This window comes from Saccostrea cucullata, unplaced genomic scaffold (assembly GCF_032062105.1).
Source record: "Saccostrea cucullata isolate Sc308-1 unplaced genomic scaffold, CSIRO_AGI_Scuc_v1 ctg69, whole genome shotgun sequence".
Classification (NCBI taxonomy): Eukaryota; Metazoa; Mollusca; class Bivalvia; order Ostreida; family Ostreidae; genus Saccostrea; species Saccostrea cuccullata.
Window position 1 is genome coordinate 712626 of NW_026939160.1, and position 144179 is coordinate 856804.

The following is a 144179-nucleotide window of genomic DNA, read 5'->3' on the forward strand; positions in this document are numbered from 1 at the left end:
TTGTCCGTCTGTCTGTCTGTAAACGTTTCACATTTTCGACTTCTTCTCAAGAACCGCTGGGCCAATTTCAACCAAACTTGCCACAAAGCATCCTTGGGTGAAGGGGGTTCAAGTTTCTTCAAATGAAGGACCACACCCTCATTCAAGGGGAGATAATTGGGAATTAATGAAAATTGGGTGGTGTGTTTTAAAAATCTTCTTCTCTAGAACCACTGTGCCAGGAAAGATGAAACTTATGGGGAAACATCCTCAGGTAGTGTAAATTCAAGTTTGTTCAAATTATGACCCCTGGGGGTAGGGCGGGGCCACAATGGCCGACCAAAGTTTTACATAGAAATATATAGTAAAATTCTTTAAAAATCTTCTTCTCAAGAATAACAAAGCCATAATTGATCATATTAATATGGAAGCATCCTCAGGTAGTGTAGATTCAAATTTGTTCAAATCATGATCCCTGGGGTTATGGCGGGGCCACAATGGCAGATCAAAGTTTTACATAGAAATATTTAGGAAAATTCTTTAAAAATCCTCTTCTCAAGAATATCAAAGCCATAATTAATCATATTTATATAGAAACATCCTCAGGCAGTGTAGATTCAAGTTTGTTCAAATCATGACCCTTAGGGGTAGGGCGGGGCCACAATGGCCGACCAAAGTTTTATATAGAAATATATAGGAAAATTCTTTAAAAAAATCTTCCTTTCAAGAATAGCAAAGCCATAATTGATAATATTTATTTGGAAGCATCCTCAGGTTGTGTAGATTCAAGTTTGTTCAAACCATGACCCCCGGGGGTAGGGCGGGGCCACAATGGCAGACCAAAGTTTTATATAGAAATTTATAGGCAAATTCTTCAAAAATCTTCTTCTCAAGAATAGCAAAGCCATAATTGATCATATTTATATGGAAGCATCCTCAGGTAGTGTAGATTCAAGTTTTTTTCAAACCATGGCCTCCGGGGCTAGGGCGGGGCCACAATGGCCGACCAAAGTTTTACATAGAAATATATAGTAAAATTCTTTAAGAATATTCTTCTCAAGAATAGCAAAGCAATGATTGGTCATGGGGCTACTTTTGGATTTCAACTTTTCAATAATAAACCAATTTCTACTTTTTCCTAGCCACAGTGCTCAGGTGAGCGATGTGGCCCGTGGGCCTCTTGTGATTTCGATGAACGATGTTGCCATGGTTACTAAAAAATAGAAATTTCTGTGAAAATCCTTTAAAACGCTATTCTTCCTACAGTTTTGGTCTGATTTCAATATACATGTAATTTGGCACACAAGTAGACTACGCTACGATACATAATTTTATTTCTTGCTGCTTGTTGCCAAGTTTCAAATCCCAGTGTTACTTTTCCTTTGTTATACGTACAGACCAGTAGAGCTACAGTCTCATTAGAGACTTCTGGTTTTTAAAGGGGTTGATAACAGGTTTGAATGAACCTTCTTAAAGGCTTCCGAAACCTGGAGAACAAAGGGGACTGAATCTATCTTGTCCTTTTAATGAATAATACTACATGTAGTATCCCTAAAGCCTGACGTTAGACATGTAGCAATCAGTTGCTAAAAATATAATATCGTTGAAAGCTACGACTAAGTTATTTTATGAACCACTTTGCTTATAATTGAACTAATGATGAAATGTTCGTCTAATTGTTTATCATTCATTGCTTTCAGAGAGCGAAAAAAGAAAAGTCCAATAAGAAAATAACTGTTAGATCCAGTAGTCCAATCGACGGAAAGGAAGAACCCGTTCACTTTCTGAAATCTTTGTTCCAGGGAATGATGGTATTTTTATTTGTAGAAACTGATAGCCATAAAAATTATTAAAAAGGAGGCTTTATATCTAGAATATTATTGAAAAAGGAAATTTAAACGACAAAACAATGTAACATTTATACTGTTTTCTTTACTGTGACAAGAGTGGCCAAGAATATGGTATTCATAGAGACGTTGTTACTGTAATCTATTTGCATACATATTAATTAATGCATATTTACTCCCCAATTTTATATACATTGTAATACATTGTATAGAATTTCAGCACTATGATATTTAAAACAACTTTTTTTTTTAATTTACAGTGCGGATTTTCAACAAACAGGAATTCAAAGTGACTGATATGATTGATTCAAATCCTGGTCCTACTTTAAACAAAAAAACGGAAAAAAATGATTCCAACAGTTGTCAGTTGTATCTGAAATTCAAAGTGTATGGAAGAAGATCGATAATGGACAGATTCATTCAAACCACACATTATATCTCGATAGATCTAAAGCGAACGGTGTCCAGTATATTTTGAAAGAGATATTTTACTAATTTACAATACATGTACTAGGTTTGTTTAGTTTCCTTTTTTTCTTACATTGTTTTTTAACCCGATTTTTACATGTATTTAAATGTAAAAAAATATTTTTTTTTAAAACAAGCAAATGTTAAGAAATAAAATTTTAATACGTAAAATGTATAAATTATATGCACTTTATATTCATTTAAAATTATAAGTTGAATTTTAACTAGTGCTAATTGTAACGGGGACCGTTACAGATGTTCCCCAAACGCTCCCCAACTCCCTTTTGGTGCCATATATTCCCTGTAATATCTATTAAATAAGAAATACTTAATGGAATTTAAACTTATCAAGGTCTTCCCAGAAGAATACAAAATATATTTAAATTTAAGCATTGTACGCTTGTTCATGTGCGTAACGGCCATATTATCTTGTCAACACTATCTATATATTTTAATATACTTGATATCAAAGATGTTATCCAAAAGCATTAAAAAATACACTCATTCGAGTGTATTTTTAATTTTACTCATTTCACGTGCACGCACGTGCAAGCAAGTGCATGATGAATACACCTTCTTGTAGGAGTCCCTTATATTTATCTATGTTCTAAATCCCATCCTGTTTGGTTAAAAAACAAGGGAGTTATAGCCATTTGAAGTTTCAGCCAATCAGATTGCAGCACACATGCATGCGCGTGATTTCATGAATTTTTTATCTTAATCGTATTGAAGGATATCTTAATGAATGACTATATTTAAAATTCCAAACATTTCGTCAAAAAACAAAATAAATATAGCCATTTAAAGTTTCAGCCAATCAAATTGCAGAACACGTGCATGCGCGTGATTTCATGATTTTCTTTCTATATCGTATTGTAGGATATCCTACTGCATGACTATGTTTTAAATTTCAAAGCATTTCGTCAAAAAACAAAGGAGATATAGCCATTTAAAGTTTCAGCCAATCAGATTGCAGCACGCACGCATGCGCATGCTTTCATGAAAATTTTTATATATCATGCTGTAGATCTTCATAATTTAAGACTTTGTTCAAAATTTCAAAAGATTATGACAAGAAACATGAAAAATATTGAGACTTTAGTTTCAGCCAATCAGAGCGAAGCGCACGTGCATGCGCGTGAGATCTTGCTATTTTGACCATGTCATCATGTCTATACTACTAACATATCCTTATATTATGAGTTTCAAAGCATTTCATCAAGAAATAGAAAAGTTGCGGCTATATCTATTATATTAGTCATTTCACGTGTTGCACGTGCGCGCTCTTGCAAGCACGTGCGCGAGGAACATGTCATTATGCATATACAACTAATATATACTTATATTACGAGTTTCAAAGCATATAGTCAAAAAATAGAAAAGTTACGGCTATATCTATTATACTGGTCATTTCACGTGTTGCACGTGCACGCTCTTGCAAGCACGTGCGCGGAAAATGACCTTGATTCCGCAAATCTACATAACATGTCTACTAACCCTAAAAAGGTTTTACCTACTTCGGATGAACAGTTTACAAGATCACTCGCGGACAAAAAAGTACCCAGGAAGAAGAAGAAAAATAATTATAACTAGATACGATCTCGTTGCGAGCAACGAGTGGGTCTTCCGTCCGATTCTGAAGTAAAAACGAAAAATCTTGCAGAAAAAGTGATAAAAAAATTGGACATTCGGGGGAGCGAACCCGGGTCGCCCGCGTGACAATCCGACGCGCTAACCATTCCGCCATTGAAAACACCGCTTCAAATTTTTAAATACGAAAATCTCGAGATTGCCTTTTTCGATTCTAAAACAAATTACATATTTCACATTCGCAAAAGAGTCACTTTTAAGATGTCTAATATCAAAGAAAAATATTGGAAAACAAAAAAGTTGAAAAATTGCGGTTTTTTAAATTCGCTTCCGGTATCGACCGGAAGCACTGACGAAAATTTGAAAGTATAGGTGCAAAACTACAACATGTCATCTATTAGTCCTGAAAATGACAACATTCTAGCTTTTGTCGTTTCTGAGTTTTTGTGTCGACAAAATGGTCACTAAAAATTCGATTAAAGGTCGATAACTTCCGACCGGAAGTGATTTTTCAAAAATTAAAAAAAATGGATCAAGTTTAGATCATGATACATCATCTCTGAAAATTTCAAAGAAATCCGTCCATGCATCTCTGAGAAATCGTCTGCACAAAATTTGGACGAAAAAAAAAATAATAATAATAATAGTGAAAAAGAAACAATAGAATAATAGAAGGGTCTTCCGTTGGAGACGGAAGACCCTAACTAGTGCTAATTGTAACGGGGACCGTTACAGTTGTTCCCCAAACGCTCCCCACCTCCCTTTTGGTGCCATATTCCCTGTAATCTCTATTAAATAAGAAATACTTTAAGGAATTTAGACTTAATGAAAGTCTTCCAGAAAAATACAAAATATATTTAAAAATAGGCATTGCACGCGTGTTCATTTGCGTAACGACCATATTATCTTGTCTACACTATCTAAAATTTTAATATACTTAATATCAAAGCATTTAATCCATAAGTATTAAAAAATACACTCATTCGAATGTATTTTTAATTTTACTCATTTCGCGTGCACGCACGTGCAAGCACGTGCATAATGACTACACCTTCTTTTAGGAGTCCCCTATATTTATCTATGTTCTAAATCCCATCCTGTTTCGTTGAAAAACAAAGGAGCTATAGCCATTTGAATTTTCAGCCAATCAGATTGCAGCATACATACATGCGCGTGATTTCATAAATTTTTATCTTTATCGTATTGAAGGGTATCTAAATGAATGACTATATTTTAAAATTCCAAACATTTCGTCAAAAAACAAAGGAGATATAGCCATATAAAGTTTCAGCCAATCAGATTGCAGCACACGTGCATGCGCGTGATTTCATGATTTTTTCCTATATCATATTTTAGGATATCCCAATGCATGACTATGTTTCAAATTTCAATGCATTTCGTCAAAAAACAAAGAAGATATAGCCATTTAAAGTTTCAGCCAATCAGATTGCAGCACGCGCGCATGCGCATGCTTTCATGGAAATTTTTAAATACCATGCTGTAGGTCTTTATAATGTAGGACTATGTTCAAAATTTCAAAAGATTATGACAAGAAACAAGAAAGATATTGAGACTTTAGTTTCAGCCAATCAGAGCGAAGTGCACGTGCATGCGCGTGAGATCTTGCTATTTTGACCATGCTGTCTTGTCTATACTACTAATGTATCCTTATATTATGAGTTTCAACAAAATTCTTCCAAAAAAAGAAAAGTTACAGTAATATCCATTATATTGGTCATTTCTCGTGTTGCACGTGCGCGCTCTTGCAAGCACGTGCGCGCAAAATGACCTTCGTTCGGCAAATCTACATAACATGTCTACTGACCATAAAAACATTTTACCTTAGTCGGATGTATAGTTTACAAGATCACTCGAGGACAAAATTTTCCCAGGAATAATAATAATAATAACTAGAGCAAAGCTCGTTGCAAAGCAACGAGTAGGTCTTCCGTCCTGTTTGACCGGAAATAGCTTTTATTTTTAAGTAAAATGAGAATTAACACCCAAAAATGCTTTGAATCCTCTGAAGCTAAGTTAATTAATGCAAAAATAAGCTAATTTCCACTACTTCCGGTTTGACCGGAAGTAACGACGACGGACAGAAAATTAATTTTTAAGCTCCCAGAGTCATATGTTACCCAAAAACTTGTCAAGAACGGCAAAAATACGCGTTTTTCGACTACTTCCGGTTTGGCCGGAGGTGACGACGCTGGACGAATTTTGACGACTGCAATAAATTAAACTTGACATTTTAAACAACTTTGCTTCTTTGACGTATTACAAATTCTCAATACTTTTTGAGATATGAAGGAAAAGTTTTCGGCCCCTCCAGGCCCTTAAATTTAGGGGCCAGCCCTATTTTCTAGATATCATTTGAAAGATCTTTTAATTCTACACTTCTTTTGTTCTACATGTTTTAACAAAATGTTTCTAAGTAAAAAGTTATCGTTGAAAAGGTGTCAAAATTTTTGAAATTCGTGATAGGACTATTTTTTGGCCATAACGAGCTTCCATACACAGCAATTTCGGTGAATATGAAAAACGTTCCGCACAACTACATTTATTGCTCTTTTATCACTGAAAATCTCAAGTTTCTATCTTAAGCCGTTTTCGAGAAAACTCGCGGACAAACTAACCCTCTAAAATTCACTAAAATGCAAAAATTGCGGAACCGGAAGTAACGTCATCAAAATTAAAAAATATATATCTAGATTTTTTTATGTTCCATCATCCCTGAAAGTTTCATGAAAATCGAGCGAGCCGTTTCCGAGAACTCGCGTGCACAAAATCGGTAAGAAAAAAAAGAAAAAAACTGTGGAAAAGAAACCTAAGAATAACAGAAAGGTCTTCCGTTGGAAACGGAAGACCTTAACTAGATGAGATCTCGTTGCGAGCAACGAGTAGGTCTTCCGTCCGATTTTTCGATAAGATGAGATATGATTTTTGACTATGATCTTTTTTTTTTACAAAATATAATGATATCAAGACTTCTCTCACTTTATTAAATTCTTTTGATTTATTCAACAATCTCAAATACTTATAGATGAAAGCGATTTGACCCCTCTCGGCCCCTTTCAAATGAAAGGTCTCATGATTTTGAACACTTTTTGTTCAAGACCTATTCACCGATGTCTTTTCGTTAAAGAGATATCTTGCATAAAATATTTAGGGGCCACCAATCCAAATCCTTAATGGGGCCATTTTACAACAATTGTTTGGAACATTATTCTGACCATCCTTTGTTCAACATTGTTTATATCAAAATATTTCTCCTATTCGAGATATAAACCGACAAACACTTCATATTCTGGCCGCTTGTGACCCCCAATTTCGTAATATATGATTAAAATTTTATACGATGTTGTTGCAATTCGTTAAGATGAATACCTTTCAATCAGTAATGTATTACAAAATATAGATCATTAAAGAGTTATAGATGAAAGACTTTTGGCCCCTCTGAGCCCCTATTTTGAAGAGTCAGCCCCTTTTTCTGATATCAAATCAAAGGGCTTCTAAATTCAAAGACTTTTTGTTCAACACTTATTCAGAGATTTCTTTCCGTTGTGGAAATATGCTGAATAGAAATATTTAGGGGCTACCCCTACACGTCCTTAATGGGGCCGTTTTAAAAAATTCACAGTACGCATATTGTTTAGAACATCATTCTGACCATCGTTTGTTCAAGATTGCTTATCAATATATTCCCCCTTTTTGAGATATAAAGCGTCAAAGATTTGACATTCTGGCCCCTTGTGACCCCTAATGACGTAACATATTATCTCAATTTTATAATATACTGATGCAACTCGTTAAGATGAATATCTTTGCTTCAGTAATGTATAACGAAATATTGATCATTATAGAGTTTTAGATGAAAGACTTTTGGCCCCTCTGAGCCCTTAATTTTAGGGGTCGGACCCTTTATCTTGATATCAAATGAAAGGTCTTGTCATTTAAAAGATATTTTGTTCAACACTTATTCAGAGATTTCTTTTCGTGTTGGAGATATGCTGTATGGAAATTTTTAGGGGCCATCGCTCCAAGTCCTTAATGGGGCCGTTTTACAAAAATTCAAAGTATGTATATTGTTAAGAACATTATTCTGATCATCTTTTGTTCAAGATTGCTTATCAAAATATTCTCCCTTTTTGAGATATAAAACGTCAAAGATGTGACATTCTGGCCCCTTGTGACCCTTAATTACGTAACATATTATCTCAATTTTATAACATATTGTTGCAAATCGTTACGATGAATATCTTTGCTTCTGTAATGTATAACAAAATATTGATCAATAAAGAGATATAAGTGAAAGAGTTTTGGCCCTTCTGAGACCCTAATTTGAGGGGTCAGCCCCGTTTTTTTTACTTCACATGAAAGGTCTTGTAAATCTGTACAACTTTTCTTCTATATGTTTTAACAAATTATGAATAGATACGAAGATATGAAACAAAACGTGTCATATTTTGTGAGATATTTTTGAGACACATTTTTGGCTCTACCTAGCATCGGCGCTATTTGTGCTAGAAAGATTTGGACGCCTGCCTGCAACTCAGCAAACCTTCCTTTACTTTCACTGAAAATCTTGAGTCAATATCTTAAGTCGTTCCGGAGGAGTTTCCAGGACAAGCCAACCCCCTAAAAATAGGAAAATCGTCCATATCTCACGACCGGAAGTGACGTCATCGACGACTTAAATTTCCGACAAGGTTCAGATGAATATCTATCAGATCTGAAAGTTTGGTGAAAATCTATCGAGCCATTCCCGAGAACTCGCGTGCACAAAATCGGTAAGAAAAAAAAAGAATAACTAGATGAGATCTCGTTGCGAGCAACGAGTAGGTCTTCCGTCCGATTTTGCGATAAGATGAGGTATGATTTTGATTATGATCTTTATAACAAAGTAATGATATCAAGACTTCTCTCACACTGTCTCACTTGTTTGAATTTAACAATATCAAATACTTATAGATGAAAGTGATTTGGCCTCTCTTGGTCCCTTATTTTGGGGGCCAGCCCCTTTTTCTTCATTTCAAAGGTCTCGTGATTTTGAAGACTTTATGTTCAACACCTATTCACATATTTCTTTTCGTTGAAAAGATATCTTGAATGGAAAATTTTAGGAGCCACCTGTGCAAGTCCTTAATGGGACCGTTTTGCAAAAACTCAAACGATGCATATTGTTTGAAACAGTATTCTGACCACCCTTTGTTCAATATTGCTTGTCAAAATATCCCCCCTTTTAAGATATAAACCGTCAAAGATCTCACATTTTGGCGCCTTGTGACCCCTAATTACGTAACATATGATCAAAATTTTATAATATATAGTTGTAAATCGTCAAGATAAACATTTTTCTTCAGTAATGTATTACAAAATATTGATCATGAAGGAGCTAAAGATAAAAGACTTTTGGCCCATCTTGGCCCCTAATTTGAGGAGTCAGCCCTTTTTTCTTGATTTCAAATTAAAGGTCTTGTGAATTCAAAGACTTTTTGTTCTACATTTATTCAGAGATTTCTTTTCGTTTTGAAGCTATTCTGAATGGAAATATTTAGGGGCTACCCCTCCAAGTCCTTAATGGGGCCTTTTAACATAAATTTGAAGTATGCATATTGTTTAAAACATTATTCTGACCATCTTTTGTTTAATATTGCTTTTCAAAATATTCGCCCTTTTCGAGATATAAAACCTCAAAGATTTATCATTCTGGCCCCTTGTGACCCCTAATAACGTAACATATGATCAAAATTTTATAAGATATAGTTGCAAATCGTCAAGATAAACATTTTTTCTTCAGTAATGTATTACAAAATATTGATCATTAAAACGCTAGAGATAAAAGACTTTTGGCCCCTATTGGCCCTTAATTTGAGGAGTCAGCCCCTTTTTCTTGATTTCAAATGAAAGGTCTTGTGAATTCAAAGACTTTTTGTTCAACACTTATTCAGAGATTTCTTTTCGTTTTGGAGATATTCTGAATGGAAATATTTAGGGGCTACCCCTCCAAGTCCTTAATGGGGCCGTTTAACAAAAATTTGAAGTATGCATATTGTTTAAAACATTATTCTGACCATCTTTTGTTTAATATTGCTTATCAAAATATTCGCCCTTTTCGAGATATAAAACCTCAAAGATTTAGCATTCTGGCCCCTTGTGACCCCTAATTACGTAACATGTGATCAAAATTTTATAAGATATAGTTGCCAGTCGTCAAGATAAACATTTTTTCTTCAGTAATGTATTACAAAATATATATCATTAAGACGCTAAAGATAAAAGACTTTTGGCCCATCTTGGCCCTTAAATTTAGGAGTCACCCCTTTTTCTTGATTTCAAATGAAAGGTCTTGTGAGTTCAAAGACTTTTTGTTCAACACTTATTCAGATTTCTTTACTTTGTGGAGATATTCTGAATGGAAATATTTAGGGGCTACCCCTCCAAGTCCTTAATGGGGCCGTTTAACAAAAATTTGAAGCATGCATATTGTTTAAAGCATTATTATGACCATCTTTTGATCAATATTGCGTATCAAAATATTCGCCCTTTTCGAGATATAAAACCTCAAAGATTTAGCATTCTGGCCCCTTGTGACCCCTTATTACGTAACATATGATTAAAATTTTATAATATATTGTTGAAAATTGTTAAGATAAACATTTTTGCTTCTGTAATTTATAACAAAACATTTATAGTGAACGAGTTATAGATCAAAGTCTACTGGCCCCTCTAGGCCCCTAATTTGAGAAGGCAGCCCCTTTTTTGCCATATCAAATGAGAGATCTTGCATCTTTGAATCACTTTTCTTCTGTATGTCTTAACAAAATGTTAACAGATAAGCAGATATAATAGAAAAGTTGTTAAATTTTGTGAGATATTTTTGAGTCGTTTTTTAAACCCAGGCTAGCTTCGGTGCCTTTTGGGCTGAAAAGATATAGGCTCAAAATGGCACTTCTACAATCCGTCCTCTATCTACACTGAAAATCTCAACTCCATATCTTCAGTCGTTTACGTGGAGTTACCCGGACAAGCAGACCCTCTGAAAATCAGAAAATCGTCCATATCTCAAGACCGGAAGATACAATCTCAATACAAAAAATTTCCAATAAGGTTCAGAACAATATCTATTAGATCTGAAAGTTTCATGAAAATCCATCGAGCCGTTTCCGAGAACTCGCGTGCACAAAATCGGTAAGAATATAGAAAAATAATAATAAGAAGAGGGAAAAAGAAACCGAACGAAAACAATAAGGTCTTCCGTTGGAAACGGAAGACCTTAATAATAGGGAAAAAGAAACCGAACGAAAACAATAAGGTCTTCCGTTGGAGACGGAAGACCTTAATAACTAGATGAAACTCGTTGCAAGCAACGAGAGGTCTTCCGTCCGATTCCGGAAAGAAAACGTAGAATCGAGCTGAAAATGTAAAAAAAGATTTGCACACAAGGGGATTCAACCCAAGTCGCCAGCATAAAATTTCAATGTACTAAATATTACATTATCGGGACTTTTACTCTACGAAGCAGTGCCTCTCTCTTAAAAGTATGAAAGGTGGGTCACTATTCAAAATTTAGCGTCAAACTCCAGGAGTTAATCTTTGCGCCTTTTCTCTGTAATGTTTTATTAGATAGGTGTGATAGCTTCAATGAAATTTAAAAAAAACCGTTCTCATATCCTTAGATTCTAGGTTTAGGAAGTATATTTAACACATTTTACAAATTCCATATTGTATATATGCACGTAACACTAAAGCGGTGAAACGGTTATGAATTTTTAACTTTTTTTCAATTTCCTGTTAATCCCCAAAGTGAATTATCCCGATTAGTTAATCGAAAAAGGTTGATACGTTTCGCCGAAAAAAAGGGCTCACCCTACGACGGTCAACGAATCAGATATCATTTGTGCTCAATAACTTGAATCAGGTCTTTGAGACGAGAATGCTAAAATAAACTCCGTGAAGCAATCTTTAAAAAAAATCGTTTTCTTATATTTGTCTTATTTATTAGTTTAATATGACACAGGTGTGCATAGGTAAAACAGTGGCTAAGATTTAAAGTTACAATATTAATTGATATTCTTTTTTCAGAAAGTATTACTTATAAGTATGATTTAAGATCTGTTTTTCTGTGATGCACAAAAGATATTAGGTATCGAATTTCATTTGCACAGTCTTCTCTTTTTCTACTTTGAAAAGCAGCCAAAAACAATAATAGAAGACGTTAGTTTGACACAGAACTGCAACGAAACTACGATGTGACAATCCAAGTATTCCTTTACATTTCATTTATCCTTATGTTACTTTCGTTCAAGCAAACGTTCGGCTGCCCCCGTAAACCCCTATTGCGAAATGTCGGCGTTGACAGAGACAGCCGCCATTTTGGACCCGCTTCAGATTTTTGAATGCTAATATCTAGAGTTTAGATTTATCAACATTCAAACAAATTATATAGTAAGCATTTTAAGTAGGACTTCTATTAACATACCAAAAATAAATGAAAAATACTGAAAAACAAAAAAGTTAGAAAATACGATTTTTTTAAATTTGCATTTCGTAACAACCGGAAGTACTGACGACGCACGAGAAGGTGATTCCGCAAAACACAAAGTGACAAACTATCGTCTCCAATAAGTCTCCAGGTCATATCTTAAGCCATTTTCGACAAAAAGGGGCGACAAAATTGCATTTTAAAATCAGGAAATTGTCCATAACTTGGCACCAGTAGCGAATTTTTCAAATTTCTCTTCGGATGTAACAACTTCATATAATGACACATATTTTGTGAAAGTTTCATGAAAAATCGCTGAATAGTTTTCGAGAAATCGCCTGTACAAAATTTTGTCAAAAAAAAGAATAATAATAAGAATAACTAGATGCGTTCTTGTTGCTGGTGCAACAAGCAGGTCTTCCGACCGACTTCTCTTTTGCAATCTAGTCTGCGTCATCCTATGAAATAGATTCCATAATGTATTTTTTTCGTTTACGTTCATTTACAGTAGTTTATCAACACAGATCGTGATTGTTCCAGGTATTTCACGAAATATCTCCAAATATAGCTTTTAAAAATCGGCAAAATTTTCCACACATGTTATAAAAGAGTGAAAAGTAATTTGCAACTGAAAAAAGACAAAAACAAAGAAAAAATTTGGGGAACGCCCCGAGCGGGATTCGAACCCGCGACAGTAAGACAAAGTTTGGTTTGGTCATATCTTTGCAATAAACGCACGCATGAAAAAAATGAAAACATATATAGATATCGTTGAAGACGCTCTATAAACCCTGTAAATCTGAAAGAAAAATATTGAAAAACAAAAAAGTTGAAAAATTAGACTTTTTAAATTCATTTCCGTTTGCGACCGGAAGTAGGAACGACAAAAAATGAAGGACGTTCGGCACATCTACATGTGATGCTCTTTAATGTCCATGAGTTTCAATGTCATATCTTTAGCCGTTTTCGAGAAAACTGGGGTACAAAAATCCATTTTAAAAATACAAATTTCCCCAAAAATCGCGAATGGAATTAAATTTTGAAAAAATGAAAAACACGTCTGGAGATATTAATGTGATGCATCTTTCCTGTAAAAATCTTTGAAATCCGTACAGTCACAGCTGAGATATCGCCATAACTATGAAAAAAGAATAATAATAATAATAATAATAATAATAGGAAACCGACGGAAAACAATAAGGTCTTCCGAAGGAAGTCGGAAGACCTTAATAAGAAACAGTAGAATCACTATAAGGTCTTCCGTGAAGACGGAAGACCTTAATAATAATAAGAAACAGAGTAAAAACAATATGTTCCCCAACTTCGTTTGGGGAACATAATAAATTTACTCGCTATGGGACTAATTTGATGTGAGGGTTATGTCGCTAAGGATATTTGATAGAAAAAAAATAATGTTCAGATAGAACTTGATAAATAATTTAAATCCCACAACTAACAAAACAAAATCAAAGAGAAATACAGAGCTTTTAACATTATTATAGAAACCTTCAAAATTGATCTGTTCGAAACAAAAAATAAGAAAGAAATTTATTTCCCCCTCGTAACGAAGTTCACATAACTTTATCAAGATCGATGATCTAAATAACGAGGCGATCCTCCGTCTCTCTTACCTTAATACAATTGTTTCTAATCATTCATTTAAACACTGCATTGTCGTAGGATTTTCCATTTGCCCAATCACTACAAATAACACAGTACATGTGAGACATGGGATGTCTTACTCCTCTATGGCACCTGATCCTATTAAGATTTAGAGGTCCTTGTTTGCTCTTAATCCGATCTCTATTGTTTCAATGGATTTTAGAACTTTTAACACTATATTCGTTATGTTCTCCGTATTTCATGTTTTATGTAGATCACACATGTACATGGAAAATATGATCCGTTTGTCCAATTTGTTGGGCATATTTCGGGCCATCCTTAAAAAGTTGTTTGTTTGGAATTGCCGCCTGAAGGGGTTTCAGACACAGGAGGGAGGGAGAGAATTTTTTTTTTTTCAAAATTGAAGATAAATTTTTAATTTTTTGATTAAAATCTCAGTAAACAGTAAATACATTTTCTGACTTTAAATAAAGTATCTAACATCAACAAAGAATGCTAATTTTGCATAGATCTGACACTACATTTCAGTGTTTTGTATGGCGCATGTGATAACAGGCAAAAGAAAATTTTCCTACTTTTGGTCAATAAATTTTTTTCAGGAGGAGGCATTTCAATGAGGCGGGAGGCAATTCCAAACAAACAATAATTTTATTATGGCCCCAGGATGTATTAAATTATTTGTGACTTTAAGCATGTATTTACGTCAGTAGATAAAAACAAGCTTTTTCATAAGATTCATATTCAGGAAGATTATAAGTGAAGCGAATTTTCATAATTGTTTTAATTAAACAGGCTTGTGACTAGGATCAGAACTGTCCCAGATTATCGTCTCGACTATTTACAATATTTCTATGCACAGTATATCAATACAATGCAACTGGATGTCCTTGCTTCAAAAAAGCTGTTGCAGTTCTATCGATTTTGTGTCAAAAATGTACAAAAATACAATTACATATAAAATCCAGCAATTTATCAAAATGAGATATTGCGATTCAAAAACAATTGCGGCAACGAAAAATCTACTTATAAAAAGAAATTGTTATTGAAATACAAAGATAATTTAAATTGAAATTCAACAATTGAACTAAAAAAAATTCTTAAAAAGTACACATATAGTGAACTAAAAGGTGAAATCGTTTACAAGTCCTGACTAACATGAATTTTACAATTAAATGAGGACCATTTTATTCAAGCATCTGTAATTAATTTTCGCTCGTGCACTAGCCGCCACTAGCAACATTAATCACCACTTGTAACACGTCCATATAGATACTGAAGAGAGATACATACTATTTATAATAGACACTGGTGGGGCAATAAATTATTAACAAAGTACTAATCAATAATATTTTTTTGGTTCACGGTTGTGTTATTTTGTTACTTTCAGTAATTATAACAATACACTCTCCGGAATAATCGAATGCATGAATCTCCTTTTTTTATCCTGAAAAGTTACTGCACTCCACTATTTCTCGTTATTTATCGATTGTTGAGGACATCGTTGAATATATTTCAATTCTCCCATGATTCCACGTGTATAACTTCCGGTCCAATGGGTTATAGTCAAGCATATAGTTTGAAACAAATTCATTCCTTATAGTGTTTGTAAACGTTATTTCCGTGCTTTTTAGTTCTTTATTACCCCCGTTTTGGGTATTATAAATGTATTTAATGTACGTTGGCGAATTAGTGTAAGAATCCGTTGCGTATAATATTCCACAGATCATAAACGTATTTCCAACAGTGCGTTTGGGGATTAATGTCGTCCATGTTTCTGAAATCGTAAAATTGTCCTCGTTAATCTTGCTGATAACAACATTTCCGCTGGATGCCGAGGACGCATAAATTACCCATAATCCGTATTCATCAGTTGCAAAGTCGATATCACTAAACCGATCCGACTGGTATGGATAAGCGTTATGCGCACCTGCACCCGGAAGTTCCAATTCTCCCAACCAACGAGATTCCATGAGATTATACCTTACAATTTTATTCGTCATCATCTTTTGACAGTAAAAGTAGTTTTTGTACACTGTATGCCCTGTACCCTCACAGAAAAACGGAAGTTTGAGTTTTTCTTGGGAAATATCCAACTCAAAGTCCTCTAAAGTTTTGTAAGAGACTACCTCATTGATGTCACTGAAATCATACGTCACCCAGTACAGACCGGATGGAATCGGATCTTTCATGATAGTACCCACTGCGATACCCACTTTGACCACTCTGTCTTTTGATGGGTAAATAGACGTCAAAATCCGAGGGCAGTAGTCTGTTAATTAAAAAAGTAAATAAAACAAAATTCTATCTACTAGACAGCTACATTAAGGTAGGATTCTTCTCTGGTTTCTGACTATATGAAACATTCAAAGTATATTTGCTTATATGTCTTATATATTGAGGTGTAAGGAATTTAAAAGACCATATTTTTCTTTCCTCATCACAATTGTACAACTTTAAATAGAAATGGTAAACTGCGTTTGAAAACTAGCAGGGACTATATTTTTGGCGGAATGGTGGCGTATGAAAATATCTTCTTTTCGGCCTCTCAAAATTATAATAAAACTGAATTTAGTTATAATTTTTACACAATCGAAGACTTGGAGAAATTTTCAAATGTAAGTAAGATTAATAGTGAGGGACTAAACTTTCACAATATATCAAATAAATATGATTTTTCAAACAAACTAGAACTTTATTAGCTTTTAAACGCTTCCTATCAAAGTGCAGATTTGAGTCAAAAATCCATAAAAAGTATTTTTTCTCTCTTAGTAAACGATCAAAACTTTTTGTTTTTGCATCATTTTGTACATTTATAAGACTACTTTATTATATGTGAAAATAAGAAAAAGTTAAATATAGGAAGCATATGAAAATAACTATTATATCCTAAAAAATTAAGAAAAGCAGAGAAAATTCGGATTAGCCAATATCCAGATAAGTGAAATTAATAATGTAAATTTGGTAATATCATGCTATAGACCCGATACAGTAATATGTTTTTATGCAAAATGAACAATCATTAAACTTTTGAAATAGAAGTAGGTATCACATGATTGGCACAAGTTATTTTTTATTCTTAATGTCAAGGAAAAAGATAATGACCTTGACCTGACCTTGCCGCTTATATAAAACGGTCTAATTTAATTTCACTGATACTATCAATTACTGATATTGTCTTCTTGATTCTGTGAAAATTTCATTAATTTTTAAATATTAGAAATATGAGAAGAATCCTACCTTAATACATATACATGTGCACAATGATAGTAAACGATAAATTTAATTATACGTGAGACCATCTTTAAAAAATCGTTTGATTGCCCTCAACCGACCAACTGACTAAAAATGGTCCGACTCAAAACTTTTTTTACATCCTAGGACACGATATTTTTTCTTAAAATTTCTCTTATCCCATCAGGAAAAATTTTTTCTCACCTACCTACCCAATCAATGATTTTACTCTATCCAGGGAGAGAGTAAATAAACATTATATTTAAGATTGCCAGACATAAATATATAAAGGGTAAGTTAAAGGTGTTTATGAATGATTTTTTAAAAATTTAAAAGAAAAAAAATCAAATATATTTTCTTCTCTCTTGAATTAAGGGAGCCGACTTGGGTATCCTTTGCGTAATATTAATATTTTTCTCATCAAAGTAAAATAATAAAAGCGTATTTACTCTTTTATAGCAACCTTTTCCATTAAATTAATAAATTTTACAAAATTAAGAAATCACAGGTTAAAAAATTTAACTGCAATTTCATATAACTGATTTTTAAAACGGTTTTTCAACTGAAAGTTAGATTGACGTCGGAATAGTGTGTTTTTGACGTTATGATAAAATGTGGCCCTTAAAGAAGGGGTAACAAATATGTCATGAAAGAATGAAAGTATTTTAAAATATATGCTCTTGAAATTTTAAACATACAAATTTGATAAACTCTCGATGATTTTTATCATTTTTTTGTATAGATCCTTTGCATTTGTCATGATATTTTGTAGTGCTCCATAAAAACAATATAATTCGTCAATTTTTGGCATTTTGAGATGCCCGCTCTGGAAACAACGGTAGAATTTTGTGTTTCTTACAATAATGTACAATATTGTATTACTAATCATATATTACAACTTGAGCAAAAAGTCTATTGTAGTATTTGTATAATTTGCTTTAAAAAGCGATAAATTGGCACTTTCCTAATAATATAATCCCAAAGTAATGTTTCTGTTTTTTGAGACGGTCTCTTAAATATACCTTGACGGTAGATTTCCCCCAAACTTGGCATGTGCAATGAAGTTAATGTAAGGTACATTATGTAAAATTAAATAGTTTCTCTATTGTAGTTTTCACGCAACAAAATCCCAGTCGGCTCTCTTAAACAATATATCTTTTGCATCTCCATTATCTACAAACGCATAGATATATTCGATATAGGTTATTGTGAATAAAACTCGTGAAAGCTGACCAAATTCGTGTATTAACAATAGCTAAAAGGGGAAATGCATTTATCTAAAGTCGGTCAATTTACATCTGTAGATAATTAAATACTATAGTTATTTGTTTTCACTTATAAAACTTTTATCATCCATCAGTTTGTATCAAACAAAGAAAATTCAATAAATGTTTTGACAAAGATGGATAGCTAGGGATGAAGTAGAGGGTCTACAAACAGCATCCATTACAAGTGGACTCTTTTGATGAAAGCAACCAAAAAATCTAATTAACCATGGTCTTATCTGTACATGTTTTTATCTCTTCGAAGATACAAAATGTTCCATTTCTTACATGTATAATATCATTCCATCAAAAGTGTTATCTTGAATATTGTTCTTTATGGTACAAATGTATATCAAATTTGTTTACATTTGAATTCTTAAGGCGAGGATATTATTTGAATACTATAATTTTTTACAAAATCAATAAAAGTTGGCAAAATAGTCTTTCTGTTTTATTATTTAGATTTTTTTCTGTAATTGATTACCATTATGTCATAATATTCATCGATCACGAACCTTTTTGCTTGTTGACGATCGTCATATTACATCGGACAAGAGCTGTATTAAGCAGAACCAGTTGTTCTTGCAACTCATCACCCATAGCCATGACACTTCGAATGGACTTCTGGGTAGCCGAAACTAATGACGTCATTGACTTAACAAGTTGTTTCATTTCGTTGTTTTGGGTAAGCATGGCCATTTGGAGATATTTGTACTGATTTTTAATGGCTGCAACAATAGATTGATGAGCAAATATGGAACCTGGTGGATATCTTTGTAAAATCTCAACATCGTTTTTAAGTTTGACGTCCCCGTCCTCTAAATCCCCTGATGTAACATTAAGGGCAACCAACCTCTTTCCAAGAATCTTTTTCGATTTCCGTAAAATCCTATTTGCACTTTTTAATTTGTGCATGGCTTTAGTATTAAAATCCCCAGAACGAGTTGTTTTATTGTTATGAGCATTTAGGTTGGCTTCAAACCAATATTTCATGGCTTCATCATTTCCGGTCAGTAGTTTTGTATTTCCTTTCCCCCGAATGGTCACGGTCACATTTTTAGAACACGTTACTTTGATAGAATTTCTTTCCATGTCAAACAGATAAGTACAATTATCGTTCGTTACGGGTACAGCACAAAATACACAAGGCACAAAAACAACCACCACAAAAATAAACCAATCCATCGTTCTGCTGCACTTGTACAAACCAAATGATGAAAGGATATTTTTCTGTCCGTTTAATAAATAGCATCAATCGAAAACGCAAAAAAAGCTTAGAGATTCTGGAGTAGTTATTTCCTTTCAGTCGAGTAAATATTCAATTATAACCCTCATTTGCCGAACACATTCAATTCAATTTGAAATCCATGTCTTAATTTCATTGTCTAATTTTGTGGAGCGAGAAAATGCGGGTCCGTTGGGATTCCAGTTGTCACCATCTGCGTGCAAGCAATGGTCAATACACAGAGCACAAGTCGGATTCTCCAAGGAAAAAACACTTTCTCCAAAGAAAATTTCCGGAATAATTCAAGAGAACATTTCCTGGCAAAAATAATTGCTTGTAATGAATTAAGATAGAATTAACACTCGGAACTCTCAAGTGGAAACTAACCAATGGTGTCTGTTTTCAGGTCAATACGATGACTAAAAATCACATCACGCAAAGTGCTTATTTTCCATTTGATCTGAAGTGTATGTATGATATCAATAATTCATTACGTCTGCAATCATTGGTGATGAGACACCATTTTTAGCTACCTTCCAAGGGGGTGCTTCAAATATATAATTTGTACCAAATATTGCACTTTAAAAGACTTTTACCAAACAATTTCGAATACAGAGACTAAGCACAAAGATCCGCACAGGGATTCTCTAGGGTGTATGATAAAAAATTAAATCTTTGCAACACAATGGTTTAAAATCATCTTTTATCAATAAAACAGCATTCGGAAGGTAAATGTAAACACGATATAGGATAAAATCAAACGTTCAAAATGGATTTTAAATGGGTTTACAAACACACGATAAAAGATTTCAATAATTCGTTTGAAATATACATGATTTAAAAAAAAAAAAATAAATGAAAGACGTACACTGTACCTTCCAAATTCAAACAGTTGTATGTCTTTAATGTACATTTAATCCTGAAGAATTGCATGTTTACAAGATTGAAATTTGCATGATAATGATAAAACTCTTTTCAAGATAATCTTGGAGATCTTCTCAAGAGTCTTTAAGATGAAAACATTGAATTCTTAAATACAAGTTGAGCACTTAAGTGCACGATAGAACCCATCTTTTAAGTGTAGAGTAAATAAGTAAGAATTGTTTCATGAATTTAAGATGGAGCATATATATTACAGCATATCACATGTACATTTTTTTTTTAAATCTTACTAACCGATAAAATAAATAAATATGAATTTTTAAACACTTTTTAATTTACGCATGCAATTACAGTTAGAAATTAATTATTAATTTTTTTCACAATACTCTGGCAACAGAGACAACATATCCTCCCCGCGATGCCTTTGTTAAACTTAAAAAAAAAATTCTGAGGGTGATTGACCACGTTGAACTGCTCTTGACCAAAATCTTTTAAGTCAAATAATACTTAAAGTAGTTCTACAGGACCAATAATAAAAATGACATCTGGAAACAAAAGCATGAATCAGTATAAGTATAATGCAATTTCTTACGTAGTCAGAAAGCACATAAATCTTGAGGAGTACACAAGTGTGTAAAGTATGGTTACCATTCATGCTTACAGAGCGACCTCGTAATTGGAGGCTTGAGAAATTCGGTAAAGACAATCATGTCTACTCCATTTTCTCTGTCTATATCCTCTGTTTCTGGCTACAGTTGGTTCGTTATTACTTTTCGATCCATTATATCAGATCTACTCTAGGAGGCAAATTTTCCAATCATATAAGAAAAGTCGATCTTTGGTCCATGCTCCTTACTTATTAGAAGAAGGGTAATTTTCTTCTCCGGGAATTACAAGACACAAACACTGGTCGATCGTAAATAGATGATTTATTGTTTTATGGAGGTCAGTTTTTGATCGATTATTTTCCATTTTTAATAAACAGAAGTTATTCTTTAATATACACGTACTATTACTGAGTATACGAGGAGTTTCTTTACCAACTTCTAACCTCTCCGAATCGGTAGATTTTTTTCGATTATAAGTTTTGAACATGAAAGGACACAATTAGATGTTTGTATTTAGTCTTCTGAACTAATGCTTTCCGGATTCTTTCCGTGTCGGCGACGAAAAACTGCTGATTCATCACAAATGGACTCCATGTTTTCTTAGGGATGATTAATTCATGATATCATTATGGTTAGTGACGAGCATATTCTCATAACAGCACAAGACGCAAAGCATATCAACCAAACATGTTTTTTACGTTACTTTATGTAGGAGACGGATCGTGTTTGGTCCTTCAGACCGGACATGTTATGAGAAGAGAGGCGCCTACATGTATATTGCAAATGATTTGCTTAATTACCGAGTAAATTCATAGAGTACAATATTATTTTTACAGAAATCTACAAGTTGTTTTGTTCTAAGTTACATGTAGGTTGTTCTTGCCTTCTTGTGAACATGTCTTAATTTGTATATAGTACAATTCTCAGTTAACCTTGGACTTTTATTAAGGCTTGGCATTCTCGGCGCCGGAATTTCGGTTTTATGCTTCCAGTGACAGATTTTTACCCAAAACATGTCAAGAATGGCAAAATATGCATTTTCTGACTACTTCCGATTTGGCCCGAAATGACCTCTTCGGACATATTCTAAGGATCTCACTAGATTCTCCTTGACATTTTGAACAACTTTGCTTCTTTGATTTATTACAAATTCTCAATACTTTTAAAGATATCAGGAAAAAAACTTCTGACCCCACTAGTTTCGTTATTTTAGGGGCCAACCCTTTTTTCGAGTTATCATTTAAAAAATCTTGGAATTCTACACCTCTTTTGTTTTATATATTTTAACAAAATATCTATGAGCAAAAAGATATTGTTGAAAAAGTATTAGAATTTTTAAGATTCACGATAGATCTTTTTTCGGACCATAGCGACCGCCGACGTGCGGCGTTTCTATCTATCATATCTGTCTATCATACCTGAAAGTTTCATGTTTCTATCTAGAGCTATTTTATGAGAAAAACGGGGGACAACCCGACCCTCTAAAAATCATGAAACCGACAATATCTCCGGACCAGAAGTGACGTCATCAAAATGGGAAAAAATGAATAAGGTTCAAGTGATGTCTCATAAGTCCTGAAAGTTTCATGGAAATCCATCGAGCCCTTTTTGAGAAATCCCGTGCACAAAATTGGTAAGAAAAAAAAGAAAAAAAGTGAAAAGAAACCTAAGAGTAACAAGAAGGTCTTCCGCTGAAGACGGAAGACCTTAATGTGTTTATGAAACACTGATGCCCCCGTATGAAAGCTCGCAAGTTTCTCAAATGCAAGTCAAACTCCAAAGTCAGTGTCAAGAAATTAAAAATGTTGGTGCATGTACAAAAAGAAAGGTCTTGTCTCAAAATAAACATGCAGCCATGTGAAAAAAGAAATTTAGGATCATCAACAACCGACCAGGTTACAATTTGTTTTTAAAGAAGGTCAAAATACAAGGTCAAATGACAAGGCCCTAGCACCACTTTTAAAAGCTGTGGTCAAAATCAAGATTTTCAAATGTGGGTCAAATTCTAAGGTCAACATCGTAAGAACCCAATGCAGATTTTTCATCAGCAGTAGACGGTTGAAAATGTAAGCTCAAGCACTAACTGTTTAAAATGTTAAGGTCAAGGTAAAAGTTTTAAAAAGTCGGTCATGGTCCAAGGTCAAAAGATAAAAAAAAATTATTGGTACTTAATGGAAGTTCTTGTTACAGTAAATACAAGAATTAAGTATAAGAGACTTCGCACCAACTGTAAAAAAAAAACTGGCCAAGGTTTTAAAAGTATGTAAATTTCCAGACTCGGCTTGACCTAGGTATAAAATTATGACTTCAAAGTTCATTGTCTCTCACGTTACAAGTAACATATAATTTCAGGGATGAGGTGGTGTTTTTGCTGTTTTACGTCCTTTCAAAAATTTTTCTCTTATACGTCACCATTGTCATTAGAAGGCTGCAAATCTTAGACCCGGACTAAGCACATATAGGGTCATTGAGCAGATAGGAATCTTTGCCAGAACTTACTGCAAAACGGGACTTCCGTTTAAACAGGTTTCATTCGAGGGACCGGTTTCCAGGCCCAACATTTAGACTCGAACCCGAGACGTAAGGATCCACTCCTTAATTCCCAAATCTAAATAGAGAAGCATTGTGTCTCTCGGGTGACATGAAAAAATACCCATATCATCACTCAAAGCAGTTCATTTTTGATACTCTGCAGGTTATCCATTATTTTCTACATCACTGATGGTGGCTTCACAGTAGTATGCGATGATTGTTCTCAAGGTCGTGTAAAAGCAGAAACTTTGTGTGTTTCAGTGTAATACACTAGCCAGCAGATACAAGTATGCATAATTAATGTGTTTAATTAACTTTTATGTGCATGGTCATACGAATTGCTATCATTATTTGAATCAAGATGGATGCATAATTACGTAACTGATGCTTTTTCTATTGATGCACTGTGTTAGATTTGAAACTTGGTTTGTTTCAATGCCCAGTCAAATCGAAGAATCGTGAGATATATACTAGGTACATGCATTGCTCTGTCCTTGCTTTGATTATCTTTACCCATAACATTTGATTGGTTGGAGTTAGGGTTTTCCTATTTTACATGTGTCTTTCTTATGAAAGACTCTTCTTTGGGGTTGAATATTTGCTCTTTTAATATTGATCTTAAAGTTTTAGTCACTTATACAAAATTTTAACAAACTTTAACCCTGCCTCTAGCTTTTGAACATTTGGTGCTTGGGCTTACTGTACAGTGTGTACAATGTATTCCACATATGTAGCTTGATAAAACATTTCTTTGGGTACCAACACTTTTGATAACATGACCTCAAGGTGTATGTATCAATATTACTAAATTGCATTTCCACTTTTCTCTCAAGATCTGAGAATTTACTTTTCAGACATTTACACTTTTTACAAACAACATACATTGTAACTTTGGAGAACCAGTGAAAATTATTCTCGTACGCCAAATGCTTTTATATATACGTATTTGCACAGTTTACATACGTTCTGTTTAAGTACTAAGTAGTCTATATTCCGACGCACGGGTACCAAAACTAACATTTCCAAACGATTTATAAAATTTTACACCAAAAAACTGTTTGCTAAAAGGGATGCTGTTTTATTGGTTACATTTATTCATCTCACTCTTATAAATAAAGACTAAAGAAGCAAATACAGAGAGAGTAAATAATAGAATCTTTAACTATACTTTCGGCATTGTCAGGCATTTTTGTTACCTTGATATTAATTTTATAGATGAATTTCAACACATAAAGCGAGACAACCCTTTTGTGAGGTCATGCAGTTTCAGCGATTTCAATATGATTTTCCTATTAGTTCACCGCCCGCTTGAAAAGTGGGAGGGTATATAGTGATCGAAAAGCCCGTCCGTATGTCTCTGCCTGTTACACTTTGGGGTACCCAGCTCTTATCAACTCCTCTTATACCACTGAATGAAAAATTCACAGTACTTCTAGAATATGTTGTTGCATAGTACATGAAGTAGCTCTGAATTTTCTGTTTATTTTATTTTTGGGGGGAGGGGTCTAGGTAGAGTAATTGCTGGACCCGGAAATTTATCTTTATAAGAATTTCTATATGGTTTAGAATTTAATATTAGTAGGGAAGACCGACTTCTCTTTTGTTAGTTTTTAATATTCATTTATTTGAAATTTTGACGCCAATTGTAATATAGGGTCTCCCTGTACTTACAGGTACGACCTTTTGAAAATATCTGTTTTAAGGTCGTCATTTTCAACTATCAACAATAATGTCGTGTCTAGCAGGACTATAGTAACAAGGAGAGGAAGGGGCACAAGTGGTGACTTAAAGAGCTGGACAACATCAATATCTCTGATCATTATCACTACTTCAGTCGTATTATATGCAGGCGAAGAATCCAAGTTTGGACTTGTTATCTTCCTAAATTAGTCCAATCAAAAATTTCAACGGAACACAGTAAGTTCAAGGAAAGGTGACAAAAGAGAAAGACAGGAAAATGATTGTTTAATTACCCCGTGAACACAAACAATAATTTTGGCAGGGTGGCCCTCTGAACCTTGTTCATTAGACACTGGATGATCGATTCAAATGCGCAACCTTAAGCACATTTTTTCCCCCAAAATTCTACGGCCGCTGAAAGAATACAACATAATTTTAGATTATACATGTATAACGTTTATAATCTTTTTGATGATACCACTTCCTTTCGTGCATGGGATATGTTTGATATAAAGAAGGATGATTGTCCATGAGTGTTTTTGGAAAAAAGTTATTCAGGATTTAAAGTTTAAATTTTCATAGATTACAGAGTAAGGGTTAGCTTACCTGAGCATTGTTCTGGGCATGAAAAACTGATGGAGTATTTTGACTTTTCTCAAATGCACGCCAAACTCCAAAATTTAAGGTCAAAAGGTAAAAAATGTTGATAGGAAGGTCTTGTTACAAGGAATACTCCTGTTAGGTGAAATACGAAAGCCCTAGTTCTAACTATTCAAAAGTTATGGCCAAGGTTAAGATTTTAAAAAGTAGTTATAACTCTAAGATTAAGGTCAAAATATTTATACCCATTGAAAGGACTGGTCACATTGAATACACATGTGAAGTATGAAAGCCCTAGTTTCAACTGTTCAAAAGTTATGACCAAGGTTATAGTGTGGTATTTTTTGTAAATGTAGGTCAAACTCCAAAGTCAAGGTCAAGAGGTCAAAGAAGATGGGCGCATTTGGCGTGTGATCTGCAGGAATCATTTGTACGAAACATTTATGGTTTAAATGTCCATGATTTGGTTGGCTGAACATAGCTGGTCAGATTTTACAAACACGTCCATAGGTTTTTGTTTCATTTAGTTTGAAAGACCATGTGATATTGTAACATCTATGCCCGTTTTTTCCTAGGAGGGGGGGGTATTTTAACATAGTAATGTTTCACAAAAAATAAACAGCTAAAATATTTAATGCATAGATGCATGATACGTGTACATGTACATTATAGAATAGAAGATTGGAATTGATTTCGCTCGAGAACCAAAGTTGAAATTGAACCAAAATTTATCTAATTCAAAATTTTAATACATCGGGACATAAAACGAAACTGACAAAATTAATGGTTGTTTGCATAAAAAAAAATTTAACACCCCATGCCAGGCTCGAACCAAAAACTTTTCGCTTCGAGCGCACTGAACAGGCAGCCCTACTTACTCAGCTATCACCACAACACGTATTCAGATGATTTAAAAAGGACAAAGAAGCACCACATTCACACATTTGGAATTTTTGGGAAAAAGTACATTTTTTGTGGTCTCTGGGTCTTCTCTCCATTTTTTAAAAATGTGTATTCGTTTCTTTGAATTAAAATACACACAAATAACGTTTCAAAATCATGGAGAGAAGACCCAGAGATAATTTTTTTTTTTTAGAAAAACGTGTTTAAAAATGTACCATTTCGTACCAAATGTCTGATCTGGCCAATTTTCAAGTTATTTTTTAATAAATCAAAGCTCAGTTTTGGGAAAATATTTTCCTTTTCTGTTGCACAGGAACCCGATAAATAAAAAAAATTATAAAATTTCATGTGACATGTAGATCAAATTTTCACTTTTCAATTACGCCCAGATTCCTGCCGAATGCCAATCAAAAGCGCCCTCCTTCTTTGGTGGTACACAAAGAAAGGTCTTGTCACAAGGAATACACCTGTGAACTATGAAAGCCAGAGCCCTGCCAACTCAAATATTACGTGCAAGGTTAAATTTTTTTGCGGACAAACAGACAGACGAACAGGACAAAAAACCCCGAATCTTCGTTTACCGTAGGCATAAAAAACAAGATGTGTTTGTGAAACACTGATGCCCCCGTATGGCAGCTTATACATGTAGCTAGGAGTGAAGTTTCTCAAATGCAAGTCAACCTCCACGGTCAAGGTCAAAATTGTTGGTATCTAAAGGAAGGTCCTTCCACAAGGAATACTTTCTGAAATGGCCAAGGTTAAAGCTTTTAAAAATGTGGGTCAGACTCTAAGGTCAAGGTCAAAAGGTTAAAATTGTAAGAATTCAAAAGAAGGTCTTGTCACAAGGAAAACACCTGAAAAATATGAAAACCCTGTCAAAAGATTTGGCCAAGGTTAAAGTTTGGTAACTTTTTTGTAAAAGTAGATCAAACTCCAAGGAAAAGGTTAAGAGATCAAATTTTGTGGTACCCCCAAAAAAGGTCTTGTCCCAAGGAATATACCTGTGAAATATGAAAGCCATAGACCCACACACTCAAAAGTTATTAGCAAGACAGATAGCTAGACATACTCAACAATTATTTTTTTATAAAAATCAAAGCAAATTGAATGCTCAAAGACTTTAAAAAGCATTCACTAAAAGATAAATTGCATTAAAATAATTGAAAGAAATAAAGGAATTTTTCTCATAATGATAAATCTTTTGTTAAAGCTTTCTCGCACTCCCCATTAAGATATAACGATTACAAGAAGCGAGAAATTACTTAAAATATAAAGACCACAAGTAGAGAGGAATTACTATCTCCATACATCTTGCCAAAACTCACACTAGGCATCGATTCATTTAAGCGCGAGGCTGCATAAATGAATTTCTCCTTACAGCAAAGGGCTTGTTACAAGTGAGAAATGATTGAAATCGAATTCAAAATTATATGAAGTGAATCAAACCAAAATGAGAAAACTCCTTGAGCGAGTCTTGAGCCACTGAATAAAGTGTAAATACCATTAAATCTCCGATTCGATTTCCGATGAATTCCGAGGGGCAAATGTCACCTTGAAGTCAGGATCGGAAGTGTTATTCCGAGGAGAAATCAGCAATATAAACAATTAAAGAGTGAGTAGCGAATATATACAGGGTTGCTCTTGGCTTGGGGTTACCAGTGCGCTTTGAACCAGAGGGGAAGGTAGTGAGATATTATTGCCAGTGATAAGAAAAGCTCTCAAGAAAAATCGGAACTAGAAGAAAAATAATATAATAACATGGCCAATTCCCCGTGTTCTGTGAAATCCTATAGAACAGTTATTATTGGAGTAGACGACAGCTGTTTTTCTGAATACGCATTTAATTGTGAGTATAATATCTATTTTTGCAGTATCAATCATTATTAGTAATGTTTATCAGTCCTTAATGAAGAATTATTTCCTTTGATTATACATTAATACAAACCATGGGCTGTTTACACGATAAATTATATGATCAGGTGTCTGTTGACATTTAACAATTACAAATTGAGATATTACCTTAGGGATATCATCAAATGAGACAAAATTCCCTAGTGCAAGTGTGTTCGAGTTATCAACACTTTGGCATTAAGTGACTTTACAGTAATCAAAGCACATTGTCCAGGAATATTTAACCCTTATTACTGAATTAGCTGTTATATACTTTAAATTCGATACAGGGAATTCAGATATAATGCTGAAGAACTCAGAGTTTATGTTAGAGAAATCATCCATATACATGTACCTGTAGACTACATGTAGTTATTTGAAATATCCCGGTTTTTATCAATATATTTATCACTCTGCTTAATGGTATATTTGATATATCATGATAAAGGTATAGTTATCTAATTACTCTTAAATCAATATTATTTCATATAATGCTAACATGGCTAACGATTCTGTTCACCAAGTTAATTGTACTCTAACCTGTACTCCAATATAAAAAACCAGGAATGAATACCAAAATGATATTTTACTTGAAATATGGATCTGATTATGCTGATGTCACTAAATTTAAAAAGAAATATAAAAAACTCATAGATATAGATCTGATTCCATAAAATTTAAAGAAGGAAAGGTATTTTTTGATTGTCTTAATTAAGATTACCAGATTGTTGGAATTAGTCTACACAAAACTTTTGCTTTCCAACATCTGTTGATCGAATTGATAAAATAGTTTAGTTTAAAAAGTTGTAGCTATAATTAGGAGATACTCTTTGGAGGCATCTGCTCCTAAAAATCAAAGCAAACAGGTTTATAGCTAATTACATTTTCTCTAATTTCAACTAACATATAATTTTAGAATTTTCAAGGATATTGCACGCCTTAAAATATTGAAACACAAGGAATGAAATAAGTGTCTAGTCTACATTATTAGGATATCAATATGGGGGCAAACCTCGATTGGATCTTTCGATTATTCCAGTAACTGACATAAAAAGATGGAGAATTTATATATTTCTTAAAGCAGTATCTCGTCTTGAGACTCGACACACTCAATCATAGCCATAGAAAATGATGACTGGAGCGAGAGGGACATGAGAAGCAATGTATTATATCCTGCTTCTCTGTCAAACTGGCCGATAGAAACGGGGATTAGCTTCTTTACATAAATCGATTTTAAAATCATTATTACATTATATCTATAGTTTTAGGTGACCTATTGCTACCTGTTTTCGTTCGTCGTCGTCTGCCGTGCGTTCACTTTTGAACATTTTCAACTTCTTTTCTGAAACCGCTGAATGAATTTCAACCAATTTTGGCATATAGCATCAATGAGTGAGGTAACAAAATTTTTGAATTTCATTTGGTCCATGCCCTGCTGGGGCCTTAGGGGTGGGGGCAAAACAACTAAAATTTTTCTTTACTCCTGGACACCAAGCATTCAAACTGTTGGCATAATTGTAATAAGTTTTAAACCATCTTACAAAGTTATGTAATTCATGACTCAAGGCTCAGGGGCTCTAGTGCAAGGGCGGGGCTGTATAGAGTAATGTTTATAGTGAAAATGCATTTAAGTTACTTTTTGAAAATCTTCTTCTCTGCTCCTGGGTATTAAACTACGTAGGTTAATGCTGTATAATGTATAGTTATGATAAGCAAGGGTGTCTCTTAAAAAAAAAAAATTGTGAATTTTATGGCCTCTGCATGATATGTTAGAAAAATCATGCATATACATGTATATGTACCTGTAGGCTAGTTATTTGAAATATTTATCAATGTATTTATTACTCTGCTTAATGGTATATTTGATATATAAAGATAAGGGTATAGTTATCTAATTACTCTTAAATCAATATTATTTCATATAATGCTAACGAATCTGTTCATCAAGTTAATTGTACTCTAAATTGACAAGTAACATACACCTGTACTCTAGTATAGAAATACCAGTTCAGTTCAGTTTATTGAAGTCGAGAGACATAAATCTCATGGACAATATTTACAATCACAAGTTTTAACACATGTAATAATGAAATAAACTTACATCTTAACACATGAAATAATGAAATAAACATACAACGTACATGTACAAAGCATATAATATTTTTGAAAATCTATAAATTTGATAAAGATGCTGTTCTTGATGCATTTGCTAATTGCAAAAATTTTCCTAAATTGCATAATTCTTTTCTATTCTGTGTACTAAGTAACTGTACCAATTTGAAGACGCTTAGTCTTCGGGAGTAGTAGGTTTTAATGTATTTTTGTCTTAACGTATTGTAATGTGGACATTTTAACACAAAATGGAATTCATCTTCTATGTTACCCAATTGACAAAGACTACGTGTTCTATTGTTTCTCAAAGTTTTATTACATCTTCCTTGTTCAATCATTAAGTTATGCGCAGATAGTCTTAATCTGGTAATTGTTACTCTATATTTTATATGTATTGGTTTACATAAATAAGACTGAAGGGTAAAATTATCTACAAGGTGTTGATAAATGAGACATTTTGGTGATTTACCTAAATCTGACATAATGTTTTGGATAAATTCGTCACACATTCTCTGCTGTAAAATATCAATTGTGTTACTGTTTATACAATTGCTATCGAATAGTTCTGCTAAACCAAGCCTATGAAATTCATTTTTAATATTTACAATCCAGTCATCATTATTTTCTAACCTTTCTTGTAGACATGCTTGAAGAATGCAATTGTCACTATTTCGTAATTTTAACCAGTATTTAAAGATTTTCTTTTTTCTGACCAATTCAAGAGGAAATTTACCTAATTCACAATATACCATACTGTTATATGTATTCTGTCTAACCTTAAGTATTCTTTTACAAAATGAAAGATGTACTTTTTCTATATCTTTAGCTTTGTGCCATCCCCAAATTTCAGATGCATAACACAGTACAGGGCTAATATAAGTCTCAAACATATCTAATTGTGTTTTAACATTAAAATTCAAATCTTTCATTCTATTTAAAACACAATACATGGCTTTTCTTCCCTGTGATGCAAAATGTTGTTGTGTTTTTGCAAATTTACCATTAAAATCAAACAACGTACCAAGATAATTAAACTCATTAACTACTTCTACAGTATTCCCATCATATTCCCAGTGTTCATTAGCTCTAATATGTCCACTGTTTCTAAACACTAATATTTTTGTTTTTTCAACATTTACAGTTAAACTCCACTCTACTGTATAAGAATACAATGAATTAAACATATTTTGTAAACCTTCTGGTGTTCCTGACATTAATACTGTGTCATCAGCATACATAAGTAAAAAATAATTAATCATTTGTAGTTCTATTGATGGACAATTGGTAGATATAAAATGGTTTTCAAAATCATTGACATACATTGAAAACAATAATGGTGACAAAATTTCACCTTGTAATACACCGGTTGAAATCTTTAAAATACTCTGACAGTGCTCCATTATGTTTTATACATGCTTTCACATTCTGATAAAGTGATTTAATTATACACATCATTTTTCCATCTATACCATATAATTTAGAAAATTTCGGTACCGAAAATATACAAAATGCGGAATTGAATTAAAAACATATAATTTAAGCTTCATCCACAGACTAGATTTATTAACATAATCAAAAGCTTTTTTATAGTCAACAAAACAACAATACAATCTTTTCTTATTACCAGGAAGGAATACCAAAATAATATTTTAGTTGTAAGCTATGAATCTGATGTCACTAAATTTAAAAAGAAAAAAAACCAAAGATATAGATCTGAATCAATCAAATTTAAACAAGGAAAGGTATTTTTAATTGTTTTAATTAAGATCACCAGATTGTTGGAATTAGTCTACACAAAACTTTTGCTTGCCAGCATCTGTTGATCTAATTGATAAAATAGTTTAGTTTAAAAAATTTGTACCTATAATTAGGTGAAACTCTTTAGAGGCATCTGTTTCTAAAAGATCTAAGCCACCAGGATTAGCTAATTACACATTCTCTGCCTTTAACCAACAAATAATTTTAAGAATTTTCAAGGTTATTGCACACCTTAAATATTGAAACACCATAAAACAAGTGTATAGTCTGCGTATTTAGGAGATCAAAATGGAGGCAAACATCGATGGGACCTTTCGATTATTCCAGAAAATGACATAAAAAGATGGAGAATATATAAAGCAATATCTCGTTTTCAGACTTGAAACACTCGATCATCGCCATAGGAAATGTTGACTAGAGCGAGAGGGACATGAGAAGCGATGTATTATCTTCTGGTTCTCTGTCAAACGGGCCTATAGAAACAGGGATTAGCTTCTTTAAATTATAATATCGCGATCGATTCCAAAATCTGACTTGTAATACCCCTGCTCCGAAAGAGAGGGGATATTCTGTTTTACCCTAGTGTGTCCGTCCGTCCTTGTGTCTGTCCGTAACAAATGTTTGGTCACAGTTTTCTAAGTAATTACTCATACTTAATCTGCTCTGAAGCATGCCATATGGTGGGATTCATTTATGTTTAAATCCGATTTCAACTTCCTGTTTATCCGTGTGTCTGTCCGTTTCATACCTTACAAATTTTCCTCGAAGTTTTCTTCTCAGTAACTACACATCGCAGATGCTTGAAATTTTAACACAATATTCTCTGAGGCATGCCATATGGTGGGATACAGTTTTGATCAAATTCCATGTCAGCTTCCTGTCCATCTTTGCGTCTGTCTTGTTTCATACATGTACATAAAATTTTTGATGAAGTTTTCTCGGCAACTACTACTCACTGCAGATGCTTGACATTTTATATTAGTACACCCCTTGTTAAGGCATGCCATATAGTAGGATTCATTTTTATTCACTTTTGGTTTAAAGTTCCTGTTTATCCGAGCGTCTGTCTGTACCATACATAACAATGATTTTTGTTGCGATTTTCTCAGTATTTACTCATTACAGATGCTTGAAATTTTAGCACATACTTTGTTGAGGCCTGCTTTATGATGGGAGTTATTTTTATATGAATCCTATTTATCAGTGCATCTGCCCGGCACTAAACTTCATATGTATATTAACATATGATGCGTATATTCACATCAGAGCGGGGGAACATGTATAACAAATGAAAATTGCCTCGCAGACTTTTTTTTTATTACATACGTATTATCTTTGAAAATATTACCGATACCTAAATTATTTTACTTAAAGGATGCCATTCAGATAAATATCTTAACTGAATTCTATAAGTATACTTATCAAAACCACGTGTATGCATGTAATGATCAAATCTTACAATGTAGCGATATTTTATGAATGTTTTCATGATCACTGTTTTCTTCCTTAGGAATGGCTCTCTGTTGTTTATGTTTATATGACCACAAAAACCACAATTTCTCCCTTAGGTACCTCACTCGAGCGAATGTATTTTATTAATAAAATCCCTCGATCCAACAAATAGCATTTAAAATGTAACCTAAGCAACCATTCAGATTCTTAAAATAGATTTCTCAGACACGTGGTTGTCATTTGCTTAATTAGTGTAAGCAGAGAATCTTGTTTTGTTGAATTCTTTGTTTTGTTTTTGAGCAAAATAATGATTAGAGCAACCCACACTCTTTAGGAATCTGTCCCCAAAAAGTCATTATTCTGGAAAATTGATGAGCAAGTGGTGAAGAAAGGAATGGTTAATTCACTATCCTCGCTGTTTTTTGGGAAACTCTGTTTCCATCAGAAGAAACCTGTGTAAACAAAAACCCCAAAACCCCAAAGATTAAAAGATTTTATGGGGATGTTTCCGTGAGTGGAAGAATTAGTGGAAAACATTTCCGGTTAAACACCAAACACCGAAGAAAGACATTCACCACAACACACAATTTTAGACCTCAATTTGTGTAAAAATTCGCTTAGAGACGGTAATTAAGAGAAGATGTGCGATGTTAATACAATAAAAACACCGCTGTTTGGTGCCTTTTGATAGCATCGAAACATGCAGACAACTGTTGGAAAATCAAAGACATCGATTCCATGTAGCGCTTAGTATCCCTTATTATGTTCCCCAAACGAAGTTGGGCAACATATTGTTTTTACTCTGTTTCTTATTATTATTATGTTCCCCAAACGAAGTTGGGGAACATATTGTTTTTACTCTGTGTCTTATTATTATTATTTTTGTTCTTCTTCTTCTTCCTGGGTAATTTTTTTGTCCGGGAGTGATCTTGTAAACTGTTGATCCGATGTAGGTAAAACCTTTTTAGGGTCAGTAGACATGTTATGTAGATTTGCGGAATCAAGGTCATTTTGTGCGCACGTGCTTGCAAGAGCGCGCACGTGCATCATGTGAAATGACTGATATAATGTATATTGCCTCAACTTTTCTATTTTTTGATGAAATGCTTTGAAACTCATAGTGTAAAGATATATTAGTACTGTAGACAAGATGACATGGTCAAAATAGCAAGATCTCACGCGCATGCACGTGCGCTTTGCTCTGATTGGCTGAAACTAGAGTCTCTATATCTTTCTTGTTTTTTGACGAAATCCTTTGAAACTTTGAACATAGCCATGCATAAAGATATCCTACAACATGGTATATAGCAATTATCATGAAAACACGTGCATGCACGTGCGCTGCAATCTGATTGGCTGAAACTTTAAATTGCTATAACTCCCTTGGTTTTCAACCAAACAGGATAAGATTTGGAACATAGATATATATAATCGACTTCTACAAGATGGTATGGTCACCATGCACAGGCATACACGTGCGTGTACGTGCGCTGCAATCTGATTGGCTGAAACTTTAAACAGCCATAACTCCCTTGGTTTTCAACCAAACAGGATGGGATTTGGAACATAGATATATATACTGGACTTCTACAAGAAGGTATGGTCACTATGCACATGCATACATGTGCGTGTACATGCGCTGCAATCTGATTGGCTGAAACTTTAAACAGGTATAACTCCCTTGGTTTTCAACCAAACGGGGTGGGATTTAGAACATAGATAGATGTAATGGACTTCTACAAGAATGTATGGTCACCATGCTCATGTATGCACGTGCGTGCACGTGAAATGGGTAAAATCAAAAATACACTTGAATGACCGTTTTTTTTATATACTTTTGGATTATATTTAGCATATTAAAATATATAGATTGTGTAGACAATATGATATGGTCATTACGCACATGCATTCACATGCGCAAGTGTGCAATAATAAAATTTGAATGAACATGGTACACTTCTTGGTAAACGTTGTTAAAGTCTCAAATGCATAGAGTTTGTCTTATTTAATTACGCCTACAGGGAATATGATTATAAAAGGGAGTTGGGGAGCGTTTGGGGAACCTGTAACGGTCCCCGTTACAATTAGCACTAGTTATTATTATTTTTCTTCTTCTTCCTGGGTACTTTTTTGTCCGGGAATGATCTTGTAAACTGTTCGTCCGATGTAGGTAAAACCTTTTTAGGGTCAGTAGACATGTTATGTAGATTTGCGGAATCAAGGTCATTTTGCGCGCACGTGCTTGCAAGAGCGCGCACGTGCAACACGAGAAATGACCAATATAATAGATATAGCCGCAACTTTTCTATTTTTTCATGAAATGCTTTGAAACTCATAATGTGAGGATATATTAGTAGCATATACATGATGACATGGTCAAAATAGCAAATCTCACGCGCATGCACGTGCGCTGCGCTCTGATTGGCTGAAACTAAAGTCTCAATATCTTTCTTGTTTTTTGACAAAATCCTTTGAAATTTTGAACATAGCCATGCATTAGGATATCCTACAACATGATGTATAACAATTTTCATAAAAGCACGTGCATACACGTGCGCTGCAATCTGAATGGCTTAAATTTTAGATAGCTATAACTCCCTTGGTTTTCAACCAATCAGGATGGGATTTGGAACATAGATAGATATAATGGATTCCTACAAGAAGGCTTGTCAGTCGTGTACGTGCGCTGCAATCTGATAGGCTGAAACTTTAAACAGCTATAACTCCCTTGGTTTTCAGCCAAACGGAGTGGGATTTAGAACATAGATAGATGTAACAGACTTCTACAAGAAGGTATGGTCATCATGCTCAAGTATGCACGTGCATGCACGTGAAATGAGTAAAATCAAAAATACACTTGAATCAGCATATTTTTTAATACTTTTGGATTAAATATTTTAATATTTAGTATATTTAATATATAGATTGTGTAGACAAGATGATATGGTCATTATGCACATGCATTAACATGCGCATGCGTGTAATGCTAAAATTTGAATGAACTTGGTACACTTCTGGGTAAATGTTGTTAAAGTCTCAAATGCATAGAGTTTGTCTTATTTAATGAAGCTTACAGGAAATATTGCACCAAAAGGGATTTGGGGAGCGTTTGGGGAACATCTGTAACGGTCCCCGTTACAATTAGCACTAGTTTACATTAATTTCGTGAATTTTATATAAAATTCTTTCATGCAGTAACCCTTGTTGCAAAACGAGCTATGATTTTATTCGGGCATTTAACAACTAAATGATTATACTAGTTCATCTGTATCATCTGTTTATACAGAATGGACAATTAAGATTACATCTGTATATATTACTTTATAAAAAGTACATGTATTTACATAATTTTTTTTCAGGAAGCGTTCAGAGAGGTATTCCTATTGTTTCTATTTTCACTTTCAGTTTATCTGGATCATGTGAGAAAGGAAGGTGATAACATTGTATTGGTCCATGTCCCAGAATTCCATGGGGTTATCCAGGCACGTATGTTGATATATAATTAATTACCATAAATTTATAAATGAAATGAAATAATCTTTGTGATACTTCCATGAAAAAAAGGGATTTATAAGCGTTTTATTGTTTTTCATTTTGCTTAATCAAACTAATGTGGCTTTGTGCAAGGTATCATTGGTTTACTCAAAAAAATACTGTGCATATTTAAAAAAAGAGCCGTGTTTGTGAGACACTGATGTCCCCCCCCCCCCCCACCCGCATGTGGCAGCTTATGGAGAGGGTTAATTTTCTCAAATGCAGGCCAAACTCTAAAACCAAGGTCAAAAGTGAAAACTCATGGTATCCAATTGAATTTCTTGTCACAAATACACCTGTGGAATATAAAAGGCTTACTGCTGACTGTTCAAAAGTTACATGTGTGGCCATTATTAAAGTTTTAAAACTTATATAAACTCTAGGTCAAGGTCAAAAATATTTAAACCTATTGAAATGCCTTTTCACAATGAATACACATGAGAAAAGTATATAACCTCTGGCGCGAACTGTAGAAAAATTAAGACCAAGGTTTAAGTATGGTGTTTTTTTATTGTTGTTGTAAAAGTGGGTAAAACTCCAAGGTCAAGAGATCAAATTTTTTGGTGGTGCCCGAAGAAAGGTCTGTCACAAGGAATACACCTGTGACATATATGAAAGCCATAGCCCCAACCGCTCAAAAGTTATGGACAAGGTTAAAGATTCTGCGGAAAAACTATATACTCCTGAATCCACGATAACGGGGGCATAAAAATCTGAAATGAACTAAACACCTATGGTGGTCCTGGAGGTACTGGGCACGAATTGCCCTGCTACCTCCGATCACATGGTATACGTCACGGCACCTGTCGTGACGTATGCCTATCCTCGCTCTCTTTTCTGTTACATGCTGCAGAGAACGGACGTGTCTCTGTTAGCTTCGTCAATATTGTATATAACTGCGGGCACTAATAAATAGCGGATTATTTATTCATAGTGTGTTCTCTATTCCGCCATCACTGTACTTGGGTATAAAGTATAACATAGAGAAACGCTATACACTACTAAAATCATGTAGCATGTGAAATTTTGTTCCTTACAATTGCTTGAAATTAATCCCTGAAAAAAGCATTGGAAAAATAAACTTCATTGTAATAAACCATTTTGCACTGCATGTGCTACCGGTAAATCGGTTCCTTCAATTAAGGTAATGTAAGTTCATGTACGGTTAGAATGACTGAAACGTACAACCAAATTAGTAAATTGATACAAAATATGTTCTTTTTCTCTTAAGATACATGTTTCATCGATGATTTACGGATTTTCATCTGGAAATAAGCGGTTATTTATATCTTCCAGCTGCCGTCTTGACTGACCCTGGGGTTGTTAACGAGCTGTTGAAAGAGGAGGAAATTCGAACGAGAGACCTGGTTCATAAGTACTCGGAGAAGATGAAGCAATTTGGCGTAAGCTCTATTCAATTTGATAACATTATATCATGAACAACGCTCTAAAAGAAGTAAAGAGATGTTTATGTAATTTCAACTAAGATTATGATTGTGAAGAATTTTAAATAGATTTTCTTATTTCATGCAGTCACTTTAAAATTATATCCATCGCAATTATTCACATGTATTTTAAAAATGATAAAAATATTCATAAAATAAGAGTTTTGAAATTGTATTAATCTGTATTAAACGATACGAATTGCATGTCAAACAGCAAAGAGAGAGAGATATGTCATAAATAATCGATACATTTCCTGTTTATTTTCTCAGCTTGGCGGGAAAATGAAGCAGATGACCGGGAAAGTGGGAGAATCAATCATAGAGGTATCAAAAACAGAAAAAGCCGACTTAATCATCGTGGGAACTAGAGGTATGAGCAAGGTCCGACGAACCTTTCTGGGAAGTGTCAGCGACTACTGTGTCCATCATGCGCATGTTCCAGTTCTCGTCTGCAAGCATAAGGAGTTCGACGCTCAACATGACCGCGTGCACCATCATCACCATCATCGGTGACGTCACCACATGTTTCATTTCAAATCTTCAAGGAACTGTTTCTTCTACAGCGATATTTTATTGAGTCATTTATCGTTACATTACATGTTCATGAATACGATAATGACATACATTTTAAAGAGCTAAAAAAGATAAACATTATTAGCTCGCCAGTTCACTGATTTTGATAAGACTTTTCATTTTATGAACTGATACAAAAAAAAAAAATATCAAACCAAATATGATTGCTAAATGCCTTGGTTGCAAAGGTAACAGACGGACAAATAAAATAAATAATATATAATTTTCAACTACTTTGAATCCCTGTTGAGTCTAATTCGTGCAAATAAAAACGAAAAGAACAAAATTAATTTGACCATTCTCACTTTTACAACTTGTGTGTACTCTTTTCAAGATTGTCAAATTTAATATATCATTATGATTCCTTTGTACAATCATTATGATTACTATACAATGAAGGATATGGAAATAACGAACAGTATTCAATATCAAAGTCCATAAAACAATTCAAAATAGGAGCAGAGCAAACACGGACCTCTAAAACATCAGAGGTGGGATCAGGTGCCATGGAGGAGTGAACATCCACTGCCGACCGGTCACACCCGCCGTGTGCTCCATGTCACGATCGAGAAATAACGGAAAAATCCGTCGTCAATTCAGTGTATAAATAATGGACTAACAATTAGTATGAAAACTGCCAGCCAGTATTTGACTCAATGATAAATTGTACATGTATTTGCTGACAAGGTCATGGTATCGCCCATGATAGAACTTACGAAATGATGACTTTAAACGAGACTGCTGATAGTCTTGTTTCATCAACTTGTTTGTCAATAATTTACCTCGTTTTAGTAATTGTTCATACGTACAGCATGCTCTAGCGTATCGAATCAACTGAGATATGTACACAAGAGATCAAGTCATTATGACTTTTCCGTACATACATGTTATACACTTATGTATTTTTTTCGGTAAAAATCCTATCATGTTTCTGGATTATCTATTAATGTGTAACCATCAAACTGTAGCATCTCTTTGCAATAGATAGCTTTCGACTTTCGTCCAAAAAGCCCATTCTCTTTTTGAAGAAATTAATCGGACTTAAATGCACAAACCATGAGACATTTTCCCCACGCCTTATCGTTTTTATTTTTTTATTAACCTTCGGAAAATATGTAGCTCTCCTTTATATTTCGAGCGGTATTTTTCTTAAACTTGATAAGAATAATTATTTATTTATGACAGTTATCTGTGACAACTGTACATTTTTCAAACAATTTATCGAGAGTTGGAACATAACTGTTATCATATTTCATTTTGAGGTACCATTACCTTATCAAATATTGACTTCTCTTCCTAATGAATTTAAATGCATCATGCATACACACGATCAGTCATCTTTAATCATTGTGTGAATTAAGATATTTATAGAAAAAAATTCTTAAAAGTTCTTATCTTACAAAACAGTTGCTTGCTATTATATACAAATAACAGCTATTCAAAAAGCTTGCCTGAGTAATGTCATCAATATCCAAAGAACCTATAAACTCGATAGGTTATAAACGTTTACATTGTGGGGAGGGGGGTATTTTGAATTATTTCACTAAAGTAAATTATGAAGATGTTGCACAAAACATCAGGCATTCATTTTAAGTTGTATGCTATTCATCAGAGCAATAGAAAAAGAACAAATTTTATATAAAACACATATATTGTCTGTATCTCAAATAAAAAATGGAATGTACATGTCCCACTGTGGATACGGACCCGCGACGTAAAGATGAACATCTCACTCCGCGAGTCTAAAAATGGTTTTAGAGGATGAAGTAAGTAAGGGAAATAAACCAATGTGATTGATTTAAGCTGGAAAGTCGTGACTATGTAACAAGGAATACATAAATTGGATTCAACTGCATACAACATAGTCTATGAGGAAGACAGCTGAAAGAACTTGGGAATCTTAACGGTTATGACTGACATGCAGAATATGTTAAATAGTTTCTTGGGTATGCCCGAGCATCAACGATTGTTAGAAACATGGGATAAATAAAGCCCGTTTTGCATAACTGAGCCAACAAACTTGACGGTGATATATGAATGGTGATAGGCGCGGATACAGGAAGTTTTTCCCTGGAATAAGGGGTCGACATCAAAAATAATTGTATGAGCAAAAACAGTAATAAACTTCCTCAATCCTGAAATGTGAGGGGGCACTTTCCTAAGTCTATATTCTGTGTTTGTAGGAGGAAACCCCTGGAGTGGGGAGAGGGCGATAAGATGTATATTTGGCCAGTTCATCCGCTTTAAAAGTTTTTCTTCGTTTCGTTTTCATTACTTTAAATGATGTCACTTCTAATTCACTCCACAATATCACTGATATGTTTTTTTTAACCAAAGCTCTATCAAGATTCCGACAAAAAAGAACAGACTTTATAATTCATGCAGTTTTCATTTCAATTCAACAGAATAGTCCAGAAAAAGGGCGCAAAAACTTGCACGTGACACTTTGGCGCGAATGATTGTGTCACACCTTACCTATAATCTTCAAATGGGCTATATCACAGTTTAGGATAGAAATTCAAAAAATTTTGAAAACGGAATGTAGAAATCAGGAAGAGCATGACAAATAAATAATCTGCATGCACAAAACTACAGGAAATAATTCAACATATCGTATCAGTAATATGGTTATTTTTCTGCCAACTGTTGTTGTTGAAACGCAGGTAACAAAATCCGATGATAATCAGCATGCACAAAATTTTGCTGGCTAACTGTGACCTCTTAGCTTCGCACCTAGGAAATATTGATCCTTGGTAGTGCCTGACGCCGTGAGGTCATAATAATAATAATGAATTTTGTTAAAAATCTAATAATGTAATAATAATGAATTATGTTTAAAAAATTCAATTCGTTTTCTATAAAACAAAGCATTAATGATAATAAGGATAATCTACAAAACTACAGGAAATTAATTCATCAATATATCGTAAGAGCAATTGGTTATTTTTCTGCTAACTGTTGTTGTTGAAACGCAGGTAACAAAATCGCCATTTTAAAGTTACGTGCAAAAATTTTGCTCTTACTCTCAACCACTTTTGAGATAATACAAACGCTAAATAAAGAAACAAAAATAAAACGAAGTTTTATCTGTATAAATAAACATTTGTAGTAATGACTTTGAAAACTCCAGTCCTAAGTCAAAGAACAAAGTTCATTAGCGTAAGGATTTTTGATAATCAGTGTTACCGTAGTTCTCTACACATACGAGGTAAAGCAGGAGAGGGAACCAGACTGGCCTTTTGTTTACATTCAGCTGCGGTACCAGATTAATTCTGATTCTGACAAAATCGCATCACACTTGCAATTATTGAAAAATCACTGTCAGTGTCTTATCATTTATATTGATACTTTTAAAATAATTTTTTCTTCAGAATATAAACGTGATTCATGTAAGAAATCAATTGAAATTCTGTAGGGAAAGCCCTTTTTTGATTGGTAATATATTTGTGGGATTTATTTTTAAAAATAACCAGTCTCAAATAAGATGATCAAAAAAACAATATTACATACAATAAACAACGAATTTTAATATACAGAGATGGGGAAATTCTTTTTATTTCTCTCAAATTACATTTCCAGCACAGGCAAAACTATGGAAAGAATTTTATTGATTTGCTTTGGAAACTTGCCTAACGAAAAACAGGTAACTCAATGAAAAATATTTAATTACAATATTGAAATGTTCAAATATTATTATTAAATTGAGAATAAAAGGTACATATACGTTCAGCAAAAAACAAAAAACAAAAAACAAACAAACAAACAAAACAATATATATTATAACAATCTGTTTATAAATCAACGTCAATGAACAATAACAAAAAGTGATATTTCACATGTATAAAATGTTTTAACTTTAGCATTGGATTGCAAAAATTTTATTATAAAAACACAGTGTAATTTATTTTATAACCTCATAAATTTTTCATTTCACATGCTGATATACTAACATTTCCAAAATCTGCAAAAAAAAAAATATCTGAAAAAAAAAGAGAAAAAAGAAAGGTTACATTATTTTTCTGCATTACAGATATGACATTTTAAGCGAGAGAATTAATTATACAACCTTAAAACACTGAGTGAAGTATATGCAGAACAGAAGTCACATTTTGTATATATTCATTTTTTCATGTTCGGTATTCTATTCAAAATTTTACACAATCCATGGTGTTTGATTTATTTTTTATTAAAAGTATAATAGATGTACATAGCATAAAACCGATAACCTGTTTTATGGCAAAGTTAACTCTCCTAATGCCTATATTCTGTAAAAATAGCATGGAAATTCAAAAACCTTTAATTAATACTGCAGGTAAAATTACATAACAGTTTTATTACTCTATTTTAGTTTTGTTTAAAATTACATTGCATGAATATTTTCAAAATTATTGATGCATTTTCACTACGAAAAAAAGTTACACCCGAACCTTTCATTCAAGGATCATGAATTTCATAATTTTGGAAGAGAAATACCTGTCATCATAAATAAGCACTAACTTGTTTATTGTTTAAAATTTTTTTTTAGTAAAATTTTAATTATCGTGTGGAAAGAAAGTGTTTTAAAATTTACAATTTTGTTTATTTATGACCTTAACCTTTATCTTCAAAATCCATCTTTCTTCATGTAATACACAAGCATTTTGAAGAACTTTGCTAAATTTCATTGCAAAAGCTCAAAGTATTACCTAGATAAGCCCGTGTGGAGGAATTAAACAATTTTAAGAGGATCTATGGATATTATAGCTTGACTGCTTGATGAAACATATGGAGATGACGAACAGTATTCAAGATCAAAAGTCCATAAAACTTTACAAGCGGGGAACAGAGCAAACACTGTCATTATTGATGCCCTGATTGAGCGTTAGGTGCAGAGGATTGACTTTAAAAGTATGTCACGCCCGTGTGTGCTCCGTGCCATGTTCCACACTAAAAATCCCGTCAAATGTGTATAAATAATGGACAATTTTATGTATTGCAAAAAGTAGTGGCATGGCGACATTTTAAATTGTATTTGCTGACAAGTCATTATACTATAATACATTCGCATAAGCTTATATTTGATTTCATTACATATCCTTTTATCAGTGTGATCCTTCTCCTTTTTCATATTAAGCATATGCCAAGTATATATGTATACATATATATAACTGGAGAGTTTGAAATTATATTGTTTTTTGATAATGCATTCAATATATCAGAATGATTTGTTGTTGATTTTTATTTTTTCACGTACAATATTTTATTCAAATTCTGCTTCATATGAAAACAAAAATAGGATTAATAAGTATATTTTACAGGTATATTTATAAGAAGTGTTTTATATTTCAAGAACCATTTTAGATTTTTTTCATTTCTATAATCGAACATTTTGATTAAAATTTCAAACTTGTGTGTAATTATGTTTTTCACAAAGTATTTTGTAAATGACCCATGACAAGCTAAGAAAATTTACGAATTCCATTTTTATTGAAAAAGCAACTGTCAATGATACCAAAATGCCTGGACTTTAATTTATCGTGGGGAATGGCTGTGTAAAAAAAAATTGAAAAAAGTATACAAGTTTTTAAGCTGTTGATTTTTTTAAAACCATGTGATTTCAAATTATCCAAACTTTCTGGCTGCAGTGTCCGTAAGTTTAGACCTTGAAAGACTGACCACTTAAAGATATATGGTTGCAAATTTATTTCACGAAGTTTAAAATACAAGTGATGACCTACTTCGAAAATCCAAGATGGCGGGTTTCGATGGGTACCTTGTTTATTATTCGGTATGTGTATATTTTTTTTATTAAAAGAAAAATAAGTAACGTCAGGTGCCTGTGATTGATCCTTAGTAGTGCCTGACGCCGTGACGTCAGGCATTACACACTTCATGAGGACATTAAATATAATTTTGTACTAACATGATAAAATGTTTCAAATAAGTGTACTCTTTTTAACGTTTGATTTGTTTTAGTTATCAGTATCATGCATATATATTGTTGATACAAAGGGTACAACTGGATTTCGAGGTTGAAGATCACATAAACTTATTACAATTAATTAACATATGTGAATTTTTTGGGTTCTCTCACGATTAGTTGCCAAAAGGTTATAAAAACGAATTAATGTATAATAATGTAATAATAATAAATTATGTTAAAAATCTAATAATGTAATAGTATGAATTATGTTTAAAAAATCAATTCGTTTTCTTTAAAAAAAAAAAAAAGCATTAATGATAATAAGGGTAATGTACACAAATCTGGGTCATTTTTAGGGGGAGGGATCAAAACAATGCCAGTCTCAAATAAGATTCTCACATATAAATGTACATTGTTATATAAACACGCGAATTTTAGATCTACAGGGACGGGGAAATTAATGTATCCAAGGCTCTTTGATTAACATTTCCAGCACAGGCAAAACTATAGAAAGAATTTTATTGGTTTGTTTTGGAAGCTTGCCTAATGAAAAAAAAGGTTACTCAATGAAAAATATTTAATTATAATATTGAAATGTTCAAATATTATTATTAAATTGAGAATAAAAGGTACAAATATGTTTAGCGAAAAAAACAAAAACAAAAACAAACAAACAAACAATATATATTATAACAATCTGTTTATAAATCAACGTCAATGAACAATTTCAAAAAGTGATATTTAACATGTATAAAATGTTTTAACTTTACAGCATTGGATTGCAAGTACAATATTACAAAAACCAGTCTAATTTATTTGATAGTAAATCAACTTTTTCAGATTCCTTCCATGATATACAAACGGTCCTCCAAAATCTGCAAAGGAATAAAAAGAATATCTGAAATTTGCACAAGTAAGCAGAGGAGTAGAAAGTTATATTATTTTTCTGCATTACAGATATGACATTTTTATATATTATTATGAATTTATTATACATTCTTCCATATTTGTCACAAGATTTTGAAAAGCTTAGAAGGTTTCAATAGTCCCGTTAGTTACTATTCAAGAGATACGAAAAGGAAGATATCCCAACTCTTTTTTTCTTAAAAGTCTCATCGTACATAGCATAAAACCTTGACTGCTGTTGCAAAGTTAACGTTGCTTAATCTATATTCTGTATTTTAGCATGGAAATTCAAAAACCTTTAATTAATACTGCAGGTAAAATTACATAACAGTTTTATTACTCTATTTTAGTTTGTTTACTAAATTACCCAGTTTCAGGGATAAATATTTTCAAAATTATTGATGTATTTTCACTACAAAAAAAAAGTTGCACCCGAACCTTTGATTCAAGGATCATGAATTTCACAGTTTTGGAAGAGAAATCCCTGTCATCATAAATAAGCACTAACTAGTTTATTGATTTTTTTAAATTTTATTCTAAACATTTTTGGTGTAAAATTTTAATTAACTAGGCGGAGGAGGATGCAGAATTTATAATTTTGTTGTAAGTTTTGCATTCACCTTTACCTTTAGGTAATTCCATCTTTACATGTAATACACAAGACTTTTGAAGAACTTTCGCATTTTCAGTGAAAAATCTACAGAGTATTACCTACACTAAGCCCGTGACCCTGAGGCCTGGAATTAAACAATTTTTGAAGAGGATCTATGGATTTCAAAGCTTGACTGCTTGATGAAACATATGGAGATAACGAACAGTATTCAAGATCAAAGTCCATAAAACAATACAAAATAGGAACAGAGCAAACACGGATCTCCAAAACATCAGAGTGGGGTCAGCTGCCACGGAGGAGTGAGCATCCCCTGATGACCGGTCACGCCCGCTGTGTGCTCCGTGTCATGATCGGGAAATAACGGAAAAATTTGTCGTTAATTCAGTGTATAAATAATGGACGAACAATTAGTATGAAAAACGTCAGTCAGCATTTGACTCAATGATAAATTGTATTTGCTGACAAGTCATTGTATCGACCATAGAACTTACCAAATGATGACTTTAAACAATGCTGCTGATATTCTTCTTTCATCAATTTGTTTGTCAATAATTTACCTCGTTTTAGAAATTGTTCATACGTAGAGCATGCTCTTGCATATCGAATCAACCGAGAGATATAAACTCCGTATGCAGATGATGAAGGTATATTGCTGCATAAGTAAGGGAAGTTGAAAATTGTAAAGTTAAAGCTAGTCATCACGTTTATCATAGAGCTTGGTTGTTATATTACCATCGACGCCTTTTTCAAATAAAATATCCAAATATGAAAAAGAAGTGTCTGATTCTGTGGTATCTTTTATCTCAAGCTCATAGGATATACTCAGTATCGATTCGACATAAGAATGGAAATTATCATTGTTAATTGATAATGCATCGTCGATATATCTGAATGTCGAGTTGAAGCCACAGCAAGTGTTTTCTTCTTTTCACGTACAATATTTTGGACAAATTCTGCTTCATATGAAAACAAAAATAGGTCTGCTAATAATGGGGCGCAATTGGTACCCATGGGAATTCTATCAAATTGTTGGAAGACTTGGTCTCCAAGAACCACATAGATATTGTCAATCAGAAACTCAAGCATCTTTTTGATGTCAACTTCAGAGTACTTGTTTGTACAATCAGAATGTTTTTTGACAAAATAATTTTGCAAAAGACCAATGACAAGGTAAGTAAACATATACGAATTCCATTTTTATTGAAAAAGCAGCTGTCAATGATATCAAAAAGCCTGGACTTTAATTTATTGTGGGGAATGGTTGTGTATAAAATTACAAGTTTTTAAGCTGCTAATTTTGGTAAAACCATGTGATTTCAAATTATCCAAACGTTCCTTGGATTTTTTAAGTATCCACATCTGATTTACACCACTTCTTGAATATATTGTTGAAATTTCTCCTTCACTAATATATTAGTAAGGAGTAAAGAAAGCAGTTTTGTTGAGCATTTACTGCAACCCGCTATGTTAAGGATTAAAAAATTACAGAATATTTTACCCCAGTCTCAAGGGTCTTGTACCGTCCAATTCATAATTTTTCTTCCCCATTCCCCATACATGCAATATAACATTAAAAAGGTTGGATTTGATCAAGCTGTTCAAAATGAAAAGTTAAAAATACTCAAATGTTAACGGACGAAGCAAGTCACAAGACGACAGACGAATAAAGACGGAAAAGATCACCTGAACGACAAAGGAAGCTTCAAAAAGGTACACCATACATGTATCTATGGATTGAAGCAGCATTTGAAAAATTCCTTTCAAAGTTCTAACTGATATTTGAGTGATCATTCAAGCTAAACCTATGGTTGCATTAATAATTACATAAGAAATACATAAAAATCGGTATCATCAGTCAAATTTGTATCAAGTGAAAAGCTACATATATTTGACTTTTGACAGGAGTACATACGGACATATCAAAAGTATAATACACAAATAATTGCTATAATTCATAAAAAGACAAAAGCAAACTGACCGCTTTTTTAATGTTTTCCCTTTTTTTCATTCTTTTTTTCTTTGCATTATGCAAAAGATAACGAATAATTTTGCCAAATCAAAAGTACATATCTTCACTAATAAGTTTCTTGGGGGGCTTTTTGGATACTTACATATACCTAGTACACACTTTTTTCTTTCCAATACATTTTGGACTAAAAAGATCGAAGTAGACAAATCCAATAATAGCCGCGTGAGGGTATCGTGGTACAGCTGATAAACAATCGTAAAAGGCCCTCTCACACTCGCACGACACTCTACAAACAAATGAAATTCATGAAGAATTCACACGGTACTCTACAAACAAATGAAATTTATGATCATGATGATTTCTTTTAGTCCAGTTTGGGATCCTAAAGGGGCATGGAAGTAAAGAGTGTGACACCAAAAAAAAATTGATGGCAGGAACAAGTAGACGTAAAAAAAAAAAAACAACTGATAAAATGGGTAAGATTATAGCAGATAAGATGATTTATGATAAGAAAGACATGTAGAGTAATTAATATATAATAGTATGTACAAAAAGAATTTTTAACTTATATTTATCAACAATATTGTTACATTCATATATTTGGTACTATTTAACAATATATATACAATGCAGCATAACTGCTTTTAAAAAAACATATTGATTGAATTATGAAGATAACGAATTGTAATCATGCTAAAAAAAGTTAATTAAAGCAATACAAATCAGGAGCAGATCAAACACGGACCTCTCAAACATCAAAAATGGGTTCAGGTGACATGGAAGAGTAAGCATCCCTAGTCGACCAGTCACACCCGTCATGTGCTCCTAGTCATACACTGTGTAATCCAGTACCGGAACATTGATTATAAAATTATGAAAAGAGACCATCTAATATGAAAAAATAAACATAACTGAGGGAAGAATCAATTTCCTATTTACATTAAAGTAACTTTTGAAACTTAAGAAGGAAAAGAGCTTTCAAAAACATTTCGATTGAAGAATAAACTTTTGAGGACTGCATCAGCATAACTCAAACACTTCATATTATTTGAATTAGTACTGTACAGGTAATGCATTTAAATATTTAAACTCACATTGTGAAAAATCCATCATTCTTCAGTCCATAATCGCTTTTCCCTGCCTCAATTTTTACATTACAGAAGTCATGATCTCGGCAACACCTATCCACGTCTTCAATGGTTCCCAAGTCTTCGTATCTTGTCGCCTCGTTACCGACACCACACCATTTTGTCCCTGGGAAATAATACAAAGCCACATAACTCTACGCTTCCTCGTAAATCTAGATTACATGTAACACTTTTGTAAGAAATGAAAGTTAATTGATTTATATAATATTGTTGATTTTGTTGATTTCAGCCATATTTCGAGAAATGAAAGTTAAAATGCTTGAATCTAGGGCGAATGTGTGTTTTTATGCATGAGAGAGAGATAAACCTGGATAAGTTTGCCGTTTCAGGCGCCGAAGAGACGATCTACTGATGATGGCTGTAATATTCTCCCTCCCTGACGTCTCACTAACTAGAATGTCCTTTGTCTCTGTCCTCCTTTCATTTTTAGTTTTACGCGTACCTCCGAGGCTTTAAAAAAGAATATGATTATCTGAACTCTATATAAAAAAAATTGGTGGCTTCAAGATTTAATTTAAAAATAACAAGTAACTTTTAACAATATTCACATAATTATATCGTTATCCCTCAAAAACATGAAAAATTAAAACAAATCGATCGACTAAATAAGTTACATGCTGATTGAAATATAGAATACCGGTAATATATATTTACAAAGTAATATTATCTCTATTCATGTTTATCAAACAGTGTTTTTAATCAAAATTTAATGTATATTGTTTGGTTTACAATCCTACGTAAATCAACTTTTAAAAAGGGAAAAATAATGTTCATGTATAACGAAATAAATCAAGACCTCTGATTTGAATTTAAGGTGAAATTAAGGCATATTTTAAAATTTAAAAACATAATGTGGACATTTCGTTGACTTGTACAAAGTAAGGACAAGGAAGGTCACTAAATTGAATGACATATGGACAATTAATTGTAGCTTTTTTGTTCAATCCCCATGCAAGGAAGACAGCGAGAAAGGCAGATTATACGTGTTAACATTAAATTGCATGTCTGTCAGGCAGATTTTAAGTGTTGGGAGACGATTGCCCCTTTAGTCATCACTTTCTGACGCGAGTCTTTGTAGCGTATAAAAATGTATAGGGATGTAGACATAGAATTAAATATGAACAGTGCCATGTATGTATTCAAATTCTGAGTCAAAGCAGAATTTGTCTAAAATCTTACGTGAAAAGAAGAAAACACTTGCTGTGGCCTTCAACTCGACATTTAGATACATTTTCTATATCAATCGACGACGTATTATCAATTAATTAACAATGGCTATATATTTTCCATTCTGATGTCGATACCATATATCCCGGTGATCTCTAAATAAAAGATGCCACAGAGTCTGACACATGTTTCATATTGGGATACTTTGAAACTTTGATACTTGAAAAAAGACGTTAATGGTACTGGTATAATCTAACAACCAAGCTTTATAATAAACGGGATGACTTTTACTTTTCAATTGAGTTTTTTGTGCTTTTAATGGACTTATGAGCTTGAATACTGTTCATTATCTCTAAATATTTCAAATACATTGGGGCCCTCCATTAAAAGCTATAGAGTTAAAAAGCAAGGTGAATAAAATATAATTTTAATATATACATGATATACATGTACTTATAATAAACTCGATTCAAGTTGTCCTGTCTTAAAATATGACAACTAATGCAATGAAACATTTTTAAAGCTTTTAAGAATGTTGGTTAAGCAAAGAATAAAAAAAATCACTTAAAGTAACTTGGGGAAACCGCAATTGCTGAAACAAAGATGCCATTGATAGGCGTCCAATGTATTATGATGACCTTTAAAAGATTAAGAAGACTTAAAGCGTTTTGGTGTCGGACAAGAGAACCCAATTTACATGATTTAAATCTACACCTATCCTTCCATTAACACAGTAAAGTAAAATTCTCGTTCAAGAAATTAAAAGCTGTACCTTACCTAATGATGGGTTTCCTCAAATGGACTCTATTTCCATTAATATTGAGCGTGTAGACTCTGTTGTTTGACCTCAGAAACAAATTTAGATTTCCATTATTTGGAAAATTGTGGCTTGATTCAATTATTTCTAAGATTATTAACACTTTAAAAGCCGCCAATATTTTCATGTTTCGGACAGAACAGGAAAAGGGAACTAAAAAACATGAAAAAATGAACAAATGAGACAATGCCGTTATGCACTAGTGCACAGAGAAATAATTATATGATTGCTTCACCTTCTGGGGGTGTTGAACTCATCCTTCCCGAGAAACTTTTCATTTGTCGGAAAGTTTTTAACTGATAACAATATTGCGCTAGCCCATTGTTGTTAAGCGAGGAGTACCACAAGTTTGATTTCTTATTGTCTATTTATTAATTTATCTTTTGAAACAGAAATCAGAAATTTATTCAAAATTTTAAAGTTTGCAAGAAGTTGATAAATAAGTTAATATCAATTTTGAAATTCATTATAAAATTCATTTAAATAGTTCTAAAAATCTGTCAATAACAGACACGATTAATAGTAGCTTTAAAGGGTTTTTTTTTCAAAGACACGAGTTTCTTTTTAAAAATTTTTATAAATAATTAACAAGATGCCCACGGGCCTTTTGTCACCTGAGTATCATGTAACAACTCTCCAACAATTGAATTTGGTTCGTGTCTTAAACCAGAGGCCATGAAATTCACAATTTTGAAAGAGGCACTATTGCTTATTATAATTATACATTAAGCATGCTTACTCTAGTTACTTAATCCCAAGAGGTAGATCAGAGTAACAAGGAGAAAATGCACTTCCACTTTTAATCAGTTATGCACCCCCACCCCACAGGAACCACAGACCCTGTGGCCACATATTTCAAAAATTTGGAAATATTTATCATAAATTTAATTTCATCATAAATAGTTTTTTAATACCAAAGAGCAGATTTCAAAGCATTAATTTATTTTAAAGACAATATACCCCCCTACCTCTGAGCCAGGGGGCATGAAATTAACCATTTTGCAAGATGCACCTTTCTTCGTCATAAATACATGTATACGGTATATACTTAGATCATTGGCATAATACCCAGGAGCAAAGGAAAAGATTTTCAAAGATTTAATGTATTTTCACTATATAATCAAAAGACCCCCTTACACCAAATGACAAAACCCCTGACCCAGGAGCCATGAAGTTCACAATTTTGGAAGAGGCACTCTTGTTCATCATAACAAAGTACATGTACATTTGTACTTGATTTATTTGATACCCAGGAGCAGAGGAGGAGATTTTAAAAGAATTAAATGTACATGTATTTTCACTACAAAATCAATAGAGCCCCGCCCTAACACCAGAACCCCCAATCCTGGGGCCATAAAAGTCACAATTTTGGAAGAGGCACTCTTGCTCATCATAATTATGTTCTAAGTTAATTTATTTAATACCCAGGAGCAGATCTAGAGAAGATTTTTAAAGAATTAATGTATTTTCACTATAATAATCAATACAGCCCCGCCCTAACACCAGAACCTCTGACCCTGGAGCCATAAAATTCTCAATTCTAAAAGAGACACTCTTGCTCATCATAACTATGTACTTAGTTAGTTTATTTAATACCCAGGGGCAGAGAAGATTTTCAAAGAAATAATGCATTTTCACTTAAATCTTTATTAGCCCCGTCCTAGCACTAGAACCCCTGACCCTGAGGCCATATTTCACGATTTTGGTTTAGGACTCAATGCTCATTACATACATACCAACAGTTTGACTGCTAGATGTCTAGGAGTAAAGGAAGAAGATTTTTAAAGATTTCATAAATTTTAGTGGTTTTTGCCCCTCTCCTCAGGCCCCAGGGGGCAGGGACCATAAAATTCGCCATTTTTGTTCCCCTTTTTCCATACATGCATCATACAAAAATTGGTTGAAAGGTTTCAGAGAAGAAGTTGAAAATGTTCAAATGTTAACGCGGGACAAAAAAGGAAAGCAATAGGTCACCTGAGTTACTCAGGTGACCCAAAAAGAGCAGTGCATTTGAAAAACAAGATGCCTAATGGGCCACATCGCTCACCTGAGCAACTAGCTTCGTAAAAGCAAAACTCAATTCAGTATTGTTTCAATACAAAAACAGGTTTAAGAGGGGGGGGGGGTGCTTGAACAAACTTGCATCTATACTTTTTTATGCTTTTATATTGATGATCAATCAAGGCTTTATTGTTCTTGTGAAGAATCTTAATGATTTTTTCCTGTGTATTCCTATATAAAACCCTGATCTCCCATTGTGGCCCTACTCTACCCCCGGGGGTCATGATTTGAACAAACATGAATTTACACTACCCGAGGATGCTTCCATATAAATACATGTATGAACAATCACAGCTTTGCTGTTCTTGAGAAGAAGAATTTTAAAGATATTTTCCTATGTTATCCTTCTTAAAACTTTGATCAATCATTGTGGTCCTACCCTTGCCCCAGGAGTCATGATTGGAACACGTATTCCTATGTTTAACTTTGATAATCTATTGTGGTTCAAGTTTGATTTCTTAATGACCATTCATTAATTTATCTTTTGAAACGGAAATCAGAAATTTATTCAAAATTTTAAAGTTTGCAAGAAGTTGATAAATAATTAACAGTAGCTTTAAAATGTTTTTTTTTTAAACTAGTTTTAAAAAAAAATTTAATAAATAATTAACAAGATGCCCACGGGCCTTATAGGTCACCTGTGTATCATGTAACAATTTTCGAACAATTGAATTTGGTTCGTGTCTTGAACCAGAGGCCATGAAATTCACAATTTTGAAAGAGGCACTTTTGCTTATTATAATTATACATTAAGCATGCTTACTCTAGTTACTTAATCTCAAGAGGTAGATCAGAGTAACAAAGAGAAAATGCACTTCCACTTTATAATCAGTTATGCACCCCCACCCCACAGGAACCACAGACCCTGTGGCCACATATTTCAAAAATTTGGAAATATTATCACAAATTCAAATTCATCATAAATAGTTTTTTAATACCAAAGAGCAGATTTCAAAGCATTAATTTATTTTAAAGACAATGTACCCCCCCCCCATACCTCTGAACCAGGGGGCATGAAATTAACCATTTTGCAAGATGCACCTTTCTTCGTCATAAATATACGGTATATACTTAGATCATTGGCATAATACCCAGGAGCAAAGGAAAAGATTTTCAAAGATTTAATGTTTTTTCACTATATAATCAAAAGATCCCCCTTACACCAAATGACAAAACCCCTGACCCAGGGGCCATGAAGTTCACAATTTTGGAAGAGGCACTCTTGCTCATCATAACAAAGTGCATGTACATTTGTACTTAATTTATTTGATACCCAGGAGCAGAAAAGAAGATTTTCAAAGAATTGAATGTATTTTCACTATATAATCAATAGAGCCCCGCCCTAACACCAGAACCCCCAATCCTGAGGCCATAAAAGTCACAATTTTGGAAGAGGCACTCTTGCTCATCATAACAGGAGCAGATCTAGAGAAGATTTTTAAAGAATTAATGTATTTTCACTATGATAATCAATACAGCCCCGCCCTAACACCAGAACACCTGACCCTGGGGCCATGCACTAGAACCTGACCCTGAGGCCATGAATTTCATGATTTTGGTGGAGGACTCAATGCTCATTACATACATACCAACAGTTTGACTGCTTGATGTCCAGGAGTAAAGGAAGAAGACTTTTAAAGACTTCATTAATTTTAGTGATTTTTGTCCCACCCCTCAGGCCCCAGGGGGGGGGGGGCGGGGACCATATAATTCACCATTTTTGTTCCCCTTTTTCCATACATTCATCATACAAAAATTGGTTGAAAGGTTTCAGAGAAGAATTTGGAAATGTTCAAATGTTAACGCACGACGCCGGACGAAAACGGATAGCAATAGGTCACCTGGGTTACTCAGGTGACCTAAAAAGAGCAGTACATTTGAAAAACAAGATGCCTAATGGGCCACATCGCTCACCTGAGCAACTAGCTTCGTAAAAGCAAAACTCAATTCGGTATTGTTTCAAAATAAAACCAGGTTTAAGAGGGGGGGATGCTTGAACAAACTTACATCTATACTTCTTTAAGCTTTTATATTGATGATCAATCAAGGATTTATTGTTCTTGTGAAGAATCTTAATGATTTTTTCCTGTGCATTCCTACATAAAACCCTGATCTCCCATTGTGGCCCTATACTCTACCCCCGGGGGTCATGATTTGAACAAACTTGAATTTACACTACCCGGGGATGCTTCCATACAAATACATGTATGAACAATCACAGCTTTGTTCTTGAGAAGAAGAATTTTAAAGATATTTTCCTATGTTATCCTTCTTAAAACTTTGATCAACCATTGTGGTCCTACCCTTGCCCCAGGAGTCATGACTGGAACACGTATTCCTATGTTAATCTTTGATACCCTATTGTTGCCCCATCCTACCCTGGGGTCTTGATTTGAACAAACTTGAATCCACACTACCAGAGGTTGCTTCCATATATCTAGGACCAATAACGCCTTTGCTGTTCTTGAGATTTTTCCTACGTATTCCTATGTTAAACATTGATACTCCATTGTAGCCCCATCCTTGAATTTTTAATGACCCCACCCAATTTTTGTCTTTTCTTGATCATCTCCCCGTGTGATGGGACTTGGTCCTTCATTTCAATAATTAAACTCCCCTTCACCCAAGGGTGCTTTGTACCAAGTTTGGTTAAAATTAGCCCAATGGGTCTTCAGAAGAAGTCGAATATGTGAAAAGTTTACAGACGGGCCGACAGATAGACAAATTGCGATTAGAAACGTTCACTTAAGCCTTTGGTTCAGGTGAGCCAAAAAATACAGTACTTTAATTTAGCAATGCAGCTTAAAATTACGATATGATATATTTTTTCATGAAATTACTTTATACAAAAGAACTTTATCAGCTTAACATATTCCACCACCTGTTCCGTAGATGTTTCAATGGAGATCTCATGGATGTGGAAATTTACAAGGAATATTGGGAGTATTTCAGCACTATTAGCATTCCTGACGTACATCAAATACAGTATGTCATTTCACTAATGTAAATATAAAGAATACATGTCTGTTTGAATATGCCAGTGACCTAACAACAGTTGGACATGTTGGCTATTTGTTGCATTTCATGAGCATTGTCCCTTATAGAAATTATTCCACATGTCTAACTGTCGTTCATCCAGTGGAATACCTAGCTAGAAAGTGATACCTTCAATTCTTTTCATATTTATGTGGAGGTATTTCAAGTAAATAGCTAATTTTCACATAACAGTTCAACTCTTATTTCATATTTATCACACAGAAATATTTTCATCCTTAATTCAGATACATAGTCTAATATCAGGTGATTCAGAATAACGATGTCAAGTAAACTAGGGAAGAGGGGGGGGGGGTATACTATTAAATTTCTAACAAGCTATATAATTGTGCAGAAGGTACATCACATAAGTTTTAATTATGTCCTGATATTAAATTCATACATATTTCAGATGATGAAATTGAGCATTCCAAATAATTAACTGAACAGTAGAGTCTATTGTCACTGTGGTTAATCAGAAGATAGCATTCAACTACAATGATGTAGCATTAAAAAGGAAAGACAATTCAGCATCATTTTAAAAAATAAATTTATATTAACAGCAAAGATTAAATCAATAAAATTCTAATACGGTAAATCTTACTACATAAACTACAATTTATATTAAACGTATTGAACTACAAAATGTATTTTAAAATCAAAATGATAGGGGATAAAATTCAATTAGAGGTACATAAAATATGCTCATTAAACAATAAAACCCTGAAATATAATACAATAAGAAACAAAGATCACCAGGTTAAAATTAAGATTGTCAATTTAAACCTTTCACATTCTCAAAGCAAGAAAAATTCCTGCTAAGATTATAGTTTTTATCAGATGCATCAAAAATATTGATGGTTTTGTTTAACTTGAAATTTTTCAAAAGCAACATCACATTTTGCTACCTTTTTTGCAGTAAATTGACCTGAATTGAAGCTTTCACATGTACACAGGGGCAAAGTACCAAAAAATTACATGTGACCAAATAATTAACAAATTCATTGATGGAATAAATAATTAAAAGTTAACTGTTACAACATTTTGAAAGACAAAATAAAGAAAAATGACATTAGTAATACTGGGTTAATACACATGGTGCAGTAGAAAGGAAAATGTCAAACATATGCAAACACCTAATGCCTAGTACTGTATGTTAGATTACAGTGTATATCAACTATGTTTGGAAATCAGCATTTGCAATTAAATAACTGAAAACTAAAAATAAAAGAAAAATTAACAACAGCACATCCCAAATTTACTTAATATGTAACAGTAAGTTAATCCACATCAAACACAAGGAGGGATGCAGATCATGCAAGGAATGTATTTTTTAAGGCATTGAACATGTATTAAAGATTTTCCGACAATAGATGAAAACATAGGTAATCAGAGATTACAGAGCTCATCAACCGAATGTTGTCTTTAAGTAAGGCAAAGTCACACAATTAACCAACAAAAAGTGTACATTCCAAATATGAAAATATTTAAGCAATTTTGATCTGATACTTTGCAATAGACCTACATAAAAAATTTAAACTAGTTCTTCTTCATGAAAATGTAATCAAAATCCAGCATCTGAAGCAAATTTGAGAGTTTTCATCTCTTGATGCAACATTTGTGCAAGTTTGGTTTATACAATGTTATATAAGCCTTATAGTTTTTTGGTAATAGACCTGCACCCATAACTTTTACCTGGTCTATTATCTGAAAAATGTATGTCGAATTCAGCATCCGAAGCAAGTCCATTAGTGTGCATCCAAAGATGTATCGTCCATGCAAATTTGCTCATTATAGGGCTCATAGTTAATTGGAAATGAAACATGCATCAAAAACTAACATTTTCACTCATCCACAAAAAGTAGGTCAGATTCAGCATCCGAAGCAAGCCTGGAAGTATGCATCCTTAGATGTATCATCAATGCAAGATTGGTCAAAAAAGAACTAATAGTTACTTGGAAATGAAACCTGCACCAACAACTTTTACCTGTTCACTCAAAGAAAATGTAGGTATCAGCATCCGAGCAAGCCCGGAAGTGTGCATCCTTAGATGTATGATCCATGCAAGTTTGGTCAACATAGGGCGTAAAGTTACTTGCAAATGAAACCTGCACCAACAACTTTTACCTGTTCAAAATCGGAAAATGTAGGTCAGCAAAAGCATCCAAAGCATGCACGGTAGTATGCATCCTTAGAAGTATCATCCATGCAAGTTTGGTCAACCTTATAGGCTGATAGTTACTTGGAAATGAAACTTGCATAAAAAATTTTAACCTGTTCACTCAACCGGAAAATGTAGGTCAGATTCAGATTCCGAAGCAAACTCTATAGTATGCATCCTTAGAAAATCATCCATGCAAGTTTGGTCAACATAGGGCTTAAAGTTTTGCAAATGAAACCTGCACCAAAACCTTTAACCTGTTCACTCAACCGGAAAATGCAGGTAAAGATTCAGCATCCCAAGCAAGCCCTGACAAAAATCCTTAGATGTATCATCCATGCAAGTTAGGTCAACATAAGGCTTATAGTTACTTGGAAATGAAACTTGCACCAAAAACTTTAACCTGTTCACTCAACCGGAAAATGTAGGTCAGAATCAGCATCCGAAGCAAGCCCGGTAGTATGCATCCTTAGATGTAATCCATGCAAGTTTGGTCAACATAGGGCTTATAGTTACTTGGAAATGAAACCTACACCAAAAACTGCACCAAAAATGTTAACCTGCTCCAAAACATTAACCTGGTCATTCCTTTGCTGAAATTGCAGCATCTGAAACTTTGACTGGTACAATGAAACACACTAGAACCATCTTCCATGCATGTCTAATCAATATAGGTAGAAGTACTTAAAAAGAAAACTGCTCCAAAAAACTTAACCTTAACCCGGGACGCCGACGCCGACACCGACGCCGAATGACACCGACGCCGACACCGACGCCGAGGGTATTACATAAGCTCCCCCAACTTCGTTGAGGTGAGCTAAAAAATTGACAGAATATCCCACAAGAACATTTGATTGTGTATTATGTACATGTATCAATGTAAATTGTGCATGCATTGCAGGTTTGCGTGGAAAATATACTTGATAATTTTGTCATGGTATGTCAACATGTACACTTATGTTTCTATCTAGTATACATATTCTTTCCTTTGAATAAATTCGACACATTAAAATGAACAAATTTAGTTTAAATGTAAACATATAGAATGGATGCTGTACTTCAGAATAACACATAAAAATCTCTCATTTAAAAAGGAAGTAAAACTGAAAATGATAATCCTTTTGTCAACATTGAATTCATTAAGTCAATGTTGAATATAGAAGAGAAAGAGAATATAATCAATCAATCAGAAGGATGAAATAAGTGAGGGATGTTGTGAATGATTATATTGACAAAAGATTCAGCCATTTAAAATTTCATTTTTTCTTAAGTAATTTACTTTTTAAAAAAATGAAGATATCAACAAAATGAGAGGCGAACATGATCCCATGAAGGGGGTATCAGCCAATCAGAGTTGAGAAATTGAGGAGTCATACAATAAAGTCAAATAATGGTACATAGTGTGAAAACTTAAGAATAGGGCTCCAATCATGATATTGTTGTAAGTCATGAATAAATCTCCAAAGATAATCTAACAAAGATAGTCTTTATGAATACATTTACAATGCTTTCCTTAGCTTATATTGTGCTCTACATCTTTATAATAAAATACATAAAATACATTAAGCTCATAACTATTTCTAAAATTTAATTATACGTAAATTGAAACTACATTTATTTCTGTACAATGCTACTAAAAATCTTCCTCCTAGTTTTGTATATCTCCAAATTATACAACTTTTTATGTAAGTTAACTGTTTTGCTACGTCTGGGTTTCGGATTTCATGTTCTTGTTTCTTTTCTGGATATTTAATTCCCATTTTACAGTGTTTAAACTGCCTAAGCACTAGTGATGGTGATTATTGTTATTTTGGTTGTTCTCAAAGTACATGAAGTCCTGCAACAAAAATATAAATATTAATAATGATTAGCTAATAATTAAAACTTGATGACACAAAAACAAAATCCCCTTTCTGACTTTGACAAATGTTACTCCATATATCTACTTTACATGTTGAAAATAGGTAATAGAGATTATATATATTATAGAATTCACTTCAATAAATGCTGTATTTATTAAGACAAATTCCCAAATTAAACTATTGATCTAGTAGGGTATTCATTGTATCCCTAGTTCCAACATATTAGGCAATGTTGATCTGAAAGCGCTTGCAGACTTATATAAAACTTGTAACAATTCACCCATCAAACAAATGTAAGTCAAAACTAGCATCTAAAGCAAGTTTTTGAGTTTTCATGTTAGAAACTGCTTCACAATCTTTAACCTGGTCACTTCTTTGAAATATGTAGATCCAAATCCAACATTCAAAGTAAGTCCAGTAGTGTGAATCCTAATTAGATGTATATTCCATGCAGTTTTGGTCAATATATGTCTTACCACTACTTGGAAATACTGTAAATGTATTATATTTAGTGTGTACGATATTTGGCGGGAAATGACTTTTGAATAAGTTAGCGTAGATTTGATTTAGCGCATTTCTTCATTTTCTTCTTGATGTGTATATGTGCAAGACATTTAGTGTTGTACTTGATTTAGCGGTTGCTGTGTTCCGCCAAAGCCGCTAAAAAGAATACACAGCCAAATGTAATACGTTTACAGTAAGTTCTAATAAAAAAAATTCACTCTTTAATGTAGACCATGCAGATCCAACATCAGTGTCAAGCCTGGTATTGTACATCTTCAGATGTATCATCTATCCAAGTTTAGTCAGCACAGGACTTATTGATTTGTTACAAAAATGTTAACCTGCTTCAAAAGCATTAGTCTTTTCATCCTTTAAATGTAACTGCAAAGATCAGTCTCAAAAAAAAATCTACATAATTTAGGTATACTGTTAAACAGGGTGATCGTAACTTGATTCAAAAATGTAAAGCAAGCATGTGACAGGTATGAAACTACTCAGATTGATGTTAACAATTCTCTCCAATCCAAGATCTTTTTTAAAAAAGATTTTATTTATCTAACAAAGATATGAATATTAACAAATTTGTTATATTTTCTTACTACTATTTTATCTAATTTATTACAGTTTAAGCAAGGAATGCGGAGTTAACTTACAATGAGGAACACTGCACCAACCATAACCGCCTTGATCTTAACATCTAGATCCATGGGAACTACAAATATAAAATAACATTTTCATTTTAATCTACTAAGATCTTTCTTCTTTTTATTTAAGTACAAGAATAATGTCTAATGTCTATATTTTTAAAAACTGAAAAAAATTTACTACTCTCCAGTTCGCAAGGACTTGTTGAAGGATATATTAATTTAATATGAGATGATGTTAATAAACGAATGTGACTGAGATAATTAAATTATGATAGGAAGTAACGTAATCTTAAACTGTGAAACAAATACTGTAATTTGGAAGATTATAGGCTTTCTTTTTTAAATTGGAATATATCTTGACTTAAGTATACAAGTACATCACATGAATTTTTTTTGCATGTTTTGATTTTATAACACTGTTTATGGAGAAAGAGCCAAACAAGGTACTGTACATCAAAAATCCTCATTTTATAAATACATAAGGCAGCAATAAAAGAAAATCATATTTTTACTCAGTCGATTCCTCATCATTAAAATCCATTAAATCCAAACTGTACGTAACACAATAATGAAATTTGAAACCTAACTCTACGGAAATGTGATAAAAAAAGAAACTGAATTGGACTTTAAAGGATTAAACAATGTTGGTCTGCAGTTTCTTTTTACAGAGATTAAAATGTAGCAATCTAAACTTACAAGAAACTCCAAAGTTGTCAGCATCAGTGAAATACTCCCTCATCATTCCACTCCATTGCTTACTGATCTTTCCCACTTGTGTAGTTCCATCTTTAGCCAAGACCTTTAAGCACATTTTCACATAATGCATTATATGTTTCCTTGTTTCATTAAAATATTGGGTCAAATTTTTTATGATGTCACAGGGAAACTGAATCAATCATAACATATTTTCTTCTATAAGGCTTTAAACTGAATTAAAAACAATTTATTTAGTGCAAACTATAATTTTTTTTTAAACACTTAAGTTTCATAAAGGGTTCAATTTACCTTACACTCAGAATGTTAATTAATAAAAAGGTTTTTTTTTTTACATGTTATACTTATGACATTAATTTCAAGTCCAGCTGATACTAACATCAAAGTCGATGTCATTAGGACAGCATGGCCCTGTAATCATACAGACAGGTCCACTGATATGTAGGATCTCCTGACGATTAGCATCCTGTATAGAGTACCGGGGAGGACACCAGCTCTGTCTGAATTAAAAACAAACCAAAATGTGGTATTCTACAAGTATGGAACATTATTTACTTTTAATAAACAGTTTAATAGAACAAATTTAACTTGAACAAATATAAAATTAGGATCAGGAAACTTCTAAATAAAGTGCCGCGCCACAGCATGATACGCCCGTCAAAAAAATTACAATTTTCTTGAACAGTTTAGGTGCAAGAAAATCACCTCAACCTTGATTCTAAGATTTCAATGATTTTTCCATTCCTTAAAATATTTATCCATCCCCTGTGATGTAGGCATCAATTATAATAAATTATTACATCACTGATAGATTTCTGTGCTGGTTGTGTTAGACCTTGTCAAATGCCCATCATCAAATTAGTCTTAACAACTTAATCTATACCAAATTAATTTTGAAAAGAAAAGGCTGGCCATCAAATGACATATGTTATAAACTGACCAGCAGTTCTTCTGTCTAATCCCCAAAGGGTGCTTAATCAGAGCGACTGAGACAGCTAGCCTTCCTACATTGAACTCATTAATTAATCTTTAACTGGATGCTTGTCTACTCATTACTACCAAGAGATGAATGGGTCTGCACTATCTACTATAAATTTTTTTTTAAAAACATATAAAATACTCAAAGATTTTTTGGGGGGGTTGAGATTTAATTTCCGACAGGTTTTAATATGTAATTCATATGGACATGCTGATTCCACCCCACCCCATAAAATTAGTTTTTAAATTAATAATATTGCATAATATCAGATTAGTCTATAATGCAATATCAAATTAGTTAATTTAATTACTTTTCATCAAATTCATTTTAAAACTTAAGCTAGTCAACAAGAGCTATCTAGTCTATTTTTAATCAAACAGGCTAACCCATTTGCCCAATACTCTAGGGATATAGATAACACCAATGCTCTGTCAGTTAGCTCCTCGCACTCAAAACCCATTAATTTCTCTCTAATTTGACATGCAATTTTCTGTTATCAAAATTCTTCTTGACCAGTGCTTGATAATTACACTCATGGGAGAGGTAGGATTTCTCTAACATACATTATATTTGTTATAGATTGCTGTCAAGTATATGCTTTAAAAAAATAAGTATTTTCTTGATTTAACACTTTTTTAATAAGGACAGTGCAATACTCTTACATTATTTGGGATGTGTAAATGAATAGTAAAAAGACACATTTTTTTTTTAAATTTCACTTAAATTAAAGGTCACAGTGACCTTGAAATAGGTTGCGACACACCTTCTACCTAAGATGCATAAACTGGCCAAGTTTGATGATTGTGGGTCTTATGGTTTTCCTGTTATGGGCCGGAAAGGATTTTTCCATATTTGGCTATAACTTCTTAATTAAAGGTCAGAGCGACCTACTTTTTGTGCGCGACACACCTTCTACCCAAGATGCATCAGATGACAAAGTTTGATAATCCTAGGCCTAGTAGTATTAAAGTTATGAGCCGGAAACGAAAAAGCTAACAGACAGACGGACAGACGGACGGACACGAAGCCTATAACATAATACGTCCCGTCTTAAGGTAGGTCGCGGGTTTACTGCATAAAAATTCTTACGAGAAAACATATCCTGAAAATTTGATATAATGTTCCTTAGAATTCACAGCATATTAACTGCAATTTTTATTAAATTTGCCTACGTAGTCTTAAATTCTTAATGCTATAGTACTGTAAACGCGGTATTGTTTTTAGTACTTTTTTTACGCTTTACTATTGAAATGTATGGAAAAATGACGTTTTAAGCCAATTTTGTGAAAACAGTTTCTTTTAAAAAGATTGAATAACTTTTTAAAGACGTAGACGAATTAGTCAGGAATTTCAAAATGTATAAGATGAGGCAAAAGCAAAACTATTAATGTAAAAAAAAAATGTCTTTTAAAATATTGCAAAGTTATCTTTTATACTGCTAAAATGTTGCGTTTAGTTATTTATATCTACAACGTATTTTTTTGTACGCAGTCACGTTTACGGTACAGTATACAAATCTTGACTTTTGGAATATGCCAGATTTAAAAGGTGACATAGACACAAAATTAAATTTTATTCATCATTTAATTTATAGCGGAGACATATTAGTATGACCAGCAACTTATTTTCACTAGCATTGTGAAATTCATATTCTGAACACAAAGTCAGAATGAACGGTATAAACATTCCTCGTGCACGAGAATTAAGTACAGCGACAACAACGCGAATGATAAAATATACATTACTACCTGTATTTTTAAGAAATCCATGGTCGACAGGATTTCAGGCATAACGCAAAAGTCCGATGACTTTATTCAAAAACTGTAAGAAAATATCCCGATACTGAGAATATAAGCGGCCCACCACCTGCAATGCTCTTTCTGTATTAGTCGCAAGCTGTAGTATATGGCCCCAAATCTTAAACATTTGCATTTGTTAATTTGTTATAATTCCAATCTTAATTTTATTTATTGATTCCCTGTGTTTTGATTGGACGAAAACAAATTCAAGAAAAAGTTTACACATCGATGAATTCTTCAATTAGAACTACTTTAAGTAGTCCGTTTTACCTAAATTATGATTACAAGAAACTTGAAATAAAAATGAATGAAAGAATGAATGAATGTCGAATGAATGAATGAAAAGGAGATCAACAGGACTGACAGACGGGAATATTATGGTTATGTCAATGTCGGATCACGAGTGTGAATTTAAAAAAATCCCTGATCATGCTGTCATTTTCTCGACGTTCCATATCAGCTCAGCTGGTAGGCCTATCGTTGTGATAGGGAAAAGATGGTCAGACTCTTGCCTTTTTAGCATCAAATTCATATGTTTACACATACAGACACCACGGGCATTCAGCACAGCCAAATCTTTACCGAACCAGAGCAAATCGAGGACGTCGTCGGTCTGCATCTTTCGTTATGACGCTGTTGTTTTAAAAATGTCAACATAGCCATGGTCAAGGACGAATTATATGGAGAAAAAATATTTGTTGACTTAAACAACATTCAATGAGTTTTTTTTTTAGCTTATTTATTGATTGTTTTGACAATTTAAGATGGATTTTATCGATATTCATCTTGTATACGTTTCTTTGCGACATAAAGTATTCCTACGCCGTACAAAATAACGGATTGTAGGGCGGCCTCAAAGGGAAATAATTTTAATGATTTAAAAAATTCGTAATTGGAATTATAAGAATTAAACGTTCTTTTTTCATAGAATTTAGATGTGTCACTTAACAAACTTTACATAAAAGTGCTTCGCACTTTTATTCAGTTTGTGAGTAAAAAGGCAGAGTTTACACATCGATAAATTCTGAAAAAAGAACGTTTAATCCTATATTAATTTCAAATTTCAATACACAAAATGTAAAACACTTGCATTTAGCTTTTACACTTTCAGCTTTTGTCATATAAAAGAATATATAGAAAAATGATACTTATTTATAAATTGTTTACAGTGTCTTTGATCTTAATTCCAGGTGTTTGTACATGTATAAATTTGATTTTTAAATGCATGTAACAATTTATTAGCCAGCAAAGGGCGAGTACATGAGATTTAAATACATAAGAACACAATGATATTGATAATGATAATTATAAAACAAAACAAAACAAAACAAAAAAAAAAAAAACAGGAAAATGCATGAAATTAAATTTAAGACGTTTTTTGTGATGATGATTTCCATTCTAAAAAGTATACGCATATTTTCGCCCAGGCTCTGATTTGCAGTCATGATGCAATACGCATGCTTCCCTGACTTTTCCGCTAAGCAATTTTTATTCATGATAACTTTCTTTCTGCATACCATAACTTTTACGCTGATTTTTTCTGATTGACTATTAGCAGTTTAGTTACACTAACAATATATATTATTCCTTTCATTTGGTGTTGTATTTAATTAGTCCTAAGACATTACATATAATCACATCAGAATTAAAATCTAATGATGCATATAAAACAAGTAAGAGGTTTTAAAAGTACAAGAACATGCACTTTGTATATTCACCTACTTGATTCGTACAGACTTGAAGTCATTTGCAGAGAATTTAGCGGGAAACAACGTAACGTTGCCTTTGTGACGTAACCGACGTCATAATCAAATGTGCACAAAACAACCGCTCGAATCGTCAAATTTGTGACCAAAACTGATGACAAAAGCAAACCCGCGACCTACCTTAAGACGGGCGTATAGAAAAAAAAAAGGCCTAATGCTTATTATGTGTGTAACTATACCCCGTGTCACTACATGTATTTCATTCTATTGTAAACTTTTGTGACAAAATGTGGTCCAACTTTACTATAAGAGGTCATGATTTGAACAAATGTAAATTTTAACTATTTAAAAAAATGCTTGCATATAAATGACTAACCATGAAAAAATTTAAAATATGAAAAGTTTACAAACAGACATACATGTATAAACAGACAGACAAACTGTTGTTGGACAATGGGTGATCAGAAAACCTCATTTGAGCTCAGTTTTCAGAAGTACAGTATTTGCTGATTTACAGTAACAATCCTCTTAATCTCTACATATTGCCTGTTATAAGAACTTGCTCCTGTTTGACATATCCCACCACCTGTCCTGGTGGGGCTTCAATGGTGATCTCATGATCTCTATTATAAGAACTTACTCCTGTTTGACATATCCCACCATCTGTCCTGGTGGTGCTTCAATGGTGATCTCATGATCTCTATTACAAGAACTTACTCCTGTTTGACATATCCCACCACCTGTCCTGGTGGTGCTTCAATGGTGATCTCGTGAGCCAAAGCATCAACACATGCACACCACGGGCATCCAGCACAGCACTTAAACTCTCGGTTAACTCGGATCACCTCCTGTACAAGTCAACGGGAAATATCAAGGCCATTATGTTTAAAAATACTCATACACTGTGCAGACTGACCAGACGGAGAGTCACATGATTTATACTTATTCAATCAGGTTACAAAATCCTAGCATACTCACAGCAAGTCACTTAACATTGTCCTAAATTGTCTAAAATTCTTTAAGGAACAGTACCAAATAAAAATTGTCCATTTGTTCTGATATCTGATTCTTATAATTATATGTATGGATTCATGCTATCTATGCATTTTGCTTAATTATGCATGTTAAAATTATATAATTATGTAAACTAGAGATGACTTTTCTGATAATCTCACCTGTCCCATGTTGTCTGTGATGTGCATTGTAAAACTTCTGTTAGGACCACAACACTGGCGGGTGCAGGTATCAGATTCTATCAAATCAAGTAAAATAAGATTTACAGTATATCTTTCTTTTCTCATAAATGTTCTTTGAAGAAATAAAACACTTGTACATAACAATGCTTGATAATGCATTTAGAACAATAATATTTTGCAAGTAATGATGATTATGTCTAATAAACATCTTCGTTTAGTCTTTTCACAAATTGTATAAGCACGTACAAGTAGATACTAGCTAGTAAATACATCTTGTATGATATAGTAGTCTGACTGTGACAGCAAAATTTGATCTGTCCAACTGCATGGTATTAATTTAAATCAACATGACATTTAATGATTATGCTTCTACGTCTAACATGAATTTGATATCTATCTAAAGTTACATGGCTTTAAATATTTAAATAATTTCATGAATTCATTCCTATTGATTTCTGGCTTAAGCGACTATAGACTATAACATTAAGTATTGTTTCCCTTGCATCATAAACCTGCAGAGACAAAATACATGTATGTAATCAATAATCAATAAATGCATCTAATTTTCACAAAATGAGTCATAAAACACATATTTTTAAAATCTTAAAAGTGATTATCACAAGATTCAGTACTAAGAACTCTACTCTTTTTATTATTTTGATTCTCATTTTCAAATGTTAAAAAATTAAATGACAATGTAAAAACGGACTAAATGGTAAACTACATGTATTGCTACTTTTTAAAAACAATGATCAAATTTCAGGACTTTCAAAAAAGACTCAGATATTACGTACGTCAAAAGAGTTCAATTACCTTCAGCTGCAAAGTAAACTTGTTGCCCACTTGTGTTTAGGATCTTGTACTTATTTGCAGTTTCCCATCCAGTGAATGCTACAATACATGATTAATTAACTTCAATCCATTACAGCTACATGTAAAACACACATTATAAGCCAAAGATAGCCAATTCACTTGACAAGTTCCAGTTAAATTGAGGAATATTAAAATATTGTAACCATTATTAATAAATGGTTTTTATCATTTTTCTAAGTCATTACAATACAAAAGCAGTTAGGTGCCATAAAATAACAAGCCTATTTTGCTGCATTCATTCTATATTATAAACTTACCCTCTAAAAGTTCAATCTGTTGTTTAACCAGAATTTGATCCACCATTGTCAAGTATTCTAACCCAGGTGGGCAGCCCATAATGGGCTCAGGGCGCGCAACCCACATCTGCTGAACCTGAACATTCTGCAGACCTAAAGGAAATTTTAAATATTTGATTCTTTAAATTGTTTTGTATGAGATATTTTTCACTGTTTAGTTCATTTTGAATCTTTAAACGATGCACAGCAGTGAAAACAATTACAAAAAAAAAATTGAATGGTGTAACGAGAACACAATTGAAAACATTTATTCAACTAAGTATAATACAATAATTATTATGAATATAGTAATATTAAGATCAAAATAAAGTTTTTATCTTTTTTTTTTTTTTTAAAGTAAACTGAACTACACAGCAAAATAACAAGGACAGAGCACTCAGTGCAAGAAGAAAATATTCATGTTTCAGTAAATGTAAATAGCTGATTAACACAGTTAAGTTGGGATTTTAATTTATCAATGATCATATTTTAATAAATCAAACAGAAGTCAGTAAAATAGCCAGATCAGAAGCCTGACTTTTATCTACACTTCAACTAATTTTATTGAAAGAAAACACCACAAAGAAGTGTGGGTTATTTATAAATGACAAAATTATGAACATTACATTTAAGTCACACAATTCGAAATCTTAATTTATTGCTTATTAATAAGTAAGCAATAGTCTTGAATTGTACAATATTTTAAAGTTATAGATTACTTTCAAATACCGGTAATTAAGGTTGAATGGGTGAATCCTGAAGTTTTCAAACTTTTTTCTTAAATTTTAAGGTGCAAATCAAAGAAGCAAGGATCAAGAAACAAATTGGAAGAGAAAGACTTAAGTCAAGGTAAGGATAAAATCTTCAGTGTCCCAGTAAACCTTATCTTTCCCCCAATTAATGTATATACAAGAGGAATTGTTTCAAAGGTCAAGATCAAGGTACATGTTTTTTTCAGAATGTACTTACAATGTGGCCTTTATGTCATTACAGAATCAATACCCTACTTATATTCTCATGCTTAGTGACTCTTGCGGAAGAAGTTCAACATTGAATATTAATATTCTAAAATAAAAGGTACATGTACTTAGACTGCATAAACTCTAAAGGTACTCTATGACTTACATGTACTATTAAAGCCATATGGCATAATTTTTCTATAAGTTCTGAAAACAAAAATTTTAAAAGACCTATTTGTCATTTTTTAAGATATAACCAGTAAAAGAGCAAGAGCCATCTTATGCATAAAATGGCCCTGTACTTATATCAATTAATTAACTATTACCCTCTTTCCCATTTCATATATCAAAATAAAGTAGACACTTGCTGCTTTCATTTTCTATAATAAAATTTCGTTTTGAAAATCCAGATATTGGAAAACAGGCTTGAGAAATTGCAATGTTCTTGAATTTTGCAGAAAACATGCTTATTTGACTACCTTCAGCAAAGAATTAAAATATGAGCACAGCCCACGATCCAAAAAAACAATCCTCAGAAACAGCTTTCATTATAGGTCACCTGAGAGATTATGCAACAACTTTCCAGTGACTGAATTTGATTATGTTTTAAGCCAGATGCTATGGCATTCACAATTTTGAAAGAGGCACCATTGATCATTATAACAATACACTAAGCAGTTGCTTAGTTTGGTTACTGCATGAATACCCAAAGGCAGGGTAGAGGAGCAAAAATAGCATGTCAAGTAATCAGTAGTGCCCCTTTCACACATGAACCCCTGACCCTTAGGCCTAGATCCAAATATTGCATAATTTTTAAAAAGGCATCCTTGCTTTTCAAAAATATTTGATTAATACCAAGGAGCAGATTTCAAACAATTCATTCATTTTTAGTATATAAGTACCCCCATGTCTATGGTACCCCTGACCCAGGGGCCTTGAAATTCACAATTCTGAAAGATTAGGACCCTTGCTCATCATAACTATATAGGTATGTTCACCTGCTTAATACCTAGAAAGGAAAATTTTCAAAGAATTCATTAGAATTTCACTATAAAATCAATAGAGCCCTGCCCTAATACCGGAAACCCGACCCTGGGGCAATAAAATTCATAATTTTGGAATAGGCATTCTTGCTCATCATTACTATATACTTAGTTAGTTTATTTAATACCTAGGAGCAGAGAAAAAAAATCAAAGAATCCATGAATTTTTACTATATAATCAATAGAGCCCCGCCCTAACACCAGAACCCCTGACCCTGGGGCCATAAAATTCACAATTTTGGTAGAGGCACTCTTGCTCATCATAACTAGGCACTTAGTTAGTTTATTTAATACCTAGGGGCAGAGAAGAAAATTTTCAAAGAATTCATGTATTTTCACTATATACATGTAATCAATAGAGGCCCGGCCCTAACACCAGAACCGCTGACCCTGGGGCCATAAAATTCACAGTTTTGGTAGAAACTCTTGCTCATGAAATGCATTTAGTTAGTTTATTTAATACCTAGGAACAAAGAAGAAGATTTTCAAAGAATTCATGTATTTTCACTATATAATTTATAGAGCCCCGCCCTAACACCAGAACCCCTGACCCTGGGGCCATAAATTTCACAATTTTGGTAGAGGCGCTCTTGCTCATCATAACTATGCACTTAGTTTATTCATTTAATACCTAGGAGCAAAAAAGAAGATTTTCAAAGAATTCATGTATTTTCTCTATATAATCTATGAAACGCCCTAACACCAGAACCCCTGACCCTGGGGCCATAAAATTCACAATTTTGGTACAGGCACCCTTGCTCATCATAACTATGCACTTAGTTAGTTTATTTAATACCTAGGAGCAGAGGAGAAGATTTTCAAATAATTCATGTATTTTCACTATATAATCTATAGAGCCCCACCCTAACACCAGAACCCCTGACCCTGGGGCCATGAAATTCACAATTTTGGTAGAGGCACTATTGCTCATTATAACTATGCACTAAGTTGGTTTATTTAATACCCAGGAGCAGAGGAGAAGATTTTCAAAGATATAATGCATTTTCCCTATATACTTATTTAGCCCCGCCCTAGTAATTAAAACCCCTGACCCCAGGGCCATGAATTTCACAATTTTGGTAGAGGACTCAATGCTGATTACAATCATGCCAACAGTTTGACTGCTTGTTGTCCAGGAGTAAAGGAGAAGATTTTCAAAGATTGCACTAATTTTAGTGGTTTTGGCCCCACCCTTCAGGCCCCAGGGGGGCAGGGATCATGAAATTCACAATTTTTGTTCCCCTTCACCCATAGATGCTTTGTGCCAAATTTGGCTGAAATTGGTTCAGTGGTTGCAGAGAAGAAGATGAAAATGTTCAAATGTTAACGCACAACGCACGACGCACAACGCACGACGCACGACGACGGACGAAAACAGATGGCAATAGGTCACCTGAGTTTACTCAGGTGACCTAATAAAACATGTTTTTCGATCCTCAGAAACAGAGCTTTCATTATGTATTTGCATATTTTGGATCAGAGATTGTGCTCAATGTGAAATATTGAAAAAATGCTTCAACTTTAGGTCATTTTCAAAGGAATTTACAGGATATGAGGACAATGACGTATTTAATGACGTCATAATGCATTGACTTGATGGGATATTACATCATGATTAATAGAAACGTGGTCACCAACACTCCAAGTGATAGATACTGCATTTGCAACCTAAATCGAGCAGTTTTGATTTTTCAGAATTTTTCAGGGCCAAATAAGGCCCAAAGTGGCTCTTGCTCTTTTAAAATTAAAATAAATCTTTAGGTTACTAGTAATTTAGTATAGCTACAAAGAATGAATCCTTGGGCATGTTGAGCAAAGGTGAAGTTATATTAGTAATTAAAAGTATCATCATATTAATTAACCATACAAATTCAAAACTACGGATACCCAAATGCAGTTTGGGGAAGGGAGGGGGGATTCACACAGCTTAATAACCTTTAGAATCAAAGTATTGAAAGAACTGAAAGCCGGGCTTTAATTGCTCGAGTATATTGTCTGATCTGAAATTACTGTATACAGGGAAATTTTCGCCCCCGTTTTATTTTCGCCCCTTTCGCCCTCTCCTTGATTGGGCGAATTTAAAACGGGGCGAATTCAAATTACAACTCATAATTTCTTAAACAGAACTATGATTGGGCGAATTTAAGACGGGGCAAAATTGTTCACAAGTTCGAAAGGGCGAAAATAACAAGGGGCGAAAATAACCCTGTATACAGTAGTACATATTTAATTTTTTTTTTTACAAATTGTTTTATCACGATTATCCCAATAAAGCAAATATCTTATTTCTCCTCAGTTTAATTCTCAACAAACAAAAATATTGACTAGTAACTTTTCCAAAGATTGGGATGTTAAAAATATTCGTTTGAATATCGTCTCGCAATGGGACTATTTTGTTTATTGGAAGCATCTGCTTTGACACTGTTTGGTTTTTTGTTTACTGTGCTATTTATAGTAAGACAGTCAGTGGATCATGATGCCTAGAGCCAGGACTTTGCTTTCAGCAAAGCCCTGCAGCTAAAAATTGCCTGAGCTTTTCCTTCAATTAATTCAGTTAAATAGAAATGATTTGAAATATTGAAATGATGCTTTACTTCATGTATGTTTAACAATGAAACAATCAATATTGAATTATTCACTTAGTAATGTTATATGAAATCTTCTATAAGAATTCTTTTTTCATGAAAAAAACTCAACAATAGCTATTTCATATATTATATAACTTCCTAAATACATTGTACATGTACATGTACATCATTTCCTGTACATACTAAATAAATCTTACAACACCCTTATACATGTATTTTGCAGGAAGTACATATTTTTGAAACCTGACTAAAATCAAAATAACTTTGTTGAAATTTATATTGATCAATCCCATATAAACCTCTTCTTGTTGAATCAACATCTATAAATTATACAGATGAAAACTAAACTGTTTTTTTAAAAAGAGGGAAAAGTAAATTTACACTACCTGTAATTAAAATTTTAATATTAATATAATTACAAAGGTAAACTGTATATCAGATTTTCAATATTGCCAAAAATGAAGAAAATAGCAGCTTCTTTTCAAAGCTTTATCAAATCCAGAATTTGCATGGACATGCAGTTATTTTTGGGTATCCATAGTTTCTGACCACTTTACCTGGAGGTGTAGGGGGAACTATATAGGGATTCCCTCCTGAAATTTTTTATTATATATACATATATCATGCATTGTAAAGCTTATAAGTATATCCAATCATTTCTGAATAATATAAATGCTGTGTATAGTTACTGCAAATTGATCTGAAGATGCTGAAAGTATAATTCAAACTATAACTTCATCAATTTGTTTCAAAATGTCAAACAATTTAATATTCAAGTAAAACAGATTTTGGTGTAAACTTGTTCAATTGATTAACATAACACAATGACCTTCTACACACCGTAAATTGGTTTTTTGAGATATTATAAACTGATCAATGACAAGTCAATTTGCAATGACTGTACATGTATTTGTATTTTAAGTTTTTAACACAATATTTGACAAGCATACTAGCAAGCAGTTTATACTATGAGCATTCTACAAATTCAATTAAACTACATGTATATACTATAGTCATACATGTACTATAAAATGTTAAACATAGGTAATCAGAGATTACAGAGCTCACCTCAACGAATGTTGTCTTTAAGTAAGGCAAAGTCACACAATTAACCAACAAAAAGTATACATTCCAAAAATGAAAATATTTTTAAAAGCAATTTTGATCTGATACTTTGAAATAGACCTATATAAAAAATTTAAACTACTTCTTCTTCATGAAAATGTAATGAAAATCCAGCATCTGAAGCAAATTTGAGAGTTTTCATCTCTTGATGCAGCATTTGTGCAAGTTTGGTTTATACAATGTTATATAAGCCTTATAGTTTTTGGTAATAGACCTGCAACCATAACTTTTACCTTGTCTATTATCTGAAAAATGTATGTCCAATTCAGCATCCGAAGCAAGTCCATTAGTGTGCATCCTTAGATGTATCATCCATGCAAGTTTGCTCATTATAGGGCTCATAGTTTATTGGAAATGAAACATGCATCAAAACTAACATTTTCACTCATCCACAAAAAGTAGGTCAGATTCAGCATCCGAAGCAAGCCTGGAAGTATGCATCCTTAGATGTATCATCTATGCAAGACTGGTCATTAAAGAACTCATAGTTCCTTGGAAATGAAACCTGCACCAAAAACTTTTAACTATTCACTCAACCGGAAAATGTAGGTCAGATTCAGCATCCGAAGCAAGCCTGGTAGTGTGCATCCTTAGATGTATCATCCATACAAGTTTGGTCAACATAGGGCTTAAAGTTACTTGCAAATGAAACCTGCACCAAAAACATTAACCTGTTCGCTCAACTGGAAAATGTAGGTCAGATTCAGCATCCGAAGCAAGCCCGGTAGTATGCATCCTTAGATGTATCATCCATGCAAGTTTGGTCAACATAGGGCTTATAGTTACTTGCAAATGAAACCTGCACCAAAAACGTTAACCTGTTCACTCAACCCGCACCAAAAACTTTAACCTGTATCATCCATGCAAGTTTGGTCAACATAGAGCTTATGGTTACTTGGAAATGAAACCTGCACCAAAAACGTTAACCTGTTCACTCAACTGGAAAATGTAAGTCAGATTCAGCATCCGAAGCAAGCCCGGTAGTATGCATCCTTAGATGTATCATCCATGCAAGTTTGGTCAACATAGGGCTTATAGTTACTTGGAAATGAAACCTGCACCAAAAACTTTAACCTGTTCACTCAACCGGAAAATGTAGGTCAGATTCAGCATCCGAAGCAAGCCCGGTAGTATGCATCCTTAGATGTATCATCCATGCAAGTTTGGTCAACATAGGGCTTATAGTTACTTGGAAATGAAACCCACACCAAAAACTGCACCAAAAATGTTAACCTGCTCCAAAAACATTAACCTGGTCATTCCTTTGCTGAAATTGCAGCATCTGAAACTTTGACTGGTACAATGAAACACACTAGAAACATCTTCCATGCATGTCTAATCAATATAGGACATAGAAGTACTTAAAAAGAAAACTGCTCAAAAAAACTTAACCTTAACCCGGGACGCCGACGCCGACACCGACACCGACGCCGAGGGTATTACATAAGCTCCCCCAACTTCGTTGAGGTGAGCTAAAAATTGATGTACATGCACCAACAACTTATAGGATATACCATATGCAAGTCATCCAGCATATAATGCAGATCTACCGGTACATGCATATCTATAAATAGTTTAGTGTTTACCTGGTGGGGGTGGGGGCACATTCTGTCCATATGGCTGACCTATAATAATTTTGTAATAAATACATGGATTAGACTCAAAAGCTGTACAACAAAAGAAGTACCTTACAGTCTTAACTTATAAATACTTACAAATAAAAATAAGGAATATACATCTGGGTTTTTCTGGGTTTTTTTTTTTGTTTTTCAAATAATTCAATGTTTAAACAAGGTGGTACAGACAAAATTATTTCAAGTGATATAATTTAGTGTCTTTATAGCTTTAAATCATTATGAACAAAATCATAATTAATAGAAGATGCATTATCAATTCAATCAGTTTACATTTACTGGCAAAATGTAATGATAATGTACATGCATGGGCTGAAAAAGCATTGATTAGAATCTTATGATAAGCTTCAATATCTGATTTTTCAAAGCTCCAAGTCTTTAATTCATTTTTTTCTAGTAAGTGACATTTTGATTATTGATATTAACTTGGAGAATAACTGAAACAGTTATTATTTCTATATTTATTAAATATAGAAATAATAACTGTTTCAGTTATTCTCTTATAAAATCTTAATATAAAATAATATACATTTGTCATTTAAAAATATCTCTACCAGGTGGTGGTCCATAACCAGGCTGCATTCCATACTGCCCTGGAGGAGGCCCATATTGCCCTGGAGGAGCTCCATATTGCCCTGGGGGAGGCCCATATTGCCCTTGAGGAGGTCCATATTGCCCTGGGGGAGGTCCTTGTTGTGCTGGGGGAGGGCCACCTTGTTGACCTTAAAATATTCATTACAAAATTCAAATAAAAGTATACTTTCACTGGAGACATAAAAAAGTCAGGGATTTGCAACTCCATCACATGTGCTCAGTCATGTTTTACATGTTCTCTTTACTGTAATACATGATGATTCTATAAATTATTCATCAGAGTATACTACAATCTTATAAGTTAAATTGATATTTTTTGTTAAGTTTTTAAATTATTTATAAATATATAATCATAATATATACACTATACATACAGTTATCAAAAGCAACCTAGGAAAAATTATTAAATGATACAGTGAGGTTGCCGATATCGAATCACTTAGTATATTTGCTTGGATATTTCGTACCTGAGTTTGAGTTAAATTCATTTTACAACATTGTTTGGTGGGACTATGTTTTACTTATAACATCATATATATTTTCCCAATAACCACTAATTTAATAAAAAAAATATCGCTATACTTGTATGAATGATGTTTTCTCCTTTAGCGGATCATTTTCTCCATTACCGAATCACGTGACATAATTAAAGCTGATTATTCTGGTTCGGGACCATGTAAATTTAAAAATACCCTTCTTACGTAACGTTTTACTATGCCTTAAAATATTCCCCCCCCCCCAAAAAAAGTAGAAAAGCTAGGAATTTTTTGAGTTGTTTGCATTTGACAATTAATGCAAAAACAACAACAATGAACTCATGAAATGACTAGTTGATATAAGATGACGTAAACGCGTATATGTGATGAACTGCAAACAGCCGAAGAATTAATTTTTGATTCAAGAATTGTACTCATTGAATTTGAGCTACCACGCCCCTCCCCATAGTTTTGCCGCTATTTAGATAGAAAATATATCACTAGATATATGATTGTGCCCCCTCAAAAAAAAAAAAACGTCTGATGACCTTTTTCATGCTTGATTAATTAATTGTCAAGGAATTTTGGTGGTTGATAGTGCCTCCTCAGCTGAAAATGTATGGCTCTGCACCCCTCCCCCACCAACTGAAATTACTTCCTTCGAGCCTGGCTTCAGAGATACCTAAAGCTGAAAGGAACAATTATATTTTCAAAATGTCAAGACCCAACACCTAAATTTCCTCCAATGAGCAGAGACTACTTTACAAATAATGATGTTGGGATTCATTTGCTGAATTTCTCCATTCCAACATCCACAGTAGACTAAATACCAGTATTCCAATTTATTAAATACTGGAGGTTGTCCTTTCACTTTACATGGGTCTACTTCAACTGTCCATCGTCTCTATAAAAATGAATAAGACAACTCATTCTTCTCTGCTGCTTTCATAGTGCTCTTTCTTCCTTTTGCTTGAAGACAGTGGCATATATTCCATATAGGCAAAAGGCTGCAGTCTGCATATCATTTCCTCAATGTGTAATTTAAATCAAATGTTTACTAACTAGTATATGTTGAAAAAGAGGGGGGGGGGGGGTAGTCAGTATATGTTGAAAAACAGGGGGGGGGGGGTATCATAAAACTCTGTTTATAATTTATTTAGCTTGATGTTGAATTGAAAAAGTATTGTTAGCAATATGCATTTTATATTATACGAGCTTGATCTTGATCATGACAAGAAATAAAAATTGATCATTTGAAATAATTTTTTAGGGAATAGGAAAACTGCAAACGGTATATCGATTCGTTGGAAATAATGATTTAGTAGGAAGTTTAAATTGCAAAGGGATAAATATATAAAATTTCTAATTCTTAATTTTGTTTGGTAATCATGACGATTTTTATTTCGCTATCATCGATGTCTTCACATTAGCTTACATGCATATATACCACCGGGAGACATTCTCGAATCCACATGCTCTGCACTTCTTACTGATTTTGGCTGCTGATTTTGTTTATGTGTATTTTAACCACCTTTATTGTACGCTTTTGGTAGACATCTGTTGTTTTTTTTTTTATTATTGTAACTGGTGTGCAAAAAACCGCATACGAAAAATTATAATCATGATAATTTGGACAGGATCCCTGCATCTCATATTTCGTGAAACAGCGATTCGTTACTGGAAACCTAAATACCCCCAACTTTAAAGCGAATACTATTAATTTCTGATTTAGAAATTGTATGACGCTTTCAGTGCTTTTAGACACATAATTTTATTAAACATCTGCACCAAATTTGTTTACCTAGAATGTACGATTCACTTTGGAGCGGTACCGAAAAGTGAAAGTAGTCTGCTTGCATGTATGCTTCTGGTCTGCGTCACAAAAAAGCTTGTTCATGTTTATTTAAAAATTATTACATTGAACGAGTTGAATTTAATAATTTCATGATAAATGATAAAAGCAAGAATAATTCAGCATGACAGGGTAGGTTAAGCTAAGTATTGGACTTTGGTAAGAAAAATACAGAATTTTCATCTGAAAGTGATTCGTTAACGGGTGCGATTCGTTATTGGCAACCTCACTATATCAATAGTTGCAAATAGTTGCAAATCAGCAATTTAAGTCTGGATGTAAAGTACATGTAAAGCGGACCATCCTCTCTCAAAGAAGACATCTACATGTATAAATCAAGGAAGCATTTGACATTGATCTCAATGCAAATTGTGTCACTTCCTTGCCACACAGGATAAACTCACTTACCCACCCACAAATTTTAACATGCACATAAACTGTTAAATATCAAAATTTGTTTTACTTTAATAATTTTTTTCCCATTTATCAACTTAATCAATGGTGTTTTATAAAATTAGTTAATTTGAATAATATCTTCATGTCTACTTTATTATGTACATTACACATAAAGGTTCTTGATACTGATAGTTAAAAACTAACTGTTCCTGCCCTAGATTTTTTTTAGTTGAGGTATTAAATTCTTTAAAATGGCTTCACCTACCTGAATAGTCAGGTGGAGGTTGTTGTTTCGAGTCCATTATTGTTCTTTGTCCTGAAATAAATGATAAAAAAGATAGTAAATATATACAATACAGCACCTAGCCTCCTCTAATTACATTCAAGTGGTTTGTGCAACATGTATTATACATGACAAATAACCAGATCTGCACTGTTTTTCGGCCAACATTTAAATAATTCTTTTTACATTGTATCCACTAAGGAAAAAAAAAATACGCGGAAATCTTAATTTCCATACAATTAGGAAAATGTAGTTAAAAGCTGGGTTAGAAATTAGCTATGCATGACCACATTTTCTCAGAAAAATTGCTGTTTGGCTGTGATTTATCAATTGTCATAATACATATATAACAGTTCTAGCAACTTAAAGAACAGATCATTTGAATATACTGATTATTATGCTCTTTTTTTTCAATTTAAAGTATTAATCATGATGTATAATAATATATACATAATGTCAAAACCTGTCATCGATAAATATCATAAAAGTTTTTATTCACTTCTTGTATCCTTTCAGGAAAAAATGTTTCAAAACAAAGATCATCTAATTATCAGGTCTATAGTACAGGGGGAGAGGAATGGGGGTTGGGGTTGTCAGTTGATGATCGAATTTAAAAAAAAAAATCATAAGCTAATCATAAGTTCTTCTGCAGAATGCTGTACTTCAACATAAATCATGGAATCATTTTATTTTTTATTCTTTATCTACATGCAAATAATTGAAGTACATATAGCAGAGAATTAATTCACAAAAGTTCCAATTAAGCAATGAATCATCATGATCATTATTTTTTGAGTGATATAGTTTCATAACTGCGACGGTGTGTGCAAACAAATTGAATAACGCGTGTGTATATTATTAACACATCTCATTTCAAATATGCATGAAATTAAATGTATTAAATTCACATGAAAATGAAATTTTTTAAAAAAAATGTAAGTACAAGGTAAGACTTCTTGCTGAATTTCATACAGAATAATTTTAACATGTCGCTTACTGCCTAAAGGCAAAATTTTAACACAGTTTTATGTGCCCCTCACGCTCTGTTACATAAATATTTCAAGGCTGACAGTCAACAAAGAGAGTTTTGCATAATGATTGAAATTAAACAGTTTCATTGCAGACGTAAATCTGATATCTTTCTGAAAACTTGGTGTATACAAACCTTTTACCATTAAACATATAAAATCACAATCAGCATAATAAACACTGTTGAAAGATAAACAATGATTCACATTTTGAGTGCATATAGCATATTAACCATATATGTATTAATTTTTTTTAATTGATGTTGTCTAATGAAAAAAAAAATCAAGATATGATAATTATACCAATATTGTAAAATAAAACATACTTAACATCTTTCTATAATATTCTGTCTCTTCTTTACTGTTTATAAATTTTATTTTGCTGGATATAAATACGAGTTTTTACATTGTCATATTCAGAAATAGGTAGTGCTGATTCTACAAATGATGCATGACTCTGGGACTGATGAAATACTCAAACTTAGGCTTTTTAATTTTCAGACACCAATGCAAATGTGTTTTCTTTTTATTAAGTTGTCTATATTGACAATTAACCAAATGTAAACAATGCAGAATCAATGAAAATTCAAAGGTCTGATAAGGAATATCCTGTTGTGCATGTTGTAGGCTACATGTACGTCAATAACTCAATATTATCTGAATCATGGAAAAAGAAATTAAAGGACAACAGACGATATACATGATATAAAACACATTTACTATCACTTAGGAATTCCAAATATAGATAACTTAATAAGTACATATATTATGAGATACAAAAATATGTTTCAAGTTGTTTTTCATGGAATAATATTCAATTTATCCAACATTTGGCCCATATATTGACGCTTGGGTATTTATTCCCGCTATAATTAGCCTTGCGGATGTTCCCGTTTCATTCACATTTTTCTTAGTCAAATCATGTGTAATATACTTAAATTTACAATTTTATCACAGAAAAATAATAGGTTATTGTTATAAAATCATTGTAAAACAACTAGAAGCTAAAATTTACCTTTGTATATGGGCCTAATAAGACAGCGCCCACCCGTTTCATATGTCGGTCGGAGTTTATTTACATTCACTATGAATTAGGGTTCCAGATCAATTCGTTGTTGTCGTGTTTGAGACCATATTAATTTTTGTTACATTTACAATTTAAAAAAAAGTAATTGTTATACAACCAGAGATATATGAACTAATTATAGTATTACATGTACTATATACGTTCCTAGTACACTGTACAACCAAAGGATTAATTTGGTCTACCAAATCAATGAGATAATATTAATTTTACCCAAAGAAAACGCTGAAATTTCTATACAATGCGCACATACATGTATGTAATGTATCCTGCACACCTACATACATGTATGTATGACAAACTGAAAGGCCGCAAAATCACATCATCAGCATTTTAAAGAATTTTCGCACAAAGAAATAGAACTTAAAATTACTTATAATACCATGCATTGTTTATATTTATTTTGAAAACTGTTCCATTGCCTTTAAGTACTCCCTTTGTACTCCCTTTTTATTAAAATCATACCCCGGTTCACCTTCGCTAGCCAAGGGCATCAGAAACCCAGGCTATCGAGGATGCACCCGCTTGAAGTGAGAATGTACATGTATATATATATAGCTGCAGAACTGTAGCTCTCCAAAATTATAATAATTATATTGATGACAGACCGGAGAGCTACAGTGCCATCCATTGAAAAAAACTGTATATCTATTGCGCACAAAAAAGTGTGCTGTTTCTGGATTAATTTTCCAAATTCTTACCTCAATTGCAAAAAAAACAAAAAAAAACAACTAGATTTCAATAAAGTCCTTACTCCTCTATCAATTACTTTTGTAGTTTACATCTGTACGAAGCGCGTTGGACCGAATTATCTTGCAAACCAAAATGGCAGTATAAATAGGCAAAATTTTCAATGATCTCAAGTTCAGGACCAGGAGGGCTATTAAAACAATTATAAGGAATGTTTTGTTGTGGAAACAGTGAAAGAATATGTAAGGAACATATGATTAGTAATATTTTGAAATGACAGTTTTAAAAACACGGAGAAACAAATCGAAAAACAGCGCACTTTTTTGTGCGCAATAAATAAACTTTTTTTTTTAGTGGGTGGCATTGTAGCTCTCCGGTCCATCAATATACACATGTATATTTTTTCGGAGAGCTACAGTTCTGCAGCCAATGTATATAGTGATCGGGATGTCCGTCCACCCGTCTGTTACGCTTTGGGGTATCCATCTTTTATCCGCTACTCCTCTTAGATGTATACTGGCCAATGAATAAATTTTAATGAGACTTTCCACAGATTCTAAACTTCATTTGTTACACAGTGTCATTGTACACCTTCTATTTTACTTTTTGATGGGAAACATACATGTGTTTCGAGTTTCCCATCACAAAACATGGACATTGTCATTCTTTCTACAATATTGAAGGGTACCCATCTCTTTAGTATGCGTACTGAATAAAATTTAATGATACTTTCAAAGATTCTATATTACAAAATCCCAGCGAGCACCTCTTATTTTATTTTTTGATCTGACACTTATTTCGTGCATGTCCTCCAGTTCAAAACATGGACTTTGCCGCCATTAATATCGGAGCCGGGGGTATCATTCAGTGAGTTCATTGCTCAGAGTACATCTAGTTTCTATATCTTAAAGGTTACCTTTAATGAAAACTCCATACAATGTCTGTGGGACTACTATTCCTCCGAATAACATTTCGAATTGTAGCGTAACGTATCTTGTGTCTTTAATTCTGTTTTAGATTGCCATCCCTAAATTCTAAATCGTGAAAAACTATGGAAAACGTCGTCAAAATCTATTGGATTCTTTTCATTAAAAGGTTGAAGATCTACAAAAAAAGTGATTATTTCTTTTTAAAAAAATATCTTAAAAACTTGAAATACATCCGGAAAAGACTGCAATCCGACCTGAATTTTATCTTTATTTGCTCTCTCTCTCTATTTCCTATATTGATTTGGTCTGGTACAGATGCTGGGTTCTCAGCCAGTTTGATTAAAATACCGACTTTATGATTACACCAGCAAGAGTTCTTCAGAATGAATTACCTGGTGGTATTCCTCATACTTTCCTTTTCGGACATGGCGATCGCCGAAAATTCAGTAATTGAATTTCACATCGAACGCAACCATGACAAGAAACCTTGCACATATTTCGGTAAGAACCATTCGATTTTTCATTCAACACAGCATACAACTCTATTGATTTTTGTCCTTCTATTTTGGAGATGTTTGCAGTTCCGGAGTACACAGTGTTTACATGCGAGAGTAAAATATATATACACTAACAGTTCGGTACATCTAAGAATGGTGCTAAGAATTGTCAACTTTATCTTCCAAATTTTGCTTATTCGACATTAAAATCCTTATGTTACTTCTGCAGAATTTTTAATTTTTTTTTTCGAACAATGTAATAAATAGTGCAATCTTTTAAAAGTGATAATAAGTAATAATTGTATTCAATGTTTTTTTAATGTTACGTTTTTTCCCATATTTTTTTCCTTGCCAAGGAATTTCTGGATTGGAAAATTTCTTTTGGCTGGGGTGGACCCCATCCCCCGGAAAAAATTCTAGATCCGCGCCTGCAGTGACTACACGTTAGTAAAAACTAAATCCAAAACGAGTGACATTTGAACTGTAACAGTTGTTCATGCAAAGTAGAATATATACAAAAAACAAAATTTTGTTAATGAGTGTAAAAATTCGTATAACGTTTTAAAAAAAGTTAGGACAAAAGTCTACGAACTTTTTAAACGACCCTCGTATACATGAAAGTCTCGAATAACAAATGAACATGAATTTAGCAATGAAATGGTCGATCATGTACTGTTCAAATCATAAAAATTACAAATCATGCAAAAATTATGTAACAATGTACAATATTTATATATTTTTAGAAAATAAAAGATTTGCCGTAGAAGTTGAGGGACTAATAAACTGTACATGGTATGCCCCCAAAGCTTGCTGTAAACGTACAGAGGTAACCTCTGTTTTCTCTGGAATGCCACCTTTATACGGAGCTTCCCGGGACTGCACCAATCACCTGAACTACATGATGTGTTATTTCTGTGCCCCAGACCAAGTACACTGGTATCACAAGTAGGGAACTTCGTTTTTCTTTATTAAGCCTTAATTCGGAATTTAATATTAAGTGTTTTCAAATAGGTTAACTTAAATCGAAAGTGAATTGATTATTATAAATTAACAAAGTTCATATGGATGAAATACATGAATATGGAAATAAGACCTAGAATAAAAGTTATCTGGCAAATATCCAAAAATGTAATTAAAAACAAGAATGCCTACCTACCTACCCACTTAAAAAATTATAGATCGGCAACTGCAAACAAAGAACTTTTACAACTTGGTCTAAGGAACAAATATAAATACCCGTATATACATGTAACAAAAAAAACTTATACACCTTATCAGTCTAACCTTTTTTTGTGAAATGCATTCTAAAATATCATTAAATATGTTTTCATTCCTGAAAAAAAAAACACTATTTTAAAAATATTATGTATTTTAATTTTTTTCATCTTGATTATTTCAGAGATGAAGAAAGAAAAGTTCATGTTTGCACGGACTTTTGCAAATCAGTTTATCACCACTGTCAAGGGGCTTTTTATGATGGAAAAAGAATAGGTACGGTAATGCTTATTTATTCAATTAACAATCTGTAGTAATTGGCAAATTTGTTTCAAAATATTTTTTTCTTGACATTATATTTCCATAATACTTATTCTGAATATACATATTCTTTGTTCTTACAAATGATAAATTCGAGTTGTGCCTTGATGTATGTCTATATTAAAACAAGCGTTTATGTCCATTTAAAATAAAACCGTTTCATTTTTTGGCTGTTGCTGAAAAGTTGAAAAATCTGTAATCCGTATTTGTTAGAGGTATTTACGTTTTATTGATCAAATATCTGTATACGTTTTTGATATTGACTCTTTAACAGGTGCTCTATATCAGAATGGAACATCATTCTGCGAGGCTCAGAGCTTCCAGGTGATTGATGGGAAACAGAACTGCTTCAAGTTTGACCCCAATGTCTTTGACAAAGCCAACAAGATTACATGTACGGTTTCATTGTTTATAGTGTTTAATTTTCTCTCGCTAAGATATCTATAAAAGTAGTTCCACTTTTAAAAAAGTTTTTGTTTTACACGAGTAGATTGTGGTTGGAACCTGAAATGTACAAGTTTCAATACCTTTACAAAGTATTGATTTTATACTCGTGTATAAAAATCAGGGATGCATAATTCAGTTACAGTTGTTTTTTAATTTCTTACTTTCAAACAAAAGAGATATGAAGATAAAAAATAATAATCAAATCCAAAATTGGAACAATACAATTACATGTAAATGAAGTGAAATGAAATTTAAAGTGTTAAATGTAATTATATTTCATGTTTATGTTTGAGCACTAATGATTAAGTTAGGACAGCCTTAAACTTCAACACAATGCGTTTCGTAGGGGACCATCTCTTTGGGCTTCATTGTGTTTGTTATGTAAGGAGCATTTCATCCTAGAATTGCACATTTTTTTATTTGAAGAATATCGTATATCTCAGAACGAAGATGTAAAAAAAAAATTCTATTCATACCTTCAATTTATAAAATCAAAAAGTCCTGTACATGCAGATGTTTAAAATTGATTTACAATGCTCTTTTATATTGGGTAGTTGAGTTTTTAAACGCATTGATTTTTGTGGTTAACAGATTACATTTATGACAAAAGAAATCGATTTGATAATTTTTTGATAGATTTGATATAATAAAGTTGCAAAGCCAACAGAATTTGTATCAGAAACAAAATATTCCCTTTTTATATAAGTACAGTGCATAATTGTATACTTATATATATACACACATTGTTACATATATATATATGTTTATATAATTATTATAGAATAAATACCTCATGAAATATGTTTCATTAAAGCTTACATATTTACGAATGTAATTCTTCGAATTAACGATTAAAATCCTTTCCAATATCGCAATGTACTTTTGTATATATTTATTTATTATAAATTGAATAATTCCCTTTTTATTTACATAGTATTCATAATTTTTTTTGTTCTTTGTGTTGACATTACTGTAAATTCCATGTTTTTTTATTGGTCGATCATCCTTTAAATAATTATATATATACACTTACTACTTCCTTTTCCTGGTAATAAAGATGTTTGTTACATATATATATATTTTGTTTATATAATTATTATATTTTTGTAATGTGGTCTTTGATTAAATATTGATAATATGTACCTTCAGTGTTTTTCATATATATATATATATATATATATATATATATATATATATATATATATATATATATATATATATATATATATATATATATATAATATGATTTTTACATTAAAGCTTACATATTTACTGTCTTGTAAATTCTCTCAAATTAACGATTAAAATCATACATTTTTTTCAGTTTCTTTCCTTATGTAACCAATTTGTACTTTTGTATATATAAAATATAAAAATTGTATATAGTTTTTGCCTTTTATTCATAAAGAATAATAATGAAAAAGATTACACTGCAGCAAATATTGATAATATAATTTAGCTGTTTAATTTTACTGGTCGTCCTCTAAATATATATACAATTAATTCCTTTTTCTGGTAATAAAGATTGATTGTATGTTGTTTAACCCCCTCTCGAGAATTTTTCATTCATATGGAGACGCCACCACTTACCGGTGGAGATCTACATTTTGACCTATACTCGACATTGACGGCCATTAAGCGGGATATTATTCGTGCCAGCACCTACTTCGACACAAGGCCTCGGTTTATATGGTCTCGTCCGAAGGACCGGTCTCCACATCCCACAGTGGGAATCGGTTGGTAATAATAAAGATATTTGTCATATGTACCTTTATGTATATATTTTGTTTATAATAATTAGTATATATATGTAATGCGCTCTTTGATTATACATGTACCTTATTAAGTGTTTTTCTTTTTAAATTGATTTTTACATTAAAGCTAATATATTAGCTGTCTTCTAAATTCCGTCAAATTAACGACTAAAATCGTACATTCTTTTTATTTTCTTTCCTTTTGTAACCAATTTGTAAATATAAAAGTTGTATATATTTTCTCACACTAGTACGATTTTTCCTTTCACGATAAAATCGTCTGTAGATTTTGAAACGATTTCGATATTCCTGGAGTTGAAATTTGGAAATAATAAATAGAAACTTTGTGCAAAAATGCTACTACCATACATGACAATAACTATTAAGAATGTGACAAGTTATATTTTCATAATTTGTATAACATCCATAAAATGACAAACGCTCCATGCTTCAGCAATGAAAATAAATTTATAAGATTTGAAGAGACTCAAAATAATTACGGAGATATAGAGAACATGACTCCACTGACCCCAGTTTTGCTTTGGAAATCTTAAGTTTATGTACTAGTATACAAGTAATAACTCAAGTTACTTTTCTTTGATCACGTTGAACTGTTATGATTTGACAAATACAGTACACGCCAGAGCTTGTGGAATGTCCTTGAGAAAATGTTTTAAAGAACTTGAATTGTAGGTCTCATCATTCTTCTTCATTTTATCTCTTTCAAACTCGATTGTATTACTAGACAAAAATATTTTTTTGTGACTGATATATGCACGCTTCCATCTAGCTGATTAATTATGTATGTGAATGCTTATAGGAATTGATCGGATGCAATAAAACAAATGATGCATGTGTATTGGAAAAACTGTTTTTAAATGAATCACAAAGAAGAATTCCTTAATACATGTACTAATTAGAGTAAACGCTTCGTGTGATTTTGATAAAACATGTCTCTCGAATGTATAGACACCCCCTGGAAATTTTATTATCTAAAATCAAATCATTGTTATTTTTCGCATCTAATTCATGATAACAAAATAGAAGTAAGTCTATAAAAGTGAAAATCTGGGATTTCAATACATTGTAACTTGTGGGTGTTTGAATTTTGTTCATCTACTTTTTTGTTTTGCATAAATATTTACCATTTTAATTCATATATTGTCAGTCACTACCCTCTAAGAAACACAGCTGTTTACAGTTACTATAGAAATGGATTTTCCGATGATAAATATGTTTATTATACGATGTCATTGTTTCCTGGAAATTCTACGTTCGTATACTTGATTGCTACACATTCAGTATTCAAAATTGTAATTTCAGTGCATTTGATTTGAATTATTACATGTAAATTGCCTTGATCCTAAAATAGTCGATTCATGTACTTTTCTCTAACACACTTGTTGTGATGAAGTTTAATTATGCTTATTATCTTCATGGGCGTCGGAGGCAAATTGAAAGGGGGGGGGGTAACCAACACCAGTAGCTCTACTGGTTTATACTAATAACAAAGGAAAAGTAGCAATTGGGACTTGAAACTTTAAAACAGAAATACATAGAAAAATGATCCTTGATTAAGTCACTTTTTTGTGGCAATATTGCAATAAGACTACAACTGTAGGAGTAGCTTTTAATAAAATTTTAAAGAATTTCCAATTTTCGTTACCATAGCAATATTATTTTTCAAAATAAATTTAAAAAAAATAAAGACAATAAATCTAAATTGGTCTTATTTCAGTATAACTTGGCACACAAGTAGACTATACTAAGATACATAATACTGTGCATCGGTTTTTGATTTCGATGTACGGTGTTGCCGTGGTTACTAAAAATAGCAATTTCTGTGAAATGCTTTCAAAATGCTACTCCTCCTACAGTTTTGGTCTGATTTGAATATACAATGTAACTTGGCACACAAGTAGACTATACTAAGATACATAATTCTGTGCATCGATTTTTCATTTCAATGAAGGGTGATGCCATGGTAACTAAAACTAGAAATTTCCGTAAAATAATTTAAAAATGCTATTACAAATACAGCTTTAGTTTGATTATGATATAATGTGCATGCATGTAGACTACACTATGATACATTTTTGATTTTATTGTTTTTTTTTTAAATTATTTTGATGAATTGTGTTGCCATGGTAACTAAAATTGAAAAAACTTTAAAATTTTATTAAAAGCTACTCCTACAGTTGTAGTCTTATTGCAATTTTGCCACCAAAAATGATTTAATGAAGGATCATTATTCTATTTATTGCTGTTTTAAAGTTTCAAGTCCAAACTGCTACTTTTCTCTTCCTTTGTTTGAAGTATAAACCAGTAGAGCTACAGTCGCGACAGAGGCTTCTGGTTTCTGATGTACTATATGTAATGAATAAAAGTCTGTTGCACTCGCGCAGGCGAGCTGTTCCTAGTCTTTGCTTTTTGAGTTCAATTTATAAAATATTTTATGTTTAGCTCTACTGGTCAGAGACCAGAAGAGCTTATGCGATAGTAATGCGTCCGTCGTTCGTCCGTCCGTCCGTCTGTCTGTAAACAATTTTTCAAAATGCTACTCCCCTTACAGTTTTTGTCCGATTTCAATATAACTTGGTACACAAGTAGACTATACTAAGAAACATAATTCTGTGCATCGGTTTTTTGATTTCGATGAACGATGTTGCCGTGGTTACTAAAAATAGCAATTTCTGTGAAATGCTTTCAAAATGCTACTCCTCCTTAAGTTTTGTTCCGATTTCAATATCACTTGGCACACAATTAGACTATACTAAGATACATAATTCTGTGCATCGGTTTTTGATTAATTTCCATGAACGGTACGTGTTGCCGTGGTTACTAAAAGTAGAAATTTCTCTGAAATGCTTTCAAAATGCTACTCCTCCCACAGTTTTAGTCTAATTTCAGTATAACTTCATTGGCACACAAGTAGACTATACTAAGATACATAATTCTCTATATCGGTTTTTGATTTTGATGAACAGTATTGCCGTGGAAACTAAAAAATTAGAAATTTCTGTAAAATACTTTAAAAATGCTATTCCAGATACAGTTTTAGTCTGATTATAATATAATGTGGCATGCATGAAGACTACACTACGATACATTATTGTCTTTATTGGTTTTTTAAAATTTTATTTTATGAATGATGTTACCATGGTAACTAAAATTAATAATTCTGTAAAATTTTATTAGAAGCTACTCCTACAGTTGCAGTTTTATTGCAATATTACCACAAAAAGTGACTTAATCAAAAAATCATTAATCTATTTACTGCAGTATTCAAGTTTCAAGTCCCAATTGCTACTCCTCTTTTCCATTGTTATATTAGTATAAACCAGTAGAGCTACAGTCTTGACAGAGACTTCTGGTTACATATAATTTACCTTACGTCAATGATACCATAATATGATAATATCAACCATGGTAATCAGGGTTATAACGAAGTTATGGTTGCCATGGTAACCACCATTTTTCAATTTTTTGATATTTATGAGGTAATTTTTTAAATGCCATACAAGCATCAAAATTGAAACAAAATAAAATAATTCTTCCAGATATTAAATAATATGCTTTATATTTATTCAAAATAAAAATTGTATCGGAATCTATTGATTGATGTAGTAATGCCACCGTTTTTCGGGAAAGTACTGATTGTAAATTTGCAGTAATATTTTCAAAAGCAGTTTTTAACGTCTAGACAAAAAATACCAAATGAATTTTCCCAAAACTTATATATGCTGTACTAATTATTACAAGTGACTTACGGTTAAAATATGAAGTAAGGTAATCAGATTCATTTTATAGCTACACGCATTTCAGTACACTCCCCCTTCCTAGAATATTAAATGATTTCATAGATTTTCATATGATGATTTGTTGCTGGATCTAAAATATACAAAATCTGTTTAAAGACTATAAAAGCACGTAGCATCGTTTTTGAAAGTGGGGGGGGGGGGGGCAGCCGGGTAAATTTTTTTTTTAATTAACAGAAAAATTTTACAAGGAAAAAAAAAAAAACAAAAAAAAAAAAAAAAAAAAATATTTAAACCAAATATTAAAATTTTCCCTATATCGAAAATCATATATTCTGGGGGGGGGGGGGGGGGGGGGGGGAGTGCCAAATTCTTTTTTCAAGACCAACTATCTTTCAATTCAAACTTTTTGGGGTAACTTTTCTTTATCACACTACTGAACACTGTGCTGAAATGAAAAGGGGGGGGCCAACCTTCCTTTCAGTAATATATATTTCTAAAAGTAAAGGTAATGTTATCCGTAAATAATCTTATTTTGCAACGAATGTAATCCCATCCTTTCCAATACTACGTGCCTGAAGACTATAAAAGCAATATGTATAGATAAATAAATACTTTGTGTTTCTCTGAAAATCTTGCAGTTGTTGCTCATTTTATATGTATTATAGCAGAATGAAATTTATCTATCATGGACAATGGCCACGAAAATAACTTGCAATATTTAAACTCTAATCTCCAAAACATTCATTCCGTTACTATATCAGTAAAAATACATATATTCTAAACAAATTGTTTTGCAAAGTTGTCCAAGGCCAAATTTTTATTTTGCTTTGAACACTTAGCGAATATATATTTTGACCTGGAAGGTAAGGGGGGGGGGGCAGACCCCCCCCCCTCCTCCAACACATTGAACAAAAAGGGGCTACATGACTAGAACTTGTATTTGTAATATATATTTTAAAATAAATATTCTTGGCAACTAAAATTGATTAAAAAAAAACATTTCAAATTGCAACTGGTAATGTAATCACATTTTAATTCTCCTCTCTCCAATATTGCATGTCTTAAAACAAAATTCCCTTTTTATTTACTTATCATATTAAAATAATTGATTTTTTTTTATTTCTTTGTGTTGACATTTCTGTAAATTCCTTGCTCTGTTTTTACTGGTCAGATGGCGTCATTTAAATAATTATATATATACACACTTACTTCCTTTTCCTGGTAATAAAGATGTTTGTTACAGATATATATTTTGTTTATATAATTATTATATTTTTGTAATGTGGTCTTTGATTATGCATGTACCTTCAGTGTTTTTCTTTTTAAATTGATTTTTACATTAAAGCTTACATATTTACTGTCTTGTAAATTCTCTCAAATTAACGATTAAAATCGTACATTTTTTTCAATTTCTTTCCTTATGTAACTAATTTGTACTTTTGTATATATAAAATATAAAAATTGTATATAATTTTTGCCTTTTATTCATAAAGAATAATTTTACCAAAATTTTCCCAAAACTTATAAAGAATAATTAACAAGTCTTTAAAATATGAAGTAAGGTAATCAGATTCATTTTATAGCTACACGCATTTCAGTACACCCCCCTTCCTAGAATATAAAATGATTTTACAGATTTTCATATGATGATTTGTTGCTGGATCTAAAATATGCAAAATCTGTTTAAAGACTATAAAAGCAATATGTATAGATAAATAAATACCTTTTCTCTGAAAATCTTGCAGTTGTTGCTCATTTTATATGTAAAGCAGAATGAAATTTACGTATCATGGACAATGGCCACGAAAATAACTTGCAATATTTAAACTCTAATCTCCAAAACATTCATTCTGTTACACTATATCAGTATAAATACATATATTCTAAACCAGTGCACAGTTGTCCAAGGCCAAATTCTTCATGCTTTGAACACTCAGCGAGGTTTCTTCTGACCTGGAATCGGAAGGGGGGAGGGGGGTCAGACACTTGAACACATTGAATGAAAAGGGGCTACATAGCTGCAATAATGTAGCCCTCTCCGATTTTTTTTAATGATGTTTTCTGGAGAGGGCTACAATTCCACAGCATCTCTGTAATGGTGCAAAAGTATTTTTTAAATACGGGCGACGGCAGGCAGAAAAAATAGTTTTTACATTCAACTTACATCTAACTAGACGAGATTTTTATTCACTGTCGACAACAAAACCCGTTAAACGCGAAAAACATCTAAAATAAATCTTCGCCAAGTTCGTGTTTATCTTCAACAGCCATGACAGTTCACGCGTGACGTACCGAGACTTGCGTTTGAAATTTAGAATAACTAAATAAAGCAGGTTTCGGTGTTTATAAGTAATTTTGATGAATAGTATCATTAAACATCGATAAATAAAATCATTCCATGTGTTATTTTTTCGTAAACAGCGAATAAAGTAAGGTAAAGAAATAAGGTAATTCCAAAGAAATCCGCTCCCTATAGATCCTCAATCTCACTGGCTGTCCCAGAATAAAATCTGTCAAGGTCAGTAAACATGGCGGATAAATTTAAGTTGTGATGTTGACATACACGAAAAATAATTGATATATGGATTGTTCTGTAAATTTTTGGATTGATTTGTGTCTTGGATATCTACATTTTTGGAGTCAAGATAAGAAATGTTAATAAATTAGCCATTTACTGACAATTTGAGCCGAAATCCGTGCGGGTGCGAATCGCTTCCGCAGCTGCACCATTACGGAGATCCTAAGGAGTTGTAGCCCCCCCCCCCCCCCCAAAAAAAAAAAAAAAGAGGGAGAGGGCTACATTATTGCAGCTAGGGCTACATGACTAGAACTTGTATTTGTAATATATATTTTAAAATAAATATTATTTTTACGTAAATAATCTTATTTTGCAATTTATAGTAATTAGTTTTAAATATTTTCAAAATATTTTTTTTTCCCTTCTTCCCTGTAAGTTACTGAACACTTCTTTTTCTCATGTACATGGATGAGCAGTATTTCCATTGTGACGTCATAATGCCACACTTGACATCAAAACTCTGGTCAAAACTATAAGTCACTCATCGTCGGAAACCCACGGGTGATCTCGTATTTACTTATCACCCGTGGGCAAACTCACCGAAAAATCGCCGTAAAATATGCTAATTTGTTGTTTTTAGTCAACCAATCAGAAAGTTGGAGCTCTTCAATTTTGAAAAATACGTTTATTACTTTGCTATTTATGATAAATATTTTGACGCTCGTTAAAACGTGCGAAGTTTGATTTAAAACAATGACAGTCAATTCGTACAGGTCACTGACATTAATATCCGTCAGGTATTATGAATAAGTACCTCTTTCTAACTGCAAAATGCACCGGTGAGTGGATTTATCAGCTGTGTTAACTACGGAATGAGTTTTTCATGTTTTTGGCAATGTCGAACATGCATACATAACGTGAACTGTGATTCATTGTTTCGCATCGCGACTCTGTGATGCGGCCAATCAAATGACCCATGCATATTTAATTACATACGACGATTTTGCCCACGGGTGATAAGTAAAGACGAGATCACCCGTGGGTTTCGGACGATGTAAGTCACTGTAAGTTGTTTTATTTCAAAAATAATTGTTGAATGAAATAACTTTTGAGTTTTGTGTCGCTTCATGAAATATGCCGGAGTGAAACGTCTGTTTCATGTCCTTGTGATTTTTCAAGAATTAAATTCATTTTTCAAATATATTCCTGTGAGCATGATGGGTTCAATTTTTTTCTTTTCTAATGTACATACTTCCCTCTCTGGCATTCTTTCAGAAAAAGTGTTGTATTTCAATATGACGCGTACGCATAATACATTTTACAACAATCATTTACGCTATGTATGCGACGATGATTTTATGTACATGGTCGATGTCAGTGTTAAAAATGCTAATAAAAAGATCTTTTAGGGGAAAACAAATTCCTCTGCAATGTTTTTAAAAAATATATTCTTTAGGCCTTACTAGTCTATCTAAATCGCTTTCGTTCATCAATATTTACCAGCAAATCACGCCTTCTGAATCTCCCACGAAATGATTTATACAAAGATGTAGATCCTGTGGTAAACAATCCTCAATAAAATTCTAATATTAAAATCAATTATTCCTATCACGCCCCTTTTTCCGGAAATGCTTACAGCAAATATTCTTTTTTTAATCACCACATGAGTCGGTCACGTGACGCCTTGCAATCGCGTCCCTAAATAGACAAAATCTTAACTTCCAATTCTGTTTAAAGAAATAAAACATTGATAAGAAAATAGAATTAACATTTAACAGATTTCATAGTTACATGTACATATATTGTTTATTTTCTAGTGATTTTTTTCTGCGAAAACTTCATCAATACAGTTTTGATTTTTCTTTTTGATTGTTTTAAGTAAAGTTATAATTTATGTTTTGAAACCAACATCTGTTTTACTGACAATTGATTGTGTTTAAACATAAATCTCTATTTCATTGTCAATATTATCTGATTTGCAATTTTAATTAGTTAAATTTTTTCTTTGCGAGAGAGGGTGCGCGAAAGTGTGTTGTTTGTGATATTTTCTGGGTTTTTTTAAAAAATAAATTTAATTTGTTTTGTTTATTCTGTGGCTAATCGTTTTCTCTACTGCCTGCACAAAATCCAAAAGAACTTCATGAAACCTGTAAATGATATTTTTGAAGAAAATGAACAAGGTCTCTTTATTATATGAAAGACTGCTAAAACTGAAGTTGAGAACATACATTTATTTGGAAGGCGGTTTATAAAAAGGTCCCCCGCGTTGCGCAGTGGTTAGAGCGTCTGCTCTAGAGTCGCGAAGTAAGGATCGAGTTGATCCTTACGTCGCGGGTTCGAATCCCACCGTGGGAAGTGAAAACCGGTCCTTTGGATGAGACCGTGTACACCAATGTCTTGTTTCGCAGTGGGTGCTGGCACGAAAAATAGATCCCTCCCTACTCAATGGTTCTTAGTGCCGAGTATGGGACAAACTTTGCAGCTCTCCACCGGTAAGAGGTGGTGTTTCCAAATGGGTGAAAAATTTTCAAAAGGAACGTTAACAATGTACGAAATGATGCAATCTATGACGTCATAATGCATTGACTAGAAAAAAAAATTACTCAAGGTCAGCAATATTCCAAGTGAAACTCAGATGACCTATCTGTTTAGTGCGGCGTCGTGCGTTAAACATTAATTTTGAACATTTTCAGCTTCTCTGCAACCGTTTAACCAATTTTGGCTCAAAGCATTTATGGGTGAAGGGGAACTAAAATTGTGAATTTCATGGTCCCTGCCCTCCTGGGGCCTGAGGGGTGGGGTCAAAACCACTAAAATTAATGCACTCTCCAAAAATCTTTACTCCGGGACATCAAGCAGTGAAACGGTTGGCATGATTGTAATCAGCACTGAGTCCTCTACCAAAATTGTTAAATTGATGGCCCCAGGGTCAGGGAGTCTAGTGCTAGGGCGGGGTAAATGGATTATATAGTGAAAATGAATTATTTCTGTAAAAATCTTCTCTGCTCCTGGGCATTAAATAAAGTAATCAAGTATATAGTAATGTTGAATAACGCTGCCTCTTCCAAAATTGTGAATTTCATGGCCTTAGGGTCAGGGGTTCTAGTGCTAGGGCGGGGTTATATAGAATATATAGTTAAAATACATTTATTTCTTTAAAAATCTTTTCTGCTGCTATTAGGATATTAAACAAACTTACTAGGTACATAGTTATAGCAAGAATGCCTCTTCCAAAATTGTGAATTTTATGGCCCCTGGGTCGGGGTTTCTGGTGTTAGGGCGAGGCTGTATTGATTACATGTATATAGTAAAAATACATTAATTCTTTAATTTCATGGCTCCAGGGTCAGGGTTTCTGGTGTTAGGGGAGGGGGCTCTATTGATTATATGGTGAAAATGTATGGATTCTGTGAAAATCTTTTCCTTTGGTCCTGTGTATTGCGCCAATGATGTAAGTACATATTTATGATGAAGAAAGGTTCCTCTTCCAACAGTTTATTTCAGGGCCCCTGGGTCAGGGGTACTGGTGGAGGGGTACATAGTCTGAAAATAAATTAATGCTTTGAAATCTGCTCTTTGGTATTAATCAACCATTAATGATAAAAAAAAAATATGATAAAATTTCCAAACTTTTGAAATATGTGGCCCCAGGGTCAGTAGTTCTTGTTGGGTGGGATGGGGTGCAAAATTGGTTATAAAGTGGAAATGCATTTTCTCTTTGTTACCCCATACCTTAGAATCTCTGGGTATTAAGTAACCAAAGCAAGGTTCTCCATCGTTTGAAATTTTACTGTGTTGTAGAGTTTACGCAAAGCACTAAAATTTCGCGGTATTTTCGCGATTAAATTCGCTACTGAATCACTAAATAACAAAACTCGTGCATAAACTTTTTTAAAAATCGCTAATTCGTTACACAAATTGTATGGCCGTACATCTTGATAAGAGTAAAAATACGTTCTGAAAAGCAGAGGAAATTCTGGTCGAAACAGTCGAACTATGTAATATTTTTAAAGTAAATTTGCCGTGATTATTTGTCAGTTTTCTTGATAGAATTACTGAATTACAAAAAAAAAAAGAAAAAAAAGAAACTTCAGAATGGTAAAATATTTTTAAGACTTCCTTGAATATGTTAAAAATTTTAAACAATTCATTTACATCAGTTAAATGATTTCGGTACGATGTTATGTTTGATATACATGTATAGTGCCAACATAACTCTAGAGCCGTAGCTCTATAGAAAAGACTTACTTAAATATTTCTTAAAAATAATGCAATGCATTTTTATTGCAACTACCAAACAATCGTTACATGGAATGTGAAAACAAATTATTTGTCTTTGTTTCTTCATCCGCAAAGTCCGGCAAGGGTCTTGAAGGTAATTGATTAAGCAAGGTGAATCCCTAATTAAGTGCTCTATAGATACTTTTCAGAATTGAAAGACGGTAGAATTGTTTGATTAATTATGTTTCTGAAAGAGAGAATTTATTTGTTTCGATTAAATTTCAGATTATCACAGAAAGGTACATTGACTGCAAAATTTTTACTGTTTTACACGCAAGAAATTTGAATCGTTACTGTGTCGGAGAAAATTTTACTGTGTCGGGACCAACACAGTAAAACAGCTCATGGAGAACCGTGCAAAGCATGCTAAGTGTAAAGTTATGATAAGCGATGGTGCCTCAAAACTTTAAAACTATAAAACTAAGAGAAAAAAAATATATGTGTGTTATCACATGTACTGTTTTTGAGGTTTTATATACAAGGAGTGTGGTGCCGATACTGCTAATGTGACATTAGGCATGTAGAATATGTGAAATACCTGTATTTATGACTTTTAAGTATGTAATAAAATTTCAATGAAATAGAAGTAACCAACAAAAAAGTTTAAAATCCGGAAGGACTCTAACCCAAAGTTGCCCATATTTCTTACAATATGACGATCACACGACAAACTACATTTTATCGGGCTAAAAATTGAATTATGTATTATTAATATGATTAATATGTCTGCTTTTATTTGGATAAAAATTATAAATGTTGGATTTCGTTGGTAGTTGAATTAAGAATCATGAATCACTCACCTTTCTATACGTGGTAAACTGATAAAACGTCTTTAAATATATGTATACAGTAATTACTTAGAAACATTCTTAACATTTACCATAGATATGCCGAACGAACAGTGATATACCTCATCGACAATACAAATTTGGAGCAGAGCAAACGCGGACCTCTAAAACCATCAGAATTGGAACCAAGTACCATGAAAATACATTAATAAATCTAAATTTAGCTGGGAAAAAAGATATCAATTAAGAAAAAAATGATTATAATATTGAAGCGATTTACTAATTTACTGATCCCACTAAATGCATACTTCTGTGTAGATAAAAACGTTTTTTGTTTAGATTGTTTTGGGGTATATCGACGATAAAGGACAACTAACAACTAAACAGTTAATGATCGTTTAATTTGTTCACGTAAGATCGTGTTCATGTAATAATATTTTGTCATCACCATAATTTGGTGTTTACACCTCCCTACTAAAAATATGTTTCGAGTACGATCAATTTTTAAAGCAGGTAGGCTACTGACAGATAAGATGATGTTACAGGGAATTCAACAGATTTCAATTTATTAAAAGTTGGAATTTCGTAAATTTCGGCCTTTGCTTTACTATCAACAGAAGAGGCTAACCCCCCCCCCCCCCCGGGCACGTTATACCACATCTTGAATTTCCAAGTAATTCCAATAATTACTAGTATTCTACTTTATTCACATTTGTTAATAGATGTATTGATAATTATCAGAACAAAACTAACGTATTTATTTTGTTGGTTTGCTGATGAAGTGCCCATTTTTTCAGTCTGTTGCAATTGTCGATTTATTTATTTTATTTGAAGTATTTTAGATTAATACTCGTAGCCATTAAATGAATATGACAATTGTCAATAAACATATTAAGGGGGCTCTCTACGATGTCACAATTTCGCGTACTTTTGTTGAAACGCCATTTTGGTCCGAAATATGTCCTAAACAAATTCACCGAACACCGATAAATCACCGATACAACAAATATTCTATATTGTGGACAGAATGTACATTGTATCACCTCGAGGCGACCAGAGTGGTCATATATGACTCAAATATTACAATGTTTCGTTCTAAAAAAAATACGTAATTGTTTGATCTTTTGAAATCCAATACAGATGGATAGCTGCACATAACATGACTTTTAAGTCCTCTTGTGGAGGTAATTAAGACTTTATATTAAACATTTCAAAGTAAATATCATTTACCTCGATGCTAATTTTCATCATTTTATTAGCTTTTTAATGAACAAGAAAACAGGGTTGTCAGGTTCTCCTCCTTTGAACATGCTACTAAGGATTTTAATTTGTTTTACTAATATCTAATGAAATGAAAGATTTGTGGTTTCAATTTCTTTATCAATAAAGGGTTAAGGGAAATTCACAACAAACTCGATATCCCATATATTTAAGAAGATGATAATGTTACGGTTCCCTATACTTATTCCCGTTACCATAAGTAACAATTTCTGTGGAAATACATAGTACAAGTTAAAACAAAACTCCCTGCAATAAACTGGACTACAAAAACGACAAATTAGGTTTCGTTAATTGTATATTTAATTCCATTAACAATAGTACATTTACCAGTTGCATAAGTTATGACCATGGCTAATTAATTTTTTCTTTAATAGGTCAAACCCCAAGGTCAAAGGGTCAAAATACTTTATATCCAATGAAAGGTCTCCTCACAAGGATTACATATATTCAGTGTGAAAGCGTCAGCCCTTACCATTCAAAAGTTATGGCCAAGGTTAAAGTTTTTCATAATAAATCGTCAAGGTCAAAAGGTCAAAGTTATTGGTACCCAATGATATGTCTTGCCACAAAGAATACATATGTGAAATATGAAATCCCTAGTTTCTACCATTCAAATCCATGGCCAAAGTAAAACTTTTGAATTTTTGTGTAAAAATGGGTCAAACTCCAAGGTCAAATTTGATGGAAGGTCTCTTGCCACAAGTATTATATAGGTGAAGTAGGAAAGCCCTTGCCCGAATCGTTCAAAAGTTATCGCCAAGGTTAAAGTTTTAAAAAGTAGGTCAAACTCCAATTTCAAGGTGAAAAGGTCAAAGTTGTTGATATCCAATAAAAGGTCTCATCACAAGGATTACATAGGTGAAGTATGAAAGCCTTAGCCTTTACCGTTCAAAATATGGCCAAGGTTAACGTTTTTTCATAAGTACGGAAATGTTCAAGGTAAAGGTCAAAGTTGTCGGTATCCTATGAAAAGCCTTGCCACATAGAATACATATGTGAAATATGAAAGCCCTCAATTCTACTGTTCGAAAGTTATGGCCAAAGTAAAACTTTGGAATTTTTGTGTTAAAGTTGGTCAATCTCCGCGGTCAAGGTCAAATTTGGTGGTACCCAAAAAAGGTCTGGTCATAAGGAATACACATGTGAAATCTGAAAGTCATGGCTCCACTAAATCAAAAGTTATGAGCAGGTTCAAGTTTTTGTGACGGACGGACAGACAGACTGACAGACAAATGAGATTTAATGTCCCCTCGCTTTCGCAGAAGCGGGGGACAAAAAATATCAAGGGATAATAGTCATTTAGAAGATTCGGGAGAGATTGTTTTCAATTCAAGATCCCCGTTAGAAGTAGAAAATTTATCCCATGAAGAAATCATTTAAGATAACATCAGCTCCCAGTGGTTCTGAAAATATAAATGAACTTTTGTTAAAGAGCAGTTGAAAGTTTTAAAAAGGATGTTCTATGGATGAATCAAAATTTTGATGAACAATAATCACAAATGAGACAAGAGTCCCATCAATTACATGGGAGGTTATCATCTCTTGAAAATTATGGGGAAGCTATTGCTCCACATAAATATGGGAACTGTTTTGAAAATCCCAGTAAACCATCATTTATAGGGGCTGGGGAGATATTTGAGTCTTTCAGGAACCCAATATCCCCAAATTCAAGGGTGAACAGAAATGACAATACCCTACATTCTCCCAATCAAGTAAAACCAACAGTCTCAATAAAGCCACAAACATATGATGGGGTGTAAGATTTTGAAGATTACTTAGCCCAATTTCAAGTTTTAGTAGAATTGCATTGTTGGGATTATAGGACTAAATCTTAGTATCTTGCTAGTAGTTTAACTGGGAATGCCAGGGCAATTCTAGGGGAGCTCAATGTAGCTCAGATTAGGGATTTTGATTCCTTTGTGAAAGTTATCAGTATGCGTTTTGGATCAGTGGAAAGGCCACAGATGTATCGTGAGTGACGGAAAAATAGGATTAAGGGAGAAACTGAGTCCCTATCAGAATTAGCTCAGTAAATCAAGAAATTAATCAGACAATCCTACCCAACTGCTGATCCTAACCTTATTAACATTTTAGCCCTAGATCATTTTATTGAGGCTCTCCCAGACCCAGATATGCGCCTTAGAATTTGGGAGGCAAGGCCTCAAGATATTGGGGAAGCTGAAATTTTAGCAATTAGGTTAGAGACACATAAAATGGCAGATGCCCAAAGAGGAAAGCCCGTCCATGTTGTGACTTCAAACACTGACTCCCAAAACTATCCGAACAATAATAATGAAGACGAGTTCTTTCTTTACTAACAAACATTAACACTCTTTGTCAAATTTAAAAATATTCTGATCCAAAGTCCCAGAATTATGGGAGATCACGGGAAGACAGACTTTCAAACAATTGTCCCAGACAGTTCAACAATTGGGAACATGACAAATATGGGTTAGGAAATGATTATGGAAATAGAGCTTATCAGGGGAATCAATACTCCCAGAAGCCATCCCCTCATAGAAATGACTTGGATCTTCAAAGACACGGAAACCATCAAACGTTGAATTCATGGGGCGGAAATCGGCGCGAGTTGGACACAAACCACAGAATAAACCATTAAACAATTGCACAGGGGTTGATCTGTTATCAACTAAGTCTACAAAAAGTCGGGATAAGGAGTTAGAAAGTAAACCTCAAACTGAATTTAGTCCCAAAAGTATTCTAGTGGGAGATGTTAAACATAGATATGAGGGAATTAGGAAATGTTAAAAAAACAATATTAGTAGATACCGGATCCAGTGTGACTTTTATATGCCCCAATTATTTGAAAAAATTCAATTGGTGGCAAAGTCAAGTGTAAAATCTTCTAGTGTGAAATTAAGATCAGCAAATGGAGAAGACATCCCGGTTATGGGAGAGAGTCTCCTTAAATTTAGTCTTAGGGATATTGAAATTTCTCATACTCATAGTTATTGTTGCAAACATTCAGAACAAATGAATTTTGGGTGTAGATTTTATGAAAAAGTTTTCATGTGAAATTTGTTTGAAGAAAATGAAGATGTAATTAAGGGATCCCTTGTTTTAGTGATGAAAATAGTGTAGTTGATTGTTGCAGGGTTCTTTTGCCAGAAGATTTAGTGATTCCCCCAAACTGTGAATTTATTGCCCTGACTAGGATAGAAAGTCCCAATTTTCAACTAGGTATTGCCATAGTGGAACACTCAGAAAAGTTTATGGGAATACATGAATTATTGATTTCAAAAACATTGGCAGAAGTAGATGAGGAAAATGTCCCAGTGCGTTATATGAATCTAGGTGATGAAAGTTTAAAGTTGCACAAGGGTAGTGTAGTAGCTTCCATAGAAAGGGTTGAAGATATTGAGAAGGGGGACGTAGTGAAAAACATTAGTGCTCATTGTAATGGGAATGACTCCCATATGCCCAGCCATTTACAACAAATTTTAGATAGGGTCCATACTAGTATTAGCTCTGAAGAAAAACAGAAATTAGAAAACCCTTTTAAAGGAATTTCAAACAAGTTTCTCCCTTTTATCACCTGACATCAATGACAAGGGTTCAACAGATTTAGTAGAGCATAAGATAATCAAAGTACTCAGAAGTACAGAGAGCCGGGCTCATTTACAGAGTAGAATGAATTTCTTACATGAATCACGTTTATATTCTGATGAAAAAATTATTTTAAAACTATCAATATAAATGATAAGACACTGACAGTGAGTTTTTCAATCCTAATACCACGGTCCGATTTTGTCAGAATCAGAATTAATCTGGTACCGCAGCTGAATGTAAACAAACAGGCCAGTCTGGTTCCCTCTCCTGCTTTACCTCGTATGTGTAGAGAACTACGGTAACACTGATTATCAAAAATCCTTACGCTAATGAACTATGTTCTTTGACTTATGAAGTTTTCAAAGTCATTACTACTAATGTTTATTTTATATAGATAAAACTTTGTTTTATTTTTGTTGCTTTATTTAGCGTTTGTATTATCTCAAAAGCGGTTGAGAGTAAGAACTATATTTTTGCACGTAACTTTAAAATGGCGACTATGGGGTCAACATCCTGCCTTGAACAGGATCACATAAGCCGGCAATTGCTCTTTGAGCAATAAGCCCGGCTAAAAACGGGAAATGCACTCCCGATTAAACAACCTCCTAGACGTATTCGTCTAGCTAATACGGCTGAGGCCAAGAAATAAATAAATATGTTAGGTAGAAGTAATAGAGACATCAGACAGTCCATGGAGTTCTCACATAGTCCTGGTTAAGAAAAAGGATGGGGCAATCCGGTTCTGTATAGACTATAAAAAGTTAAATGATGTCACTATTAAAGATAGTTATCCCATTCCAAGAATTGATACAATATTAGATGCCTTGTCAGGTTCAAAATGGTTTTCTACGATAGATCTTAAGAGTGGGTACTAGCAGGTAAAAATTGTCAGGTGAAGATAAACCCAAAACAGCCTTTTCAATACCGGGGGGGGGGGGGACTGGCAATTTTTAAACATGCCATTTGGTTTATGCAATGCGGGAGCAACTTTTGAAAGACTAATGGAAAGGGTTTTATCAAATCTTTCTTGGAAAATACGCCTTGTCTATTTAGATGACATAATAATATTGTCTAAAACTTTTGAAGAACATACCGGTATTGACAATTTAAGACAAGTTTTTGGGCAACTGAGGGAGGCTAATTTGAAAATGAACCCCAAAAATGTTTGTTGTTCAAAAAGAAGTTCCCTTTCTGAGACATTTTGTTAACGAAAATGGGATAGCCACTGATCCCTCAAAGATCGACATAGTCAACAATTGGCCCCGTTCCTAGAAATGTTAAGGAAGTTCGAAGCTTCTTAGGGTCTTGTTCATTCTATAGGAAATTTATATACAAATTCTCATATATGACCAGACCATTGCATAAACTTACAGAAGCAAATAGGAAGTTTATATAGGATAATGTCTGCCATGTTTCATTTGACAAGCCAATGCAAGCATTAACTAGTTCTCCCATTCTTTCCTATCCTAATGAAGAAGGCTTATTCTAACATAGGTTTGAGAGCCGTTCTTTCCCAAGAGCGGGGGGGGGGCAGAAAAAAGTTATTACAACAAGACATTCAGCGCTGCTGATCGTCGTTATTGTGTCACTAGAAGGAAGTTACTACAGTAGCTATTGTAAACTCAATAAAGCTCTTTCACCACTATTTATATAGGGAGACATTCAAAGTAAGAACAGATCATGGGTCCCTAACTTGGTTGTTGAATTTCAAAAATCCAGAGGGCCAAATAGCACGTTGGTTCGAATTGTTGTCTTCATACAATTTTAAAATTTAATACCAGGCAGGTCGCACTCATAATAATGCTGACGCTTTGTCACGCAGACCTTATCTTATGGGAGATTTAGACCGTAAGTATTGCAGTAAAGCAGATCACAAAATTTCATTTGATCAACACTTACCAAATGAATCTCCCATTGAAAACCAAAGCCAAGTAAAGAGGGATATAATTTCTAAAATTAAACGAAGTGATCTAACTGATAGTCCCAACATAAACAGTTTTGTACATGGAAACTGTGCTGTTGCTACAAGGTTTCAGGGAAACACTCCACCCACTGGGATAAGCCATAAAAAGAAGAAGAAACTAAAATACTTTTAGAAAATGAAAACCAGAAAATAATATTAAGGCTTTATAAGCCTTATAGGTCACCTGAGCATCATGCAACAACTTTCAAATGATAGAATTTGGTTCACGTTCTAAGCTAGATGCTATGGTATTCACAATTTTGAACTAGATGCTGTCATGAGACAGTAATACCCGCACTATGGTGTTTGCCTCTAAATATACACTCATTCATATTGGACTTTCCAAGGAAGAAGTCAAAATAATTCTATAATTATCACCGTACATGTATTCGTCAAATTGAACATAAAATTTTCAGATGACCATATCAACTCTGAGCCTCACATATGTATTTTAAAATACTTAATTCATAACCAGTCTGAAATAACAGAATTTAATTAATGATTGAAGTAAATTACTTAATTAGATTCAAATAAATAATTTTCCCATAATTTGGAACTTTTTAAATTTACTTTCTCAACCACATAAAATATTATTTTAGTACAAAGCGTTTTTGATGAATTTATCAAAATGTGCAAACTGATTTTAGTATTTGGTCGGGAAAAAAACCCATTGAAAATACAACCCGATTAATTTGTTAATGCCTATCTCTCCCCCCCCCCCCCCCCCCCCCCACACACACACACTCTCTCTCTCTCACTCTCACATTTTTTAAAAAACATAGTTTAGTTTATTATGATAGTTTGAAATTTGTTCTTGTACTAAACAGTTTTATTTTCTACATTCACATTGGGTTTGCGTCACCCATTATCATATTTATAGATATCACCTCTCGGCACACCTCGGCCAATTCATACTGACAACGGAATCAGCAAAGGTTTGTCGAATGAGATTATTTAGCACATGTATGCTGACGATGCAGTGTGGTCAGTTAAAATCATTTGTGTTTTAATTGGATTATATGGATTATATTTCATGAATTCGTTGTCACGACCTATGACATTCGGTAAGTACAAGATTTAGTATAGATTGCATAAAAATAAATAAATGCAAATGGTTAGGTTGAAGTTCAAAAAGGGTCAACATGGTCAAAGATCATCGCATGCCACAGTCGACAAATTTCACATTGTCAAGTTATCTCCCGTTGCGGACATTCAGTATATAACAGACGCAGATCCAGAATTTTTTTTTCAGAAAGGGGGGGGGGGTGTCACACCTCAGTCAAAAAAATCAGCCCAAGATTTCCTGAGATGGAAATAAAAAATAATAATAAAAACAATGATGGTGGAGTCCCTGTTTTCTAAGGGGGAGGATGTCCAAAGTCATTTTTATTCTCTACAGTACATATATAGTCTTATTTAAATAACTGCTAATTCCAGGGGGGGGGGTCTGATCTCCCTAGCCACTGACTCCCTGTACCTGAAATGACAATTGATATTATGACTCCATAATAGTAGAAAATTTTTTCATTTGACTATTTATACATATTTTGTTTCCTATGTTTATGTATTTTTGTCTGTCCACGGAAACTTTAACCTTGCCCATATTTTTTAAGTGGATTGGGCTATACACATGGCTTCAATATTTCATAGCTAAATTTCTTTTGGCAAAACCTTTTAATGGGTACCACCAATTTTGACCTCTTGATCTCTTGACCTTGGAGTTTGACCCAATTTTACAAGAAAAATACCTTGAACTTGGCGTAAGTTTTGAACAGGTGGTGCTAGGACTTTCATGCTCTTACATGTGTAATCATTGTGAACTTTCAACAGGTATAATTATTTTTGACCTAGACCTTAGAGTTGAATCCAATTTAACTTTAACCTTGGCAATAACTTTTGAACAGGTGAGGAAGTTCTAGGGATTTCTCCCTTTTTTCACATGTGTATTCCTTGTGACAAGACTTTCCCTTTGATACCAACAATTTAGACCCTTTGACCTTGACCTTGGAGTTTGACTTACATTTGAGAAACTTCAACCTTTGCCAAAAGCTGCCATAACAGTTGCTGTCACAACAAACAAACAAATTACTAAAAAAAAACACAGAATACATGTACATATTTTATATTCAACAGATATACATCTGGTCATATCTCTAGTTCTCCCTTGAATGAGACATGGTGATATAAATTTTAAAAAATAATTATAAGAGTTGAAAAGGTTGTGCATATTGAAATATACTAAGCTCTGCGGATGAATTAGATATACCAGTTTAGCTTTATTTTGCTACCCAAAGCACCTTGATTAACTATTTATAAGCATACTGTTTTCTGAAATGTACTGATTTCTGTTGTCCATCTGTTTATCTGCAAACTTTTCACATTAACTTCTTAAGAACCACTGGGCTAATTTCAACCAATTTACATTTAAATATGCAGGGTACTTTTTAGGCGCCCGGATCGATAGATCCCGGGCGTATATTGTTTTTGTCCTGACTGTTTGTCTGTTTGTCTGTTTGTCTGTTTATCTGTTTGTCTGTTTGTCAACTTTAACCTTGGCCATAACTTTTGAACAATAAGGGATAGAGACATCATATTTGGTAAGCATACTCCACTAATAATGTCCTTTCAAATGACTTCAAAGTCAATGACCTTGTGACCTTGACTAAGACTTATATGCTAAAAATAGCTTTTTCCACTGTTTGTCTTAACTTTTGAACCATAGAAGATAGGGACTTCATATTTGGTATGCATACTCCACTAATAGAGTCCTTTCAAATGACATCAAGGTCAATGATCTTGTGACCTTGACTGTGACCTATATGCTAAAAATAGCTTTTTACACTTTTTGCCATAACTTTTGAACCATCAGAGATAAGGACTTCATATTTGGTATGCATACTCCACCGATTAAGTTCTTTCAAATGACACCATGGTCAATGACTTTGTGACCTTGACTGTGACCTATATTCTAAAAATAGCTTTTTCCACTGTTTGTCATAACTTTTGAACCATAGGAGATAGGGACTTCATATTTGGTATGCATACTCCACCGATAAAGTCCTTTCAAACGACGGCAAGGTCAATGATCTTGTGACCTTGACTGTGACGGATATGCTAAAAATAGCTCTTTACACTTTTTGCCACAACTTTTGAACCATAGGAGATAGGGACTTCATATTTAGTACGCATACTCCACTGATTAAGTTTTTTCGAATGACACCATGGTCAATGACCTTGTGACCTTGACTGTGATCAATATGCTAAAAGAAGATTTTTTTAACTTTGTTGCCGCCGGGCGCGTAGTGTTTCACAAACACATCTTGTTCCAACATAAATCTTCTTCTCAAGAACAGCAAAGACATTTATTGTCCCCATTTTTGCTAAAGGTAGGGTACATTAAATCTCATTTGTTTGTCAATCTGCCCATCTGTCACAATAAATTTAACCTTGGTCATCATGGTCGTATATTTTGAATGAGAAGAGATAGGACTTTTATATTAAACATGTGTATTAGTATTAAATGGGACAATACCATTCTACATACACTATGATTTTCATTACCCATGATCTTGAAGTTTGACCTAATTTCCTTAAAAAAATTAATTGCTTTGAATTGATCATTTTGAAAGATAAATGAAAGGGCATTCATATTACCTGTGATAAGACCTTCCAAAATGTATCATGACTTTTTGACTCTGTGACCTTGACCTTGAAGTTTAACTTAGTTTTCATTAATGTTGTATTTCCTTTTCATTGAGAAGAGGTTTGACTTTCACATTTCAAGTGAACATTACCCATAACAAGAGGCTCCCAACATGCTATGATTTTTTACCCCTTGACCTTGATGTTTTAACAAAATTTCAAAAGAGTGAATCTCCCAAAAGATGATAAGACCACTGTTTAAAACAAAAAAGGAGTTTAGGGAAGAGTGGGCTTTTTCCATAAAAAACGTCATTTTTCAACCCTCATTTGACCCACCGGGCAAAATCAAAATTCCGAAACCTAACTGCACATCTACATGACCCAACCAACCATCTCCCAAAGATGATTAGGATGCTGAATAAAATGTAAGAGGAGTTCAGGGAAGATGGGGCTTTTTCCATAAAAAACATCATTTTTCGACCCTTATTTGACCCCCCGGGGCAAAATCAAAACTCCGAAACCTAACTGCACATCTGCATGACCCCACCAACCATCTCCCAAAAGATGATTAGGCTGCTGAATAAAATGTAAGAGGAGTTCAGGGAAGATGGAGATTTTTGCATAAAAAACATCATTTTTCGACCCCCATTTGATCCCCCGGGGCAAAATCAAAATTCCAAAACCTTACTGCACATCTACATGACCCCACCAACCATCTTCCAAAAGATGATTAGGCTGCTGAATAAAATGTAAGAGGAGTTCAGGGAAGACTGGGCTTTTTGGACAAAAAACGTCATTTTTCGACCCCATTTGACCCCCTGGAGCAAAATCGAAATTCCAAAACCTTACTGCACATCTACATGACCCCACCAACCATCTCCCAAAAGATGATTGGGCTACTGAGTAAAATGTAAGAGGAGTTTAGGGAAGACGGAGCTTTTTGCTTAAAAAACGTCATTTTTCGACCCCCATTTGACCCCCTGGGGCAAAATCAAAATTCCGAAAGCTTACTGCACATCTACATGACCCCACCAACCATCTCCCAAAAGCTGGTTAGGCTACTGAGTAAAATGTAGAAGGAGTTCAGGGAAGACGGGGCTTTTTGGACAAAAAACGTCATTTTTCGACCCCCATTTGACCCCCTGGGGCAAAATCGAAATTCCAAAACCTTACTGCACATCTACATGACCCCACCAACCATCTCCCAAAAGATGATTGGGCTACTGAGTAAAATGTAAGAGGAGTTCAGGGAAGACGGAGCTTTTTGCTTAAAAAATGTCATTTTTCGACCCCCATTTGACCCCCTGGGGCAAAATCAAAATTCCGAAAGCTTACTGCACATCTACATGACACCACCAACCATCTCCCAAAAGCTGGTTAGGCTACTGAGTAAAATGTAAGAGGAGTTCAGGGAAGACGGGGCTTTTTGGACAAAAAACGTCATTTTTCGACCCCCATTTGACCCCCCGGGGCAAAATCGAAATTCCAAAACCTTACTGCACATCTACATGACCCCATCAACCATCTCCCAAAAGCTGGTTAGGCTACTGAGTAAAATGTAAGAGGAGTTCAGGGAAGACGGAGCTTTTTGCTTAAAAAACGTCATTTTTCAACCCCCATTTAACCCCCTGGGGCAAAATCTAAATTCCGAAAGCTTACTGCACATCTACATGACCCCACCAACCATCTCCCAAAAGCTGGTTAGGCTACTGAGTAAAATGTAGAAGGAGTTCAGGGAAGACGGGGCTTTTTGGACAAAAAACGTCATTTTTCGACCCCCATTTGACCCCCCGGGGCAAAATCGAAATTCCGAAAGCTTACTGCACATCTACATGACCCCACCAACCATCTCCCAAAAGATGATTAGGCTACTGAGTAAAATGTAAGAGGAGTTCAGGGAAGACGGAGCTTTTTGCTTAAAAAACGTCATTTTTCGACCCCCATTTGACCCCCCGGAGCAAAATCAAAATTCCGAAAGCTTACTGCACATCTACATGACCCCACCAACCATCTCCCAAAAGCTGGTTAGGCTACTGTGTAAAATGTAGAAGGAGTTCAGGGAAGAAAAGTGTGACAGACGGACGGACGGACGGACGGACGGACGGACGGACAGACATGAGTAACAACAATATACCCGAACTTTCTTTAGAAAGTGCGGGTATAAAGAGGCACCATTGCTCATCATAACTATACACTTAGCAATTACTTAGTTTGGGTACAAAGATTTACTGTATTTTCACTATATAATTAATCAAGAGAGCCCCACACTAACACTAGAACCCCGACCCTGGGGCCATAAAATTCACAATTTTGGAAGAGGCACTCTTGCGCACCATAAATATGTACTTAGTTTAATTAATACCCAGGAGTTTAATTAATACCCAGGAGCAGAGAAGAAGATTTTCAAAGAATTAATGCATTTACGCTATATAATTAATCAATAGAGCCCCACCCTAACACCAGAACCCTGACCCTGTGACCATAAAATTAACAATTTTGGAGGGGGCACTCTTGCTCATCATGACTATTTACTTAGTTTATTTAATACCAAGAAGCAGAGAAGAAGATTTTCAAAGAATTAATGCATTTTCAATGTATAATCAATAGAGCCCCACCCTAACACCAGAACCCTTGACCTTGGGGCCATAAAATTCAAAATTTTTGGTAGAGGCACTCTTGCTCATCATGACTATGTACTTAGTTATTATTTTATTTAATACCCAGAAGCAGAGAAGAAGATTTTCAAAGAATTAATGCATTTTCACTATATAATCAATAGAGCCCCGCCCTAACACCACAACCCCTGACCCTGGGGCCATAAAATTCACAATTTGGAAGAGGTACTCTTGCTCATCAAAACTATGTACTTAGTTGCTTTTTTTTAATACCCAGGAGCACAGAAGAAGATTTTCAAAGAAATAATGCATTTTCACTACATAATCTATATAGCCCCACCCTAGCACTAGAACCATTGACCCTGGGGCCATGAATTGCACAATTTTGGTAGAGGACTCAATGCTCATTACAATCATGCAAACAGTTTGACTGCTTGATGTCCAGGAGTAAAGAAGAAGATTTTTAAAGATTGCACTAATTTTAGTGGTTTTTGCCCCACCCCTCAGGCCCCAGGAGGACAGGGACCATGAAATTCATAATTTTTGTTCCCCTTCACCCATAGATGCTTTATGCCAAACTCGGTTGAAATTGGATGAGCGGTTGCAGAGAAGAAGCTGAAAATGTTCAAATGTTAACACACGACACACACCGCACGACGACAGACGAAAACGGATAGCAATAGGTCAGGTGACCTAAAAATGGGTCAATGCTTAACAAAATCTCCTGGGAAGACATATCCCATCTGAGTGAAACATGCAAATATTACTGGTCAAGATTTGATTCTCTTTATAATACAGATGATATATTATATCATAAAAGGGAAAGTGTGCAACCAAAATTTCGAACTGTCCTCCCAAAATTGGGAAAGTACTGAAAGACATACATTGTAATATAACGGGCGGTCACTTTGGGTTCAATAAAATTCTGTCAAAGGCCCGAGACAAATATTTCTGGCACAAGATGTCCCAAGATATAAAACAATTTTGTAAAAGCTTTGATAAATGTGCAGCTAAAATATCTCCAAATAAAATCCCAAAGCCCCAGTTAGATCCCAGTGGATATTTTAGGTCCTTTACCAATGACTCACAGGAAAAAATCCTTTCTAGTTATGGGAGATTACTTCATCAAATGGGTTGATGCCATCCCTATTTGAAATAAGAAATCAGTTACTATAGCTCAGAAATTAATAAATCATGTAGTCTCCATTTTCGGAGTCCCAATGCAAATTCATTCAGATCAAGGGCAAACATTTGAATCTGATGCTTTCAAAGAAATGTGTAAAAAAAAAAAAACTGTTATAGACAAAATCCTACTACTCCCTATAGACCTCAGTCTGATGGGATGATTGAAAGGGCAAATAGAAATTGAAAATATGCTTTCCGCATTTGATAGTGAAAATAAAAAAGATTGGGATGACCTGATACCCATACTCTTGTTGGCATTTCGATCATCTTCTCATGAGGCCACGGGGGTAAGCCCACGTGAAATGATATTTGGGCGATCAGTCACACTCCCAGTAGATTTAATACTTGGCAGAGTACACCTTGAAAAATAAGAATCAAAATAATGTTCTGAATACGCCCAAAATCAATCAGAAAAGCTAACTAAGTATATGATTTTGCCCGAAATAAATTGAGCATATCTTTTGATAATGTGTTACGGGATTACAGTGCAAAAATTCACCAAAATCTGTATAACCAAGGGGATGCTGTATCATGGGTCTTTTCCCCAAATCAAAATATGGGACTCCACAAAAAGTTATCTATTAAATGGAAGGGAACATACATTGTTTTACAAAGAATAAATGATGTTCTTTACAGAACTAGAGGTACTGTGAGCAATGAGCTCACTTAATGATACCCCCCGCCTCTCATATGAATATAATGGCAGTGTCCATGTTTTGCTCTGGAAAATCCAAAATATATGTCAGATCAAAAAGTAAAATAGGAGGTGCACACTGGCAATATGTAATGAAGATTCTGTGAAAGTTTAATTAAATTTCCTTCAGTGGTATGAGAGGAGTTGCGGATAAGAGTTGGGTACCCCAAAGCGTAACAGACGGACGGACGGACGGACGTACAGCTAGACGGACGGACGGAAATACCGATTACTATGTACCCTCCCTCTTTTCAAGCGGGGGGTATAATAAAGAAACATGCAAAGCATAAGGGGGGTATTATCCATTACAATAGATTAAAACCATATCTGGGATCAAATATACCCACGTGGTTCAAATCTCATGCATAGACTCCCTCCTTCAAAGTATAAATGGGATATACAAATAGATAATTCCCATAAAGTTTAATATTTTTAATATTTCATTCATTAGATTCAACGTTTCAAATGCCTCCTGTGTGACGGGAAACAGGGTGTTGCTAAAACGCGGAACGGAAAACAGAACGGAACGGAATATATTAGTTTAGATTAAATCACTTAAAATACACAAATTTTGTCATAAACAATATATTTTAAACACATTCTATACCGTATTATCAAAAATAAGTTGATATAATCATGTTCATTTTTTTTATTGACAAACAAGTTGATGAAACAAGAATATCAGCAGTCTCGTTTAATTGAAGACATCATTTCGTTAAGTTCTAAGGTCGATACAATGACCATGTCAGCAAATACAATTTATCATTGAGTCAAATGCTCGCTGACATTTTTTCATGCTAATTGATAGTCTATCATCTATACACTGAATTCACGACAGATTTTCCTGTTATTTCCCGATCATGACAAGGAGCACGCGGCGGGTGTGACCGGTCGGCAGGGAATGCTCACTCCTCCAAGGCACCTGATCCCACCTGTGATGTTTTGGAGGTCCGTGTTTGCCCTGCTCCTATTTTTGTATTGTTTTATTACCGGCCACCAGGAGGCGGTCGGTTACTTGATATGAAAGTTTGAAGTCGACCTGCGTTTCTGCGGAGTTACAACAATTTAAATAAAAATATTTAACGTTTATATTATAGAATATTAAACAAAGATATTTTTAAATGTTTAACAAAAAGCACAATAATCATCAAATTAAAATCTTATAAATAATGGGGGTAAGTGTTTCATCCAATCCTGATTGACATACTCCGACATGAGTGAAGTGCGGCGAAGTTATATGTAGGCATAGTCTAAAACAAAGACAGCGTTGTAAATCAACAATTTTACTTTCCCTTTTTAAACAGCCTAAACGGGATTTGTCGTATTTATTTTGAAATGACGTGTATATTTATACATTTTCTATGGAAAATTTTCAAAAATTTGATGAAATATTTATTTCTTAAAAGCACAGAATCTTACAACATTTTGGTCCAAGAGACTAGGATAAAGCGCCTTTTACAATGTGCCATGCGTTTTCCCGCCACGTCTCAACACCAAAACAAAGAGACTGAAAGAGAAGAAATGTAGTGGTGGATCTAGAGGGAGTTTGGGGGATGTTAATATCCTCTAAGAGAGAGCGAAGAGCCCAACATATTTCATATTTGTTGAGGTCTCTGGACAGTTTGCTTATACATGTACATATAATATCAGGCGCGGATCCAGAATTTTTTTCCAGGGGGGGTCCACCTCAGTCAAAAAAAAATCCAATCTCAGAAATATTTTGACAAGCAAAAAAAAAAAAAAAAAAAAAAACGCAAAGTAAAACTTGCCCAAACGGAGGGTGGGGGTAGGGGTGGGGTAGTGGTGACTTCTATTGCCTCAAATCTTTAACTTTTCCTACCCATTTCACACATATTCGTGTTTACCAGGGGGGGTCTGCGTTTTCCAAGGGGGTCCATGGTACCTTTTTTCTTGTTTTAGTATATACATTTTTTAACCTGATTAATTCCAGGAGGGGGGATCCTGACCCCCCGACCCCCCTTCTAGATCTGCGCATGAATATTGTACATGCATTATGCATGAAGAAAATCGGCAATGTCGCATGCAAGTGTTTCATGTCACGAGGATATTTTAATAGATAAATATAAGAAATTTTAAAAACAGGTCATGCATATTTCATTTTCTAATTACTAAATATTAATGGAACAATTAATTGGTTTGCGGCCGATTTTTGACGCTTGCGTCAATATATGTTTCTTGTGGACTCTTGATATTGGATACCGTTCGCTATCTCCATAAAAATGAAATATGGTGAGGCAGCAGTGACATTAGTCATAGAATTGAATTTGAAAGCGCGTGTGTGTGTGTGGGGGGGGATAAACTTATCTGAAAAGAATATTACAAGCGAAAACAAAACACAAATATAAAATTATGATTCAGGAGGGGGAATCGGTTCCCACTCCAATGCATGTCTTTCAATACTTTTCAGTACTTTTTGTACATTCACTTACTACTTCAATTAACAAATTGTGGAGGTTTCAAAAAACATTTTTATAGTAAAAAAAAGGGTTATGCCTGAAAAAAAGGGGGGGATGTTTGATATATAGACAAACCATGTTTAAAGAAAATGTTTTTAAAAATTTCTAAGATTACGATTAGAACAGACCTTTCCGGCAAGCTCTAATAAACACCTCTAACACATAAAGTTCATTTGTTGTTTGAACTTTTCTGTGTAAAAAATGTAGCATCTTCACATTCAATGAAGTTATAGTTTGTGCCACATGCATGTGTGCGTGTGTAAGAAGGGGGGGGGCAGGGTGGATATAAATGCTGAAACATTCGAGTTTATTTTTCCGTTCTTTGGAAAGGTCTGAAAAATTGCAAAATGTCCACCGTTTCCCTTTTGACATTAGCTCCAAACCATTTTTACTTGAAATTGAAATGTTCATTGAAACCCAACAGTTTTTGTTAATGCAATTCATGTAGTAAGATTGTGTTTAAAAAGTACTGAAAGATGTTAGACTTAGAACATAACCCCCCCCCCCCCCTAGGCCCTTCTTCTAACAAAAATTGTCTTTTGCCTTTTTCGGTTGTCAAACTCTTTTCAAGCATAGACCTAAAGCACTTTAGGTCTACATGTATGTTTTAAGTAAGTTTAACCCCCTCCCCCACTTTCAAATTCGATTCTACGCGACTGCTTTATCGGCGATTTTTGTGTATAAGAGACTTAACATGACTTAACAACCTGTTTTTAATAATAGTGGATTTAATATGAATAAAATATATCGTTTATGATAAAAATTGTGTATTTTAAGTGATTTAATATAAAATAATATATTCCGTTTTCCGCTCCGTTCCGTTTTCCGTTCCGCGTTTTAGCAACACCCCGGGAAACAGTTCACCCAGCTTGTGCATGCAGAAAGGCACATGACCAGTTGCCATTCAGGCTTTTCGTTCAAGTGTAGTGTGTGTGAAATGCTACTTAACCTCTGGGACATAAAACACACTTGCCCAAATTACACATTGCAAATAAGTAAAAGATCTACTGAAACCTACACGGGTGAGAAGAAGGAGTTCGGGAATTTCCAAAAGAAAAGAGGGAAGCATACCCTAAATGAAAGAGGTCAAACCAAATATTTACAATGGAGGTAAGGGGATAAAGAGGACGCTCATAATTAATGGTCCCACCAGCGCTAAATCGCGGAAAGTAACCAAAAATAGTGAGGACGCTCATAATTAATGGTCCCACCAGCGCTAAATCGCGGAAAGTAACCAAAAATAGTCAGAAACCTAAACCTATCCCTACCATCTCAAACAGTTCGACTACCGTAGAAATTCAGAAACCAATACCTCCCACCTCCGACAAGGTCAATACCCCGATTCAGAAACCTATCCCAGCTGCTTCAGAAGATGCCATCCTCCCTTCCACAAAACAACTTCCGGCTGAGGTGCGCCATATTTCTGGGCTGTCGTCCTGCTCTACCTCCTCTTCTTCATCGTCATCTTCATCATCATGCGGACCATCTCAGCCCGAGAAAGCCATATCACTGGGTGACCCGGATACATATACCATCCCTGAGGTTAAGGACGCGCCGGCATACTACCTGACCGACAGACTGAAAACCATTCAAGGGATCCAAGCGGCCCAACAAGAACGCCTTGTCCTAAACGTTGGAGGGAAGAAGTTCGAGATGAGTATCAGTAATCTTATAAAATATATCTGTTGAAATTTTGTTGTTTTCCTTACAGATTAATACATCTAAAAATGGTAATTGAGTAAAACTTTTTTCCAATGTAATTCATTTAAAATTTCATTTAAAAATGTTCAAATGTAATCCTTTTTACATAGTATAAAACAATCATCAAGATATCTTTTCCAGTTTCTCTTTAGATATTCGCAAGATTCTTCATCAAACTGTTCCCTAGCTTTTTCATACAGTGCTTCTTCTAGGTATCCAATGGTAAGAGTGCATATGTAGGAGCTACTTTCGTACCCATGGCTGTACCTTTCACTTGATGAAAATATTTTTCATTGAAAGTAAACACATTGTTCTTTAAAACTAATTCTGTGGCTTCTAATAAAAATTCTTTTGTAATTCAGTTGTCAATTTCATTTCTGTAATTTTCAATCCAGAAATTTAAAGCCTTGATTCCTAGAGTACTGGTTATATTGGTGTAGAAATTTACATCTAAAGTTACAAGTTTTGCGTTATAATCTACTTGGTTAGGTAGATGTATAAAATCTAAATCGTCTCGGACAAAACTTTTAACGTGTTGGCAGAGAGGTTTCAACACTATATCTAGTAGATTGCCGAGACGCTGGGTAGGTGCTTCGGGTCCTCCAACAATCGGTCGGAATGTAAGATCTTGTGGATTTTCACAATTATATATTCCGCGTTCTGTGTTTTTTTCATAGCTTATTTGATTAATTTTGATTTGTGTATTTTAGGTAGCCCATAGAAACAACTTTCCTTATAGTCAAAATTAGTTATAAAATCTTCTACCTTTTCTGTTAATACTGAGGAGTGTTTATGTAACAATTTCTAAATTTTTTGCATGGCTTTTTTTATCCTGGTTTTCAGTAACTTCTGTGTAGAATTCTGTATTGGAAAGCATGTTGATAGTTTCATCGCTTGCTAAGGATCGTAAAGCTTTCTCCACCTTTTTTGATGTGTAATTTCTTACTGATTTATAATGTGTGTTATCCAGTGGTAGACTTTGAAGAGTTTCACAAACCGTGTCTAGCATACCATTTCGTCCTTTTTGGGGTTTGAAATAAGACTTATTTCTAACTAAATCCTCCGGTTCATTTGAATCCGATTCATCATTCTCTGTGGTGTTAAAGTATTCTGCTAGTCGTAATCTTTAAGGGTATTCTTTAATATCCTTCTTTACCTTTTGCTTATTACCATTAGGAGTCGGTGTATATTTTAATCCCTTTGACAAAAGTTTTATTTCCCATTCATTTAACTGTTTACTGGACAAATTGATTACTTTCGGTTCCATGCGTTTTCATTTCTTGATGATGCTGGAATATCTGTCCGCTGTTCGCTTTGCCGCCGCCTAAAAAAAATACTTAACTCTTTTTCCAATGTAGGTAATTCCATTTTTCTTGGACGTTATTTGGCATTCGATAGCTATTTCCGTATCTGTTGTTAAAATTAAATTCACCCCTTTTCTTTGATTGCGTGTTGTAGCTTTTTCTTTTATAAAAATTATGATAATGTGGTTTGTTGTTTAGTTTTCCTACATACCTTTTTTGTTCTTGTTGCTGTATTCCTGCACATACAAAGAATGCAGTATAATTTCTTAAATAAAACTATTTGAATTTAAAACGGGGCAAAATTTTTGCAATTGTTGCAAAAATAACCCCGTATACAGTATATGCTTTTGTTGCCCAGTTTTTGTTAGCCTGTTGTTTTTTATCGAAATTTAGACGGTCAACATCAGCAAAACTGGCTTCGCTTTTTGTCAATTTGTTTGACAATTTTCAGTCCGGTTTAGACTTCTTCGACTTTTTTCTTTGACTACATTGTTACCATATTTTCTAACATAGTTTGCAATATTTCTTTCATCCGCCACCTATCATGTTCTCGTTTTTCCCTTTTCTCGCAATCGATCGGATCTCCACATATATCTTCCAGGATTTCTAATATTCTTCCGCTTGCTTTATTCTTAAGTTCATTTTTCATTTGCTTGTCCATTTGAATAACTTTTTCCTGAGAATTTGTAGATCTTATGCATAGTAGTTGTATCTTGCCCTCGCCCTTAACTCTATCCATAGCCATATTAACACGGATAATTTTCTGATCTTCTGGCTCTCCGTATATTTCCGATTTTCTAAATTTTCTAGGTAGGATTGGGTTTCTTCTCCTAGCCATTTTTCATATTGGTTTGCATTGTTAACTGTTTTCCAAAACAATTGTGATCTCGAGTTGAGTGCCCTACTCCATTTATACTGGTGTCTCATTATATCGCGGTACTTAATTCTTTTGCATAAAAAGTGCAATTTCAAATTTTTACTATAATGTAAATCAAATGATATTTATAATTCCAACTTTGGTCTAACTTTTTGGTGTTCAATTATTTTCCAAGCTTGCATCGTTTAATTTGTGGTCTACTTTTCAAACAGGAAGTCTTATTTACCTCCTCGATTGGAGAGTCTCCTTGTATCGCGGTATGGGAGAACATGGAAACTTGTAGATGACATGAACTTCAACTTTTATTAGGTCACCTGAGTAAACTCAGGTGACCTATTGCTATATGTTTTCGTCCGTCGTCGTGCGTCGTTCGTCGTGCGTTGTCCGTTAACATTTGAACATTTTCAGCTTCTTCTCTGCAACCAATGAACCAATTTCAACCAAATTTAGCACAAAGCATTTATGGGTGAAGGGGAACAAAAATTGTGAATTTCATGGTCCCTGCCCCCCTGGGGCCTGTGGGGTGGGGCAAAAACCACTAAAATTAATGCAATCTTTAAAAATCTTCCTCTCTACTCCTGGACATCAAGCAGTCAAACTGTTTGCATGATTGTAATCAGCATTGAGTCCTCTACCAAAATTGTGAAATTCATGGCCCTGGGGTCAGGGGTTCTATTGCTAGGGAGGGGCTAAATAAGTATATAGTGAAAATGCATTATTTCTTTGAAAATCTTCTTCTCTGCTCCTGGGTATTGAATAAACTAACTAAGTGCATAGTTATGATAAGCAAGAGTTGAAAATTCATGAATTCTTTGAAAATGTTCTTCTCTGCTCCTGGGTATTAAATAAACTAACTAAGTGCATAGTTATGATGAGCAAGAGTGCCTCTACGAAAATTGTGAATTTTATGGCCCTAGGGTCAGGGGTTCTGGTGTTAGGGCGGGGCTCTATTGATTATATAGTGAAAATACATGAATTTTATGAAAATCTTCTCTGCTCCTGGGTATTAAATAAACTAACCAAGTGCCTACTTATGATGAGCAAGAGTACCTCTACCAAAATTGTGAATTTTATGGCCCCAGGGTCAGGGGTTCTGGTGTTAGGGTGGGGCTCTATAGATTGTATAGTGAAAATACATGAATTCTTTGAAAATCTTCTTCTCTGCTCCTGGGTATTAAATAAACTAAGTGCATAGTTATGATGTGCAAGAGTGCCTCTACCAAAATTGTGAATTTTATGGCCCCAGGGTCAGGGTTCTGGTGTTAGGGCAGGGCTCTATTGATTATATAATGAAAATACATGAATTCTTTGAAAAAAAATTTCTTTTCTGATCCTAGGAATTAATTAAACTAAGTACATAGTTATGATGAGCAAGAATACCTCTTCCAAAATTTTGATTTTATTGCCCTAGGGTCGACGTAAGGGGTTCTAGTGATAGGGCGGGGCTCTATTGATTATATAGTGAAAATATATTAAATCCTTGAAAATTTTCTTCTCTGCTCTTGGGTATTAAGCAGATGAACTACCTATGTAGTTATGATGAGCAAGGACCCTAATCTTCCAGAATTGTGAATTTCAAGGCCCCAGGGTCAGGGGTACCATGGGGGGGGGGTTGTACTTATATATTGAAACTGGATGAATTGTTTGAGATCTGCTTCTTGGTATTAATCAAATATTTTTGAAAAGCAAGGGTGCCTTTTCAAAAATTGTGCAATGTGTGGATCTAGCCTAAGGGTCAGGGGTTCATGTGTGATAGGGGCATTATTGATTATTGCTGAATATTACTGATTACTTGAAATGCATTTTTTGTTCCCCCACCCTGCCTATGGGTATTAAGTAAACAAACTAAGCAACTGCTAAGTGTATTGTAATGATGATCAATGGTGCCTCTTTCGAAATTGTGAACCCCATAGCATCTGGCTTAAAACATGAATCAAATTAAATCACTGGAAAGTTGTTGCATAATGCTCAGGTGACCTATAAGGCCCATGGGCCTCTTGTTTTTGAATTTCCGATGTAATTCTACATGAAAAATAAACAATTGTACAAACTAAAGACTTTGAAATGAGGAACTTTATTTAATTTTTACTAGGTTATAAATTTAATGGTCTAAATATAACCAGAAGTCTCTGTCGAGACTGAAGCTCTACTGGTTTGTACTTATAGCAAAGGAAGAGGAAAGTACTTAAGCAGTTGGGAATTGAAACTTTACACTAGCAAAAAAGAGAATAATGATCCTTGAATAAGTTTCTTTATGTTCTTAGTGTAGTCTACTTGCATGCCACATTATATTATAATCAGACTAAAACTGTATTTGAAGTAGCATTTTGAGAGTAACAGAAATTGCTATCTTTATTAACCAAGGTAATAATGTTCATTGAAGTCAAAAACGGATATAAAGAATTATGTACCTTAGTGTAGTCTACTTGTGTGCCAAGTTATATTGAAATCAGACCAAAACTGTAGGAGGAGTAGCATTTTGAAAGAATTTCACAGAAATTTCTATTTTTAGTAACAACGCCTACACCATTCGTTGAAATCAAAAACCGATACACAGAATTATGTATCTTAGTGTAGTCTACTTGTGTGCCAAGTTATATTGAAATCAGATCAAAACTGTAGGAGGAGTAGCATTTTGAAAGAATTTCACAGAAATTTCTATTTTTAGTAACAACGCCAAGACCGTTCGTCGAAATCAAAAACCGATATATAGAATTATGTATCTTAGTGTAGTCTACTTGTGTGCCAAGTTATATTGAAATCAGAACAAAACTGTAGGAGGAGTAGCATTTTGAAAGAATTTCACAGAAATTTCTATTTTTAGTAACAACGCCAACACCGTTTATCGAAATCAAAAACCGATAACCAGAATTATGTATCTTAGTGTAGTCTACTTGTGTGCCAAGTTATATTGAAATCAGACCAAAACTGTAGGAGGAGTAGCATTTTGAAAGAATTCCACAGAAATTTCTATTTTTAGTAACAACGCCAACACCGTTCGTCGAAATCAAAATCCGAATTATGTATCTTAGTGTAGTCTACTTATATGCCAAGTTATACTGAAATCAGATCAAAACTGTAGGAGGAGTAGCATTTTGAAAAATTGTTTACAGACAGACAGACGGACAGACGGACGGACGCCGGACGCATTACTATCGCATAAGCTCTTCTGGTCTCTGACCAGTAGAGCTAATAAAAACGGGACTTGAAATCTGTTAAATTATGTTTTATTTGAATATGTTTTTATCAAACAGATGTTCCATACTATTTAATCATCAAAAATGTTAACATTCAGACAGCATTCATATTGACATTCAACAAAAAGAGTATAGGCCATGTATCCAATTTTTTGCGATGTACCGCGATACAATGAAACCCGCGATATTATGAGAATCGAGTATAACTTTCATTTTTTGTTTAATTTTGTCTTTATCTTTTTGCAGTGCAAGTCCATTTAATTCTTGTTTTTCATTGAATTTTGCAAAACATACAGTGTATCCTAAAATTAAGGTCGGCAACGGCTGTGCACACTGATTTCTGAAGGAAAATTACACTAATTTTGACGCTTTTTCTATTTGAAAGAATGCATCAAAATTATGACGTCATATTTCCAGAATGGTACCCCTAAATCCCATATTCTTTACTGATCTTTCAAAGTCATAAACTCAACTAATGTTGAAGCTAGTTTCAAAACTTTTTGAAAACATTTATTTTTTTAAGGCACAATAAATTTTAAACCATATCTTCTTTAGTGCGTACAATCAAAGTAAGCTCGACATGTTGTGGCGGCAATTCAATAAAATTCAAGCAGAAGCGGGTTTGTCTTTTCACAAATTCTTGACAAAAAGTAAACCCTCGTTTACAAAATGACAACTTAAGCGTGGATCTAGAAATTTTTCATAGATGGTTAGGAGGAAATGAGAGTTTATTTAGTAAAACGACAACTTCAAGGGAATACAAATTTAATAAAATAAGAACACTTGTTATAAGAAAGAAATTGATTAGATACATGTAGAAGTTGGCTTAAATTGTTCTATTTATAAATCAATCTACACTGATCATGAGTTTCTGATAAATATCATATAGTAGTTCATTCATGTTAAATGGGTACCTGATGGAATTAATCCGTGAAAAATATTAATCGGTGCTTCGTTATAAAGTGATTATTTAAAGAGTACCGGATATAAAGAAAATATGGTTCACATGTCGAAGCACCTGCAGCTGTCTGGAACCTCTCAAATTGAAGAACGCGGGAAACCAAACTTTACGATGAATGCTGTTCTAAACTTTGAACGTCAACTACTCTGACGAAAAAGTCGCCTGCGTCGCGCAGTGGTTGGAACAACTGCTCGACTAGGGTACGTAGCGAAGTGGGGAGTCAATCCTTACGTCGCGGGTTCGGATCCCACTGTGGGACGTGGAGACCGGTCCTTCAGATGAGACCGTATAAACCGAGGTTCCGTGTCACAGTAGGTGCTGGCACGAAAAGATCCCTCCCTGCTCAATGGCCTGAGTTCCGAATATAGGACAAAATTTGTAGCTCTCCGCCGGCAAGTGGTGGCGTCTCCACATGAGTGAAAAATTCTCGAAAGGGACGTTAAACAACATACAATAAATCAACACTGACGAAAAAATTCCGTTCTAAAAGAATTGATATAGTGATGATTAGTTCTCTCTCCGATGGAGAATTTACCAGACTTGGTACCGCTCGTTTTCTGCAATGGAAACATTTTAAAGGCCTTTATCGGACCTTCCTCTAAGAGGAATCCATAAAGAGTCTACTCCTTTCAAAAATACTTGAAGCAATGAATCTGCTTTGTTGCTGTTCAGACATTTTAAGAATGTAATATGACGACTAAAACCTTTTTACCCAGCAATTATTAAATTGCATGTTATTAACTTATGGTTCTTTTCAATGTGTCAAAGGTGATTTGGTCCTTGGACATTATATACTAGCCTCTTGAGACAACCCTTTTCCGCCCGTTTACACTTTTGTTATAGGCATGATTTTCGCTCTACCTTAGTTTGTGCCTTTGCACATTTATTATACCTCTTCTCTTCAAAACCTGACAAAGGATACTTTTACCACAAAAGTAAAAAAAAATTAAAATGAAATTTGCCCCACAAATGTCAAGCTCATCATCAGCGCAGTCTGAGAATTTTAATTTGGAAATATTAATATATTGTTACATTTTGCGATACAATGTTCTTTCTGACACCGATAAAAGCTTTAAAATCTGCTATATCTACAAAATCGTCCTCATGAATCAGATTTTGTTTATAGTCTTTTGGAACGTCAAATGCAGGAGGTCCACCGATGCTGCTTACTCTTTGGCTTTCGCATACCTTACCGAACACACTTATTTCCGAGATTTACCACATCCTTTCTATAAGTAACACCCAACCCCGTGGATAACAAACAAATGATATCAGGTGAATTCATTTGCATTAAGAAATTGTGTGAAACACAATTGAAATCAAGATTTTCAAGCACAATACCCATTTCAGAATTTGTCATGGTTTTTGATATGCATCTGAGTTGTAGGTACTAGTAAGTAAATAAATAAATGTAAAACAGAATATGCCTATCTAACATGGAGTTCATCACAATCGCCTTTGAAATGCAACGGTGACCAGGTCTTATGCATAGAATCATTGTTTTATTTGTATTGTTTAGTTGAAAAATTATACCATTAAATCATCATTTAATCATTTCATGTGTTTACAGTCAACCAAAAGTAATGTCACAACGGATAAAAGCTGCATAACACAATTTGATGTGCATGTATTTTTCAGACTGAAAATTTCATCATATTTTTGTGTGTAGTATGTAATATAACCATTTATTTTGCTCCTTTCACCTTCCCCTTCGTCTCAACAAAAATTGTGATTTGATCTTTTTATTATGTAACTCTATAACAAAATTTTAGGAATTTCACATATAATTAAGCCCTCTGTCAAATTGTTTTGAACATTGAACACACTTAAAAATTTCTTGTGCCTTTCATTTTTAATATGGAGTGTTGACCATTCGATATACACATGTATATATACATTGCTGAAACCGAACACTTCTCTATTCTGTAAGTCTGATTAATTAACGTAACACACCATTTATCAAAAATACATGACTGTTCCTTTCGACATTCCCTTTGTTAACAACAGTGAAAGTAAAACAACAATTTTTTATGATGAAAACGTCATTTAATTTTAATATATGACGAGATTTGTGTCTTTAAAAAAATTGGGAGATGCATCTTTTTAATCTGTTTGTCTTTATATTGAAAAAATACACCACAGGCCTTCTATGTTTTATACATATATAAAAAAAATTCAAATAAACATTAAATAAAAAAAATTAATGTTAATTAGATTTAAAATTGGTATATTGATTTGATAAAAAAAAATAAAAGATATGGACACTGTGACATTACTTTTGGATCAACCCTCGTATATGTAACTTACCATTTATTTTACTCCTTTCACCTTCAGACCTTATAACAAAAATTCTTTTATAATAAAATGCTTTACAATTTTACTTTTTTTCTATCCATATCTGTCTATTAAACTTTTTTTTTTATAATGCTACTCCTCCTAATCTGATTTCAATATAACTACACTAAGATACATAATTCTATTTATCGGTTTTTGATTTCGATGAACGGTGTTGCCGTGGTTACTAAAAATAGAAATTTCTGTAAAATTCTTTCAAAATGCTACTCCTCTTTCAGTTTTGGTCTGATTTTCATATAACTTGGCACACAAGTAGACTATACTAAGATACATAATTCTGTATATCGGTTTTTGATTTTGATCAGCTTGGGCCTTCACTGGAATTTACCAGGTTATAAAATGTAAAACAAGAAAAAAGCATGGACCCCCCCCCCCCCCCCACTGGTAAACATATATGTGTGAAATGTGTATGAAAAGTGAAAGATTTGAGGTAATAGAAGTCACCACTACCCCCCCCCCCATTTTTTTTGCTTGTCAGCAAATTTCTGGGAATGAAATTTTTTATTTGCTCACTTGCATATGAACAGTGTTGCCGTGGTTACTAAAAATATAAATTTCTTTGAAAAACTTTCAAAATGCTACTCCTCGTATAGTTTTGGTCCGATTTCAATATAACTTGGCACACAAAGACTACACTAAGGTTTATCATTTTATATATCGGCTTTTGATTTCAATGAACGGTGTTGCCATGGTTACTAAAAATAAAAATTTTGTAAAATCAAAAAGGTATATACATGATATTACTTGGCACACAAAATACACTAAGATACATAATTTTCTTCCTTGGAATTCATAATCAAGTTTTTTGGCGGTGTGCACTTCCTCTCTTTTGTGATTGGTAGAAAATGCATGGAGAAAATTTTCAATTATTTCATTTTGAAATGCTGTTCAAAAGGAATTAATTTTCGTACGACTTAACAATTTTGCAAGATTTTCAATCTTAAAAAAATGACAAAACGAACAACAAAATCAGCAGTAATTAATTCCTAATAACATGATTTTTTTTCTAAAGCAAAAAATAAAAAGATCTCTTAATTTCATTATAAATAAAACTTGATTTTAATTGCTTGCAGGCTTTACAATTTGTTATTATTCTTTTCCCCTTTCTTGTTTGAAGAAGAAAATGGAATCAATCGCAACTTCTCGAGCCTTTCCGATTAGCGGAAAACGTTGTTTTTCCGACCTCTGACGGAAAGACCCGAGATGATGCGATTGGAATGGAATCAGCCGAGATTTGCCGAAAGCTCTAGGACAGTTTCAGGAGATGACCGAGCGACATTATATTGGTAGGGCTAATGCCAGTAAAAATCTAATGTAGAAATACAAAATCAAGAAATTCAAAAGAATTATACGGCCTGATAGGTGTACATCAGTTTACTGTTTAAGATTGTTGCTAAAGACGGTAAGCTTTTTTAAAAAGCTCTACTTGTTCTGTTTATCTGTTTTTGATTTCGATGAACGGTGTTGCCATGGTTACTAAAAATAGAAATTTCTTTGAAATTCTTTCAAAATGCAATTCGTCCTACAGTTTTGGTCTGATTTCAATATAACTTGGCACACAAGTAGACTACACTAGGATACACTAAAAATAGAGATTCCTGTTAAATACTCTCAAAATGCTACTCCAAATACTGTTTTAGTTTGATTATAATATAATGTGGCATGCAAGCAGACTACACTAAGAACATTAACAGACCTAATCAAGGATCATTATTTTATTTATTTGTTTTTTACACACAATTTTTTTTAAGTACAAACCAGTAGAGCTTCAACAGAGACCTGTTGTATTGAACACACCATTTATAATGAGTGGTGGTAATATGAGGAACCAACTCTTTAATATATTGAACACACCATTTCGGTCGCGCCATTCACCCTATAATATGGTGCGGTGACCATTTAATATATGGAACCGATCCTTTGATATATTGAACACACCATTTATTTCGTGCCTTTAATCCTTGAACAATGAACCTGCACTTTATTACACCGAACATACCATTTATTATGTACCGTTCACCTTATAACGAGGAATGGGTACCACGTAACATAGTGAACTGACCCCATACCTTAAGGCAGCTATGGCGTTCCATTGTTATTTTTAGTTTTTTTATGACATATAGTGGAATTGTATTATCTAAACGTTTGATCAGAATGACTTTCAGCTCGTTTGTATTGAAAATGTATTTATTCCAATTAAAGTAGGAATTTCGTTTTACAAACTCTCCTTTTTACCCGCTTTGCATTGAATTGAATGGTTTTGAATTGCACATGTTAATTAAGCTCCTCCTTAGGTTTTGTATAAAATCACACAGAGTCTCGTAATTAAAATCAGATGTCAACTTTCAATTTCCGTCGCGTTTAACCTAAATAACCAATGAATTGATCATTCAAAACATCAGGTTTATAATGTTAGCTGAAACCGGAAAGCATCGCTTCACGAAAAAGTATGTGGTAAAACTAGGCGAGAGCGAAACCGATTCCAGAAATAAAATAGCATGCATTCTTTTCTCTTTTTCTTTCACCGGTTACGGAAGCCTCGTGGTAGAGCGTTCGCTTCGTGATCGGGAGGCCCGGGTTTGATTCTCGTTCGCGGCGCCGCGTCATACCTAAGACGTGAACATAGGTAGTGACTGTTCCTTCGCCAAGCGCTCGGCACTAGAAGTGAAAGTCACAGGTCTTTCGAATATGACCATAAAAACGTAGGTCCCGTGTCACGGTAGGCGCTGGCACGATAAAGAACCCTCACTGCTCAATGGCCCTCAGTGCCGAGTATAGGTCTAAATTTGAAGCCCTTCATCGGCATACGGTGACGTCTCCATATGAATGAAAAAATCTCGAGAGGGACGTTAAAAATATACAATCAGTCAATCCTTTTCTCTCTCAGTCAATCCAAATAAGATTTTTATTTTGTCAGGATGGGGGTATTGCGTTCCCTAATTGTTTTCTTTTCCTCCCTGTCCACTCTTCTATAATTTCGATCCATCACTACATGCAGTTGAGTCGCCCTTACCAGTTTGACAAAACCTCCCTTTTCATTATTAACACCTTCAATCTTTTTGCCATTTTTAACTAACACTATTTACTGCATGCCGTACATTTTTCTCCGACACTTTTACTTCTTCCTTATTTGAATGGTTTCCTTTCTTATTTAAACATGATAAATGTACATTTGAATACATGTAGATTGGAGACAGACGAAGTTGAAAACGGCCATTGAGCAGTTGAGGGATCTTTTTCCCAGCAACTACTGCAACTGATACTCGGACCTTCGTTTATACGGTCTCATCCGAAGGACTGGTCTCACCGTGGGATTCGAACCCACGCGGGCGTCTAGTATACATTATGAAAATTGCCGTGGAATTGTTTCTGCCAAATTAAAACCAGTGTTGACCGATGCAATTTCTCAATAATTCATTCTTTCCCCTGTGATTTATTTACAACTGTTGCTCTGTCATATTATCCGGAGTATAGAGCAGTATATTTTAAATAAATGTTATATGCAACCAGATTCAACTAATTAAAGTGAAAGTATATCTATGTAAATTGATATAGTGCATATTCCTTAATACACGCGAGGAAGCGCTACTCGCGATATTAAGGCACTGCCCCCTTAAATGTTGAATAATAGGACAACAGGAAAAATAACAGAAAGGGCAAGAAGGGGAGAGGCTCCAAAAACCTTCCAGAAAAGACGAAATCGAATTGATGGAGAATGCAAAGCAGAGGACTGAACGTGTAATTGAATTTACAAAACACAATTTTTCTGCGATGTGCCTCTGATCTGGCAAAGAGAAGAGGCAGTAAATTTAAAGGTAAAGTGCCTTCGGAAATATGGCAGCAAAGGCTAAAACGGAGACGATCGTATTTTATACTACGTACTTCAAAGTCTTAGTTCCGATTGAAATCAGGCCACGACAAAAGAACGTTTCGACAACTTCTTTGAACTTTGGGTTGCTGCATAACAAAGCTAGTTCCATATGAACGAAACCGACACAAGTATGTTGCATAAACCTGGCAAACGCCGAGGGATCCATGATCCCTCCCTCCTGGCACACTTTATTATGCTGGGAACCCGAAGGTATCTACATGGATATGGCATTTCAAAAGAATCAGGTATGAAATCGGCAAATGTCTGTGTGTCTGAAAGTGGGTGGACCAAAGATGGGATTGCCAAACTGGTTTGAAAATAAAACATTCCTCCCCAACATAGGAAATCAAATGGCAGGTTCTTGTTTGTGATGGACACTGTTCCCACAATAACATTTAATTTATTGAATTGGCAAATAAGGCTCCCTCGTGGGGTGCAGGGCGCAGACGAATTTAAGCATTAGTAATGAATGCAGCTTTTAGAGTAAATGTTCAATAGCCTTCCACCCACGATTTCCATAGTTGATGTCTTTGTTGCATAAAATACATCTAGCTATTCCAGGTTCAAAGGCCTTCCGAATATTTTCTGATATTTTTTCGTCTTTAACAACTCGCGATAGCCAATACCCTTTCCAAGGGTTTGAAATACTCTTGTCAACAACTTTCACATCATGGCCTGGCTGGACGAACAGCGCCATGACCATGAGTGTAAGGAAATCACAATCATCCTGACGTTCGCGTTTACTTTTCTTGGATATAGAACCAAACCTCTGGCTGATGCAGACTTGATCACGGACTAGACACATTGAATTTTTTTAAACGGATAAAAACGGACAAAAACGTGACATTATCGCAAAAAATGGAAAAAAACCTAAAATATAGGAAAATACTTGTAAATATCGGATTCTTGGATTCAAATTAGCGGAATTCCGCTAAATATCGGAAAAGAATTATCACTGAGTTTTTACAAGGCACCCTAATGAGTTCTTTCTGAGAGCCTGAGACACATGCCATACAGGTTTTTTTCAGCCCAGTTTCTATGCACTCCCAAGTAGAATGGATCTTCCGGTTTCAACATTGTCTGGGGTCGTTTTTCAGCAAAAAAAAATCATACATAGCAACAGCTAAGACACCTGGGATTGTCTGAAACCAGAAGTCTCTGTCGAGACTGTAGCTGTGCTTGTTTATACTTATAACAAAGGAAGAGCAGTTCTGACTTGAAACTTTGAAACAGCAATAAATAGAAAAATTCTAAGACTTTTTGTGGCAATATTGAAACTTTGAAACAGCAATAAATAGAAAAATGGTCCTTGATTAAGTCACTTTTTGTGGCAATATTGCAATAAGTATACAATCAATCTACAATAGGAGTAGCTTTTCATGAAATTTTAAAGAATTTTCAATTTTAGTTACCATGGCAACATTATTCATCAAAATAAATTTTAAAAAAAACAATAAAGACAACAGTGTATCTTAGTATAGTCTATCTGCATGTCACATTATATTATAATCAAACTAAAACTGTATTTGTAATAGCATTTTAAAATTATTTTACAAAAATTTCTACTTTTTGTTACCATGGCAACACCGTTCATTGAAATCAACGAGAAGCCCACGGGCCTTATAGGTCACCTGAGTACCATGTAACAACTTTCCAACAATTGAATTTGGTTCGTGTTTTAAACCAGAGGCCATGAAATTCACAATTTTGAAAGAGGCGCCATTATACTTATCATAATGATAAAAAAGCATGCTAACTCTATTTACTTAATACCCAGAGATAGATCAGAATAACACAGAGAAATGCACTTCCACTTTAAAACCAGTTGTGCAACCCACCCCAATGGCACCATTGACCATTGGGCCACATATTTCAATATTTTGGAAATTTTATCATAAATTTTATTTCATCATAAATGGTAGATTAATACCAAAGAGCAGATTTCAAAGCATTAATTTATTTTCAGACTATGTACCCGCCACCTGATACCCCTGACCCAGGGGGCATGAAATTAATCATTTTGGAAGAGGCACTCTTGCTCATCATAACTATATATACTTGGATCATTAGCATAATACCCAGGTGCAAAGGAAACAATTTTCAGAGAATTAATATATTTTCACTACATAATCAAAAGAGCCCCCCCCCCTAAACCAAATGGCAAATCCCCTGACACAGGGACCATGAAAATCACAAATTTGGTTGAGGCATAATAACTATATACTAAGTTAGTTTATTTGATACCCAGGAGCTGAGAAGATTTTAAAAGAAGTAATGTATTCTCACTATAAATTCATTAGAGCTAGAGTTGGGTATTGCGAGTGAAAACAATATTGCAACATTTTACTTTGAATATTGCAATACATTTCAATATATTGTAAATTAATTATCATTAATAAATTTGAGCAGAATGTTTAAAATCCTGTCAAGTTCAAAGACTGAATTTATCTTTAAGTTTTAAGGGGGGAGGAGGGATAAGACATCCAAGGGGTCGGAATTTCCTTTCGCTGCTGTTCTCTTTCATAAACATTTCGTACTTTTCAATCAAAGTTTTTTTCCGTTTCTATTTCATCTCCAGTTAGGTCAACGAGGTCACTAAAAGAAAACTCATGGCACACCTCAGCTTTGCTGGTTTCAGGTGCAGCAGAATCTTCGGTTTTGACCGCAACCGCCGGTGTCTCCTCCTGCTCTATCTGGGTGTCGAATAGCTGCAGAACTGTTCTCTCTGCTTGAGAAAATTCGGAGAGATAAAGCAGAGAGCTTACAGTTCCAAGCGTTGTAAAAACCTTCGATTTACGCCGACGATTTTTTGTCGCTACATGTACTTTAGGTATTTATTTCGTGTACTTGAAATTTTCTCTGGCTTTTAGAATTGCATCATATAATTAATCATATATTTAATTCTTATTTGTGAAACTTTATTTAAGTTTATTTACCTTTTAACGGTACGAAACAGTCCTGTACATATAGTTTTTAATGTCGGTTTAAAAGAGTTCCATTTCGACGTCTGTAACCACAAACAGCCATTTGTTAGCATTGAAAGGTAAATAAATTATAAGGAATTGAAGTTAATGTATGATTAATTATTAAATACCATTTTTAGAGCTGGTAAACGTATAAAATACAAGAAATAATACCCGAAGTGAGCGACAAAAAATCGTCGGCGTAAATCGAAGGTTTTTACAACGCTTGGATCTGTAGCTCTCTGCTTTATCTGTCCGAATTTTCTCAAGCAGAGAGCTACAGTTCTGCAGCTAGGTGTCGAACTTTTCAATACCAGAGCCGTGAAATATAAAAACAGACACGAGGTGGCTTTTCCTCCCTTTAGAGAGTTCAGTGTATTCATTCGCGAACAGAGTATTATCCAGAACGACCCTGGATTTGTATTCACATGCAACCCGCAGCCATTTCAAACAGGAAACAGGGGACTCAGTGAAAATAACAGGAAAACAGCTGTGAGAGACTCTATCAATTCTGTGGGATCAAAGTGCCCAATACATAATGCAGACCATAGCTTACAGGACTGTAAAGGATTTCTAAAGCTCTCTATGACAGAAAGGAAGAAGTTCTTGCGAGACCGCAATTTGTGTTTCATGTGTTGTGAGTCTACAGATCACCGCGCAAAGGACTGTAACGTGCCGGTTAAGTGTAGAGTGTTCTCAAGTGCTGAACATACCACAGCAGTGCATGTTGGTGTTGTCCATAGAACTCAAGGCAATCCTCAGGTCAGTGAAGCAGTCATGGCGGGGAGCCACAAACCTCTTTGTGTACGGAAGTATGTGGACAGGATTTTCTGGGAAATCCTGCGGGAAAACGTTACTTGTGCGTGTATATTCTACTGACACGCCTCAGAACTATTAACATACTTACACTCTTATCGACGATCAGAGCAATAGGACACTCGCCAGTTCGAAGCTCTTTGATGCTCTGTGTAGCCCAAAGACAGAGTCTGTGCAATACACCCTGTCAACATGTGCTTGGCGCTCATCCGTGACAGGAAGACAGATATCTGAACTCACTATAGAATCACTAGATGAGACATTTAGAATTGGTCTTCCACCAGTTATCGAATGCAATAACATTCCAAATGATCGCCAAGAGATCCCAACAGCAGATGTGATCACACATTTAGGACACTTGAAAGGTATTCAGATCCCTTCTCTTGATGAGAAGGCAAACATTTTACTTCTTATCGGAAGAGACTTACCAGAAGTACACCATGTATTGGAACAGAGGACGGGGCCAAGGACTGCTCCATTTACGTACCTAGCGGTTACCACTTGGTTGGGTAGTGATTGGTAACGTTTGTCTAGGAGACACGTATACACCATCGACTGTAGCTAGCGTCAACAAAACTACAATCCTGATTAGTGGACGAGCATCTGCATATTCGAACCATGTGATTATCACTTAGCTGTTTCAATAAATACTGGAAAAAGTGACATAATTGGACAGGATGTGTTTGTTCGGACAAATGATGATGAGAAAGAGGGATACTCTGCCGAGGACCGACGGTTTATGGAAATCATGAATAAGGAGTTTAAAAGGACACCAGATGGTCATTGAAAAACACCATTACCCTTTAAGGAGTCACGTTCCGCTTTACCTAATAATAGAGAGGTAGCGCTGAAACTTGCACGGATTTTACAGAAAAATCTCCAACGAGACTGTGAAACGGGTTCATTTTCGCACTTTCATGACAAAGCTGCTACAGAATGGACATGCAGAAGTGGCGCCACCACTTAATGCAGTATAGGATTGTTGGTAACTGCCATTATTCAGAGTGTACCATCCAGGGGACCAGGTTAGAGTGGTTTTCGATTCTTCAGCTCACTACAAGGGAATTTCACTAAACGCCGTTTTGATGTCAGAACCTGTGCTTATGAACAGTCTAGTTGGTGTCCTACATCACTTCCGCAAAGAGCCACTTGTTGTAATGGCGGATATACAGCAGATGTTTTATGAATTTTTCGTGACAGAGAATCATCGCAGTTTCTTGCGTTTCTTTTGGCACCAAGACCATGATCCCCACAAAGAGCTAGTTGAGTATAGGATGTGTGTCCACGTTTTTGGAAACTCCCCTTCTCCGGCGGTTGAGACCTATGGTCTCCGTCGTTGTGTGGAACAATCTGAGGATCCGGAAGTGAAGGAATTTGTTAACAACCAATTCTATGTGGACGGTGATTTCGCATCCTTCCCTACAGGAGAGGAAGCTATAAGTGTATTACAGAAGACACGAGAGACTCTGTTTCAAGAGGGACAACTTAAGCCCCACAAGATAGCGTCCAATAGTAAGACTGTCATGACCAGCTTTTGCACAGAGGACTTAGCAAGTGACTTGAAAACCTTAGATATTGCTAAGGCTGAATTACCTTTACAGCACAGTCTTTCACAGTCTTGGACTGGTATGGAACCTCAACACAGACACATTCACGTATCATGTGCAGAACGATGAGAAGCCATTTACCAGGAGAGGTGTGCTGTCTTGTGGTCAATAGTCTATTTGACCCCTTCGGAATGATCGCACCAGTCGTACTCCAGGGAAGGATCCTGATGCGTGACTTAATAGCTGAGACTATAAATTGGGACGAACCATTGCCAGAGTGTCGCATAAAGGACTGGAGAAATTGGAAGGACTCTTTGAAATCTCCGGAACATCTTCAGTTTCCCAATGTTTCCTTCAGCATTCCTACTAGGACTGTGATGTGAAACGTTTGCATGTGTTTTCAGATGTCTCAGAGCAAGCGATTACTGCTGTCGCATTCCTGCAAGCTATTGACAGTAATAGAACTATTCATATAGGTTTCACATATGGGAAATCTAAGATAGCACCAAAACATGGCCACGCCATACCGAGGCTTGAACTCTAAACATCTTGAACTAGGATTGAATGACACTAGTACCATTCAGATAGTCGAGTGGTGTTAGGATATTTACAGAATACGAGTAGACGGTTCTAAATTTACGTGAGCAACCGTGTTGTAAGGATCCACCGGTCATCTCAAAGTGAACAGTGGAATTACATAAGGTCCGAGATAAATTCTGCAGACTCAGGAACCAGAATCATGCTGGCATCTCAACTTCAGGATAGTTCATGGCTGAAGGGTCCAGACTTCTTACGTCTCAGTTGATTCGATACGCAAGAGCATGCTCTACGTATGAACAATTTCTTAAACGAGGTAAATTATTGACAAGCAAGTTGATGAAACAAGAATATCAACAGTCTCGTTTAAAGTCATCATTTCGTAAATTCTATGGTCGATACAATGACCTTGTCAGCAAATACAATTTATCATTGAATGAAATGCTGACTGACGTTTTTCATACCAATTGTTAGTCCATTATTTATACACTGAATTGACTACGGATTTTTTCCGTTATTTCCTGATTATGACAATGAGCACACGGCGGGTGTGACCGGTCAGCAGGGGATGCTCACTCCTCCATGGCACCTGATCCCACCTCTGATGTTTCGGAGGTCCGTGTTTGCTCTGCTCTTGTTTTGTATATTTGTTTAATGGACGTTGAGATTGAATACTGTTCGTTATTTCCATATCCTTATTACACAAAAAAACTTAGCCTAATTTGAGTGAAGGATTTCATCTTGTCAACCCTGAGAGTAATCGAGAGATTCGTCCTCAGGTTACCACATGCAAGACCAAGGCGGATGGCATGGAAACCGGAGGTTATCTCAGAGCATCTCGTTTCAAGCGATTCTCCAGTTGGAAATCTGTCTTATCTGCAATAAGAGTGTTGCTGCAATTCATGACAATATTCAGAAATAAAAACAAAGAGACTGAAACTAATGACACGGAACCCATCAGGGAGGCTGAGAACCAAATTGTTACAGCAGTGCAGCTAGACACCTATCCTAGAGAGACTGAAGCCCTAATAGAGGGCAGACCCATACCGCGGACAAGCTCCATTCTAAAGCTTGCGCCCTTTATAGATGACGTAGGGATCATAAGAGTGGGAGGTAGACTCCAGATATCAGACCTACCATATGGTGAGAAACATCCAGTCTTGATTCCAGGAAAACATCATGTTGCATCATTGACTGTTAGACATTTCCATGAACAGACTGAGCATCAGGGGAGACATCTCACAGAAGGCGCCGTGAGGAAGGCAGGATACTGGATCACTGGATGGAAACGCCTTATATCCTCCATACTCTTTCATTGTGTAATCTGTCGGAGATTGCGAGGAAAGTTCGTAGAACAAAAGATGAGTGACTTACCTAGAGACCGTTTGACGCCTTGTCCACCTTTCACATTCGTTGGTGTTGACGTGTTCGGTCCGTGGGATGTGTTAACCAGACGCACACGTGGAGTAAGTCCCAACTTAGCTGCAATAATGTAGCCCTCTCAGATTTTTTTTTTTTGGGAGAGGGCTACAACTCCTTAGGATCTCTATAATGGCGCAGATGCAGCAGTGGATCACTCCCGCACGGATTTCGGCTCAAATTATAAGTACATTGTAAACGGCTATTTTATTATTATCTCTTACCTGGAATCCAAATATGTAATTATGCAAAACATAAATCGATCCAAAAATATTCACAACGACCCATATATCGGTTATTTTTCGTGTGTGTCAACAGCTTAACTTGAATTTATCCGCCATGTTTACTGACCTTGATGGATTGTATTTTGGGACAGCCAATGAGAATTTAGGTTCTATAGGAGCGGATCTAATCTACTAGGAATTCCCTTATTTTAAGCATACGTATCGCTGTTTGCGCAAAAATAACACTTGAAATGGTTTTATTTATCGATGTTTTTGTAATATATTATAGCACAATCGTTTATAAACATCGACATTTGCTTTATTTGGTTGTTCCAAATTTCAAGCGAAAGTCTCACTACGTCACGCGTGAACTGTCATGGCTGCTGAATATTGCAGCTTGTAAAGACACAGATTTATTTTACATGGTTTTTGAGTTTAACAGGCTATGTTGTTGACAGTGAATAAAAATTCCGTCTTATAAGAAGTAAGTTTAATGTAAAAATAATTTATTTTGCCTCCAATCACCCGTATCAAAAAAATATATTTGCACCATTACGGAGATGCGATGGAATTGTAGCCCTCTCCAGAAAATATCAGATAAAAAAAAATCGGAGAGGGCTACATTATTGCAGCTAGTCCCAACTGGAAACGTTGAGCTGTGATATTTACTTGCTTGTACTGTCGAGCAGTTCACTTTGAACTGATTGAGGAAATGAGTACAGGATCATTCATCAATGCTATGAGGAGATTTTATGCTATTCGTGGTGAAGTCAAAGAATTTACGTCGGAACGATATACCAATTTTCTTGGCGCAGCCGACGCCGTACACATGAAGGTCATCAATGTAGAGGACTCAGAAATGATCTCAACCTTGCAGAACCATAGAACGGTTTGGAAATTCAGTCCCCCTCATGCGTCCCATATGGGTGGGGTATGGGAGCGTCTAATCGGAATTGACAGACGTATTCTGGATAACATGCTAAGGAACCCAGCCAATCAGAACCTGACTCGTGAAGTTTTATCTACCTTAATGGCAGAAGTCTGCGCAGTTATCAATGCGAGACCTATCGTATCCATTTCCACTGACCCAAACTCACCGTTTCTTCTTACACCATCAGTTCTGTTGACACAGAAGACTGGGACCATGACATAGCATCCTGCATAGTTGGATACTAAGGAGATGTATCGCTCACAATGGAAATATGTTCAGATCCTGGCAAACACCTTTTGAAAACGTTGGAAATCTGATTACTTGTCAACTTTGCAGTCGAGACAGAAGTGGGAGTCCGTGAAAGAGAACTTGAAAGTCGGTGACGTCATTCTCGTATGCGACCGCGATGTACCTCGTAAGGGGACGACCATTTGATCCTGAGGGGGGGGGGGGGACTGGCAAATTTTTTTGAGACGGATTATTTATCTTCATGCCTGTCGAGGACAGATTATTTATTTTCAAGATTATCAAGGACAGATTATTTATTTTCTTCTGTGTCTTACCGTACCTTAATCAATTGATTCTGAAAGACTTTATCATTTATATACCATATTCGGATACAGGGTTTGGGGAGGGGACAGGTATAGCTTTGTATAGGCAAGAGGTCTTGGGCTGCCGGAAGGGCCCCAGTGGGTTCTGGGCGAAGCCCTGGTGGAGGCCAAGGGAGTACACCCCCCACCCCCCGAAGCTCTTGGGGTTTCGTGTATTTTAAGAGTAAAACCAGGCACTATTATGATGGTATTGGTTATTATGAACCAAAGTATGACATGATTAATACTGGTCATACCGTACTTTGAATGAAGTAAGTTCAGGGAGCAAAGCCACCTGAAGCTCTTGGGTTTTTCAATATGTATAAGACTAAAACTTTTTTAGGAATTGGTTAGATGTGTACCAAAATATGACATTATTAAGTCATATCATACTTTGAATGAAAAGGGCCCAGGGGGGCGAAGCCCCCTGAAGCTCTTGGGTTTTTGTGTATTTTTAGAGTAAAACTAGGCAAAAAATATATCTGTTGTCCCAAAGTATGGCATTATTATTATTATTCGTATCATACTTTGAAAATTTAAGGGAGGGGCTGGGGTTGTTCACATGTACGTCCCCCTTAAATCCGCCAGTGTATATTTTGTATCAATTTATCTGGAATGTATAATTATTCGACAAGAAGATTTATCTTTTGTGGTGTATAAGAATTGATTTGTATTTAAAGTTATTTGTTACACATACTGAGTGCACATTGTCATGTTGATAAACTGACTTAAGTACTAGTATCCAGTCTGGTAATCTGATTTTAAATACTATTTGGTTCTAAAATGGCGAGCGAAGCGAGCCAAAAAATTTTTTGAATTGAAGACTTTTGAGATTAAATTACACGTAAATAAAAAAGGTATTTTTACAATACATGTATTTAATTATCAGAAGTCAAGGTCAGATTATTTATTTTCTTTGTAGTGGAGGACAGATTATTTATTTTCAACATTTTCAGTGACAGATTATTTATTTCCAAAATCTGCCAGCCCCCCCCCCCCTCACAATCAAATGGTCGTCCCCTAATCAGTGGCCACTGGGAGTGGTATAGTGCGTGTGTTCCCTAGCGACAATGGTTTGGTCCGAAAGGTGGAAGTACAGGTTGCTCGAGGCGATGCAAAGACTATATGTTTGCCTTGTGTGTGAAACTGTTAAACTATTGTAAGGTGCAAACTGTACATTACATGTGAATTGATGTTGTGATTTGATAATTATTTTTATTAGGTCACCTGAGTAAACTCAGGTGACCTATTGCTATCTGTTTTTGTCCGTCGTCGTCCGTCGTCTGTCGTCCGTCGTGCGTTAACATTTAAACATTTTCAGCTTCTTCTCTGAAACCGCTGAACCAATTTCAACCAATTTTGGCATATAGCATCTATTGGTGAAGGGGAACAAAAATTGTGAATTTCGTGGTCCCTGCCCCCCAGGGGCCTCGGGGGTGGGGCAAAAACCACTAAAATTAGTGCAATCTTTAAAAATCTTCTTCTTTACTCCTGGACATCAAGCAGTCAAACTGTTGGTATGATTGTAATCAGCATTAAGTCCTCTACCAAAATTGTGAAATTCATGGCCCCAGGGTCAGGGGTTCTGGTGTTAGGGCGGGGGTCTATTGATTATATAGTGAAAATGCATTAATTCTTTGAAAATCTTCTTCTCTGCTCCTGGGTATTAAATAAACTTATTAAGTTCATAGTTATGATGAGCAAGAGTGCCTCTACCAAAATTGTGAATTTTATGGCCCCAGGGTCAGGGGTTATGGTGTTAGGGCGGGGCTGTATTGATTATATAGTGAAAATGCATTAATTTTTTGAAAATCTTCTTCTCTGCTTCTGAGTATTAAATAAACTAATTAAGGACATAGTTATGATGAGCAAGAATGTTTCTACCAAAATTGTGAATTTTATGTCCCCATGGTCAGGGGTTCTGGTGTTAGGGTGTGGCTTTATAATGATTATATAGTGAAAATACATTACATGTATTAAAATCTTGTTCTCTAATTCTGGGTAATAAGCAGATGAACTATTTATATAGTTATGATGGGCTCCTCTTCCAGAATTGTAAATTTCAAGGCCCCTGGGTCAGGGATACCAAAATGGGAGGGGGGGGGGCTCTACTTATACATGTATACTGAAAACGAATTGTTTGAAATCTGCTCCTTGGTATTAATCAAGTAATTTTGATAAGCAAGTGTGCTTTTTCAAAAATTGTGCAATGTGTAGACCTAGGGTCAGGAGTTCATGTGTGGTAGGAGCACTCCTGATTATTGCTGAATATTACTGATTAGTTGACATACATTTTTGTTCCCCTACCCTGCTTATGGGTATTAAGTAAACAAACTAAACAATTGGTAAGTGTAAAGTTATGATTAGCAATGGTGCCTCTTTCAAAATTGTGAATGCCATAGCATCTAGCTTAAAACATAAACCAAATTCAATCATTTGAAAGTTGTTGCATGATGCTCAGGTGACCTATAAGGCCCGTGGGCCTCTTGTTCTAGTCACTAGTAGTGATGTTGATTGGATTTGCAATGTATGTTGTGATATTAGCATATCAGGCGGGGAGTATAATGTTATATTGATAAGAATATTTTTGGTACATTTTTTGTACGACTTTATAGTGTTTAGTACGAATTAATTGAGTTATGCATTTCCGCCCAAGTGGGCACATGTTGTTTTTGCGGCCTTTTAAACATTGTTTTCGATTATTTGGAGCCCATCAAAGTGTAAGTTTATTATTTTATCATTACAATTGATGGAATTATTACATGTATTCGATAATGTTAGTGATAAATAAGCGTCTAGGTCAGTTTTTAGGTCACCTGAGTAAACTCAGGTGACCTATTGCTATCTGTTTTCGTCCGTCGTCGTGCGTCGTCCGTCGTGCGTCGTGTGTTAACATTTGAACATTTTCAGCTTCTTCTCTGAAACCACTGAACCAATTTTAACCATATTTGGCACAAAGCATGTATGGGTGAAGGGGAACAAAAATTGTGAATTTCATGATCCCTGCCCCCCTGGGGCCTGAGGGGTGGGGCCAAAACCACTCAAATTAATGCAATCTTTAAAAATCTTCTTCTTTACTCCTGGACATCAAGCAGTCAATCTGTTTGCATGATTGTAATCAGCATTGAGTCCTCTACCAAAATTGTGAAATTCATGGCCCTGGGGTCAGGGGTTCTAGTGCT

The 144179-nt window shown here is 34.2% G+C and overlaps 6 protein-coding genes across 7 annotated transcripts; 3 read left to right on the forward strand and 3 right to left on the reverse strand.

Moving 5' to 3' along the window:
* Nucleotides 1–14758: 14758 nt before the first annotated feature.
* LOC134252349 (noelin-3-like) lies at nt 14759–20119 on the reverse strand. The gene is made up of 2 exons (XM_062734794.1): nt 19004–20119; nt 14759–16261 (listed from the first exon to the last, which is right to left on the reverse strand). Exons 1-2 carry the CDS (start codon nt 19671–19673, stop codon nt 15468–15470), a joined length of 1464 nt encoding a protein of 487 aa, XP_062590778.1. The 5' UTR covers nt 19674–20119; the 3' UTR covers nt 14759–15467.
* An 8155-nt stretch (nt 20120–28274) lies between these two features.
* LOC134252348 (universal stress protein Sll1388-like) lies at nt 28275–39939 on the forward strand. Its single transcript, XM_062734793.1, has 4 exons — nt 28275–28764; nt 37536–37616; nt 38961–39067; nt 39380–39939. The coding sequence occupies exons 1-4, from the start codon at nt 28677–28679 to the stop codon at nt 39620–39622; spliced, it is 519 nt and encodes a 172-aa protein (XP_062590777.1). The 5' UTR covers nt 28275–28676; the 3' UTR covers nt 39623–39939.
* A 6363-nt stretch (nt 39940–46302) lies between these two features.
* On the reverse strand, nt 46303–52365 carry LOC134252374 (phospholipase A2-like). Its single transcript, XM_062734840.1, has 5 exons — nt 52165–52365; nt 50528–50670; nt 50167–50326; nt 49215–49358; nt 46303–46459 (listed from the first exon to the last, which is right to left on the reverse strand). Exons 1-5 carry the CDS (start codon nt 52329–52331, stop codon nt 46378–46380), a joined length of 696 nt encoding a protein of 231 aa, XP_062590824.1. The 5' UTR covers nt 52332–52365; the 3' UTR covers nt 46303–46377.
* Nucleotides 52366–60799: 8434 nt separating this feature from the next.
* LOC134252373 (phospholipid scramblase 2-like) lies at nt 60800–83146 on the reverse strand. Of its 2 annotated transcripts, XM_062734838.1 has the most exons (13): nt 83008–83146; nt 80947–80997; nt 77918–78085; nt 77316–77354; nt 75162–75197; nt 69997–70128; nt 69680–69757; nt 68846–68922; nt 68388–68518; nt 63566–63686; nt 63169–63271; nt 62479–62537; nt 60800–61296 (listed from the first exon to the last, which is right to left on the reverse strand). In XM_062734838.1, exons 2-13 carry the CDS (start codon nt 80981–80983, stop codon nt 61246–61248), a joined length of 1032 nt encoding a protein of 343 aa, XP_062590822.1. In that variant the 5' UTR covers nt 80984–80997; nt 83008–83146; the 3' UTR covers nt 60800–61245. The 2 variants fall into 2 exon arrangements, with proteins under 2 accessions (XP_062590822.1, XP_062590823.1); XM_062734839.1 differs by lacking the exon at nt 75162–75197 and having other exon boundaries at nt 60801–61296.
* A 1853-nt stretch (nt 83147–84999) lies between these two features.
* On the forward strand, nt 85000–87221 carry LOC134252366 (uncharacterized). The gene is made up of 4 exons (XM_062734831.1): nt 85000–85196; nt 85936–86137; nt 86592–86683; nt 87003–87221. The coding sequence occupies exons 1-4, from the start codon at nt 85079–85081 to the stop codon at nt 87173–87175; spliced, it is 585 nt and encodes a 194-aa protein (XP_062590815.1). The 5' UTR covers nt 85000–85078; the 3' UTR covers nt 87176–87221.
* Nucleotides 87222–138642: 51421 nt separating this feature from the next.
* LOC134252346 (uncharacterized) lies at nt 138643–139329 on the forward strand. Its single transcript, XM_062734791.1, has one exon. The coding sequence runs from the start codon at nt 138643–138645 to the stop codon at nt 139327–139329; it is 687 nt and encodes a 228-aa protein (XP_062590775.1).
* The last annotated feature ends 4850 nt before the right edge of the window (nt 139330–144179 follow it).

Bases quoted from the DNA above. Each gene is read 5' to 3' on its own strand.
- LOC134252349 (XM_062734794.1), bottom strand. From the start codon at position 19,673: ATGGATTGGTTTATTTTTGTGGTGGTTGTTTTTGTGCCTTGTGTATTT. The intron at 16,262-19,003 runs GTTCGTGATCGA...TTTAATTAACAG, and splicing joins GATCGTCAACAAGCAAAAAG to ACTACTGCCCTCGGATTTTG.
- LOC134252348 (XM_062734793.1), top strand. From the start codon at position 28,677: ATGGCCAATTCCCCGTGTTCTGTGAAATCCTATAGAACAGTTATTATT. The intron at 37,617-38,960 runs GTATGTTGATAT...TATATCTTCCAG, and splicing joins CCATGGGGTTATCCAGGCAC to CTGCCGTCTTGACTGACCCT. The intron at 39,068-39,379 runs GTAAGCTCTATT...TTATTTTCTCAG, and splicing joins AGAAGATGAAGCAATTTGGC to CTTGGCGGGAAAATGAAGCA.
- LOC134252374 (XM_062734840.1), bottom strand. From the start codon at position 52,331: ATGAAAATATTGGCGGCTTTTAAAGTGTTAATAATCTTAGAAATAATT. The intron at 50,671-52,164 runs GTAAGGTACAGC...TCTTTTTTAAAG, and splicing joins TTGAGGAAACCCATCATTAG to CCTCGGAGGTACGCGTAAAA. The intron at 49,359-50,166 runs GTGAGTTTAAAT...ATTTGTTTGTAG, and splicing joins AATGATGGATTTTTCACAAT to AGTGTCGTGCGAGTGTGAGA.
- LOC134252373 (XM_062734838.1), bottom strand. From the start codon at position 80,983: ATGGACTCGAAACAACAACCTCCACCTGACTATTCAG. The intron at 78,086-80,946 runs GTAGGTGAAGCC...GAATATTTTAAG, and splicing joins ACCTCCACCTGACTATTCAG to GTCAACAAGGTGGCCCTCCC. The intron at 68,519-68,845 runs GTGAGATTATCA...TGACTTGTACAG, and splicing joins TCACAGACAACATGGGACAG to GAGGTGATCCGAGTTAACCG.
- LOC134252366 (XM_062734831.1), top strand. From the start codon at position 85,079: ATGAATTACCTGGTGGTATTCCTCATACTTTCCTTTTCGGACATGGCG. The intron at 85,197-85,935 runs GTAAGAACCATT...ATATATTTTTAG, and splicing joins GAAACCTTGCACATATTTCG to AAAATAAAAGATTTGCCGTA. The intron at 86,138-86,591 runs GTAGGGAACTTC...TGATTATTTCAG, and splicing joins CAAGTACACTGGTATCACAA to AGATGAAGAAAGAAAAGTTC.
- LOC134252346 (XM_062734791.1), top strand. From the start codon at position 138,643: ATGGAAACCGGAGGTTATCTCAGAGCATCTCGTTTCAAGCGATTCTCC.